We start from the raw sequence: 144,179 nt of genomic DNA, 5'->3' as shown, positions 1-144,179 counted from the left end.
CAGACCACTGCGATCCCTTTCAGGGTGTGAGCGTATGGCAGGTGGTGGGCGTATGGTGGTGGGAGCCATGATCAAGGGCTCCCAGGAGCCTTGTTGTGCTCAACTGCCCATCAGGGGAGTCTTGTCCCCTTCCCTACCCAGTGCATCCTCAAGTGCCACAGGTTTAGGTCCCTCCCACTCCAGCCAGAGAGAATTCCTCCCCATGCCACACACCCCTTGATTTGGTTTAGGCCAGGCGAAGGCGGGGCTTAGTAGGAAGATTCCATCCAGCCATCATAACATTCAGTTTGATGTCACTCAAATTCTAAAGCTGTCTAAACTGTTCAAACAGCTTTCAAGGCCTATATTGGTCTTTGTGTCGCTTGCCTTTTGTTTTATTTTATTTTATTTTATTTTTTGGTTTTTTTTTTGGCCTTTAGTTTTAGTGACTCAGTCCTTTCCCTGCCCTTGTACTCTCCCTATTTCCTCCTTCCTTGCTTCCTTCCTCCCTTCCTGGTTTTTCTCCTTTTCTTCTTCCTTCTTTTCTACCTCCCTCCATCCCTCCAACTTTGCCTCCCTCCCTTCCAACTTTTTCTCTCCCTTCCGTCCCTTTTTTTTTTCCTTGCAAGTGTTTGGGGTGAAAATCCATGGCAGGCCAGCCCCAAGCTAGGCAAGGTCACTGCCAGTGAGCTACAACATCCCCAGACCTGCTGCCACTTCCTACGCAAGTAATTTGAATTATCTCTAAAGAGAAACTCTCACATTAGTCTACTTTCAGTAATTTCAGAAGAGTTGCTAACATGGGCACAAATCAGTTATGACAAGTCATTTTTGAGAAGCACGGCACAGAAAATGTTCCCAAAAAGAGGGTGTTGAAAACGTCAGTTGGTTTTCAGGTCAGCATTTCTAGACTAGTATTTGTTGAAAATTCTTCAAACTCTTCTTTCAGATGTTTTTTTTTTTTTTGGACTTTTCATGGGCTTGAAAACATCTAAGGAAGCTGGCTGGTCCTTATAAATATATAGCCAAGAGAAGGATGGATATGACTCTCTGAAATGGATGTAAATCATGAACGTGAATTATATTGTTGATGTTAAGACAACGAGTTCATGGCTTGATGTACCAAAAGGACATCCCAACATTGTTTTCCTCCCAAGTTAGCACTTGACTTGTTGATGAGTCACATATGAGGTTCGAAGGAGAAGATGCACAAGTCATCACTGGTTTTGTAAGCATGCAAGTTCCAAGCCCATAGGCCACCATGCATGATTAGACCTGTTGTTATTTACACTTACATGGCCAGAGCTGTATCACTGTCTCAAAGTTGCCAAATGAGAGTAGCTTGTTTTCCTCTCCAGCACCTGTATCGAATGACCAGCTTTCAAGTGGACTTCCCTGAGCCTTTTCAGTATCTGAACATGCGAGTCCAAAACACTTTAGTCCTACTACTAAAAAGGATACTCACTGTAACACTGTTTTTCTGACCATTAAATGGACAATAAGGTGACCCTGGTGTGCAATGAACAGGACTCATTGAAGATGTAATGCCTGTTGGTGAATGACACTTTTCTAGGTTTCACGGGCCATGTGGAGGAATCAGCCCAAACACCTTGAAATACCACTTAATTCATAGTTTACTTAAGGACACATGTGGCTTAGGGAGAACTTCTTTCCTCTGAAAGTGTTTCTTCAAACGAGATGAGAGTCGAAAAGAAGGTATTGAGAACACTAAGTAAAATGGCTGTGCTTTGTGGAACTGGGAGGATTCCTCAATACATGTAACAATGTTTGTCACTGCCTTTGGACCTAACACGTATCAGTGTATATGAACAGAGGCACAGCAAGAAAGATAGCTGGCATAAAACACCAAGGGGAAGGGGCTAAGCTGCCTTACTAGGTTTACTTTTTTCACTCTGGTGGCACTTTCTGTTGTCTGTATGAACAGAGTTTCCAAGTACTTTCCCACTTAGCCGGCCTCTCTGTTATTCATACAGTTGAACTACCAGGGAGAGATGGATCAGTTTACCACCTGTGAGGCCTTTTCTTCCACATTTTCTGCCCATTGCATGCTTTGGTTTTTTCCAGCTCTTCCTACAAGCCCCCCTAATCCTGATCTCCCCTTAGTCCTGATGATTTCTTTAAGTTTCCCCTTTGCTCCTGTTCATGGAGTCCTGTGTACAGATATTATACCTGATTCTATTGAACTCTACTTAATCCTTTCTCACCTCTGTGCTCCTTTTACCAAGTCACTCCTCAATACTTACTGTAACCCTTTGAATTTTTTGTCCATTGTCATTTAAAAAACTCTTTAAAAATTGAACCATTTCGCATGCAGATACAGTCTTCTTGGTCTGCTATTAATCCCCCACTACTGACATTGTAAGTTATTGAAATGTACACTTCCAGACCGTTTTCAGATTTTTGATTTCTGTATATCTATCTGTCTCTCTATTTACAAACATAACATGGTATTCTGAAAGTATCGTTCTGCTTTTGGAGCACTACATTGTGTTTTTCAGAACCAGGCCTATAACACAGAGATGAATCCATGTTACCTAGGTTGAGTTCAAATTGGTATGTGCACTGTGATTCCCATTATATTGTTCTACCTACTAATGGACAGTTAAGTTATATCCAGACCTCCCCCCTCCCCCATTAAGTAAAAGCCCTGTGGAGAGACATGTGGATGCCTTTATGAACATATTGATAATTTTTCATGGCAGTGTTTTCCAAAAACCAGTTAGTAAAATCAATTGATTCCTTTGCAGCCTGAAGTTACCTTCATTCCAGTTTACTGGTATAAGAACCACAGTACATCAGCAACTATTCTCCAATAGTATTTCAGGCAGAAGTCATTCTAGATAACAATCAGTGCGGGATCCTCCATGTATTTTACACAGCCCATGGCAGGGGATATCTAATCAGGTGAGACAGACTGATTAGATTTATTCTGTTTGTTGGCTTTGTTTTTTTAGGCCTGAATTTTTCACATTTCAATTAATTGTAGGTCAAGTATCAGGCGGATTCTTCCCTGGGCTTCAAATGTGATAAAGCTGCTTCTTTTTTTTAAGAAGGCCGTTGCAATCCTGCATTTATTTTACACCTCAGTGCATGTTTTACACACAAAAACACACCCCCCCTCACACACACACACATCAACAAACACAAACACATAATTAGAGCACATTTAACACTCAAATAAAGCTTTCACTATTAATTCATGACTAAGGTATTCTTTTAATAAGAATTGTGCCTTGGTCTCTACTGGGGAAACATTGTTCAATGTGCGTTCTCTGGTTTGTTGTAGGGCAGTGAATGTTCACTTGTTGGCAATGATATAGAAATGGGGAGTAAGAGTTTAAAAGCTTTTATAGTAGGTAGGCAGCGTCAGAGTATGGAATCTAAGAATAAGAAATTGGGGAATTTCCACTTTTTTTCTTCATTTCAATCTCCTAATAATTCATATATATTTTCCAAATGTCTCTGAGAAAACAAGGACTAGGTCAATCCACATATCCGTGAACCATAGCAGAATGCAATTCTGAATTTCATAGAAACAGTCATAAAATCAAAAAGACAGGTGCTGGGGTTTTGGCTCAGCACTAGAGTGCTGGCTTCGCACTTTCAAAGGTCCTGATTTGGATCCCCAAAACCATATGTGAAAGGAATGAATGAAGCAATGCATGAGTGTATGATGAATGAATTAAAGGTATAAGGAGGAGGAGGAAGAGGAGAAGGAGGAGGAGAAATAGAAGAAGATGATGAGTAATTTGACAAAAGGGAAAATGGGGAGCAGAGTGAGTTTAAAGTGTGGTTTCCAATTCCCAAACGTTAAATTACAGCAGCTGGGATAGAGAGAGAAGATGGGAGGGCAGGAGAGGGGGGAGAGTAGAGGATAGAAAAGGTAGCAGAATAGAACAGTTACTAATATGGCATTTTGTAAAAATGTGGATGTGTAAACAATGTGATTGTGCAATCTGTATATGGGGTAACAATGGGAGTTCATAACTCACTTGAATCTAATGTGGGAAATATGATATCTCAAGAGCTATGTAATGTTCTCAGCAACGAATATAAAAAAGAGGTGTTCATTTTTCTTTGTAGTTGAGGTCTCCTATTTCCGTGACATGTTTAGTTGTGTTCCCTCCTATAGTCCTCCCATGCTCTAGTTATTCTGATATGGAAAAACTAGCTGATATGCCCAACCAGTCTGAAAATCAGTGACAATTTTTCATTAAGCCTAAAGTCACTTCACATTTGCTACAGTCATACTAAATACACTTCTTTGTTGGGAGTTTCAAATATATTTCCATCAGCTAGATCACAAGTACCTAGAACTCCCATTCTTGTTTATGTAATAGTGAGTTCATCAGATTAAATGCTGTACTCTTGAATAAAACAAAATAGGAATAATTTACTCATAAGCTTCCTATGTAAACCATCTTTATTTACAAAATACTATCTTAAGAATTATAGTTTCATTGAGCTTCAATTGGAGCCAAAGTATAGTCAATTACTGAAGTAAAAGCAGTTACTTAAAAACTAAAAATGAGAGAAAAGTCAAATTACATTTGAAGAGAGAGCAACAGTATGAGGTTTCTTGATTGGTTCTGGATGTTGAGTAACAGGCTCATTTGCAGGTGGAAGGAACCCTTCAGGGAAATCACTTGTACTTTCAGAATGCGGGTGTAGAGGGCTGAATTCCAGCTCTTGGGGGAAGATTGAGAGGAAAACCCTCTCCCTGCATAGACACTTCGCATTGGAAATGGAGTGGGTGGCGGGCCAGGTGGAAAATAATCTCCAGGTTCCCATACAAGTTTCCTCGGAGAGGTGGAGGGAAAAAAAAGGTCCTCTTCTCATGAACTGACTCCTTGGGTCAACTGGAAACAAGGCACCCCTTTGATTGCCAGGTTCAGTTCTTCCTCATTCACTTGAAAGAGTCTCCAGCTTGTTTTAGCTTCAGCTATTTGTGATCTGAGGGTTTCAGATTCACCTTGGAGGGACTGCATCCTCCTTGATAGATGCGCCCTCATTTCATCCTGTTGACCATGTTTAGCCTTCTGTGCTTTGAGCTCTTCTTCTAGAAAGAGCATTTCAACGCCATGGCTGGATTCGGACCAATGCAGCTTTTCGTAGGTTGCCTCCAGATGTTGTGCTTCCCTTGAACCCTTCTCAAACCTGCAGTCCTTTAAAGATGAGGCTAAGCCTTCATGTTCTTTTTCAACAAGGCTCACTTTTTCAAGAAGTCCACACTTTTTTTCAATAAGTCCCGCAAGATTTACAGCCAGCTTTTTTTCTCTTCCCACGTAAAGCCTGCTACTAACCGACTGAAAACATCTCCAGAAAAGTAAGAGAACAGCCAAAAATCTAAGAGCTGTACACATCACCAACTCCCAAGGAAAGCCATAAGGAAGATGGCCTGGCTTCATGTCTTCGGACAATGCTGCCACAAACGTTGGTGCTTCTTCCAGAACCACCCACTAGTATGGCTGAGAGGCAGCCCTTGGCTCCTCCATCACACCAAGACGGCTTTGGCTCTTGCCACCACAACCACAGCCTGCCCAGGCAGGCCAACGCAGGCTGTGGACACTCAGGTGTTTGGTCAGGAACTCCAACCTGCACCAGGCAACGGAGCAGACCACTGCGATCCCCTTCAGGGTGTGAGCGTATGGCAGGTGGTGGGCGTATGGTGGTGGGAGCCATGATCAAGGGCTCCCAGGAGCCTTGTTGTGCTCAACTGCCCATCAGGGGAGTCTTGTCCCCTTCCCTACCCAGTGCATCCTCAAGTGCCACAGGTTTAGGTCCCTCCCACTCCAGCCAGAGAGAATTCCTCCCCATGCCACACACCCCTTGATTTGGTTTAGGCCAGGCCAAGGCGGGGCTTAGTAGGAAGATTCCATCCAGTCATCATAACATTCAGTTTGATGTCACTCAAATTCTAAAGCTGTCTAAACTGTTCAAACAGCTTTCAAGGCCTATATTGGTCTTTGTGTCGCTTGCCTTTTGTTTTATTTTATTTTATTTTATTTTTTGTGTTTTTTTTGGCCTTTAGTTTTAGTGACTCAGTCCTTTCCCTGCCCTTGTACTCTCCCTATTTCCTCCTTCCTTGCTTCCTTCCTCCCTTCCTGGTTTTTCTCCTTTTCTTCTTCCTTCTTTTCTACCTCCCTCCATCCCTCCAACTTTGCCTCCCTCCCTTCCAACTTTTTCTCTCCCTTCCGTCCCTTTTTTTTCCTTGCAAGTGTTTGGGGTGAAAATCCATGGCAGGCCAGCCCCAAGCTAGGCAAGGTCACTGCCAGTGAGCTACAACATCCCCAGACCTGCTGCCACTTCCTATGCAAGTAATTTGAATTATCTCTAAAGAGAACCTCTCACATTAGTCTACTTTCAGTAATTTCAGAAGAGTTGCTAACATGGGCACAAATCAGTTATGGCAAGTCATTTTTGAGAAGCACGGCACAGAAAATGTTCCCAAAAAGAGGGTATTGAAAACGTCAGTTGGTTTTCAGGTCAGCATTTCTAGACTAGTATTTGTTGAAAATTCTTCAATCTCTTCTTTCGGATTTTTTTTTTTTTTTGGACTTTTCATGGGCTTGAAAACATCTAAGGAAGCTGGCTGGTCCTTATAAATATATAGCCAAGAGAAGGATGAATATTACTCAATGAAATGGATGTAAATCATGAACGTGAATTATATTGTTGATGTTAAGACAACGAGTTCATGGCTTGATGTACCAAAAGGACATCCCAACATTGTTTTCCTCCCAAGTTAGCACTTGACTTGTTGATGAGTCACATATGAGGTTCGAAGGAGAAGATGCACAAGTCATCACTGGTTTTGTAAGCATGCAAGTTCCAAGCCCATACGCCACCATGCATGATTAGACCTGTTGTTATTTACACTTACATGGCCAGAGCTGTATCACTGTCTCAAAGTTGCCAAATGAGAGTAGCTTGTTTTCCTCTCCAGCACCTGTATCGAATGACCAGCTTTCAAGTGGACTTCCCTGAGCCTTTTCAGTATCTGAACATGCGAGTCCAAAACACTTTAGTCCTACTACTAAAAAGGATACTCACTGTAACACTATTTTTCTGACCATTAAATGGACAATAAGGTGACCCTGGTGTGCAATGAACAGGACTCATTGAAGATGTAATGCCTGTTGGTGAATGACACTTTTCTAGGTTTCACGGGCCATGTGGAGGAATCAGCCCAAACACCTTGAAATACCACTTAATTCATAGTTTACTTAAGGACACATGTGGCTTAGGGAGAACTTCTTTCCTCTGAAAGTGTTTCTTCAAACGAGATGAGAGTCGAAAAGAAGGTATTGAGAACACTAAGTAAAATGGCTGTGCTTTGTGGAACTGGGAGGATTCCTCAATACATGTAACAATGTTTGTCACTGCCTTTGGACCTAACACGTATCAGTGTATATGAACAGAGGCACAGCAAGAAAGATAGCTGGCATAAAACACCAAGGGGAAGGGGCTAAGCTGCCTTACTAGGTTTACTTTTTTCATTCTGGTGGCACTTTCTGTTGTCTGTATGAACAGAGTTTCCAAGTACTTTCCCACTTAGCGGGCCTCTCTGTTATTCATACAGTTGAACTACCAGGGAGAGATGGATCAGTTTACCACCTGTGAGGCCTTTTCTTCCACATTTTCTGCCCATTGCATGCTTTGTTTTTTTCCAGCTCTTCCTACAAGCCCCCCTAATCCTGATCTCCCCTTAGTCCTGATGATTTCTTTAAGTTTCCCCTTTGCTCCTGTTCATGGAGTCCTGTGTACAGATATTATACCTGATTCTATTGAACTCTACTTAATCCTTTCTCACCTCTGTGCTCCTTTTACCAAGTCACTCCTCAATACTTACTGTAACCCTTTGAATTTTTTGTCCATTGTCATTTAAAAAACTCTTTAAAAATTGAACCATTTCGCATGCAGATACAGTCTTCTTGGTCTGCTATTAATCCCCCACTACTGACATTGTAAGTTATTGAAATGTACACTTCCAGACCATTTTCAGATTTTTGATTTCTGTATATCTATCTGTCTCTCTATTTACAAACATAACATGGTATTCTGAAAGTATCGTTCTGCTTTTGGAGCACTACCTTGTGTTTTTCAGAAGCAGGCCTATAACACAGAGATGAATCTATGTTACCTAGGTTGAGTTCAAATTGGTATGTGCACTGTGATTCCCATTATATTGTTCAACCTACTAATGGACAGTTAAGTTATATCCAGACCTCCCCCCCTCCCCCATTAAGTAAAACCCCTGTGGAGAGACATGTGGATGCCTTTATGAACATATTGATAATTTTTCATGGCAGTGTTTTCCAAAAACCAGTTAGTAAAATCAATTGATTCCTTTGCAGCCTGAAGTTACCTTCATTCCAGTTTACTGGTATAAGAACCACAGTACATCAGCAACTATTCTCCAATAGTAGTTCAGGCAGAAGTCATTCTAGATAACAATCAGTGCGGGATCCTCCATGTATTTTACACAGCCCATGGCAGGGGACATCTAATCAGGTGAGACAGACTGATTTGATTTATTCTGTTTGTTGGCTTTGTTTTTTTAGGCCTGAATTTTTCACATTTCAATTAATTGTAGGTCAAGTATCAGGCGGATTCTTCCCTGGGCTTCAAATGTGATAAAGCTGCTCCTTATTTTTAAGAAGGCCGTTGCAATCCTGCATTTATTTTACACCTCAGTGCATGTTTTACACACAAACACACACCCCCCCTCACACACACACACATCAACAAACACAAACACATAATTAGAGCACATTTAACACTCAAATAAAGCTTTCACTATTAATTCATGACTAAGGTATTCTTTTAATAAGAATTGTGCCTTGGTCTCTACTGGGGAAACATTGTTCAATGTGCGTTCTCTGGTTTGTTGTAGGGCAGTGAATGTTCACTTGTTGGCAATGATATAGAAATGGGGAGTAAGAGTTTAAATGTTTTTATAGTAGGTAGGCAGCATCAGAGTATGGAATCTAAGAATAAGAAATTGGGGAATTTCCACTTTTTTTCTTCATTTCAATCTCCTAATAATTCATATATATTTTCCAAATGTCTCTGAGAAAACAAGGACTAGGTCAATCCACATATCCGTGAACCATAGCAGAATGCAATTCTGAATTTCATAGAAACAGTCATAAAATCAAAAAGACAGGTGCTGGGGTTTTGGCTCAGCACTAGAGTGCTGGCTTCGCACTTTCAAAGGTCCTGAGTAGGATCCCCAACACCATATGTGTTGAATGAATGTGAATGAATGAAGCAACGCATGAGTGTATGATGAATGAATTAAAGGTATAAGGAGGAGGAGGAAGAGGAGAAGGAGGAGGAGAAATAGAAGAAGATGATGAGTAATTTGACAAAAGGGAAAATGGGGAGCAGAGTGAGTTTAAAGTGTGGTTTCCAATTCCCAAACGTTAAATTACAGCAGCTGGGATAGAGAGAGAAGATGGGAGAGCAGGAGAGGGGGGAGGGTAGAGGATAGAAAAGGTAGCAGAATAGAACAGTTACTAATATGGCATTTTGTAAAAAAGTGGATGTGTAAACAATGTGATTGTGCAATCTGTATATGGGGTAACAATGGGAGTTCATAACTCACTTGAATCTAATGTGGGAAATATGATATCTCAAGAGCTATGTAATGTTCTCAGCAACGAATATAAAAAAGAGGTCTTCATTTTTTTTTGTAGTTGAGGTCTACTATTTCCGTGACATGTTTAGTTGTGTTCCCTCCTATAGTCCTCCCATGCTCTAGTTATTCTGATATGGAAAAACTAGCTGATATGCCCAACCAGTCTGAAAATCAGTGACAATTTTTCATTAAGCCTAAAGTCACTTCACATTTGCTACAGTCATACTAAATACACTTCTTTGTTGGGAGTTTCAAATATATTTCCATCAGCTAGATCACAAGTACCTAGAACTCCCATTCTTGTTTATGTAATAGTGAGTTCATCAGATTAAATGCTGTACTCTTGAATAAAACAAAATAGGAATAATTTACTCATAAGCTTCCTATGTAAACCATCTTTATTTACAAAATACTATCTTAAGAATTATAGTTTCATTGAGCTTCAATTGGAGCCAAAGTATAGTCAATTACTGAAGTAAAAGCAGTTACTTAAAAACTAAAAATGAGAGAAAAGTCAAATTACATTTGAAGAGAGAGCAACAGTATGAGGTTTCTTGATTGGTTCTGGATGTTGAGTAACAGGCTCATTTGCAGGTGGAAGGAACCCTTCAGGGAAATCACTTGTACTTTCAGAATGCGGGTGTAGAGGGCTGAATTCCAGCTCTTGGGGGAAGATTGAGAGGAAAACCCTCTCCCTGCATAGACACTTCGCATTGGAAATGGAGTGGGTGGCGGGCCAGGTGGAAAATAATCTCCAGGTTCCCATACAAGTTTCCTCGGAGAGGTGGAGGGAAAAAAAAGGTCCTCTTCTCATGAACTGACTCCTTGGGTCAACTGGAAACAAGGCACCCCTTTGATTGCCAGCTTCAGTTCTTCCTCATTCACTTGAAAGAGTCTCCAGCTTGTTTTAGCTTCAGCTATTTGTGATCTGAGGGTTTCAGATTCACCTTGGAGGGACTGCATCCTCCTTGATAGATGCGCCCTCATTTCATCCTGTTGACCATGTTTAGCCTTCTGTGCTTTGAGCTCTTCTTCTAGAAAGAGCATTTCAACACCATGGCTGGATTCGGACCAATGCAGCTTTTCGTAGGTTGCCTCCAGATGTTGTGCTTCCCTTGAACCCTTCTCAAACCTGCAGTCCTTTAAAGATGTGGCTAAGCCTTCATGTTCTTTTTCAACAAGGCTCACTTTTTCAAGAAGTCCACACTTTTTTTCAATAAGTCCCGCAAGATTTACAGCCAGCTTTTTTTCTCTTCCCACGTAAAGCCTGCTACTAACCGACTGAAAACATCTCCAGAAAAGTAAGAGAACAGCCAAAAATCTAAGAGCTGTACACATCACCAACTCCCAAGGAAAGCCATAAGGAAGATGGCCTGGCTTCATGTCTTCGGACAATGCTGCCACAACCGTTGGTGCTTCTTCCAGAACCACCCACTAGTATGGCTGAGAGGCAGCCCTTGGCTCCTCCATCACACCAAGACGGCTTTGGCTCTTGCCACCACAACCACAGCCTGCCCAGGCAGGCCAACGCAGGCTGTGGACACTCAGGTGTTTGGTCAGGAACTCCAACCTGCACCAGGCAACGGAGCAGACCACTGCGATCCCCTTCAGGGTGTGAGCGTATGGCAGGTGGTGGGCGTATGGTGGTGGGAGCCATGATCAAGGGCTCCCAGGAGCCTTGTTGTGCTCAACTGCCCATCAGGGGAGTCTTGTCCCCTTCCCTACCCAGTGCATCCTCAAGTGCCACAGGTTTAGGTCCCTCCCACTCCAGCCAGAGAGAATTCCTCCCCATGCCACACACCCCTTGATTTGGTTTAGGCCAGGCCAAGGCGGGGCTTAGTAGGAAGATTCCATCCAGTCATCATAACATTCAGTTTGATGTCACTCAAATTCTAAAGCTGTCTAAACTGTTCAAACAGCTTTCAAGGCCTATATTGGTCTTTGTGTCGCTTGCCTTTTGTTTTATTTTATTTTATTTTATTTTATTTTTTTTTTTGGCCTTTAGTTTTAGTGACTCAGTCCTTTCCCTGCCCTTGTACTCTCCCTATTTCCTCCTTCCTTGCTTCCTTCCTCCCTTCCTGGTTTTTCTCCTTTTCTTCTTCCTTCTTTTCTACCTCCCTCCATCCCTCCAACTTTGCCTCCCTCCCTTCGAACTTTTTCTCTCCCTTCCGTCCCTTTTTTTTTCCTTGCAAGTGTTTGGGGTGAAAATCCATGGTAGGCCAGCCCCAAGCTAGGCAAGGTCACTGCCAGTGAGCTACAACATCCCCAGACCTGCTGCCACTTCCTACGCAAGTAATTTGAATTATCTCTAAAGAGAAACTCTCACATTAGTCTACTTTCAGTAATTTCAGAAGAGTTGCTAAAATGGGCACAAATCAGTCATGACAAGTCATTTTTGAGAAGCACGGCACAGAAAATGTTCCCAAAAAGAGGGTATTGAAAACGTCAGTTGGTTTTCAGGTCAGCATTTCTAGACTAGTATTTGTTGAAAATTCTTCAAACTCTTCTTTCAGATGTTTTTTTTTTTTTTTTGGACTTTTCATGGGCTTGAAAACATCTAAGGAAGCTGGCTGGTCCTTATAAATATATAGCCAAGAGAAGGATGGATATGACTCTCTGAAATGGATGTAAATCATGAACGTGAATTATATTGTTGATGTTAAGACAACGAGTTCATGGCTTGATGTACCAAAAGGACATCCCAACATTGTTTTCCTCCCAAGTTATCACTTGACTTGTTGATGAGTCACATATGAGGTTCGAAGGAGAAGATGCACAAGTCATCACTGGTTTTGTAAGCATGCAAGTTCCAAGCCCATAGGCCACCATGCATGATTAGACCTGTTGTTATTTACACTTACATGGCCAGAGCTGTATCACTGTCTCAAAGTTGCCAAATGAGAGTAGCTTGTTTTCCTCTCCAGCACCTGTATCGAATGACCAGCTTTCAAGTGGACTTCCCTGAGCCTTTTCAGTATCTGAACATGCGAGTCCAAAACCCTTTAGTCCTACTACTAAAAAGGATACTCACTGTAACACTGTTTTTCTGACCATTAAATGGACAATAAGGTGACCCTGGTGTGCAAAGAACAGGACTCATTGAAGATGTAATGCCTGTTGGTGAATGACACTTTTCTAGGTTTCACGGGCCATGTGGAGGAATCAGCCCAAACACCTTGAAATACCACTTAATTCATAGTTTACTTAAGGACACATGTGGCTTAGGGAGAACTTCTTTCCTCTGAAAGTGTTTCTTCAAACGAGATGAGAGTCGAAAAGAAGGTATTGAGAACACTAAGTAAAATGGCTGTGCTTTGTGGAACTGGGAGGATTCCTCAATACATGTAACAATGTTTGTCACTGCCTTTGGACCTAACACGTATCAGTGTATATGAACAGAGGCACAGCAAGAAAGATAGCTGGCATAAAACACCAAGGGGAAGGGGCTAAGCTGCCTTACTAGGTTTACTTTTTTCACTCTGGTGGCACTTTCTGTTGTCTGTATGAACAGAGTTTCCAAGTACTTTCCCACTTAGCCGGCCTCTCTGTTATTCATACAGTTGAACTACCAGGGAGAGATGGATCAGTTTACCACCTGTGAGGCCTTTTCTTCCACATTTTCTGCCCATTGCATGCTTTGGTTTTTTCCAGCTCTTCCTACAAGCCCCCCTAATCCTGATCTCCCCTTAGTCCTTATGATTTCTTTAAGTTTCCCCTTTGCTCCTGTTCATGGAGTCCTGTGTACAGATATTATACCTGATTCTATTGAACTCTACTTAATCCTTTCTCACCTCTGTGTTCCTTTTACCAAGTCACTCCTCAACACTTACTGTAACCCTTTGAATTTTTTGTCCATTGTCATTTAAAAAACGCTTTAAAAAGTGAACCATTTCGCATGCAGATACAGTCTTCTTGGTCTGCTATTAATCCCCCACTACTGACATTGTAAGTTATTGAAATGTACACTTCCAGACCGTTTTCAGATTTTTGATTTCTGTATATCTATCTGTCTCTCTATTTACAAACATAACATGGTATTCTGAAAGTATCGTTCTGCTTTTGGAGCACTTCATTGTGTTTTTCAGAACCAGGCCTATAACACAGAGATGAATCCATGTTACCTAGGTTGAGTTCAAATTGGTATGTGCACTGTGATTCCCATTATATTGTTCTACCTACTAATGGACAGTTAAGTTATATCCAGACCTTCCCCCCTCCCCCATTAAGTAAAACCCCTGTGGAGAGACATGTAGATGCCTTTATGAACATATTGATAATTTTTCATGGCAGTGTTTTCCAAAAACCAGTTAGTAAAATCAATTGATTCCTTTGCAGCCTGAAGTTACCTTCATTCCAGTTTACTGGTATAAGAACCACAGTACATCAGCAACTATTCTCCAATAGTAGTTCAGGCAGAAGTCATTCTAGATAACAATCAGTGCGGGATCCTCCATGTATTTTACACACCCCATGGCAGGGGACATCTAATCAGGTGAGACAGACTGATTAGATTTATTCTGTTTGTTGGCTTTGTTTTTTTAGGCCTGAATTTTTCACATTTCAATTAATTGTAGGTCAAGTATCAGGCGGATTCTTCCCTGGGCTTCAAATGTGATAAAGCTGCTTCTTATTTTTAAGAAGGCCGTTGCAATCCTGCATTTATTTTACACCTCAGTGCATGTTTTACACACAAACACACACCCCAACACACACACACACATCAACAAACACAAACACATAATTAGAGCACATTTAGCACTCAAATAAAGCTTTCACTATTAATTCATGACTAAGGTATTTTTTAATAAGAATTGTGCCTTGGTCTCTACTGGGGAAACATTGTTCAATGTGCGTTCTCTGGTTTGTTGAAGGGCAGTGAATGTTTACTTGTTGGCAATGATATAGAAATGGGGAGTAAGAGTTTAAATGTTTTTATAGTAGGTAGGCAGCGTCAGAGTATGGAATCTAAGAATAAGAAATTGGGGAATTTCCACTTTTTTTCTTCATTTCAATCTCCTAATAATTCATATATATTTTCCAAATGTCTCTGAGAAAACAAGGACTAGGTCAATCCACATAACCGTGAACCATAGCAGAATGCAATTCTTAATTTCATAGAAACAGTCATAAAATCAAAAAGACAGGTGCTGGGGTTTTGGCTCAGCACTAGAGTGCTGGCTTCGCACTTTCAAAGGTCCTGAGTAGGATCCCCAACACCATATGTGTTGAATGAATGTGAATGAATGAAGCAATGCATGAGTGTATGATGAATGAATTAAAGGTATAAGGAGGAGGAGGAAGAGGAGAAGGAGGAGGAGAAATAGAAGAAGATGATGAGTAATTTGACAGAAGGGAAAATGGGGAGCAGAGTGAGTTTAAAGTGTGGTTTCCAATTCCCAAACGTTAAATTACAGCAGCTGGGATAGAGAGAGAAGATGGGAGGGCAGGAGAGGGGGGAGAGTAGAGGATAGAAAAGGTAGCAGAATAGAACAGTTACTAATATGGCATTTTGTAAAAAAGTGGATGTGTAAACAATGTGATTGTGCAATCTGTATATGGGGTAACAATGGGAGTTCATAACTCACTTGAATCTAATGTGGGAAATATGATATCTCAAGAGCTATGTAATGTTCTCAGCAACGAATATAAAAAAGAGGTCTTCATTTTTCTTTGTAGTTGAGGTCTCCTATTTCCGTGACATGTTTAGTTGTGTTCCCTCCTATAGTCCTCCCATGCTCTAGTTATTCTGATATGGAAAAACTAGCTGATATGCCCAACCAGTCTGAAAATCAGTGACAATTTTTCATTAAGCCTAAAGTCACTTCACATTTGCTACAGTCATACTAAATACACTTCTTTGTTGGGAGTTTCAAATATATTTCCATCAGCTAGATCACAAGTACCTAGAACTCCCATTCTTGTTTATGTAATAGTGAGTTCATCAGATTAAATGCTGTACTCTTGAATAAAACAAAATAGGAATAATTTACTCATAAGCTTCCTATGTAAACCATCTTTATTTACAAAATACTATCTTAAGAATTATAGTTTCATTGAGCTTCAATTGGAGCCAAAGTATAGTCAATTACTGAAGTAAAAGCAGTTACTTAAAAACTAAAAATGAGAGAAAAGTCAAATTACATTTGAAGAGAGAGCAACAGTATGAGGTTTCTTGATTGGTTCTGGATGTTGAGTAACAGGCTCAATTGCAGGTGGAAGGAACCCTTCAGGGAAATCACTTGTACTTTCAGAATGCGGGTGTAGAGGGCTGAATTCCAGCTCTTGGGGGAAGATTGAGAGGAAAACCCTCTCCCTGCATAGACACTTCGCATTGGAAATGGAGTGGGTGGCGGGCCAGGTGGAAAATAATCTCCAGGTTCCCATACAAGTTTCCTCGGAGAGGTGGAGGGAAAAAAAAGGTCCTCTTCTCATGAACTGACTCCTTGGGTCAACTGGAAACAAGGCACCCCTTTGATTGCCAGCTTCAGTTCTTCCTCATTCACTTGAAAGAGTCTCCAGCTTGTTTTAGCTTCAGCTATTTGTGATCTGAGGGTTTCAGATTCACCTTGGAGGGACTGCATCCTCCTTGATACATGCGCCCTCATTTCATCCTGTTGACCATGTTTAGCCTTCTGTGCTTTGAGCTCTTCTTCTAGAAAGAGCATTTCAACGCCATGGCTGGATTCGGACCAATGCAGCTTTTCGTAGGTTGCCTCCAGATGTTGTGCTTCCCTTGAACCCTTCTCAAACCTGCAGTCCTTTAAAGATGAGGCTAAGCCTTCATGTTCTTTTTCAACAAGGCTCACTTTTTCAAGAAGTCCACACTTTTTTTCAATAAGTCCCGCAAGATTTACAGCCAGCTTTTTTTCTCTTCCCACGTAAAGCCTGCTACTAACCGACTGAAAACATCTCCAGAAAAGTAAGAGAACAGCCAAAAATCTAAGAGCTGTACACATCACCAACTCCCAAGGAAAGCCATAAGGAAGATGGCCTGGCTTCATGTCTTCGGACAATGCTGCCACAACCGTTGGTGCTTCTTCCAGAACCACCCACTAGTATGGCTGAGAGGCAGCCCTTGGCTCCTCCATCACACCAAGACGGCTTTGGCTCTTGCCACCACAACCACAGCCTGCCCAGGCAGGCCAACGCAGGCTGTGGACACTCAGGTGTTTGGTCAGGAACTCCAACCTGCACCAGGCAACGGAGCAGACCACTGCGATCCCCTTCAGGGTGTGAGCGTATGGCAGGTGGTGGGCGTATGGTGGTGGGAGCCATGATCAAGGGCTCCCAGGAGCCTTGTTGTGCTCAACTGCCCATCAGGGGAGTCTTGTCCCCTTCCCTACCCAGTGCATCCTCAAGTGCCACAGGTTTAGGTCCCTCCCACTCCAGCCAGAGAGAATTCCTCCCCATGCCACACACCCCTTGATTTGGTTTAGGCCAGGCCAAGGCGGGGCTTAGTAGGAAGATTCCATCCAGTCATCATAACATTCAGTTTGATGTCACTCAAATTCTAAAGCTGTCTAAACTGTTCAAACAGCTTTCAAGGCCTATATTGGTCTTTGTGTCGCTTGCCTTTTGTTTTATTTTATTTTATTTTATTTTATTTTATTTTTTTTTTGGCCTTTAGTTTTAGTGACTCAGTCCTTTCCCTGCCCTTGTACTCTCCCTATTTCCTCCTTCCTTGCTTCCTTCCTCCCTTCCTGGTTTTTCTCCTTTTCTTCTTCCTTCTTTTCTACCTCCCTCCATCCCTCCAACTTTGCCTCCCTCCCTTCCAACTTTTTCTCTCCCTTCCGTCCCTTTTTTTTCCTTGCAAGTGTTTGGGGTGAAAATCCATGGCAGGCCAGCCCCAAGCTAGGCAAGGTCACTGCCAGTGAGCTACAACATCCCCAGACCTGCTGCCACTTCCTATGCAAGTAATTTGAATTATCTCTAAAGAGAACCTCTCACATTAGTCTACTTTCAGTAATTTCAGAAGAGTTGCTAACATGGGCACAAATCAGTTATGACAAGTCATTTTTGAGAAGCACGGCACAGAAAATGTTCCCAAAAAGAGGGTATTGAAAACGTCAGTTGGTTTTCAGGTCAGCATTTCTAGACTAGTATTTGTTGAAAATTCTTCAATCTCTTCTTTCGGATTTTTTTTTTTTTTTGGACTTTTCATGGGCTTGAAAACATCTAAGGAAGCTGGCTGGTCCTTATAAATATATAGCCAAGAGAAGGATGGATATGACTCTCTGAAATGGATGTAAATCATGAACGTGAATTATATTGTTGATGTTAAGACAACGAGTTCATGGCTTGATGTACCAAAAGGACATCCCAACATTGTTTTCCTCCCAAGTTATCACTTGACTTGTTGATGAGTCACATATGAGGTTCGAAGGAGAAGATGCACAAGTCATCACTGGTTTTGTAAGCATGCAAGTTCCAAGCCCATAGGCCACCATGCATGATTAGACCTGTTGTTATTTACACTTACATGGCCAGAGCTGTATCACTGTCTCAAAGTTGCCAAATGAGAGTAGCTTGTTTTCCTCTCCAGCACCTGTATCGAATGACCAGCTTTCAAGTGGACTTCCCTGAGCCTTTTCAGTATCTGAACATGCGAGTCCAAAACACTTTAGTCCTACTACTAAAAAGGATACTCACTGTAACACTGTTTTTCTGACCATTAAATGGACAATAAGGTGACCCTGGTGTGCAAAGAACAGGACTCATTGAAGATGTAATGCCTGTTGGTGAATGACACTTTTCTAGGTTTCACGGGCCATGTGGAGGAATCAGCCCAAACACCTTGAAATACCACTTAATTCATAGTTTACTTAAGGACACATGTGGCTTAGGGAGAACTTCTTTCCTCTGAAAGTGTTTCTTCAAACGAGATGAGAGTCGAAAAGAAGGTATTGAGAACACTAAGTAAAATGGCTGTGCTTTGTGGAACTGGGAGGATTCCTCAATACATGTAACAATGTTTGTCACTGCCTTTGGACCTAACACGTATCAGTGTATATGAACAGAGGCACAGCAAGAAAGATAGCTGGCATAAAACACCAAGGGGAAGGGGCTAAGCTGCCTTACTAGGTTTACTTTTTTCATTCTGGTGGCACTTTCTGTTGTCTGTATGAACAGAGTTTCCAAGTACTTTCCCACTTAGCGGGCCTCTCTGTTATTCATACAGTTGAACTACCAGGGAGAGATGGATCAGTTTACCACCTGTGAGGCCTTTTCTTCCACATTTTCTGCCCATTGCATGCTTTGTTTTTTTCCAGCTCTTCCTACAAGCCCCCCTAATCCTGATCTCCCCTTAGTCCTGATGATTTCTTTAAGTTTCCCCTTTGCTCCTGTTCATGGAGTCCTGTGTACAGATATTATACCTGATTCTATTGAACTCTACTTAATCCTTTCTCACCTCTGTGCTCCTTTTACCAAGTCACTCCTCAATACTTACTGTAACCCTTTGAATTTTTTGTCCATTGTCATTTAAAAAACTCTTTAAAAATTGAACCATTTCGCATGCAGATACAGTCTTCTTGGTCTGCTATTAATCCCCCACTACTGACATTGTAAGTTATTGAAATGTACACTTCCAGACCGTTTTCAGATTTTTGATTTCTGTATATCTATCTGTCTCTCTATTTACAAACATAACATGGTATTCTGAAAGTATCGTTCTGCTTTTGGAGCACTACCTTGTGTTTTTCAGAAGCAGGCCTATAACACAGAGATGAATCTATGTTACCTAGGTTGAGTTCAAATTGGTATGTGCACTGTGATTCCCATTATATTGTTCAACCTACTAATGGACAGTTAAGTTATATCCAGACCTCCCCCCCTCCCCCATTAAGTAAAACCCCTGTGGAGAGACATGTGGATGCCTTTATGAACATATTGATAATTTTTCATGGCAGTGTTTTCCAAAAACCAGTTAGTAAAATCAATTGATTCCTTTGCAGCCTGAAGTTACCTTCATTCCAGTTTACTGGTATAAGAACCACAGTACATCAGCAACTATTCTCCAATAGTAGTTCAGGCAGAAGTCATTCTAGATAACAATCAGTGCGGGATCCTCCATGTATTTTACACAGCCCATGGCAGGGGACATCTAATCAGGTGAGACAGACTGATTTGATTTATTCTGTTTGTTGGCTTTGTTTTTTTAGGCCTGAATTTTTCACATTTCAATTAATTGTAGGTCAAGTATCAGGCGGATTCTTCCCTGGGCTTCAAATGTGATAAAGCTGCTCCTTATTTTTAAGAAGGCCGTTGCAATCCTGCATTTATTTTACACCTCAGTGCATGTTTTACACACAAACACACACCCCCCCTCACACACACACACATCAACAAACACAAACACATAATTAGAGCACATTTAACACTCAAATAAAGCTTTCACTATTAATTCATGACTAAGGTATTCTTTTAATAAGAATTGTGCCTTGGTCTCTACTGGGGAAACATTGTTCAATGTGCGTTCTCTGGTTTGTTGTAGGGCAGTGAATGTTCACTTGTTGGCAATGATATAGAAATGGGGAGTAAGAGTTTAAATGTTTTTATAGTAGGTAGGCAGCATCAGAGTATGGAATCTAAGAATAAGAAATTGGGGAATTTCCACTTTTTTTCTTCATTTCAATCTCCTAATAATTCATATATATTTTCCAAATGTCTCTGAGAAAACAAGGACTAGGTCAATCCACATATCCGTGAACCATAGCAGAATGCAATTCTGAATTTCATAGAAACAGTCATAAAATCAAAAAGACAGGTGCTGGGGTTTTGGCTCAGCACTAGAGTGCTGGCTTCGCACTTTCAAAGGTCCTGAGTAGGATCCCCAACACCATATGTGTTGAATGAATGTGAATGAATGAAGCAACGCATGAGTGTATGATGAATGAATTAAAGGTATAAGGAGGAGGAGGAAGAGGAGAAGGAGGAGGAGAAATAGAAGAAGATGATGAGTAATTTGACAAAAGGGAAAATGGGGAGCAGAGTGAGTTTAAAGTGTGGTTTCCAATTCCCAAACGTTAAATTACAGCAGCTGGGATAGAGAGAGAAGATGGGAGAGCAGGAGAGGGGGGAGGGTAGAGGATAGAAAAGGTAGCAGAATAGAACAGTTACTAATATGGCATTTTGTAAAAAAGTGGATGTGTAAACAATGTGATTGTGCAATCTGTATATGGGGTAACAATGGGAGTTCATAACTCACTTGAATCTAATGTGGGAAATATGATATCTCAAGAGCTATGTAATGTTCTCAGCAACGAATATAAAAAAGAGGTCTTCATTTTTTTTTGTAGTTGAGGTCTACTATTTCCGTGACATGTTTAGTTGTGTTCCCTCCTATAGTCCTCCCATGCTCTAGTTATTCTGATATGGAAAAACTAGCTGATATGCCCAACCAGTCTGAAAATCAGTGACAATTTTTCATTAAGCCTAAAGTCACTTCACATTTGCTACAGTCATACTAAATACACTTCTTTGTTGGGAGTTTCAAATATATTTCCATCAGCTAGATCACAAGTACCTAGAACTCCCATTCTTGTTTATGTAATAGTGAGTTCATCAGATTAAATGCTGTACTCTTGAATAAAACAAAATAGGAATAATTTACTCATAAGCTTCCTATGTAAACCATCTTTATTTACAAAATACTATCTTAAGAATTATAGTTTCATTGAGCTTCAATTGGAGCCAAAGTATAGTCAATTACTGAAGTAAAAGCAGTTACTTAAAAACTAAAAATGAGAGAAAAGTCAAATTACATTTGAAGAGAGAGCAACAGTATGAGGTTTCTTGATTGGTTCTGGATGTTGAGTAACAGGCTCAATTGCAGGTGGAAGGAACCCTTCAGGGAAATCACTTGTACTTTCAGAATGCGGGTGTAGAGGGCTGAATTCCAGCTCTTGGGGGAAGATTGAGAGGAAAACCCTCTCCCTGCATAGACACTTCGCATTGGAAATGGAGTGGGTGGCGGGCCAGGTGGAAAATAATCTCCAGGTTCCCATACAAGTTTCCTCGGAGAGGTGGAGGGAAAAAAAAGGTCCTCTTCTCATGAACTGACTCCTTGGGTCAACTGGAAACAAGGCACCCCTTTGATTGCCAGCTTCAGTTCTTCCTCATTCACTTGAAAGAGTCTCCAGCTTGTTTTAGCTTCAGCTATTTGTGATCTGAGGGTTTCAGATTCACCTTGGAGGGACTGCATCCTCCTTGATACATGCGCCCTCATTTCATCCTGTTGACCATGTTTAGCCTTCTGTGCTTTGAGCTCTTCTTCTAGAAAGAGCATTTCAACGCCATGGCTGGATTCGGACCAATGCAGCTTTTCGTAGGTTGCCTCCAGATGTTGTGCTTCCCTTGAACCCTTCTCAAACCTGCAGTCCTTTAAAGATGAGGCTAAGCCTTCATGTTCTTTTTCAACAAGGCTCACTTTTTCAAGAAGTCCACACTTTTTTTCAATAAGTCCCGCAAGATTTACAGCCAGCTTTTTTTCTCTTCCCACGTAAAGCCTGCTACTAACCGACTGAAAACATCTCCAGAAAAGTAAGAGAACAGCCAAAAATCTAAGAGCTGTACACATCACCAACTCCCAAGGAAAGCCATAAGGAAGATGGCCTGGCTTCATGTCTTCGGACAATGCTGCCACAACCGTTGGTGCTTCTTCCAGAACCACCCACTAGTATGGCTGAGAGGCAGCCCTTGGCTCCTCCATCACACCAAGACGGCTTTGGCTCTTGCCACCACAACCACAGCCTGCCCAGGCAGGCCAACGCAGGCTGTGGACACTCAGGTGTTTGGTCAGGAACTCCAACCTGCACCAGGCAACGGAGCAGACCACTGCGATCCCCTTCAGGGTGTGAGCGTATGGCAGGTGGTGGGCGTATGGTGGTGGGAGCCATGATCAAGGGCTCCCAGGAGCCTTGTTGTGCTCAACTGCCCATCAGGGGAGTCTTGTCCCCTTCCCTACCCAGTGCATCCTCAAGTGCCACAGGTTTAGGTCCCTCCCACTCCAGCCAGAGAGAATTCCTCCCCATGCCACACACCCCTTGATTTGGTTTAGGCCAGGCCAAGGCGGGGCTTAGTAGGAAGATTCCATCCAGTCATCATAACATTCAGTTTGATGTCACTCAAATTCTAAAGCTGTCTAAACTGTTCAAACAGCTTTCAAGGCCTATATTGGTCTTTGTGTCGCTTGCCTTTTGTTTTATTTTATTTTATTTTATTTTATTTTATTTTTTTTTTGGCCTTTAGTTTTAGTGACTCAGTCCTTTCCCTGCCCTTGTACTCTCCCTATTTCCTCCTTCCTTGCTTCCTTCCTCCCTTCCTGGTTTTTCTCCTTTTCTTCTTCCTTCTTTTCTACCTCCCTCCATCCCTCCAACTTTGCCTCCCTCCCTTCCAACTTTTTCTCTCCCTTCCGTCCCTTTTTTTTCCTTGCAAGTGTTTGGGGTGAAAATCCATGGCAGGCCAGCCCCAAGCTAGGCAAGGTCACTGCCAGTGAGCTACAACATCCCCAGACCTGCTGCCACTTCCTATGCAAGTAATTTGAATTATCTCTAAAGAGAACCTCTCACATTAGTCTACTTTCAGTAATTTCAGAAGAGTTGCTAACATGGGCACAAATCAGTTATGACAAGTCATTTTTGAGAAGCACGGCACAGAAAATGTTCCCAAAAAGAGGGTATTGAAAACGTCAGTTGGTTTTCAGGTCAGCATTTCTAGACTAGTATTTGTTGAAAATTCTTCAATCTCTTCTTTCGGATTTTTTTTTTTTTTTGGACTTTTCATGGGCTTGAAAACATCTAAGGAAGCTGGCTGGTCCTTATAAATATATAGCCAAGAGAAGGATGAATATTACTCAATGAAATGGATGTAAATCATGAACGTGAATTATATTGTTGATGTTAAGACAACGAGTTCATGGCTTGATGTACCAAAAGGACATCCCAACATTGTTTTCCTCCCAAGTTAGCACTTGACTTGTTGATGAGTCACATATGAGGTTCGAAGGAGAAGATGCACAAGTCATCACTGGTTTTGTAAGCATGCAAGTTCCAAGCCCATACGCCACCATGCATGATTAGACCTGTTGTTATTTACACTTACATGGCCAGAGCTGTATCACTGTCTCAAAGTTGCCAAATGAGAGTAGCTTGTTTTCCTCTCCAGCACCTGTATCGAATGACCAGCTTTCAAGTGGACTTCCCTGAGCCTTTTCAGTATCTGAACATGCGAGTCCAAAACACTTTAGTCCTACTACTAAAAAGGATACTCACTGTAACACTGTTTTTCTGACCATTAAATGGACAATAAGGTGACCCTGGTGTGCAAAGAACAGGACTCATTGAAGATGTAATGCCTGTTGGTGAATGACACTTTTCTAGGTTTCACGGGCCATGTGGAGGAATCAGCCCAAACACCTTGAAATACCACTTAATTCATAGTTTACTTAAGGACACATGTGGCTTAGGGAGAACTTCTTTCCTCTGAAAGTGTTTCTTCAAACGAGATGAGAGTCGAAAAGAAGGTATTGAGAACACTAAGTAAAATGGCTGTGCTTTGTGGAACTGGGAGGATTCCTCAATACATGTAACAATGTTTGTCACTGCCTTTGGACCTAACACGTATCAGTGTATATGAACAGAGGCACAGCAAGAAAGATAGCTGGCATAAAACACCAAGGGGAAGGGGCTAAGCTGCCTTACTAGGTTTACTTTTTTCACTCTGGTGGCACTTTCTGTTGTCTGTATGAACAGAGTTTCCAAGTACTTTCCCACTTAGCCGGCCTCTCTGTTATTCATACAGTTGAACTACCAGGGAGAGATGGATCAGTTTACCACCTGTGAGGCCTTTTCTTCCACATTTTCTGCCCATTGCATGCTTTGGTTTTTTCCAGCTCTTCCTACAAGCCCCCCTAATCCTGATCTCCCCTTAGTCCTTATGATTTCTTTAAGTTTCCCCTTTGCTCCTGTTCATGGAGTCCTGTGTACAGATATTATACCTGATTCTATTGAACTCTACTTAATCCTTTCTCACCTCTGTGTTCCTTTTACCAAGTCACTCCTCAACACTTACTGTAACCCTTTGAATTTTTTGTCCATTGTCATTTAAAAAACTCTTTAAAAAGTGAACCATTTCGCATGCAGATACAGTCTTCTTGGTCTGCTATTAATCCCCCACTACTGACATTGTAAGTTATTGAAATGTACACTTCCAGACCGTTTTCAGATTTTTGATTTCTGTATATCTATCTGTCTCTCTATTTACAAACATAACATGGTATTCTGAAAGTATCGTTCTGCTTTTGGAGCACTTCATTGTGTTTTTCAGAACCAGGCCTATAACACAGAGATGAATCCATGTTACCTAGGTTGAGTTCAAATTGGTATGTGCACTGTGATTCCCATTATATTGTTCTACCTACTAATGGACAGTTAAGTTATATCCAGACCTTCCCCCCTCCCCCATTAAGTAAAACCCCTGTGGAGAGACATGTAGATGCCTTTATGAACATATTGATAATTTTTCATGGCAGTGTTTTCCAAAAACCAGTTAGTAAAATCAATTGATTCCTTTGCAGCCTGAAGTTACCTTCATTCCAGTTTACTGGTATAAGAACCACAGTACATCAGCAACTATTCTCCAATAGTAGTTCAGGCAGAAGTCATTCTAGATAACAATCAGTGCGGGATCCTCCATGTATTTTACACACCCCATGGCAGGGGACATCTAATCAGGTGAGACAGACTGATTAGATTTATTCTGTTTGTTGGCTTTGTTTTTTTAGGCCTGAATTTTTCACATTTCAATTAATTGTAGGTCAAGTATCAGGCGGATTCTTCCCTGGGCTTCAAATGTGATAAAGCTGCTTCTTATTTTTAAGAAGGCCGTTGCAATCCTGCATTTATTTTACACCTCAGTGCATGTTTTACACACAAACACACACCCCAACACACACACACACATCAACAAACACAAACACATAATTAGAGCACATTTAGCACTCAAATAAAGCTTTCACTATTAATTCATGACTAAGGTATTTTTTAATAAGAATTGTGCCTTGGTCTCTACTGGGGAAACATTGTTCAATGTGCGTTCTCTGGTTTGTTGAAGGGCAGTGAATGTTTACTTGTTGGCAATGATATAGAAATGGGGAGTAAGAGTTTAAATGTTTTTATAGTAGGTAGGCAGCGTCAGAGTATGGAATCTAAGAATAAGAAATTGGGGAATTTCCACTTTTTTTCTTCATTTCAATCTCCTAATAATTCATATATATTTTCCAAATGTCTCTGAGAAAACAAGGACTAGGTCAATCCACATAACCGTGAACCATAGCAGAATGCAATTCTGAATTTCATAGAAACAGTCATAAAATCAAAAAGACAGGTGCTGGGGTTTTGGCTCAGCACTAGAGTGCTGGCTTCGCACTTTCAAAGGTCCTGAGTAGGATCCCCAACACCATATGTGTTGAATGAATGTGAATGAATGAAGCAATGCATGAGTGTATGATGAATGAATTAAAGGTATAAGGAGGAGGAGGAAGAGGAGAAGGAGGAGGAGAAATAGAAGAAGATGATGAGTAATTTGACAGAAGGGAAAATGGGGAGCAGAGTGAGTTTAAAGTGTGGTTTCCAATTCCCAAACGTTAAATTACAGCAGCTGGGATAGAGAGAGAAGATGGGAGGGCAGGAGAGGGGGGAGAGTAGAGGATAGAAAAGGTAGCAGAATAGAACAGTTACTAATATGGCATTTTGTAAAAAAGTGGATGTGTAAACAATGTGATTGTGCAATCTGTATATGGGGTAACAATGGGAGTTCATAACTCACTTGAATCTAATGTGGGAAATATGATATCTCAAGAGCTATGTAATGTTCTCAGCAACGAATATAAAAAAGAGGTCTTCATTTTTCTTTGTAGTTGAGGTCTCCTATTTCCGTGACATGTTTAGTTGTGTTCCCTCCTATAGTCCTCCCATGCTCTAGTTATTCTGATATGGAAAAACTAGCTGATATGCCCAACCAGTCTGAAAATCAGTGACAATTTTTCATTAAGCCTAAAGTCACTTCACATTTGCTACAGTCATACTAAATACACTTCTTTGTTGGGAGTTTCAAATATATTTCCATCAGCTAGATCACAAGTACCTAGAACTCCCATTCTTGTTTATGTAATAGTGAGTTCATCAGATTAAATGCTGTACTCTTGAATAAAACAAAATAGGAATAATTTACTCATAAGCTTCCTATGTAAACCATCTTTATTTACAAAATACTATCTTAAGAATTATAGTTTCATTGAGCTTCAATTGGAGCCAAAGTATAGTCAATTACTGAAGTAAAAGCAGTTACTTAAAAACTAAAAATGAGAGAAAAGTCAAATTACATTTGAAGAGAGAGCAACAGTATGAGGTTTCTTGATTGGTTCTGGATGTTGAGTAACAGGCTCAATTGCAGGTGGAAGGAACCCTTCAGGGAAATCACTTGTACTTTCAGAATGCGGGTGTAGAGGGCTGAATTCCAGCTCTTGGGGGAAGATTGAGAGGAAAACCCTCTCCCTGCATAGACACTTCGCATTGGAAATGGAGTGGGTGGCGGGCCAGGTGGAAAATAATCTCCAGGTTCCCATACAAGTTTCCTCGGAGAGGTGGAGGGAAAAAAAAGGTCCTCTTCTCATGAACTGACTCCTTGGGTCAACTGGAAACAAGGCACCCCTTTGATTGCCAGCTTCAGTTCTTCCTCATTCACTTGAAAGAGTCTCCAGCTTGTTTTAGCTTCAGCTATTTGTGATCTGAGGGTTTCAGATTCACCTTGGAGGGACTGCATCCTCCTTGATACATGCGCCCTCATTTCATCCTGTTGACCATGTTTAGCCTTCTGTGCTTTGAGCTCTTCTTCTAGAAAGAGCATTTCAACGCCATGGCTGGATTCGGACCAATGCAGCTTTTCGTAGGTTGCCTCCAGATGTTGTGCTTCCCTTGAACCCTTCTCAAACCTGCAGTCCTTTAAAGATGAGGCTAAGCCTTCATGTTCTTTTTCAACAAGGCTCACTTTTTCAAGAAGTCCACACTTTTTTTCAATAAGTCCCGCAAGATTTACAGCCAGCTTTTTTTCTCTTCCCACGTAAAGCCTGCTACTAACCGACTGAAAACATCTCCAGAAAAGTAAGAGAACAGCCAAAAATCTAAGAGCTGTACACATCACCAACTCCCAAGGAAAGCCATAAGGAAGATGGCCTGGCTTCATGTCTTCGGACAATGCTGCCACAACCGTTGGTGCTTCTTCCAGAACCACCCACTAGTATGGCTGAGAGGCAGCCCTTGGCTCCTCCATCACACCAAGACGGCTTTGGCTCTTGCCACCACAACCACAGCCTGCCCAGGCAGGCCAACGCAGGCTGTGGACACTCAGGTGTTTGGTCAGGAACTCCAACCTGCACCAGGCAACGGAGCAGACCACTGCGATCCCCTTCAGGGTGTGAGCGTATGGCAGGTGGTGGGCGTATGGTGGTGGGAGCCATGATCAAGGGCTCCCAGGAGCCTTGTTGTGCTCAACTGCCCATCAGGGGAGTCTTGTCCCCTTCCCTACCCAGTGCATCCTCAAGTGCCACAGGTTTAGGTCCCTCCCACTCCAGCCAGAGAGAATTCCTCCCCATGCCACACACCCCTTGATTTGGTTTAGGCCAGGCCAAGGCGGGGCTTAGTAGGAAGATTCCATCCAGTCATCATAACATTCAGTTTGATGTCACTCAAATTCTAAAGCTGTCTAAACTGTTCAAACAGCTTTCAAGGCCTATATTGGTCTTTGTGTCGCTTGCCTTTTGTTTTATTTTATTTTATTTTATTTTATTTTATTTTTTTTTTGGCCTTTAGTTTTAGTGACTCAGTCCTTTCCCTGCCCTTGTACTCTCCCTATTTCCTCCTTCCTTGCTTCCTTCCTCCCTTCCTGGTTTTTCTCCTTTTCTTCTTCCTTCTTTTCTACCTCCCTCCATCCCTCCAACTTTGCCTCCCTCCCTTCCAACTTTTTCTCTCCCTTCCGTCCCTTTTTTTTCCTTGCAAGTGTTTGGGGTGAAAATCCATGGCAGGCCAGCCCCAAGCTAGGCAAGGTCACTGCCAGTGAGCTACAACATCCCCAGACCTGCTGCCACTTCCTATGCAAGTAATTTGAATTATCTCTAAAGAGAACCTCTCACATTAGTCTACTTTCAGTAATTTCAGAAGAGTTGCTAACATGGGCACAAATCAGTTATGACAAGTCATTTTTGAGAAGCACGGCACAGAAAATGTTCCCAAAAAGAGGGTATTGAAAACGTCAGTTGGTTTTCAGGTCAGCATTTCTAGACTAGTATTTGTTGAAAATTCTTCAATCTCTTCTTTCGGATTTTTTTTTTTTTTTGGACTTTTCATGGGCTTGAAAACATCTAAGGAAGCTGGCTGGTCCTTATAAATATATAGCCAAGAGAAGGATGAATATTACTCAATGAAATGGATGTAAATCATGAACGTGAATTATATTGTTGATGTTAAGACAACGAGTTCATGGCTTGATGTACCAAAAGGACATCCCAACATTGTTTTCCTCCCAAGTTAGCACTTGACTTGTTGATGAGTCACATATGAGGTTCGAAGGAGAAGATGCACAAGTCATCACTGGTTTTGTAAGCATGCAAGTTCCAAGCCCATACGCCACCATGCATGATTAGACCTGTTGTTATTTACACTTACATGGCCAGAGCTGTATCACTGTCTCAAAGTTGCCAAATGAGAGTAGCTTGTTTTCCTCTCCAGCACCTGTATCGAATGACCAGCTTTCAAGTGGACTTCCCTGAGCCTTTTCAGTATCTGAACATGCGAGTCCAAAACACTTTAGTCCTACTACTAAAAAGGATACTCACTGTAACACTATTTTTCTGACCATTAAATGGACAATAAGGTGACCCTGGTGTGCAATGAACAGGACTCATTGAAGATGTAATGCCTGTTGGTGAATGACACTTTTCTAGGTTTCACGGGCCATGTGGAGGAATCAGCCCAAACACCTTGAAATACCACTTAATTCATAGTTTACTTAAGGACACATGTGGCTTAGGGAGAACTTCTTTCCTCTGAAAGTGTTTCTTCAAACGAGATGAGAGTCGAAAAGAAGGTATTGAGAACACTAAGTAAAATGGCTGTGCTTTGTGGAACTGGGAGGATTCCTCAATACATGTAACAATGTTTGTCACTGCCTTTGGACCTAACACGTATCAGTGTATATGAACAGAGGCACAGCAAGAAAGATAGCTGGCATAAAACACCAAGGGGAAGGGGCTAAGCTGCCTTACTAGGTTTACTTTTTTCATTCTGGTGGCACTTTCTGTTGTCTGTATGAACAGAGTTTCCAAGTACTTTCCCACTTAGCGGGCCTCTCTGTTATTCATACAGTTGAACTACCAGGGAGAGATGGATCAGTTTACCACCTGTGAGGCCTTTTCTTCCACATTTTCTGCCCATTGCATGCTTTGTTTTTTTCCAGCTCTTCCTACAAGCCCCCCTAATCCTGATCTCCCCTTAGTCCTGATGATTTCTTTAAGTTTCCCCTTTGCTCCTGTTCATGGAGTCCTGTGTACAGATATTATACCTGATTCTATTGAACTCTACTTAATCCTTTCTCACCTCTGTGCTCCTTTTACCAAGTCACTCCTCAATACTTACTGTAACCCTTTGAATTTTTTGTCCATTGTCATTTAAAAAACTCTTTAAAAATTGAACCATTTCGCATGCAGATACAGTCTTCTTGGTCTGCTATTAATCCCCCACTACTGACATTGTAAGTTATTGAAATGTACACTTCCAGACCATTTTCAGATTTTTGATTTCTGTATATCTATCTGTCTCTCTATTTACAAACATAACATGGTATTCTGAAAGTATCGTTCTGCTTTTGGAGCACTACCTTGTGTTTTTCAGAAGCAGGCCTATAACACAGAGATGAATCTATGTTACCTAGGTTGAGTTCAAATTGGTATGTGCACTGTGATTCCCATTATATTGTTCAACCTACTAATGGACAGTTAAGTTATATCCAGACCTCCCCCCCTCCCCCATTAAGTAAAACCCCTGTGGAGAGACATGTGGATGCCTTTATGAACATATTGATAATTTTTCATGGCAGTGTTTTCCAAAAACCAGTTAGTAAAATCAATTGATTCCTTTGCAGCCTGAAGTTACCTTCATTCCAGTTTACTGGTATAAGAACCACAGTACATCAGCAACTATTCTCCAATAGTAGTTCAGGCAGAAGTCATTCTAGATAACAATCAGTGCGGGATCCTCCATGTATTTTACACAGCCCATGGCAGGGGACATCTAATCAGGTGAGACAGACTGATTTGATTTATTCTGTTTGTTGGCTTTGTTTTTTTAGGCCTGAATTTTTCACATTTCAATTAATTGTAGGTCAAGTATCAGGCGGATTCTTCCCTGGGCTTCAAATGTGATAAAGCTGCTCCTTATTTTTAAGAAGGCCGTTGCAATCCTGCATTTATTTTACACCTCAGTGCATGTTTTACACACAAACACACACCCCCCCTCACACACACACACATCAACAAACACAAACACATAATTAGAGCACATTTAACACTCAAATAAAGCTTTCACTATTAATTCATGACTAAGGTATTCTTTTAATAAGAATTGTGCCTTGGTCTCTACTGGGGAAACATTGTTCAATGTGCGTTCTCTGGTTTGTTGTAGGGCAGTGAATGTTCACTTGTTGGCAATGATATAGAAATGGGGAGTAAGAGTTTAAATGTTTTTATAGTAGGTAGGCAGCATCAGAGTATGGAATCTAAGAATAAGAAATTGGGGAATTTCCACTTTTTTTCTTCATTTCAATCTCCTAATAATTCATATATATTTTCCAAATGTCTCTGAGAAAACAAGGACTAGGTCAATCCACATATCCGTGAACCATAGCAGAATGCAATTCTGAATTTCATAGAAACAGTCATAAAATCAAAAAGACAGGTGCTGGGGTTTTGGCTCAGCACTAGAGTGCTGGCTTCGCACTTTCAAAGGTCCTGAGTAGGATCCCCAACACCATATGTGTTGAATGAATGTGAATGAATGAAGCAACGCATGAGTGTATGATGAATGAATTAAAGGTATAAGGAGGAGGAGGAAGAGGAGAAGGAGGAGGAGAAATAGAAGAAGATGATGAGTAATTTGACAAAAGGGAAAATGGGGAGCAGAGTGAGTTTAAAGTGTGGTTTCCAATTCCCAAACGTTAAATTACAGCAGCTGGGATAGAGAGAGAAGATGGGAGAGCAGGAGAGGGGGGAGGGTAGAGGATAGAAAAGGTAGCAGAATAGAACAGTTACTAATATGGCATTTTGTAAAAAAGTGGATGTGTAAACAATGTGATTGTGCAATCTGTATATGGGGTAACAATGGGAGTTCATAACTCACTTGAATCTAATGTGGGAAATATGATATCTCAAGAGCTATGTAATGTTCTCAGCAACGAATATAAAAAAGAGGTCTTCATTTTTTTTTGTAGTTGAGGTCTACTATTTCCGTGACATGTTTAGTTGTGTTCCCTCCTATAGTCCTCCCATGCTCTAGTTATTCTGATATGGAAAAACTAGCTGATATGCCCAACCAGTCTGAAAATCAGTGACAATTTTTCATTAAGCCTAAAGTCACTTCACATTTGCTACAGTCATACTAAATACACTTCTTTGTTGGGAGTTTCAAATATATTTCCATCAGCTAGATCACAAGTACCTAGAACTCCCATTCTTGTTTATGTAATAGTGAGTTCATCAGATTAAATGCTGTACTCTTGAATAAAACAAAATAGGAATAATTTACTCATAAGCTTCCTATGTAAACCATCTTTATTTACAAAATACTATCTTAAGAATTATAGTTTCATTGAGCTTCAATTGGAGCCAAAGTATAGTCAATTACTGAAGTAAAAGCAGTTACTTAAAAACTAAAAATGAGAGAAAAGTCAAATTACATTTGAAGAGAGAGCAACAGTATGAGGTTTCTTGATTGGTTCTGGATGTTGAGTAACAGGCTCATTTGCAGGTGGAAGGAACCCTTCAGGGAAATCACTTGTACTTTCAGAATGCGGGTGTAGAGGGCTGAATTCCAGCTCTTGGGGGAAGATTGAGAGGAAAACCCTCTCCCTGCATAGACACTTCGCATTGGAAATGGAGTGGGTGGCGGGCCAGGTGGAAAATAATCTCCAGGTTCCCATACAAGTTTCCTCGGAGAGGTGGAGGGAAAAAAAAGGTCCTCTTCTCATGAACTGACTCCTTGGGTCAACTGGAAACAAGGCACCCCTTTGATTGCCAGCTTCAGTTCTTCCTCATTCACTTGAAAGAGTCTCCAGCTTGTTTTAGCTTCAGCTATTTGTGATCTGAGGGTTTCAGATTCACCTTGGAGGGACTGCATCCTCCTTGATACATGCGCCCTCATTTCATCCTGTTGACCATGTTTAGCCTTCTGTGCTTTGAGCTCTTCTTCTAGAAAGAGCATTTCAACGCCATGGCTGGATTCGGACCAATGCAGCTTTTCGTAGGTTGCCTCCAGATGTTGTGCTTCCCTTGAACCCTTCTCAAACCTGCAGTCCTTTAAAGATGAGGCTAAGCCTTCATGTTCTTTTTCAACAAGGCTCACTTTTTCAAGAAGTCCACACTTTTTTTCAATAAGTCCCGCAAGATTTACAGCCAGCTTTTTTTCTCTTCCCACGTAAAGCCTGCTACTAACCGACTGAAAACATCTCCAGAAAAGTAAGAGAACAGCCAAAAATCTAAGAGCTGTACACATCACCAACTCCCAAGGAAAGCCATAAGGAAGATGGCCTGGCTTCATGTCTTCGGACAATGCTGCCACAACCGTTGGTGCTTCTTCCAGAACCACCCACTAGTATGGCTGAGAGGCAGCCCTTGGCTCCTCCATCACACCAAGACGGCTTTGGCTCTTGCCACCACAACCACAGCCTGCCCAGGCAGGCCAACGCAGGCTGTGGACACTCAGGTGTTTGGTCAGGAACTCCAACCTGCACCAGGCAACGGAGCAGACCACTGCGATCCCCTTCAGGGTGTGAGCGTATGGCAGGTGGTGGGCGTATGGTGGTGGGAGCCATGATCAAGGGCTCCCAGGAGCCTTGTTGTGCTCAACTGCCCATCAGGGGAGTCTTGTCCCCTTCCCTACCCAGTGCATCCTCAAGTGCCACAGGTTTAGGTCCCTCCCACTCCAGCCAGAGAGAATTCCTCCCCATGCCACACACCCCTTGATTTGGTTTAGGCCAGGCCAAGGCGGGGCTTAGTAGGAAGATTCCATCCAGTCATCATAACATTCAGTTTGATGTCACTCAAATTCTAAAGCTGTCTAAACTGTTCAAACAGCTTTCAAGGCCTATATTGGTCTTTGTGTCGCTTGCCTTTTGTTTTATTTTATTTTATTTTATTTTATTTTATTTTTTTTTTGGCCTTTAGTTTTAGTGACTCAGTCCTTTCCCTGCCCTTGTACTCTCCCTATTTCCTCCTTCCTTGCTTCCTTCCTCCCTTCCTGGTTTTTCTCCTTTTCTTCTTCCTTCTTTTCTACCTCCCTCCATCCCTCCAACTTTGCCTCCCTCCCTTCGAACTTTTTCTCTCCCTTCCGTCCCTTTTTTTTTCCTTGCAAGTGTTTGGGGTGAAAATCCATGGTAGGCCAGCCCCAAGCTAGGCAAGGTCACTGCCAGTGAGCTACAACATCCCCAGACCTGCTGCCACTTCCTACGCAAGTAATTTGAATTATCTCTAAAGAGAAACTCTCACATTAGTCTACTTTCAGTAATTTCAGAAGAGTTGCTAACATGGGCACAAATCAGTCATGACAAGTCATTTTTGAGAAGCACGGCACAGAAAATGTTCCCAAAAAGAGGGTATTGAAAACGTCAGTTTTTTTTTTCAGGTCAGCATTTCTAGACTAGTATTTGTTGAAAATTCTTCAAACTCTTCTTTCAGATGTTTTTTTTTTTTTTTTGGACTTATCATGGGCTTGAAAACATCTAAGGAAGCTGGCTGGTCCTTATAAATATATAGCCAAGAGAAGGATGGATATGACTCTCTGAAATGGATGTAAATCATGAACGTGAATTATATTGTTGATGTTAAGACAACGAGTTCATGGCTTGATGTACCAAAAGGACATCCCAACATTGTTTTCCTCCCAAGTTAGCACTTGACTTGTTGATGAGTCACATATGAGGTTCGAAGGAGAAGATGCACAAGTCATCACTGGTTTTGTAAGCATGCAATTCCAAGCCCATAGGCCACCATGCATGATTAGACCTGTTGTTATTTACACTTACATGGCCAGAGCTGTATCACTGTCTCAAAGTTGCCAAATGAGAGTAGCTTGTTTTCCTCTCCAGCACCTGTATCGAATGACCAGCTTTCAAGTGGACTTCCCTGAGCCTTTTCAGTATCTGAACATGCGAGTCCAAAACCCTTTAGTCCTACTACTAAAAAGGATACTCACTGTAACACTGTTTTTCTGACCATTAAATGGACAATAAGGTGACCCTGGTGTGCAAAGAACAGGACTCATTGAAGATGTAATGCCTGTTGGTGAATGACACTTTTCTAGGTTTCACGGGCCATGTGGAGGAATCAGCCCAAACACCTTGAAATACCACTTAATTCATAGTTTACTTAAGGACACATGTGGCTTAGGGAGAACTTCTTTCCTCTGAAAGTGTTTCTTCAAACGAGATGAGAGTCGAAAAGAAGGTATTGAGAACACTAAGTAAAATGGCTGTGCTTTGTGGAACTGGGAGGATTCCTCAATACATGTAACAATGTTTGTCACTGCCTTTGGACCTAACACGTATCAGTGTATATGAACAGAGGCACAGCAAGAAAGATAGCTGGCATAAAACACCAAGGGGAAGGGGCTAAGCTGCCTTACTAGGTTTACTTTTTTCACTCTGGTGGCACTTTCTGTTGTCTGTATGAACAGAGTTTCCAAGTACTTTCCCACTTAGCCGGCCTCTCTGTTATTCATACAGTTGAACTACCAGGGAGAGATGGATCAGTTTACCACCTGTGAGGCCTTTTCTTCCACATTTTCTGCCCATTGCATGCTTTGGTTTTTTCCAGCTCTTCCTACAAGCCCCCCTAATCCTGATCTCCCCTTAGTCCTTATGATTTCTTTAAGTTTCCCCTTTGCTCCTGTTCATGGAGTCCTGTGTACAGATATTATACCTGATTCTATTGAACTCTACTTAATCCTTTCTCACCTCTGTGTTCCTTTTACCAAGTCACTCCTCAACACTTACTGTAACCCTTTGAATTTTTTGTCCATTGTCATTTAAAAAACGCTTTAAAAAGTGAACCATTTCGCATGCAGATACAGTCTTCTTGGTCTGCTATTAATCCCCCACTACTGACATTGTAAGTTATTGAAATGTACACTTCCAGACCGTTTTCAGATTTTTGATTTCTGTATATCTATCTGTCTCTCTATTTACAAACATAACATGGTATTCTGAAAGTATCGTTCTGCTTTTGGAGCACTACATTGTGTTTTTCAGAACCAGGCCTATAACACAGAGATGAATCCATGTTACCTAGGTTGAGTTCAAATTGGTATGTGCACTGTGATTCCCATTATATTGTTCTACCTACTAATGGACAGTTAAGTTATATCCAGACCTTCCCCCCTCCCCCATTAAGTAAAACCCCTGTGGAGAGACATGTAGATGCCTTTATGAACATATTGATAATTTTTCATGGCAGTGTTTTCCAAAAACCAGTTAGTAAAATCAATTGATTCCTTTGCAGCCTGAAGTTACCTTCATTCCAGTTTACTGGTATAAGAACCACAGTACATCAGCAACTATTCTCCAATAGTAGTTCAGGCAGAAGTCATTCTAGATAACAATCAGTGCGGGATCCTCCATGTATTTTACACACCCCATGGCAGGGGACATCTAATCAGGTGAGACAGACTGATTAGATTTATTCTGTTTGTTGGCTTTGTTTTTTTAGGCCTGAATTTTTCACATTTCAATTAATTGTAGGTCAAGTATCAGGCGGATTCTTCCCTGGGCTTCAAATGTGATAAAGCTGCTTCTTATTTTTAAGAAGGCCGTTGCAATCCTGCATTTATTTTACACCTCAGTGCATGTTTTACACACAAACACACACCCCAACACACACACACACATCAACAAACACAAACACATAATTAGAGCACATTTAGCACTCAAATAAAGCTTTCACTATTAATTCATGACTAAGGTATTTTTTAATAAGAATTGTGCCTTGGTCTCTACTGGGGAAACATTGTTCAATGTGCGTTCTCTGGTTTGTTGAAGGGCAGTGAATGTTTACTTGTTGGCAATGATATAGAAATGGGGAGTAAGAGTTTAAATGTTTTTATAGTAGGTAGGCAGCGTCAGAGTATGGAATCTAAGAATAAAAAATTGGGGAATTTCCAGTTTTTTTCTTCATTTCAATCTCCTAATAATTCATATATATTTTCCAAATGTCTCTGAGAAAACAAGGACTAGGTCAATCCACATAACCGTGAACCATAGCAGAATGCAATTCTTAATTTCATATAAACAGTCATAAAATCAAAAAGACAGGTGCTGGGGTTTTGGCTCAGCACTAGAGTGCTGGCTTCGCACTTTCAAAGGTCCTGAGTAGGATCCCCAACACCATATGTGTTGAAAGAATGTGAATGAATGAAGCAACGCATGAGTGTATGATGAATGAATTAAAGGTATAAGGAGGAGGAGGAAGAGGAGAAGGAGGAGGAGAAATAGAAGAAGATGATGAGTAATTTGACAGAAGGGAAAATGGGGAGCAGAGTGAGTTTAAAGTGTGGTTTCCAATTCCCAAACGTTAAATTACAGCAGCTGGGATAGAGAGAGAAGATGGGAGGGCAGGAGAGGGGGGAGAGTAGAGGATAGAAAAGGTAGCAGAATAGAACAGTTACTAATATGGCATTTTGTAAAAATGTGGATGTGTAAACAATGTGATTGTGCAATCTGTATATGGGGTAACAATGGGAGTTCATAACTCACTTGAATCTAATGTGGGAAATATGATATCTCAAGAGCTATGTAATGTTCTCAGCAATGAATATAAAAAAGAGGTCTTCATTTTTCTTTGTAGTTGAAGTCTCCTATTTCCGTGACATGTTTAGTTGTGTTCCCTCCTATAGTCCTCCCATGCTCTAGTTATTCTGATATGGAAAAACTAGCTGATATGCCCAACCAGTCTGAAAATCAGTGACAATTTTTCATTAAGCCTAAAGTCACTTCACATTTGCTACAGTCATACTAAATACACTTCTTTGTTGGGAGTTTCAAATATATTTCCATCAGCTAGATCACAAGTACCTAGAACTCCCATTCTTGTTTATGTAATAGTGAGTTCATCAGATTAAATGCTGTACTCTTGAATAAAACAAAATAGGAATAATTTACTCATAAGCTTCCTATGTAAACCATCTTTATTTACAAAATACTATCTTAAGAATTATAGTTTCATTGAGCTTCAATTGGAGCCAAAGTATAGTCAATTACTGAAGTAAAAGCAGTTACTTAAAAACTAAAAATGAGAGAAAAGTCAAATTACATTTGAAGAGAGAGCAACAGTATGAGGTTTCTTGATTGGTTCTGGATGTTGAGTAACAGGCTCAATTGCAGGTGGAAGGAACCCTTCAGGGAAATCACTTGTACTTTCAGAATGCGGGTGTAGAGGGCTGAATTCCAGCTCTTGGGGGAAGATTGAGAGGAAAACCCTCTCCCTGCATAGACACTTCGCATTGGAAATGGAGTGGGTGGCGGGCCAGGTGGAAAATAATCTCCAGGTTCCCATACAAGTTTCCTCGGAGAGGTGGAGGGAAAAAAAAGGTCCTCTTCTCATGAACTGACTCCTTGGGTCAACTGGAAACAAGGCACCCCTTTGATTGCCAGCTTCAGTTCTTCCTCATTCACTTGAAAGAGTCTCCAGCTTGTTTTAGCTTCAGCTATTTGTGATCTGAGGGTTTCAGATTCACCTTGGAGGGACTGCATCCTCCTTGATAGATGCACCCTCATTTCATCCTGTTGACCATGTTTAGCCTTCTGTGCTTTGAGCTCTTCTTCTAGAAAGAGCATTTCAACGCCATGGCTGGATTCGGACCAATGCAGCTTTTCGTAGGTTGCCTCCAGATGTTGTGCTTCCCTTGAACCCTTCTCAAACCTGCAGTCCTTTAAAGATGAGGCTAAGCCTTCATGTTCTTTTTCAACAAGGCTCACTTTTTCAAGAAGTCCACACTTTTTTTCAATAAGTCCCGCAAGATTTACAGCCAGCTTTTTTTCTCTTCCCACGTAAAGCCTGCTACTAACCGACTGAAAACATCTCCAGAAAAGTAAGAGAACAGCCAAAAATCTAAGAGCTGTACACATCACCAACTCCCAAGGAAAGCCATAAGGAAGATGGCCTGGCTTCATGTCTTCGGACAATGCTGCCACAACCGTTGGTGCTTCTTCCAGAACCACCCACTAGTATGGCTGAGAGGCAGCCCTTGGCTCCTCCATCACACCAAGACGGCTTTGGCTCTTGCCACCACAACCACAGCCTGCCCAGGCAGGCCAACGCAGGCTGTGGACACTCAGGTGTTTGGTCAGGAACTCCAACCTGCACCAGGCAACGGAGCAGACCACTGCGATCCCCTTCAGGGTGTGAGCGTATGGCAGGTGGTGGGCGTATGGTGGTGGGAGCCATGATCAAGGGCTCCCAGGAGCCTTGTTGTGCTCAACTGCCCATCAGGGGAGTCTTGTCCCCTTCCCTACCCAGTGCATCCTCAAGTGCCACAGGTTTAGGTCCCTCCCACTCCAGCCAGAGAGAATTCCTCCCCATGCCACACACCCCTTGATTTGGTTTAGGCCAGGCCAAGGCGGGGCTTAGTAGGAAGATTCCATCTAGTCATCATAACATTCAGTTTGATGTCACTCAAATTCTAAAGCTGTCTAAACTGTTCAAACAGCTTTCAAGGCCTATATTGGTCTTTGTGTCGCTTGCCTTTTGTTTTATTTTATTTTATTTTATTTTTTGTGTTTTTTTTGGCCTTTAGTTTTAGTGACTCAGTCCTTTCCCTGCCCTTGTACTCTCCCTATTTCCTCCTTCCTTGCTTCCTTCCTCCCTTCCTGGTTTTTCTCCTTTTCTTCTTCCTTCTTTTCTACCTCCCTCCATCCCTCCAACTTTGCCTCCCTCCCTTCCAACTTTTTCTCTCCCTTCCGTCCCTTTTTTTTTCCTTGCAAGTGTTTGGGGTGAAAATCCATGGTAGGCCAGCCCCAAGCTAGGCAAGGTCACTGCCAGTGAGCTACAACATCCCCAGACCTGCTGCCACTTCCTACGCAAGTAATTTGAATTATCTCTAAAGAGAAACTCTCACATTAGTCTACTTTCAGTAATTTCAGAAGAGTTGCTAACATGGGCACAAATCAGTCATGACAAGTCATTTTTGAGAAGCACGGCACAGAAAATGTTCCCAAAAAGAGGGTATTGAAAACGTCAGTTGGTTTTCAGGTCAGCATTTCTAGACTAGTATTTGTTGAAAATTCTTCAAACTCTTCTTTCAGATGTTTTTTTTTTTTTTTTTTTTGGACTTATCATGGGCTTGAAAACATCTAAGGAAGCTGGCTGGTCCTTATAAATATATAGCCAAGAGAAGGATGGATATTACTCTCTGAAATGGATGTAAATCATGAACGTGAATTATATTGTTGATGTTAAGACAACGAGTTCATGGCTTGATGTACCAAAAGGACATCCCAACATTGTTTTCCTCCCAAGTTAGCACTTGACTTGTTGATGAGTCACATATGAGGTTCGAAGGAGAAGATGCACAAGTCATCACTGGTTTTGTAAGCATGCAATTCCAAGCCCATAGGCCACCATGCATGATTAGACCTGTTGTTATTTACACTTACATGGCCAGAGCTGTATCACTGTCTCAAAGTTGCCAAATGAGAGTAGCTTGTTTTCCTCTCCAGCACCTGTATCGAATGACCAGCTTTCAAGTGGACTTCCCTGAGCCTTTTCAGTATCTGAACATGCGAGTCCAAAACCCTTTAGTCCTACTACTAAAAAGGATACTCACTGTAACACTGTTTTTCTGACCATTAAATGGACAATAAGGTGACCCTGGTGTGCAAAGAACAGGACTCATTGAAGATGTAATGCCTGTTGGTGAATGACACTTTTCTAGGTTTCACGGGCCATGTGGAGGAATCAGCCCAAACACCTTGAAATACCACTTAATTCATAGTTTACTTAAGGACACATGTGGCTTAGGGAGAACTTCTTTCCTCTGAAAGTGTTTCTTCAAACAAGATGAGAGTCGAAAAGAAGGTATTGAGAACACTAAGTAAAATGGCTGTGCTTTGTGGAACTGGGAGGATTCCTCAATACATGTAACAATGTTTGTCACTGCCTTTGGACCTAACACGTATCAGTGTATATGAACAGAGGCACAGCAAGAAAGATAGCTGGCATAAAACACCAAGGGGAAGGGGCTAAGCTGCCTTACTAGGTTTACTTTTTTCACTCTGGTGGCACTTTCTGTTGTCTGTATGAACAGAGTTTCCAAGTACTTTCCCACTTAGCCGGCCTCTCTGTTATTCATACAGTTGAACTACCAGGGAGAGATGGATCAGTTTACCACCTGTGAGGCCTTTTCTTCCACATTTTCTGCCCATTGCATGCTTTGGTTTTTTCCAGCTCTTCCTACAAGCCCCCCTAATCCTGATCTCCCCTTAGTCCTTATGATTTCTTTAAGTTTCCCCTTTGCTCCTGTTCATGGAGTCCTGTGTACAGATATTATACCTGATTCTATTGAACTCTACTTAATCCTTTCTCACCTCTGTGCTCCTTTTACCAAGTCACTCCTCAACACTTACTGTAACCCTTTGAATTTTTTGTCCATTGTCATTTAAAAAACGCTTTAAAAAGTGAACCATTTCGCATGCAGATACAGTCTTCTTGGTCTGCTATTAATCCCCCACTACTGACATTGTAAGTTATTGAAATGTACACTTCCAGACCGTTTTCAGATTTTTGATTTCTGTATATCTCTGTCTCTCTATTTACAAACATAACATGGTATTCTGAAAGTATCGTTCTGCTTTTGGAGCACTACATTGTGTTTTTCAGAACCAGGCCTATAACACAGAGATGAATCCATGTTACCTAGGTTGAGTTCAAATTGGTATGTGCACTGTGATTCCCATTATATTGTTCTACCTACTAATGGACAGTTAAGTTATATCCAGACCTCCCCCCCTCCCCCATTAAGTAAAACCCCTGTGGAGAGACATGTAGATGCCTTTATGAACATATTGATAATTTTTCATGGCAGTGTTTTCCAAAAACCAGTTAGTAAAATCAATTGATTCCTTTGCAGCCTGAAGTTACCTTCATTCCAGTTTACTGGTATAAGAACCACAGTACATCAGCAACTATTCTCCAATAGTAGTTCAGGCAGAAGTCATTCTAGATAACAATCAGTGCGGGATCCTCCATGTATTTTACACAGCCCATGGCAGGGGACATCTAATCAGGTGAGACAGACTGATTAGATTTATTCTGTTTGTTGGCTTTGTTTTTTTAGGCCTGAATTTTTCACATTTCAATTAATTGTAGGTCAAGTATCAGGCGGATTCTTCCCTGGGCTTCAAATGTGATAAAGCTGCTTCTTTTTTTTAAGAAGGCCGTTGCAATCCTGCATTTATTTTACACCTCAGTGCATGTTTTACACACAAACACACACCCCAACACACACACACACACACATCAACAAACACAAACACATAATTAGAGCACATTTAACACTCAAATAAAGCTTTCACTATTAATTCATGACTAAGGTATTCTTTTAATAAGAATTGTGCCTTGGTCTCTACTGGGGAAACATTGTTCAATGTGCGTTCTCTGGTTTGTTGTAGGGCAGTGAATGTTCACTTGTTGGCAATGATATAGAAATGGGGAGTAAGAGTTTAAAAGCTTTTATAGTAGGTAGGCAGCGTCAGAGTATGGAATCTAAGAATAAGAAATTGGGGAATTTCCACTTTTTTTCTTCATTTCAATCTCCTAATAATTCATATATATTTTCCAAATGTCTCTGAGAAAACAAGGACTAGGTCAATCCACATATCCGTGAACCATAGCAGAATGCAATTCTGAATTTCATAGAAACAGTCAAAAAATCAAAAAGACAGGTGCTGGGGTTTTGGCTCAGCACTAGAGTGCTGGCTTCGCACTTTCAAAGGTCCTGAGTAGGATCCCCAACACCATATGTGTTGAATGAATGTGAATGAATGAAGCAACTCATGAGTGTATGATGAATGAATTAAAGGTATAAGGAGGAGGAGGAAGAGGAGAAGGAGGAGAAGAAATAGAAGAAGATGATGAGTAATTTGACAAAAGGGAAAATGGGGAGCAGAGTGAGTTTAAAGTGTGGTTTCCAATTCCCAAACGTTAAATTACAGCAGCTGGGATAGAGAGAGAAGATGGGAGGGCAGGAGAGGGGGGAGAGTAGAGGATAGAAAAGGTAGCAGAATAGAACAGTTACTAATATGGCATTTTGTAAAAATGTGGATGTGTAAACAATGTGATTGTGCAATCTGTATATGGGGTAACAATGGGAGTTCATAACTCACTTGAATCTAATGTGGGAAATATGATATCTCAAGAGCTATGTAATGTTCTCAGCAACGAATATAAAAAAGAGGTCTTCATTTTTCTTTGTAGTTGAGGTCTCCTATTTCCGTGACATGTTTAGTTGTGTTCCCTCCTATAGTCCTCCCATGCTCTAGTTATTCTGATATGGAAAAACTAGCTGATATGCCCAACCAGTCTGAAAATCAGTGACAATTTTTCATTAAGCCTAAAGTCACTTCACATTTGCTACAGTCATACTAAATACACTTCTTTGTTGGGAGTTTCAAATATATTTCCATCAGCTAGATCACAAGTACCTAGAACTCCCATTCTTGTTTATGTAATAGTGAGTTCATCAGATTAAATGCTGTACTCTTGAATAAAACAAAATAGGAATAATTTACTCATAAGCTTCCTATGTAAACCATCTTTATTTACAAAATACTATCTTAAGAATTATAGTTTCATTGAGCTTCAATTGGAGCCAAAGTATAGTCAATTACTGAAGTAAAAGCAGTTACTTAAAAACTAAAAATGAGAGAAAAGTCAAATTACATTTGAAGAGAGAGCAACAGTATGAGGTTTCTTGATTGGTTCTGGATGTTGAGTAACAGGCTCAATTGCAGGTGGAAGGAACCCTTCAGGGAAATCACTTGTACTTTCAGAATGCGGGTGTAGAGGGCTGAATTCCAGCTCTTGGGGGAAGATTGAGAGGAAAACCCTCTCCCTGCATAGACACTTCGCATTGGAAATGGAGTGGGTGGCGGGCCAGGTGGAAAATAATCTCCAGGTTCCCATACAAGTTTCCTCGGAGAGGTGGAGGGAAAAAAAAGGTCCTCTTCTCATGAACTGACTCCTTGGGTCAACTGGAAACAAGGCACCCCTTTGATTGCCAGCTTCAGTTCTTCCTCATTCACTTGAAAGAGTCTCCAGCTTGTTTTAGCTTCAGCTATTTGTGATCTGAGGGTTTCAGATTCACCTTGGAGGGACTGCATCCTCCTTGATACATGCGCCCTCATTTCATCCTGTTGACCATGTTTAGCCTTCTGTGCTTTGAGCTCTTCTTCTAGAAAGAGCATTTCAACGCCATGGCTGGATTCGGACCAATGCAGCTTTTCGTAGGTTGCCTCCAGATGTTGTGCTTCCCTTGAACCCTTCTCAAACCTGCAGTCCTTTAAAGATGAGGCTAAGCCTTCATGTTCTTTTTCAACAAGGCTCACTTTTTCAAGAAGTCCACACTTTTTTTCAATAAGTTCCGCAAGATTTACAGCCAGCTTTTTTTCTCTTCCCACGTAAAGCCTGCTACTAACCGACTGAAAACATCTCCAGAAAAGTAAGAGAACAGCCAAAAATCTAAGAGCTGTACACATCACCAACTCCCAAGGAAAGCCATAAGGAAGATGGCCTGGCTTCATGTCTTCGGACAATGCTGCCACAACCGTTGGTGCTTCTTCCAGAACCACCCACTAGTATGGCTGAGAGGCAGCCCTTGGCTCCTCCATCACACCAAGACGGCTTTGGCTCTTGCCACCACAACCACAGCCTGCCCAGGCAGGCCAACGCAGGCTGTGGACACTCAGGTGTTTGGTCAGGAACTCCAACCTGCACCAGGCAACGGAGCAGACCACTGCGATCCCCTTCAGGGTGTGAGCGTATGGCAGGTGGTGGGCGTATGGTGGTGGGAGCCATGATCAAGGGCTCCCAGGAGCCTTGTTGTGCTCAACTGCCCATCAGGGGAGTCTTGTCCCCTTCCCTACCCAGTGCATCCTCAAGTGCCACAGGTTTAGGTCCCTCCCACTCCAGCCAGAGAGAATTCCTCCCCATGCCACACACCCCTTGATTTGGTTTAGGCCAGGCCAAGGCGGGGCTTAGTAGGAAGATTCCATCCAGTCATCATAACATTCAGTTTGATGTCACTCAAATTCTAAAGCTGTCTAAACTGTTCAAACAGCTTTCAAGGCCTATATTGGTCTTTGTGTCGCTTGCCTTTTGTTTTATTTTATTTTATTTTATTTTATTTTTTTTTTTTTGGCCTTTAGTTTTAGTGACTCAGTCCTTTCCCTGCCCTTGTACTCTCCCTATTTCCTGCTTCCTTGCTTCCTTCCTCCCTTCCTGGTTTTTCTCCTTTTCTTCTTCCTTCTTTTCTACCTCCCTCCATCCCTCCAACTTTGCCTCCCTCCCTTCGAACTTTTTCTCTCCCTTCCGTCCCTTTTTTTTTCCTTGCAAGTGTTTGGGGTGAAAATCCATGGTAGGCCAGCCCCAAGCTAGGCAAGGTCACTGCCAGTGAGCTACAACATCCCCAGACCTGCTGCCACTTCCTACGCAAGTAATTTGAATTATCTCTAAAGAGAAACTCTCACATTAGTCTACTTTCAGTAATTTCAGAAGAGTTGCTAACATGGGCACAAATCAGTCATGACAAGTCATTTTTGAGAAGCACGGCACAGAAAATGTTCCCCAAAAGAGGGTATAGAAAACGTCAGTTGGTTTTCAGGTCAGCATTTCTAGACTAGTATTTGTTGAAAATTCTTCAAACTCTTCTTTCAGATGTTTTTTTTTTTTTGGACTTATCATGGGCTTGAAAACATCTAAGGAAGCTGGCTGGTCCTTATAAATATATAGCCAAGAGAAGGATGGATATGACTCTCTGAAATGGATGTAAATCATGAACGTGAATTATATTGTTGATGTTAAGACAACGAGTTCATGGCTTGATGTACCAAAAGGACATCCCAACATTGTTTTCCTCCCAAGTTAGCACTTGACTTGTTGATGAGTCACATATGAGGTTCGAAGGAGAAGATGCACAAGTCATCACTGGTTTTGTAAGCATGCAATTCCAAGCCCATAGGCCACCATGCATGATTAGACCTGTTGTTATTTACACTTACATGGCCAGAGCTGTATCACTGTCTCAAAGTTGCCAAATGAGAGTAGCTTGTTTTCCTCTCCAGCACCTGTATCGAATGACCAGCTTTCAAGTGGACTTCCCTGAGCCTTTTCAGTATCTGAACATGCGAGTCCAAAACCCTTTAGTCCTACTACTAAAAAGGATACTCACTGTAACACTGTTTTTCTGACCATTAAATGGACAATAAGGTGACCCTGGTGTGCAAAGAACAGGACTCATTGAAGATGTAATGCCTGTTGGTGAATGACACTTTTCTAGGTTTCACGGGCCATGTGGAGGAATCAGCCCAAACACCTTGAAATACCACTTAATTCATAGTTTACTTAAGGACACATGTGGCTTAGGGAGAACTTCTTTCCTCTGAAAGTGTTTCTTCAAACGAGATGAGAGTCGAAAAGAAGGTATTGAGAACACTAAGTAAAATGGCTGTGCTTTGTGGAACTGGGAGGATTCCTCAATACATGTAACAATGTTTGTCACTGCCTTTGGACCTAACACGTATCAGTGTATATGAACAGAGGCACAGCAAGAAAGATAGCTGGCATAAAACACCAAGGGGAAGGGGCTAAGCTGCCTTACTAGGTTTACTTTTTTCACTCTGGTGGCACTTTCTGTTGTCTGTATGAACAGAGTTTCCAAGTACTTTCCCACTTAGCCGGCCTCTCTGTTATTCATACAGTTGAACTACCAGGGAGAGATGGATCAGTTTACCACCTGTGAGGCCTTTTCTTCCACATTTTCTGCCCATTGCATGCTTTGGTTTTTTCCAGCTCTTCCTACAAGCCCCCCTAATCCTGATCTCCCCTTAGTCCTTATGATTTCTTTAAGTTTCCCCTTTGCTCCTGTTCATGGAGTCCTGTGTACAGATATTATACCTGATTCTATTGAACTCTACTTAATCCTTTCTCACCTCTGTGTTCCTTTTACCAAGTCACTCCTCAACACTTACTGTAACCCTTTGAATTTTTTGTCCATTGTCATTTAAAAAACGCTTTAAAAAGTGAACCATTTCGCATGCAGATACAGTCTTCTTGGTCTGCTATTAATCCCCCACTACTGACATTGTAAGTTATTGAAATGTACACTTCCAGACCGTTTTCAGATTTTTGATTTCTGTATATCTATCTGTCTCTCTATTTACAAACATAACATGGTATTCTGAAAGTATCGTTCTGCTTTTGGAGCACTACATTGTGTTTTTCAGAACCAGGCCTATAACACAGAGATGAATCCATGTTACCTAGGTTGAGTTCAAATTGGTATGTGCACTGTGATTCCCATTATATTGTTCTACCTACTAATGGACAGTTAAGTTATATCCAGACCTTCCCCCCTCCCCCATTAAGTAAAACCCCTGTGGAGAGACATGTAGATGCCTTTATGAACATATTGATAATTTTTCATGGCAGTGTTTTCCAAAAACCAGTTAGTAAAATCAATTGATTCCTTTGCAGCCTGAAGTTACCTTCATTCCAGTTTACTGGTATAAGAACCACAGTACATCAGCAACTATTCTCCAATAGTAGTTCAGGCAGAAGTCATTCTAGATAACAATCAGTGCGGGATCCTCCATGTATTTTACACACCCCATGGCAGGGGACATCTAATCAGGTGAGACAGACTGATTAGATTTATTCTGTTTGTTGGCTTTGTTTTTTTAGGCCTGAATTTTTCACATTTCAATTAATTGTAGGTCAAGTATCAGGCGGATTCTTCCCTGGGCTTCAAATGTGATAAAGCTGCTTCTTATTTTTAAGAAGGCCGTTGCAATCCTGCATTTATTTTACACCTCAGTGCATGTTTTACACACAAACACACACCCCAACACACACACACACATCAACAAACACAAACACATAATTAGAGCACATTTAGCACTCAAATAAAGCTTTCACTATTAATTCATGACTAAGGTATTTTTTAATAAGAATTGTGCCTTGGTCTCTACTGGGGAAACATTGTTCAATGTGCGTTCTCTGGTTTGTTGAAGGGCAGTGAATGTTTACTTGTTGGCAATGATATAGAAATGGGGAGTAAGAGTTTAAATGTTTTTATAGTAGGTAGGCAGCGTCAGAGTATGGAATCTAAGAATAAGAAATTGGGGAATTTCCACTTTTTTTCTTCATTTCAATCTCCTAATAATTCATATATATTTTCCAAATGTCTCTGAGAAAACAAGGACTAGGTCAATCCACATAACCGTGAACCATAGCAGAATGCAATTCTTAATTTCATAGAAACAGTCATAAAATCAAAAAGACAGGTGCTGGGGTTTTGGCTCAGCACTAGAGTGCTGGCTTCGCACTTTCAAAGGTCCTGAGTAGGATCCCCAACACCATATGTGTTGAATGAATGTGAATGAATGAAGCAACGCATGAGTGTATGATGAATGAATTAAAGGTATAAGGAGGAGGAGGAAGAGGAGAAGGAGGAGGAGAAATAGAAGAAGATGATGAGTAATTTGACAGAAGGGAAAATGGGGAGCAGAGTGAGTTTAAAGTGTGGTTTCCAATTCCCAAACGTTAAATTACAGCAGCTGGGATAGAGAGAGAAGATGGGAGGGCAGGAGAGGGGGGAGAGTAGAGGATAGAAAAGGTAGCAGAATAGAACAGTTACTAATATGGCATTTTGTAAAAATGTGGATGTGTAAACAATGTGATTGTGCAATCTGTATATGGGGTAACAATGGGAGTTCATAACTCACTTGAATCTAATGTGGGAAATATGATATCTCAAGAGCTATGTAATGTTCTCATCAACGAATATAAAAAAGAGGTCTTCATTTTTCTTTGTAGTTGAGGTCTCCTATTTCCGTGACATGTTTAGTTGTGTTCCCTCCTATAGTCCTCCCATGCTCTAGTTATTCTGATATGGAAAAACTAGCTGATATGCCCAACCAGTCTGAAAATCAGTGACAATTTTTCATTAAGCCTAAAGTCACTTCACATTTGCTACAGTCATACTAAATACACTTCTTTGTTGGGAGTTTCAAATATATTTCCATCAGCTAGATCACAAGTACCTAGAACTCCCATTCTTGTTTATGTAATAGTGAGTTCATCAGATTAAATGCTGTACTCTTGAATAAAACAAAATAGGAATAATTTACTCATAAGCTTCCTATGTAAACCATCTTTATTTACAAAATACTATCTTAAGAATTATAGTTTCATTGAGCTTCAATTGGAGCCAAAGTATAGTCAATTACTGAAGTAAAAGCAGTTACTTAAAAACTAAAAATGAGAGAAAAGTCAAATTACATTTGAAGAGAGAGCAACAGTATGAGGTTTCTTGATTGGTTCTGGATGTTGAGTAACAGGCTCATTTGCAGGTGGAAGGAACCCTTCAGGGAAATCACTTGTACTTTCAGAATGCGGGTGTAGAGGGCTGAATTCCAGCTCTTGGGGGAAGATTGAGAGGAAAACCCTCTCCCTGCATAGACACTTCGCATTGGAAATGGAGTGGGTGGCGGGCCAGGTGGAAAATAATCTCCAGGTTCCCATACAAGTCTCCTCGGAGAGGTGGAGGGAAAAAAAGGTCCTCTTCTCATGAACTGACTCCTTGGGTCAACTGGAAACAAGGCACCCCTTTGATTGCCAGCTTCAGTTCTTCCTCATTCACTTGAAAGAGTCTCCAGCTTGTTTTAGCTTCAGCTATTTGTGATCTGAGGGTTTCAGATTCACCTTGGAGGGACTGTATCCTTCTTGATAGATGCGCCCTCATTTCATCCTGTTGACCATGTTTAGCCTTCTGTGCTTTGAGCTCTTCTTCTAGAAAGAGCATTTCAACGCCATGGCTGGATTCGGACCAATGCAGCTTTTCGTAGGTTGCCTCCAGATGTTGTGCTTCCCTTGAACCCTTCTCAAACCTGCAGTCCTTTAAAGATGAGGCTAAGCCTTCATGTTCTTTTTCAACAAGGCTCACTTTTTCAAGAAGTCCACACTTTTTTTCAATAAGTCCCGCAAGATTTACAGCCAGCTTTTTTTCTCTTCCCACGTAAAGCCTGCTACTAACCGACTGAAAACATCTCCAGAAAAGTAAGAGAACAGCCAAAAATCTAAGAGCTGTACACATCACCAACTCCCAAGGAAAGCCATAAGGAAGATGGCCTGGCTTCATGTCTTCGGACAATGCTGCCACAACCGTTGGTGCTTCTTCCAGAACCACCCACTAGTATGGCTGAGAGGCAGCCCTTGGCTCCTCCATCACACCAAGACGGCTTTGGCTCTTGCCACCACAACCACAGCCTGCCCAGGCAGGCCAACGCAGGCTGTGGACACTCAGGTGTTTGGTCAGGAACTCCAACCTGCACCAGGCAACGGAGCAGACCACTGCGATCCCCTTCAGGGTGTGAGCGTATGGCAGGTGGTGGGCGTATGGTGGTGGGAGCCATGATCAAGGGCTCCCAGGAGCCTTGTTGTGCTCAACTGCCCATCAGGGGAGTCTTGTCCCCTTCCCTACCCAGTGCATCCTCAAGTGCCACAGGTTTAGGTCCCTCCCACTCCAGCCAGAGAGAATTCCTCCCCATGCCACACACCCCTTGATTTGGTTTAGGCCAGGCCAAGGCGGGGCTTAGTAGGAAGATTCCATCCAGTCATCATAACATTCAGTTTGATGTCACTCAAATTCTAAAGCTGTCTAAACTGTTCAAACAGCTTTCAAGGCCTATATTGGTCTTTGTGTCGCTTGCCTTTTGTTTTATTTTATTTTATTTTATTTTTTGTGTTTTTTTTGGCCTTTAGTTTTAGTGACTCAGTCCTTTCCCTGCCCTTGTACTCTCCCTATTTCCTCCTTCCTTGCTTCCTTCCTCCCTTCCTGGTTTTTCTCCTTTTCTTCTTCCTTCTTTTCTACCTCCCTCCATCCCTCCAACTTTGCCTCCCTCCCTTCGAACTTTTTCTCTCCCTTCCGTCCCTTTTTTTTTCCTTGCAAGTGTTTGGGGTGAAAATCCATGGTAGGCCAGCCCCAAGCTAGGCAAGGTCACTGCCAGTGAGCTACAACATCCCCAGACCTGCTGCCACTTCCTACGCAAGTAATTTGAATTATCTCTAAAGAGAAACTCTCACATTAGTCTACTTTCAGTAATTTCAGAAGAGTTGCTAACATGGGCACAAATCAGTCATGACAAGTCATTTTTGAGAAGCACGGCACAGAAAATGTTCCCCAAAAGAGGGTATTGAAAACGTCAGTTGGTTTTCAGGTCAGCATTTCTAGACTAGTATTTGTTGAAAATTCTTCAAACTCTTCTTTCAGATGTTTTTTTTTTTTTTTGGACTTATCATGGGCTTGAAAACATCTAAGGAAGCTGGCTGGTCCTTATAAATATATAGCCAAGAGAAGGATGGATATGACTCTCTGAAATGGATGTAAATCATGAACGTGAATTATATTGTTGATGTTAAGACAACGAGTTCATGGCTTGATGTACCAAAAGGACATCCCAACATTGTTTTCCTCCCAAGTTAGCACTTGACTTGTTGATGAGTCACATATGAGGTTCGAAGGAGAAGATGCACAAGTCATCACTGGTTTTGTAAGCATGCAATTCCAAGCCCATAGGCCACCATGCATGATTAGACCTGTTGTTATTTACACTTACATGGCCAGAGCTGTATCACTGTCTCAAAGTTGCCAAATGAGAGTAGCTTGTTTTCCTCTCCAGCACCTGTATCGAATGACCAGCTTTCAAGTGGACTTCCCTGAGCCTTTTCAGTATCTGAACATGCGAGTCCAAAACCCTTTAGTCCTACTACTAAAAAGGATACTCACTGTAACACTGTTTTTCTGACCATTAAATGGACAATAAGGTGACCCTGGTGTGCAAAGAACAGGACTCATTGAAGATGTAATGCCTGTTGGTGAATGACACTTTTCTAGGTTTCACGGGCCATGTGGAGGAATCAGCCCAAACACCTTGAAATACCACTTAATTCATAGTTTACTTAAGGACACATGTGGCTTAGGGAGAACTTCTTTCCTCTGAAAGTGTTTCTTCAAACGAGATGAGAGTCGAAAAGAAGGTATTGAGAACACTAAGTAAAATGGCTGTGCTTTGTGGAACTGGGAGGATTCCTCAATACATGTAACAATGTTTGTCACTGCCTTTGGACCTAACACGTATCAGTGTATATGAACAGAGGCACAGCAAGAAAGATAGCTGGCATAAAACACCAAGGGGAAGGGGCTAAGCTGCCTTACTAGGTTTACTTTTTTCACTCTGGTGGCACTTTCTGTTGTCTGTATGAACAGAGTTTCCAAGTACTTTCCCACTTAGCGGGCCTCTCTGTTATTCATACAGTTGAACTACCAGGGAGAGATGGATCAGTTTACCACCTGTGAGGCCTTTTCTTCCACATTTTCTGCCCATTGCATGCTTTGGTTTTTTCCAGCTCTTCCTACAAGCCCCCCTAATCCTGATCTCCCCTTAGTCCTTATGATTTCTTTAAGTTTCCCCTTTGCTCCTGTTCATGGAGTCCTGTGTACAGATATTATACCTGATTCTATTGAACTCTACTTAATCCTTTCTCACCTCTGTGTTCCTTTTACCAAGTCACTCCTCAACACTTACTGTAACCCTTTGAATTTTTTGTCCATTGTCATTTAAAAAACGCTTTAAAAAGTGAACCATTTCGCATGCAGATACAGTCTTCTTGGTCTGCTATTAATCCCCCACTACTGACATTGTAAGTTATTGAAATGTACACTTCCAGACCGTTTTCAGATTTTTGATTTCTGTATATCTATCTGTCTCTCTATTTACAAACATAACATGGTATTCTGAAAGTATCGTTCTGCTTTTGGAGCACTACATTGTGTTTATCAGAACCAGGCCTATAACACAGAGATGAATCCATGTTACCTAGGTTGAGTTCAAATTGGTATGTGCACTGTGATTCCCATTATATTGTTCTACCTACTAATGGACAGTTAAGTTATATCCAGACCTTCCCCCCTCCCCCATTAAGTAAAACCCCTGTGGAGAGACATGTAGATGCCTTTATGAACATATTGATAATTTTTCATGGCAGTGTTTTCCAAAAACCAGTTAGTAAAATCAATTGATTCCTTTGCAGCCTGAAGTTACCTTCATTCCAGTTTACTGGTATAAGAACCACAGTACATCAGCAACTATTCTCCAATAGTAGTTCAGGCAGAAGTCATTCTAGATAACAATCAGTGCGGGATCCTCCATGTATTTTACACACCCCATGGCAGGGGACATCTAATCAGGTGAGACAGACTGATTAGATTTATTCTGTTTGTTGGCTTTGTTTTTTTAGGCCTGAATTTTTCACATTTCAATTAATTGTAGGTCAAGTATCAGGCGGATTCTTCCCTGGGCTTCAAATGTGATAAAGCTGCTTCTTATTTTTAAGAAGGCCGTTGCAATCCTGCATTTATTTTACACCTCAGTGCATGTTTTACACACAAACACACACCCCAACACACACACACACATCAACAAACACAAACACATAATTAGAGCACATTTAGCACTCAAATAAAGCTTTCACTATTAATTCATGACTAAGGTATTTTTTAATAAGAATTGTGCCTTGGTCTCTACTGGGGAAACATTGTTCAATGTGCGTTCTCTGGTTTGTTGAAGGGCAGTGAATGTTTACTTGTTGGCAATGATATAGAAATGGGGAGTAAGAGTTTAAATGTTTTTATAGTAGGTAGGCAGCGTCAGAGTATGGAATCTAAGAATAAGAAATTGGGGAATTTCCACTTTTTTTCTTCATTTCAATCTCCTAATAATTCATATATATTTTCCAAATGTCTCTGAGAAAACAAGGACTAGGTCAATCCACATAACCGTGAACCATAGCAGAATGCAATTCTTAATTTCATAGAAACAGTCATAAAATCAAAAAGACAGGTGCTGGGGTTTTGGCTCAGCACTAGAGTGCTGGCTTCGCACTTTCAAAGGTCCTGAGTAGGATCCCCAACACCATATGTGTTGAATGAATGTGAATGAATGAAGCAACGCATGAGTGTATGATGAATGAATTAAAGGTATAAGGAGGAGGAGGAAGAGGAGAAGGAGGAGGAGAAATAGAAGAAGATGATGAGTAATTTGACAGAAGGGAAAATGGGGAGCAGAGTGAGTTTAAAGTGTGGTTTCCAATTCCCAAACGTTAAATTACAGCAGCTGGGATAGAGAGAGAAGATGGGAGGGCAGGAGAGGGGGGAGAGTAGAGGATAGAAAAGGTAGCAGAATAGAACAGTTACTAATATGGCATTTTGTAAAAATGTGGATGTGTAAACAATGTGATTGTGCAATCTGTATATGGGGTAACAATGGGAGTTCATAACTCACTTGAATCTAATGTGGGAAATATGATATCTCAAGAGCTATGTAATGTTCTCAGCAACGAATATAAAAAAGAGGTCTTCATTTTTCTTTGTAGTTGAGGTCTCCTATTTCCGTGACATGTTTAGTTGTGTTCCCTCCTATAGTCCTCCCATGCTCTAGTTATTCTGATATGGAAAAACTAGCTGATATGCCCAACCAGTCTGAAAATCAGTGACAATTTTTCATTAAGCCTAAAGTCACTTCACATTTGCTACAGTCATACTAAATACACTTCTTTGTTGGGAGTTTCAAATATATTTCCATCAGCTAGATCACAAGTACCTAGAACTCCCATTCTTGTTTATGTAATAGTGAGTTCATCAGATTAAATGCTGTACTCTTGAATAAAACAAAATAGGAATAATTTACTCATAAGCTTCCTATGTAAACCATCTTTATTTACAAAATACTATCTTAAGAATTATAGTTTCATTGAGCTTCAATTGGAGCCAAAGTATAGTCAATTACTGAAGTAAAAGCAGTTACTTAAAAACTAAAAATGAGAGAAAAGTCAAATTACATTTGAAGAGAGAGCAACAGTATGAGGTTTCTTGATTGGTTCTGGATGTTGAGTAACAGGCTCAATTGCAGGTGGAAGGAACCCTTCAGGGAAATCACTTGTACTTTCAGAATGCGGGTGTAGAGGGCTGAATTCCAGCTCTTGGGGGAAGATTGAGAGGAAAACCCTCTCCCTGCATAGACACTTCGCATTGGAAATGGAGTGGGTGGCGGGCCAGGTGGAAAATAATCTCCAGGTTCCCATACAAGTTTCCTCGGAGAGGTGGAGGGAAAAAAAAGGTCCTCTTCTCATGAACTGACTCCTTGGGTCAACTGGAAACAAGGCACCCCTTTGATTGCCAGCTTCAGTTCTTCCTCATTCACTTGAAAGAGTCTCCAGCTTGTTTTAGCTTCAGCTATTTGTGATCTGAGGGTTTCAGATTCACCTTGGAGGGACTGCATCCTCCTTGATAGATGCGCCCTCATTTCATCCTGTTGACCATGTTTAGCCTTCTGTGCTTTGAGCTCTTCTTCTAGAAAGAGCATTTCAACGCCATGGCTGGATTCGGACCAATGCAGCTTTTCGTAGGTTGCCTCCAGATGTTGTGCTTCCCTTGAACCCTTCTCAAACCTGCAGTCCTTTAAAGATGAGGCTAAGCCTTCATGTTCTTTTTCAACAAGGCTCACTTTTTCAAGAAGTCCACACTTTTTTTCAATAAGTCCCGCAAGATTTACAGCCAGCATTTTTTCTCTTCCCACGTAAAGCCTGCTACTAACCGACTGAAAACATCTCCAGAAAAGTAAGAGAACAGCCAAAAATCTAAGAGCTGTACACATCACCAACTCCCAAGGAAAGCCATAAGGAAGATGGCCTGGCTTCATGTCTTCGGACAATGCTGCCACAACCGTTGGTGCTTCTTCCAGAACCACCCACTAGTATGGCTGAGAGGCAGCCCTTGGGTCCTCCATCACACCAAGACGGCTTTGGCTCTTGACACCACAACCACAGCCTGCCCAGGCAGGCCAACGCAGGCTGTGGACACTCAGGTGTTTGGTCAGGAACTCCAACCTGCACCAGGCAACGGAGCAGACCACTGCGATCCCCTTCAGGGTGTGAGCGTATGGCAGGTGGTGGGCGTATGGTGGTGGGAGCCATGATCAAGGGCTCCCAGGAGCCTTGTTGTGCTCAACTGCCCATCAGGGGAGTCTTGTCCCCTTCCCTACCCAGTGCATCCTCAAGTCCCACAGGTTTAGGTCCCTCCCACTCCAGCCAGAGAGAATTCCTCCCCATGCCACACACCCCTTGATTTGGTTTAGGCCAGGCCAAGGCGGGGCTTAGTAGGAAGATTCCATCTAGTCATCATAACATTCAGTTTGATGTCACTCAAATTCTAAAGCTGTCTAAACTGTTCAAACAGCTTTCAAGGCCTATATTGGTCTTTGTGTCGCTTGCCTTTTGTTTTATTTTATTTTATTTTATTTTTTGTTTTTTTTTTTTTGGCCTTTAGTTTTAGTGACTCAGTCCTTTCCCTGCCCTTGTACTCTCCCTATTTCCTCCTTCCTTGCTTCCTTCCTCCCTTCCTGGTTTTTCTCCTTTTCTTCTTCCTTCTTTTCTACCTCCCTCCATCCCTCCAACTTTGCCTCCCTCCCTTCCAACTTTTTCTCTCCCTTCCGTCCCTTTTTTTTTCCTTGCAAGTGTTTGGGGTGAAAATCCATGGTAGGCCAGCCCCAAGCTAGGCAAGGTCACTGCCAGTGAGCTACAACATCCCCAGACCTGCTGCCACTTCCTACGCAAGTAATTTGAATTATCTCTAAAGAGAAACTCTCACATTAGTCTACTTTCAGTAATTTCAGAAGAGTTGCTAACATGGGCACAAATCAGTCATGACAAGTCATTTTTGAGAAGCACGGCACAGAAAATGTTCCCAAAAAGAGGGTATTGAAAACGTCAGTTGGTTTTCAGGTCAGCATTTCTAGACTAGTATTTGTTGAAAATTCTTCAAACTCTTCTTTCAGATGTTTTTTTTTTTTTTGGACTTATCATGGGCTTGAAAACATCTAAGGAAGCTGGCTGGTCCTTATAAATATATAGCCAAGAGAAGGATGGATATTACTCTCTGAAATGGATGTAAATCATGAACGTGAATTATATTGTTGATGTTAAGACAACGAGTTCATGGCTTGATGTACCAAAAGGACATCCCAACATTGTTTTCCTCCCAAGTTAGCACTTGACTTGTTGATGATCACATATGAGGTTCGAAGGAGAAGATGCACAAGTCATCACTGGTTTTGTAAGCATGCAAGTTCCAAGCCCATAGGCCACCATGCATGATTAGACCTGTTGTTATTTACACTTACATGGCCAGAGCTGTATCACTGTCTCAAAGTTGCCAAATGAGAGTAGCTTGTTTTCCTCTCCAGCACCTGTATCGAATGACCAGCTTTCAAGTGGACTTCCCTGAGCCTTTTCAGTATCTGAACATGCGAGTCCAAAACCCTTTAGTCCTACTACTAAAAAGGATACTCACTGTAACACTGTTTTTCTCACCATTAAATGGACAATAAGGTGACCCTGGTGTGCAAAGAACAGGACTCATTGAAGATGTAATGCCTGTTGGTGAATGACACTTTTCTAGGTTTCACGGGCCATGTGGAGGAATCAGCCCAAACACCTTGAAATACCACTTAATTCATAGTTTACTTAAGGACACATGTGGCTTAGGGAGAACTTCTTTCCTCTGAAAGTGTTTCTTCAAACGAGATGAGAGTCGAAAAGAAGGTATTGAGAACACTAAGTAAAATGGCTGTGCTTTGTGGAACTGGGAGGATTCCTCAATACATGTAACAATGTTTGTCACTGCCTTTGGACCTAACACGTATCAGTGTATATGAACAGAGGCACAGCAAGAAAGATAGCTGGCATAAAACACCAAGGGGAAGGGGCTAAGCTGCCTTACTAGGTTTACTTTTTTCACTCTGGTGGCACTTTCTGTTGTCTGTATGAACAGAGTTTCCAAGTACTTTCCCACTTAGCCGGCCTCTCTGTTATTCATACAGTTGAACTACCAGGGAGAGATGGATCAGTTTACCACCTGTGAGGCCTTTTCTTCCACATTTTCTGCCCATTGCATGCTTTGGTTTTTTCCAGCTCTTCCTACAAGCCCCCCTAATCCTGATCTCCCCTTAGTCCTTATGATTTCTTTAAGTTTCCCCTTTGCTCCTGTTCATGGAGTCCTGTGTACAGATATTATACCTGATTCTATTGAACTCTACTTAATCCTTTCTCACCTCTGTGCTCCTTTTACCAAGTCACTCCTCAACACTTACTGTAACCCTTTGAATTTTTTGTCCATTGTCATTTAAAAAACGCTTTAAAAAGTGAACCATTTCGCATGCAGATACAGTCTTCTTGGTCTGCTATTAATCCCCCACTACTGACATTGTAAGTTATTGAAATGTACACTTCCAGACCGTTTTCAGATTTTTGATTTCTGTATATCTATCTGTCTCTCTATTTACAAACATAACATGGTATTCTGAAAGTATCGTTCTGCTTTTGGAGCACTACATTGTGTTTTTCAGAACCAGGCCTATAACACAGAGATGAATCCATGTTACCTAGGTTGAGTTCAAATTGGTATGTGCACTGTGATTCCCATTATATTGTTCTACCTACTAATGGACAGTTAAGTTATATCCAGACCTCCCCCCCTCCCCCATTAAGTAAAACCCCTGTGGAGAGACATGTAGATGCCTTTATGAACATATTGATAATTTTTCATGGCAGTGTTTTCCAAAAACCAGTTAGTAAAATCAATTGATTCCTTTGCAGCCTGAAGTTACCTTCATTCCAGTTTACTGGTATAAGAACCACAGTACATCAGCAACTATTCTCCAATAGTAGTTCAGGCAGAAGTCATTCTAGATAACAATCAGTGCGGGATCCTCCATGTATTTTACACAGCCCATGGCAGGGGACATCTAATCAGGTGAGACAGACTGATTAGATTTATTCTGTTTGTTGGCTTTGTTTTTTTAGGCCTGAATTTTTCACATTTCAATTAATTGTAGGTCAAGTATCAGGCGGATTCTTCCCTGGGCTTCAAATGTGATAAAGCTGCTTCTTTTTTTTAAGAAGGCCGTTGCAATCCTGCATTTATTTTACACCTCAGTGCATGTTTTACACACAAACACACACCCCAACACACACACACACATCAACAAACACAAACACATAATTAGAGCACATTTAACACTCAAATAAAGCTTTCACTATTAATTCATGACTAAGGTATTCTTTTAATAAGAATTGTGCCTTGGTCTCTACTGGGGAAACATTGTTCAATGTGCGTTCTCTGGTTTGTTGTAGGGCAGTGAATGTTCACTTGTTGGCAATGATATAGAAATGGGGAGTAAGAGTTTAAAAGCTTTTATAGTAGGTAGGCAGCGTCAGAGTATGGAATCTAAGAATAAGAAATTGGGGAATTTCCACTTTTTTTCTTCATTTCAATCTCCTAATAATTCATATATATTTTCCAAATGTCTCTGAGAAAACAAGGACTAGGTCATTCCACATATCCGTGAACCATAGCAGAATGCAATTCTGAATTTCATAGAAACAGTCAAAAAATCAAAAAGACAGGTGCTGGGGTTTTGGCTCAGCACTAGAGTGCTGGCTTCGCACTTTCAAAGGTCCTGAGTAGGATCCCCAACACCATATGTGTTGAATGAATGTGAATGAATGAAGCAACGCATGAGTGTATGATGAATGAATTAAAGGTATAAGGAGGAGGAGGAAGAGGAGAAGGAGGAGAAGAAATAGAAGAAGATGATGAGTAATTTGACAAAAGGGAAAATGGGGAGCAGAGTGAGTTTAAAGTGTGGTTTCCAATTCCCAAACGTTAAATTACAGCAGCTGGGATAGAGAGAGAAGATGGGAGGGCAGGAGAGGGGGGAGAGTAGAGGATATAAAAGGTAGCAGAATAGAACAGTTACTAATATGGCATTTTGTAAAAAAGTGGATGTGTAAACAATGTGATTGTGCAATCTGTATATGGGGTAACAATGGGAGTTCATAACTCACTTGAATCTAATGTGGGAAATATGATATCTCAAGAGCTATGTAATGTTCTCAGCAACGAATATAAAAAAGAGGTCTTCATTTTTCTTTGTAGTTGAGGTCTCCTATTTCCGTGACATGTTTAGTTGTGTTCCCTCCTATAGTCCTCCCATGCTCTAGTTATTCTGATATGGAAAAACTAGCTGATATGCCCAACCAGTCTGAAAATCAGTGACAATTTTTCATTAAGCCTAAAGTCACTTCACATTTGCTACAGTCATACTAAATACACTTCTTTATTGGGAGTTTCAAATATATTTCCATCAGCTAGATCACAAGTACCTAGAACTCCCATTCTTGTTTATGTAATAGTGAGTTCATCAGATTAAATGCTGTACTCTTGAATAAAACAAAATAGGAATAATTTACTCATAAGCTTCCTATGTAAACCATCTTTATTTACAAAATACTATCTTAAGAATTATAGTTTCATTGAGCTTCAATTGGAGCCAAAGTATAGTCAATTACTGAAGTAAAAGCAGTTACTTAAAAACTAAAAATGAGAGAAAAGTCAAATTACATTTGAAGAGAGAGCAACAGTATGAGGTTTCTTGATTGGTTCTGGATGTTGAGTAACAGGCTCAATTGCAGGTGGAAGGAACCCTTCAGGGAAATCACTTGTACTTTCAGAATGCGGGTGTAGAGGGCTGAATTCCAGCTCTTGGGGGAAGATTGAGAGGAAAACCCTCTCCCTGCATAGACACTTCGCATTGGAAATGGAGTGGGTGGCGGGCCAGGTGGAAAATAATCTCCAGGTTCCCATACAAGTTTCCTCGGAGAGGTGGAGGGAAAAAAAAGGTCCTCTTCTCATGAACTGACTCCTTGGGTCAACTGGAAACAAGGCACCCCTTTGATTGCCAGCTTCAGTTCTTCCTCATTCACTTGAAAGAGTCTCCAGCTTGTTTTAGCTTCAGCTATTTGTGATCTGAGGGTTTCAGATTCACCTTGGAGGGACTGCATCCTCCTTGATAGATGCGCCCTCATTTCATCCTGTTGACCATGTTTAGCCTTCTGTGCTTTGAGCTCTTCTTCTAGAAAGAGCATTTCAACGCCATGGCTGGATTCGGACCAATGCAGCTTTTCGTAGGTTGCCTCCAGATGTTGTGCTTCCCTTGAACCCTTCTCAAACCTGCAGTCCTTTAAAGATGAGGCTAAGCCTTCATGTTCTTTTTCAACAAGGCTCACTTTTTCAAGAAGTCCACACTTTTTTTCAATAAGTCCCGCAAGATTTACAGCCAGCTTTTTTTCTCTTCCCACGTAAAGCCTGCTACTAACCGACTGAAAACATCTCCAGAAAAGTAAGAGAACAGCCAAAAATCTAAGAGCTGTACACATCACCAACTCCCAAGGAAAGCCATAAGGAAGATGGCCTGGCTTCATGTCTTCGGACAATGCTGCCACAACCGTTGGTGCTTCTTCCAGAACCACCCACTAGTATGGCTGAGAGGCAGCCCTTGGCTCCTCCATCACACCAAGACGGCTTTGGCTCTTGCCACCACAACCACAGCCTGCCCAGGCAGGCCAACGCAGGCTGTGGACACTCAGGTGTTTGGTCAGGAACTCCAACCTGCACCAGGCAACGGAGCAGACCACTGCGATCCCCTTCAGGGTGTGAGCGTATGGCAGGTGGTGGGCGTATGGTGGTGGGAGCCATGATCAAGGGCTCCCAGGAGCCTTGTTGTGCTCAACTGCCCATCAGGGGAGTCTTGTCCCCTTCCCTACCCAGTGCATCCTCAAGTGCCACAGGTTTAGGTCCCTCCCACTCCAGCCAGAGAGAATTCCTCCCCATGCCACACACCCCTTGATTTGGTTTAGGCCAGGCCAAGGCGGGGCTTAGTAGGAAGATTCCATCCAGTCATCATAACATTCAGTTTGATGTCACTCAAATTCTAAAGCTGTCTAAACTGTTCAAACAGCTTTCAAGGCCTATATTGGTCTTTGTGTCGCTTGCCTTTTGTTTTATTTTATTTTATTTTATTTTTTGTTTTTTTTTTTTTGGCCTTTAGTTTTAGTGACTCAGTCCTTTCCCTGCCCTTGTACTCTCCCTATTTCCTCCTTCCTTGCTTCCTTCCTCCCTTCCTGGTTTTTCTCCTTTTCTTCTTCCTTCTTTTCTACCTCCCTCCATCCCTCCAACTTTGCCTCCCTCCCTTCGAACTTTTTCTCTCCCTTCCGTCCCTTTTTTTTTCCTTGCAAGTGTTTGGGGTGAAAATCCATGGTAGGCCAGCCCCAAGCTAGGCAAGGTCACTGCCAGTGAGCTACAACATCCCCAGACCTGCTGCCACTTCCTACGCAAGTAATTTGAATTATCTCTAAAGAGAAACTCTCACATTAGTCTACTTTCAGTAATTTCAGAAGAGTTGCTAACATGGGCACAAATCAGTCATGACAAGTCATTTTTGAGAAGCACGGCACAGAAAATGTTCCCAAAAAGAGGGTATTGAAAACGTCAGTTGGTTTTCAGGTCAGCATTTCTAGACTAGTATTTGTTGAAAATTCTTCAAACTCTTCTTTCAGATGTTTTTTTTTTTTTTTTGGACTTTTCATGGGCTTGAAAACATCTAAGGAAGCTGGCTGGTCCTTATAAATATATAGCCAAGAGAAGGATGGATATGACTCTCTGAAATGGATGTAAATCATGAACGTGAATTATATTGTTGATGTTAAGACAACGAGTTCATGGCTTGATGTACCAAAAGGACATCCCAACATTGTTTTCCTCCCAAGTTAGCACTTGACTTGTTGATGAGTCACATATGAGGTTCGAAGGAGAAGATGCACAAGTCATCACTGGTTTTGTAAGCATGCAAGTTCCAAGCCCATAGGCCACCATGCATGATTAGACCTGTTGTTATTTACACTTACATGGCCAGAGCTGTATCACTGTCTCAAAGTTGCCAAATGAGAGTAGCTTGTTTTCCTCTCCAGCACCTGTATCGAATGACCAGCTTTCAAGTGGACTTCCCTGAGCCTTTTCAGTATCTGAACATGCGAGTCCAAAACACTTTAGTCCTACTACTAAAAAGGATACTCACTGTAACACTGTTTTTCTGACCATTAAATGGACAATAAGGTGACCCTGGTGTGCAAAGAACAGGACTCATTGAAGATGTAATGCCTGTTGGTGAATGACACTTTTCTAGGTTTCACGGGCCATGTGGAGGAATCAGCCCAAACACCTTGAAATACCACTTAATTCATAGTTTACTTAAGGACACATGTGGCTTAGGGAGAACTTCTTTCCTCTGAAAGTGTTTCTTCAAACGAGATGAGAGTCGAAAAGAAGGTATTGAGAACACTAAGTAAAATGGCTGTGCTTTGTGGAACTGGGAGGATTCCTCAATACATGTAACAATGTTTGTCACTGCCTTTGGACCTAACACGTATCAGTGTATATGAACAGAGGCACAGCAAGAAAGATAGCTGGCATAAAACACCAAGGGGAAGGGGCTAAGCTGCCTTACTAGGTTTACTTTTTTCACTCTGGTGGCACTTTCTGTTGTCTGTATGAACAGAGTTTCCAAGTACTTTCCCACTTAGCCGGCCTCTCTGTTATTCATACAGTTGAACTACCAGGGAGAGATGGATCAGTTTACCACCTGTGAGGCCTTTTCTTCCACATTTTCTGCCCATTGCATGCTTTGGTTTTTTCCAGCTCTTCCTACAAGCCCCCCTAATCCTGATCTCCCCTTAGTCCTTATGATTTCTTTAAGTTTCCCCTTTGCTCCTGTTCATGGAGTCCTGTGTACAGATATTATACCTGATTCTATTGAACTCTACTTAATCCTTTCTCACCTCTGTGCTCCTTTTGCCAAGTCACTCCTCAACACTTACTGTAACCCTTTGAATTTTTTGTCCATTGTCATTTAAAAAACGCTTTAAAAAGTGAACCATTTCGCATGCAGATACAGTCTTCTTGGTCTGCTATTAATCCCCCACTACTGACATTGTAAGTTATTGAAATGTACACTTCCAGACCGTTTTCAGATTTTTGATTTCTGTATATCTATCTGTCTCTCTATTTACAAACATAACATGGTATTCTGAAAGTATCGTTCTGCTTTTGGAGCACTACATTGTGTTTTTCAGAACCAGGCCTATAACACAGAGATGAATCCATGTTACCTAGGTTGAGTTCAAATTGGCATGTGCACTGTGATTCCCATTATATTGTTCTACCTACTAATGGACAGTTAAGTTATATCCAGACCTCCCCCCCTCCCCCATTAAGTAAAACCCCTGTGGAGAGACATGTAGATGCCTTTATGAACATATTGATAATTTTTCATGGCAGTGTTTTCCAAAAACCAGTTAGTAAAATCAATTGATTCCTTTGCAGCCTGAAGTTACCTTCATTCCAGTTTACTGGTATAAGAACCACAGTACATCAGCAACTATTCTCCAATAGTAGTTCAGGCAGAAGTCATTCTAGATAACAATCAGTGCGGGATCCTCCATGTATTTTACACAGCCCATGGCAGGGGACATCTAATCAGGTGAGACAGACTGATTAGATTTATTCTGTTTGTTGGCTTTGTTTTTTTAGGCCTGAATTTTTCACATTTCAATTAATTGTAGGTCAAGTATCAGGCGGATTCTTCCCTGGGCTTCAAATGTGATAAAGCTGCTTCTTATTTTTAAGAAGGCCGTTGCAATCTTGCATTTATTTTACACCTCAGTGCATGTTTTACACACAAACACACACCCCAACACACACACACACACATCAACAAACACAAACACATAATTAGAGCACATTTTACACTCAAATAAAGCTTTCACTATTAATTCATGACTAAGGTATTCTTTTAATAAGAATTGTGCCTTGGTCTCTACTGGGGAAACATTGTTCAATGTGCGTTCTCTGGTTTGTTGTAGGGCAGTGAATGTTCACTTGTTGGCAATGATATAGAAATGGGGAGTAAGAGTTTAAAAGCTTTTATAGTAGGTAGGCAGCGTCAGAGTATGGAATCTAAGAATAAGAAATTGGGGAATTTCCACTTTTTTTCTTCATTTCAATCTCCTAATAATTCATATATATTTTCCAAATGTCTCTGAGAAAACAAGGACTAGGTCAATCCACATATCCGTGAACCATAGCAGAATGCAATTCTGAATTTCATAGAAACAGTCAAAAAATCAAAAAGACAGGTGCTGGGGTTTTGGCTCAGCACTAGAGTGCTGGCTTCACACTTTCAAAGGTCCTGAGTAGGATCCCCAACACCATATGTGTTGAATGAATGTGAATGAATGAAGCAACGCATGAGTGTATGATGAATGAATTAAAGGTATAAGGAGGAGGAGGAAGAGGAGAAGGAGGAGGAGAAATAGAAGAAGATGATGAGTAATTTGACAAAAGGGAAAATGGGGAGCAGAGTGAGTTTAAAGTGTGGTTTCCAATTCCCAAACGTTAAATTACAGCAGCTGGGATAGAGAGAGAAGATGGGAGGGCAGGAGAGGGGGGAGAGTAGAGGATAGAAAAGGTAGCAGAATAGAACAGTTACTAATATGGCATTTTGTAAAAAAGTGGATGTGTAAACAATGTGATTGTGCAATCTGTATATGGGGTAACAATGGGAGTTCATAACTCACTTGAATCTAATGTGGGAAATATGATATCTCAAGAGCTATGTAATGTTCTCAGCAACGAATATAAAAAAGAGGTCTTCATTTTTTTTTGTAGTTGAGGTCTCCTATTTCCGTGACATGTTTAGTTGTGTTCCCTCCTATAGTCCTCCCATGCTCTAGTTATTCTGATATGGAAAAACTAGCTGATATGCCCAACCAGTCTGAAAATCAGTGACAATTTTTCATTAAGCCTAAAGTCACTTCACATTTGCTACAGTCATACTAAATACACTTCTTTGTTGGGAGTTTCAAATATATTTCCATCAGCTAGATCACAAGTACCTAGAACTCCCATTCTTGTTTATGTAATAGTGAGTTCATCAGATTAAATGCTGTACTCTTGAATAAAACAAAATAGGAATAATTTACTCATAAGCTTCCTATGTATACCATCTTTATTTACAAAATACTATCTTAAGAATTATAGTTTCATTGAGCTTCAATTGGAGCCAAAGTATAGTCAATTACTGAAGTAAAAGCAGTTACTTAAAAACTAAAAATGAGAGAAAAGTCAAATTACATTTGAAGAGAGAGCAACAGTATGAGGTTTCTTGATTGGTTCTGGATGTTGAGTAACAGGCTCATTTGCAGGTGGAAGGAACCCTTCAGGGAAATCACTTGTACTTTCAGAATGCGGGTGTAGAGGGCTGAATTCCAGCTCTTGGGGGAAGATTGAGAGGAAAACCCTCTCCCTGCATAGACACTTCGCATTGGAAATGGAGTGGGTGGCGGGCCAGGTGGAAAATAATCTCCAGGTTCCCATACAAGTTTCCTCGGAGAGGTGGAGGGAAAAAAAAGGTCCTCTTCTCATGAACTGACTCCTTGGGTCAACTGGAAACAAGGCACCCCTCTGATTGCCAGCTTCAGTTCTTCCTCATTCACTTGAAAGAGTCTCCAGCTTGTTTTAGCTTCAGCTATTTGTGATCTGAGGGTTTCAGATTCACCTTGGAGGGACTGCATCCTCCTTGATAGATGCGCCCTCATTTCATCCTGTTGACCATGTTTAGCCTTCTGTGCTTTGAGCTCTTCTTCTAGAAAGAGCATTTCAACGCCATGGCTGGATTCGGACCAATGCAGCTTTTCGTAGGTTGCCTCCAGATGTTGTGCTTCCCTTGAACCCTTCTCAAACCTGCAGTCCTTTAAAGATGAGGCTAAGCCTTCATGTTTTTTTTCAACAAGGCTCACTTTTTCAAGAAGTCCACACTTTTTTTCAATAAGTCCCGCAAGATTTACAGCCAGCTTTTTTTCTCTTCCCACGTAAAGCCTGCTACTAACCGACTGAAAACATCTCCAGAAAAGTAAGAGAACAGCCAAAAATCTAAGAGCTGTACACATCACCAACTCCCAAGGAAAGCCATAAGGAAGATGGCCTGGCTTCATGTCTTCGGACAATGCTGCCACAACCGTTGGTGCTTCTTCCAGAACCACCCACTAGTATGGCTGAGAGGCAGCCCTTGGCTCCTCCATCACACCAAGACGGCTTTGGCTCTTGCCACCACAACCACAGCCTGCCCAGGCAGGCCAACGCAGGCTGTGGACACTCAGGTGTTTGGTCAGGAACTCCAACCTGCACCAGGCAACGGAGCAGACCACTGCGATCCCCTTCAGGGTGTGAGCGTATGGCAGGTGGTGGGCGTATGGTGGTGGGAGCCATGATCAAGGGCTCCCAGGAGCCTTGTTGTGCTCAACTGCCCATCAGGGGAGTCTTGTCCCCTTCACTACCCAGTGCATCCTCAAGTGCCACAGGTTTAGGTCCCTCCCACTCCAGCCAGAGAGAATTCCTCCCCATGCCACACACCCCTTGATTTGGTTTAGGCCAGGCCAAGGCGGGGCTTAGTAGGAAGATTCCATCCAGTCATCATAACATTCAGTTTGATGTCACTCAAATTCTAAAGCTGTCTAAACTGTTCAAACAGCTTTCAAGGCCTATATTGGTCTTTGTGTCGCTTGCCTTTTGTTTTATTTTATTTTATTTTATTTTTTGTTTTTTTTTTTGGCCTTTAGTTTTAGTGACTCAGTCCTTTCCCTGCCCTTGTACTCTCCCTATTTCCTCCTTCCTTGCTTCCTTCCTCCCTTCCTGGTTTTTCTCCTTTTCTTCTTCCTTCTTTTCTACCTCCCTCCATCACTCCAACTTTGCCTCCCTCCCTTCCAACTTTTTCTCTCCCTTCCATCCCTTTTTTTTTTCTTGCAAGTGTTTGGGGTGAAAATCCATGGCAGGCCAGCCCCAAGCTAGGCAAGGTCACTGCCAGTGAGCTACAACATCCCCAGACCTGCTGCCACTTCCTACGCAAGTAATTTGAATTATCTCTAAAGAGAAACTCTCACATTAGTCTACTTTCAGTAATTTCATAAGAGTTGCTAACATGGGCACAAATCAGTTATGACAAGTCATTTTTGAGAAGCACGGCACAGAAAATGTTCCCAAAAAGAGGGTGTTGAAAACGTCAGTTGGTTTTCAGGTCAGCATTTCTAGACTAGTATTTGTTGAAAATTCTTCAAACTCTTCTTTCAGATGTTTTTTTTTTTTTTTTGGACTTTTCATGGGCTTGAAAACATCTAAGGAAGCTGGCTGGTCCTTATAAATATATAGCCAAGAGAAGGATGGATATGACTCTCTGAAATGGATGTAAATCATGAACGTGAATTATATTGTTGATGTTAAGACAACGAGTTCATGGCTTGATGTACCAAAAGGACATCCCAACATTGTTTTCCTCCCAAGTTAGCACTTGACTTGTTGATGAGTCACATATGAGGTTCGAAGGAGAAGATGCACAAGTCATCACTGGTTTTGTAAGCATGCAAGTTCCAAGCCCATAGGCCACCATGCATGATTAGACCTGTTGTTATTTACACTTACATGGCCAGAGCTGTATCACTGTCTCAAAGTTGCCAAATGAGAGTAGCTTGTTTTCCTCTCCAGCACCTGTATCGAATGACCAGCTTTCAAGTGGACTTCCCTGAGCCTTTTCAGTATCTGAACATGCGAGTCCAAAACACTTTAGTCCTACTACTAAAAAGGATACTCACTGTAACACTGTTTTTCTGACCATTAAATGGACAATAAGGTGACCCTGGTGTGCAATGAACAGGACTCATTGAAGATGTAATGCCTGTTGGTGAATGACACTTTTCTAGGTTTCACGGGCCATGTGGAGGAATCAGCCCAAACACCTTGAAATACCACTTAATTCATAGTTTACTTAAGGACACATGTGGCTTAGGGAGAACTTCTTTCCTCTGAAAGTGTTTCTTCAAACGAGATGAGAGTCGAAAAGAAGGTATTGAGAACACTAAGTAAAATGGCTGTGCTTTGTGGAACTGGGAGGATTCCTCAATACATGTAACAATGTTTGTCACTGCCTTTGGACCTAACACGTATCAGTGTATATGAACAGAGGCACAGCAAGAAAGATAGCTGGCATAAAACACCAAGGGGAAGGGGCTAAGCTGCCTTACTAGGTTTACTTTTTTCACTCTGGTGGCACTTTCTGTTGTCTGTATGAACAGAGTTTCCAAGTACTTTCCCACTTAGCTGGCCTCTCTGTTATTCATACAGTTGAACTACCAGGGAGAGATGGATCAGTTTACCACCTGTGAGGCCTTTTCTTCCACATTTTCTGCCCATTGCATGCTTTGGTTTTTTCCAGCTCTTCCTACAAGCCCCCCTAATCCTGATCTCCCCTTAGTCCTGATGATTTCTTTAAGTTTCCCCTTTGCTCCTGTTCATGGAGTCCTGTGTACAGATATTATACCTGATTCTATTGAACTCTACTTAATCCTTTCTCACCTCTGTGCTCCTTTTACCAAGTCACTCCTCAATACTTACTGTAACCCTTTGAATTTTTTGTCCATGGTCATTTAAAAAACTCTTTAAAAATTGAACCATTTCGCATGCAGATACAGTCTTCTTGGTCTGCTATTAATCCCCCACTACTGACATTGTAAGTTATTGAAATGTACACTTCCAGACCGTTTTCAGATTTTTGATTTCTGTATACCTATCTGTCTCTCTATTTACAAACATAACATGGTATTCTGAAAGTATCGTTCTGCTTTTGGAGCACTACATTGTGTTTTTCAGAAGCAGGCCTATAACACAGAGATGAATCCATGTTACCTAGGTTGAGTTCAAATTGGTATGTGCACTGTGATTCCCATTATATTGTTCTACCTACTAATGGACAGTTAAGTTATATCCAGACCTCCCCCCCTCCCCCATTAATTAAAACCCCTGTGGAGAGACATGTGGATGCCTTTATGAACATATTGATAATTTTTCATGGCAGTGTTTTCCAAAAACCAGTTAGTAAAATCAATTGATTCCTTTGCAGCCTGAAGTTACCTTCATTCCAGTTTACTGGTATAAGAACCACAGTACATCAGCAACTATTCTCCAATAGTATTTCAGGCAGAAGTCATTCTAGATAACAATCAGTGCGGGATCCTCCATGTATTTTACACAGCCCATGGCAGGGGACATCTAATCAGGTGAGACAGACTGATTAGATTTATTCTGTTTGTAGGCTTTGTTTTTTTAGGCCTGAATTTTTCACATTTCAATTAATTGTAGGTCAAGTATCAGGCGGATTCTTCACTGGGCTTGAAATGTGATAAAACTGCTTCTTATTTTTAAGAAGGCCGTTGCAATCCTGCATTTATTTTACACCTCAGTGCATGTTTTACACACAAACACACACCCCCACCTCACACACACACACATCAACAAACACAAACACATAATTAGAGCACATTTAGCACTCAAATAAAGCTTTCACTATTAATTCATGACTAAGGTATTCTTTTAATAAGAATTGTGCCTTGGTCTCTACTGGGGAAACATTGTTCAATGTGCGTTCTCTGGTTTGTTGTAGGGCAGTGAATGTTCACTTGTTGGCAATGATATAGAAATGGGAAGTAAGAGTTTAAATGTTTTTATAGTAGGTAGGCAGCGTCAGAGTATGGAATCTAAGAATAAGAAATTGGGGAATTTCCACTTTTTTTCTTCATTTCAATCTCCTAATAATTCATATATATTTTCCAAATGTCTCTGAGAAAACAAGGACTAGGTCAATCCACATATCCGTGAACCATAGCAGAATGCAATTCTGAATTTCATAGAAACAGTCATAAAATCAAAAAGACAGGTGCTGGGGTTTTGGCTCAGCACTAGAGTGCTGGCTTCGCACTTTCAAAGGTCCTGATTTGGATCCCCAAAACCATATGTGAAAGGAATGAATGAAGCAATGCATGAGTGTATGATGAATGAATTAAAGGTATAAGGAGGAGGAGGAAGAGGAGAAGGAGGAGGAGAAATAGAAGAAGATGATGAGTAATTTGACAGAAGGGAAAATGGGGAGCAGAGTGAGTTTAAAGTGTGGTTTCCAATTCCCAAACGTTAAATTACAGCAGCTGGGATAGAGAGAGAAGATGGGAGGGCAGGAGAGGGGGGAGAGTAGAGGATAAAAAAGGTAGCAGAATAGAACAGTTACTAATATGGCATTTTGTAAAAATGTGGATGTGTAAACAATGTGATTGTGCAATCTGTATATGGGGTAACAATGGGAGTTCATAACTCACTTGAATCTAATGTGGGAAATATGATATCTCAAGAGCTATGTAATGTTCTCAGCAACGAATATAAAAAAGAGGTCTTCATTTTTTTTTGTAGTTGAGGTCTCCTATTTCCGTGACATGTTTAGTTGTGTTCCCTCCTATAGTCCTCCCATGCTCTAGTTATTCTGATATGGAAAAACTAGCTGATATGCCCAACCAGTCTGAAAATCAGTGACAATTTTTCATTAAGCCTAAAGTCACTTCACATTTGCTACAGTCATACTAAATACACTTCTTTGTTGGGAGTTTCAAATATATTTCCATCAGATAGATCACAAGTACCTAGAACTCCCATTCTTGTTTATGTAATAGTGAGTTCATCAGATTAAATGCTGTACTCTTGAATAAAACAAAATAGGAATAATTTACTCATAAGCTTCCTATGTAAACCATCTTTATTTACAAAATACTATCTTAAGAATTATAGTTTCATTGAGCTTCAATTGGAGCCAAAGTATAGTCAATTACTGAAGTAAAAGCAGTTACTTAAAAACTAAAAATGAGAGAAAAGTCAAATTACATTTGAAGAGAGAGCAACAGTATGAGGTTTCTTGATTGGTTCTGGATGTTGAGTAACAGGCTCATTTGCAGGTGGAAGGAACCCTTCAGGGAAATCACTTGTACTTTCAGAAACCGGGTGTAGAGGGCTGAATTCCAGCTCTTGGGGGAAGATTGAGAGGAAAACCCTCTCCCTGCATAGACACTTCGCATTGGAAATGGAGTGGGTGGCGGGCCAGGTGGAAAATAATCTCCAGGTTCCCATACAAGTTTCCTCGGAGAGGTGGAGGGAAAAAAAAGGTCCTCTTCTCATGAACTGACTCCTTGGGTCAACTGGAAACAAGGCACCCCTTTGATTGCCAGCTTCAGTTCTTCCTCATTCACTTGAAAGAGTCTCCAGCTTGTTTTAGCTTCAGCTATTTGTGATCTGAGGGTTTCAGATTCACCTTGGAGGGACTGCATCCTCCTTGATAGATGCGCCCTCATTTCATCCTGTTGACCATGTTTAGCCTTCTGTGCTTTGAGCTCTTCTTCTAGAAAGAGCATTTCAACGCCATGGCTGGATTCGGACCAATGCAGCTTTTCGTAGGTTGCCTCCAGATGTTGTGCTTCCCTTGAACCCTTCTCAAACCTGCAGTCCTTTAAAGATGAGGCTAAGCCTTCATGTTCTTTTTCAACAAGGCTCACTTTTTCAAGAAGTCCACACTTTTTTTCAATAAGTCCCGCAAGATTTACAGCCAGCTTTTTTTCTCTTCCCACGTAAAGCCTGCTACTAACCGACTGAAAACATCTCCAGAAAAGTAAGAGAACAGCCAAAAATCTAAGAGCTGTACACATCACCAACTCCCAAGGAAAGCCATAAGGAAGATGGCCTGGCTTCATGTCTTCGGACAATGCTGCCACAACCGTTGGTGCTTCTTCCAGAACCACCCACTAGTATGGCTGAGAGGCAGCCCTTGGCTCCTCCATCACACCAAGATGGCTTTGGCTCTTGCCACCACAACCACAGCCTGCCCAGGCAGGCATACGCAGGCTGTGGACACTCAGGTGTTTGGTCAGGAACTCCAACCTGCACCAGGCAACGGAGCAGACCACTGCGATCCCCTTCAGGGTGTGAGCGTATGGCAGGTGGTGGGCGTATGGTGGTGGGAGCCATGATCAAGGGCTCCCAGGAGCCTTGTTGTGCTCAACTGCCCATCAGGGGAGTCTTGTCCCCTTCCCTACCCAGTGCATCCTCAAGTGCCACAGGTTTAGGTCCCTCCCACTCCAGCCAGAGAGAATTCCTCCCCATGCCACACACCCCTTGATTTGGTTTAGGCCAGGCCAAGGCGGGGCTTAGTAGGAAGATTCCATCCAGTCATCATAACATTCAGTTTGATGTCACTCAAATTCTAAAGCTGTCTAAACTGTTCAAACAGCTTTCAAGGCCTATATTGGTCTTTGTGTCGCTTGCCTTTTGTTTTATTTTATTTTATTTTATTTTTTGTTTTTTTTTTTTTGGCCTTTAGTTTTAGTGACTCAGTCCTTTCCCTGCCCTTGTACTCTCCCTATTTCCTCCTTCCTTGCTTCCTTCCTCCCTTCCTGGTTTTTCTCCTTTTCTTCTTCCTTCTTTTCTACCTCCCTCCATCCCTCCAACTTTGCCTCCCTCCCTTCCAACTTTTTCTCTCCCTTCCGTCCCTTTTTTTTTCCTTGCAAGTGTTTGGGGTGAAAATCCATGGTAGGCCAGCCCCAAGCTAGGCAAGGTCACTGCCAGTGAGCTACAACATCCCCAGACCTGCTGCCACTTCCTACGCAAGTAATTTGAATTATCTCTAAAGAGAAACTCTCACATTAGTCTACTTTCAGTAATTTCAGAAGAGTTGCTAACATGGGCACAAATCAGTCATGACAAGTCATTTTTGAGAAGCACGGCACAGAAAATGTTCCCAAAAAGAGGGTATTGAAAACGTCAGTTGGTTTTCAGGTCAGCATTTCTAGACTAGTATTTGTTGAAAATTCTTCAAACTCTTCTTTCAGATGTTTTTTTTTTTTTTGGACTTATCATGGGCTTGAAAACATCTAAGGAAGCTGGCTGGTCATTATAAATATATAGCCAAGAGAAGGATGGATATTACTCTCTGAAATGGATGTAAATCATGAACGTGAATTATATTGTTGATGTTAAGACAACGAGTTCATGGCTTGATGTACCAAAAGGACATCCCAACATTGTTTTCCTCCCAAGTTAGCACTTGACTTGTTGATGAGTCACATATGAGGTTCGAAGGAGAAGATGCACAAGTCATCACTGGTTTTGTAAGCATGCAAGTTCCAAGCCCATAGGCCACCATGCATGATTAGACCTGTTGTTATTTACACTTACATGGCCAGAGCTGTATCACTGTCTCAAAGTTGCCAAATGAGAGTAGCTTGTTTTCCTCTCCAGCACCTGTATCGAATGACCAGCTTTCAAGTGGACTTCCCTGAGCCTTTTCAGTATCTGAACATGCGAGTCCAAAACCCTTTAGTCCTACTACTAAAAAGGATACTCACTGTAACACTGTTTTTCTGACCATTAAATGGACAATAAGGTGACCCTGGTGTGCAAAGAACAGGACTCATTGAAGATGTAATGCCTGTTGGTGAATGACACTTTTCTAGGTTTCACGGGCCATGTGGAGGAATCAGCCCAAACACCTTGAAATACCACTTAATTCATAGTTTACTTAAGGACACATGTGGCTTAGGGAGAACTTCTTTCCTCTGAAAGTGTTTCTTCAAACGAGATGAGAGTCGAAAAGAAGGTATTGAGAACACTAAGTAAAATGGCTGTGCTTTGTGGAACTGGGAGGATTCCTCAATACATGTAACAATGTTTGTCACTGCCTTTGGACCTAACACGTATCAGTGTATATGAACAGAGGCACAGCAAGAAAGATAGCTGGCATAAAACACCAAGGGGAAGGGGCTAAGCTGCCTTACTAGGTTTACTTTTTTCACTCTGGTGGCACTTTCTGTTGTCTGTATGAACAGAGTTTCCAAGTACTTTCCCACTTAGCCGGCCTCTCTGTTATTCATACAGTTGAACTACCAGGGAGCGATGGATCAGTTTACCACCTGTGAGGCCTTTTCTTCCACATTTTCTGCCCATTGCATGCTTTGGTTTTTTCCAGCTCTTCCTACAAGCCCCCCTAATCCTGATCTCCCCTTAGTCCTTATGATTTCTTTAAGTTTCCCCTTTGCTCCTGTTCATGGAGTCCTGTGTACAGATATTATACCTGATTCTATTGAACTCTACTTAATCCTTTCTCACCTCTGTGCTCCTTTTACCAAGTCACTCCTCAACACTTACTGTAACCCTTTGAATTTTTTGTCCATTGTCATTTAAAAAACGCTTTAAAAAGTGAACCATTTCGCATGCAGATACAGTCTTCTTGGTCTGCTATTAATCCCCCACTACTGACATTGTAAGTTATTGAAATGTACACTTCCAGACCGTTTTCAGATTTTTGATTTCTGTATATCTATCTGTCTCTCTATTTACAAACATAACATGGTATTCTGAAAGTATCGTTCTGCTTTTGGAGCACTACATTGTGTTTTTCAGAACCAGGCCTATAACACAGAGATGAATCCATGTTACCTAGGTTGAGTTCAAATTGGTATGTGCACTGTGATTCCCATTATATTGTTCTACCTACTAATGGACAGTTAAGTTATATCCAGACCTCCCCCCCTCCCCCATTAAGTAAAACCCCTGTGGAGAGACATGTAGATGCCTTTATGAACATATTGATAATTTTTCATGGCAGTGTTTTCCAAAAACCAGTTAGTAAAATCAATTGATTCCTTTGCAGCCTGAAGTTACCTTCATTCCAGTTTACTGGTATAAGAACCACAGTACATCAGCAACTATTCTCCAATAGTAGTTCAGGCAGAAGTCATTCTAGATAACAATCAGTGCGGGATCCTCCATGTATTTTACACAGCCCATGGGAGGGGACATCTAATCAGGTGAGACAGACTGATTAGATTTATTCTGTTTGTTGGCTTTGTTTTTTTAGGCCTGAATTTTTCACATTTCAATTAATTGTAGGTCAAGTATCAGGCGGATTCTTCCCTGGGCTTCAAATGTGATAAAGCTGCTTCTTTTTTTTAAGAAGGCCGTTGCAATCCTGCATTTATTTTACACCTCAGTGCATGTTTTACACACAAACACACACCCCAACACACACACACACATCAACAAACACAAACACATAATTAGAGCACATTTAACACTCAAATAAAGCTTTCACTATTAATTCATGACTAAGGTATTCTTTTAATAAGAATTGTGCCTTGGTCTCTACTGGGGAAACATTGTTCAATGTGCGTTCTCTGGTTTGTTGTAGGGCAGTGAATGTTCACTTGTTGGCAATGATATAGAAATGGGGAGTAAGAGTTTAAAAGCTTTTATAGTAGGTAGGCAGCGTCAGAGTATGGAATCTAAGAATAAGAAATTGGGGAATTTCCACTTTTTTTCTTCATTTCAATCTCCTAATAATTCATATATATTTTCCAAATGTCTCTGAGAAAACAAGGACTAGGTCAATCCACATATCCGTGAACCATAGCAGAATGCAATTCTGAATTTCATAGAAACAGTCAAAAAATCAAAAAGACAGGTGCTGGGGTTTTGGCTCAGCACTAGAGTGCTGGCTTCGCACTTTCAAAGGTCCTGAGTAGGATCCCCAACACCATATGTGTTGAATGAATGTGAATGAATGAAGCAACGCATGAGTGTATGATGAATGAATTAAAGGTATAAGGAGGAGGAGGAAGAGGAGAAGGAGGAGAAGAAATAGAAGAAGATGATGAGTAATTTGACAAAAGGGAAAATGGGGAGCAGAGTGAGTTTAAAGTGTGGTTTCCAATTCCCAAACGTTAAATTACAGCAGCTGGGATAGAGAGAGAAGATGGGAGGGCAGGAGAGGGGGGAGAGTAGAGGATAGAAAAGGTAGCAGAATAGAACAGTTACTAATATGGCATTTTGTAAAAAAGTGGATGTGTAAACAATGTGATTGTGCAATCTGTATATGGGGTAACAATGGGAGTTCATAACTCACTTGAATCTAATGTGGGAAATATGATATCTCAAGAGCTATGTAATGTTCTCAGCAACGAATATAAAAAAGAGGTCTTCATTTTTCTTTGTAGTTGAGGTCTCCTATTTCCGTGACATGTTTAGTTGTGTTCCCTCCTATAGTCCTCCCATGCTCTAGTTATTCTGATATGGAAAAACTAGCTGATATGCCCAACCAGTCTGAAAATCAGTGACAATTTTTCATTAAGCCTAAAGTCACTTCACATTTGCTACAGTCATACTAAATACACTTCTTTGTTGGGAGTTTCAAATATATTTCCATCAGCTAGATCACAAGTACCTAGAACTCCCATTCTTGTTTATGTAATAGTGAGTTCATCAGATTAAATGCTGTACTCTTGAATAAAACAAAATAGGAATAATTTACTCATAAGCTTCCTATGTAAACCATCTTTATTTACAAAATACTATCTTAAGAATTATAGTTTCATTGAGCTTCAATTGGAGCCAAAGTATAGTCAATTACTGAAGTAAAAGCAGTTACTTAAAAACTAAAAATGAGAGAAAAGTCAAATTACATTTGAAGAGAGAGCAACAGTATGAGGTTTCTTGATTGGTTCTGGATGTTGAGTAACAGGCTCAATTGCAGGTGGAAGGAACCCTTCAGGGAAATCACTTGTACTTTCAGAATGCGGGTGTAGAGGGCTGAATTCCAGCTCTTGGGGGAAGATTGAGAGGAAAACCCTCTCCCTGCATAGACACTTCGCATTGGAAATGGAGTGGGTGGCGGACCAGGTGGAAAATAATCTCCAGGTTCCCATACAAGTTTCCTCGGAGAGGTGGAGGGAAAAAAAAGGTCCTCTTCTCATGAACTGACTCCTTGGGTCAACTGGAAACAAGGCACCCCTTTGATTGCCAGCTTCAGTTCTTCCTCATTCACTTGAAAGAGTCTCCAGCTTGTTTTAGCTTCAGCTATTTGTGATCTGAGGGTTTCAGATTCACCTTGGAGGGACTGCATCCTCCTTGATAGATGCGCCCTCATTTCATCCTGTTGACCATGTTTAGCCTTCTGTGCTTTGAGCTCTTCTTCTAGAAAGAGCATTTCAACGCCATGGCTGGATTCGGACCAATGCAGCTTTTCGTAGGTTGCCTCCAGATGTTGTGCTTCCCTTGAACCCTTCTCAAACCTGCAGTCCTTTAAAGATGAGGCTAAGCCTTCATGTTCTTTTTCAACAAGGCTCACTTTTTCAAGAAGTCCACACTTTTTTTCAATAAGTCCCGCAAGATTTACAGCCAGCTTTTTTTCTCTTCCCACGTAAAGCCTGCTACTAACCGACTGAAAACATCTCCAGAAAAGTAAGAGAACAGCCAAAAATCTAAGAGCTGTACACATCACCAACTCCCAAGGAAAGCCATAAGGAAGATGGCCTGGCTTCATGTCTTCGGACAATGCTGCCACAACCGTTGGTGCTTCTTCCAGAACCACCCACTAGTATGGCTGAGAGGCAGCCCTTGGCTCCTCCATCACACCAAGACGGCTTTGGCTCTTGCCACCACAACCACAGCCTGCCCAGGCAGGCCAACGCAGGCTGTGGACACTCAGGTGTTTGGTCAGGAACTCCAACCTGCACCAGGCAACGGAGCAGACCACTGCGATCCCCTTCAGGGTGTGAGCGTATGGCAGGTGGTGGGCGTATGGTGGTGGGAGCCATGATCAAGGGCTCCCAGGAGCCTTGTTGTGCTCAACTGCCCATCAGGGGAGTCTTGTCCCCTTCCCTACCCAGTGCATCCTCAAGTGCCACAGGTTTAGGTCCCTCCCACTCCAGCCAGAGAGAATTCCTCCCCATTCCACACACCCCTTGATTTGGTTTAGGCCAGGCCAAGGCGGGGCTTAGTAGGAAGATTCCATCCAGTCATCATAACATTCAGTTTGATGTCACTCAAATTCTAAAGCTGTCTAAACTGTTCAAACAGCTTTCAAGGCCTATATTGGTCTTTGTGTCGCTTGCCTTTTGTTTTATTTTATTTTATTTTATTTTTTGTTTTTTTTTTTTGGCCTTTAGTTTTAGTGACTCAGTCCTTTCCCTGCCCTTGTACTCTCCCTATTTCCTCCTTCCTTGCTTCCTTCCTCCCTTCCTGGTTTTTCTCCTTTTCTTCTTCCTTCTTTTCTACCTCCCTCCATCCCTCCAACTTTGCCTCCCTCCCTTCGAACTTTTTCTCTCCCTTCCGTCCCTTTTTTTTTCCTTGCAAGTGTTTGGGGTGAAAATCCATGGTAGGCCAGCCCCAAGCTAGGCAAGGTCACTGCCAGTGAGCTACAACATCCCCAGACCTGCTGCCACTTCCTACGCAAGTAATTTGAATTATCTCTAAAGAGAAACTCTCACATTAGTCTACTTTCAGTAATTTCATAAGAGTTGCTAACATGGGCACAAATCAGTCATGACAAGTCATTTTTGAGAAGCACGGCACAGAAAATGTTCCCAAAAAGAGGGTATTGAAAACGTCAGTTGGTTTTCAGGTCAGCATTTCTAGACTAGTATTTGTTGAAAATTCTTCAAACTCTTCTTTCAGATGTTTTTTTTTTTTTTTTTTGGACTTTTCATGGGCTTGAAAACATCTAAGGAAGCTGGCTGGTCCTTATAAATATATAGCCAAGAGAAGGATGGATATGACTCTCTGAAATGGATGTAAATCATGAACGTGAATTATATTGTTGATGTTAAGACAACGAGTTCATGGCTTGATGTACCAAAAGGACATCCCAACATTGTTTTCCTCCCAAGTTAGCACTTGACTTGTTGATGAGTCACATATGAGGTTCGAAGGAGAAGATGCACAAGTCATCACTGGTTTTGTAAGCATGCAAGTTCCAAGCCCATAGGCCACCATGCATGATTAGACCTGTTGTTATTTACACTTACATGGCCAGAGCTGTATCACTGTCTCAAAGTTGCCAAATGAGAGTAGCTTGTTTTCCTCTCCAGCACCTGTATCGAATGAGCAGTTTTCAAGTGGACTTCCCTGAGCCTTTTCAGTATCTGAACATGCGAGTCCAAAACACTTTAGTCCTACTACTAAAAAGGATACTCACTGTAACACTGTTTTTCTGACCATTAAATGGACAATAAGGTGACCCTGGTGTGCAAAGAACAGGACTCATTGAAGATGTAATGCCTGTTGGTGAATGACACTTTTCTAGGTTTCACGGGCCATGTGGAGGAATCAGCCCAAACACCTTGAAATACCACTTAATTCATAGTTTACTTAAGGACACATGTGGCTTAGGGAGAACTTCTTTCTTCTGAAAGTGTTTCTTCAAACGAGATGAGAGTCGAAAAGAAGGTATTGAGAACACTAAGTAAAATGGCTGTGCTTTGTGGAACTGGGAGGATTCCTCAATACATGTAACAATGTTTGTCACTGCCTTTGGACCTAACACGTATCAGTGTATATGAACAGAGGCACAGCAAGAAAGATGGCTGGCATAAAACACCAAGGGGAAGGGGCTAAGCTGCCTGACTAGGTTTACTTTTTTCACTCTGGTGGCACTTTCTGTTGTCTGTATGAACAGAGTTTCCAAGTACTTTCCCACTTAGCCGGCCTCTCTGTTATTCATACAGTTGAACTACCAGGGAGAGATGGATCAGTTTACCACCTGTGAGGCCTTTTCTTCCACATTTTCTGCCCATTGCATGCTTTGGTTTTTTCCAGCTCTTCCTACAAGCCCCCCTAATCCTGATCTCCCCTTAGTCCTGATGATTTCTTTAAGTTTCCCCTTTGCTCCTGTTCATGGAGTCCTGTGTACAGATATTATACCTGATTCTATTGAACTCTACTTAATCCTTTCTCACCTCTGTGCTCCTTTTACCAAGTCACTCCTCAACACTTACTGTAACCCTTTGAATTTTTTGTCCATTGTCATTTAAAAAACGCTTTAAAAAGTGAACCATTTCGCATGCAGATACAGTCTTCTTGGTCTGCTATTAATCCCCCACTACTGACATTGTAAGTTATTGAAATGTACACTTCCAGACCGTTTTCAGATTTTTGATTTCTGTATATCTATCTGTCTCTCTATTTACAAACATAACATGGTATTCTGAAAGTATCGTTCTGCTTTTGGAGCACTACATTGTGTTTTTCAGAACCAGGCCTATAACACAGAGATGAATCCATGTTACCTAGGTTGAGTTCAAATTGGTATGTGCACTGTGATTCCCATTATATTGTTCTACCTACTAATGGACAGTTAAGTTATATCCAGACCTCCCCCCCTCCCCCATTAAGTAAAACCCCTGTGGAGAGACATGTAGATGCCTTTATGAACATATTGATAATTTTTCATGGCAGTGTTTTCCAAAAACCAGTTAGTAAAATCAATTGATTCCTTTGCAGCCTGAAGTTACCTTCATTCCAGTTTACTGGTATAAGAACCACAGTACATCAGCAACTATTCTCCAATAGTATTTCAGGCAGAAGTCATTCTAGATAACAATCAGTGCGGGATCCTCCATGTATTTTACACAGCCCATGGCAGGGGACATCTAATCAGGTGAGACAGACTGATTAGATTTATTCTGTTTGTAGGCTTTGTTTTTTTAGGCCTGAATTTTTCACATTTCAATTAATTGTAGGTCAAGTATCAGGCGGATTCTTCCCTGGGCTTCAAATGTGATAAAGCTGCTTCTTATTTTTAAGAAGGCCGTTGCAATCCTGCATTTATTTTACACCTCAGTGCATGTTTTACACACAAACACACACCCCAACACACACACACACATCAACAAACACAAACACATAATTAGAGCACATTTAACACTCAAATAAAGCTTTCACTATTAATTCATGACTAAGGTATTCTTTTAATAAGAATTGTGCCTTGGTCTCTACTGGGGAAACATTGTTCAATGTGCGTTCTCTGGTTTGTTGTAGGGCAGTGAATGTTCACTTGTTGGCAATGATATAGAAATGGGGAGTAAGAGTTTAAAAGCTTTTATAGTAGGTAGGCAGCGTCAGAGTATGGAATCTAAGAATAAGAAATTGGGGAATTTCCACTTTTTTTCTTCATTTCAATCTCCTAATAATTCATATATATTTTCCAAATGTCTCTGAGAAAACAAGGACTAGGTCAATCCACATATCCGTGAACCATAGCAGAATGCAATTCTGAATTTCATAGAAACAGTCAAAAAATCAAAAAGACAGGTGCTGGGGTTTTGGCTCAGCACTAGAGTGCTGGCTTCGCACTTTCAAAGGTCCTGAGTAGGATCCCCAACACCATATGTGTTGAATGAATGTGAATGAATGAAGCAACGCATGAGTGTATGATGAATGAATTAAAGGTATAAGGAGGAGGAGGAAGAGGAGAAGGAGGAGAAGAAATAGAAGAAGATGATGAGTAATTTGACAAAAGGGAAAATGGGGAGCAGAGTGAGTTTAAAGTGTGGTTTCCAATTCCCAAACGTTAAATTACAGCAGCTGGGATAGAGAGAGAAGATGGGAGGGCAGGAGAGGGGGGAGAGTAGAGGATAGAAAAGGTAGCAGAATAGAACAGTTACTAATATGGCATTTTGTAAAAAAGTGGATGTGTAAACAATGTGATTGTGCAATCTGTATATGGGGTAACAATGGGAGTTCATAACTCACTTGAATCTAATGTGGGAAATATGATATCTCAAGAGCTATGTAATGTTCTCAGCAACGAATATAAAAAAGAGGTCTTCATTTTTCTTTGTAGTTGAGGTCTCCTATTTCCGTGACATGTTTAGTTGTGTTCCCTCCTATAGTCCTCCCATGCTCTAGTTATTCTGATATGGAAAAACTAGCTGATATGCCCAACCAGTCTGAAAATCAGTGACAATTTTTCATTAAGCCTAAAGTCACTTCACATTTGCTACAGTCATACTAAATACACTTCTTTGTTGGGAGTTTCAAATATATTTCCATCAGCTAGATCACAAGTACCTAGAACTCCCATTCTTGTTTATGTAATAGTGAGTTCATCAGATTAAATGCTGTACTCTTGAATAAAACAAAATAGGAATAATTTACTCATAAGCTTCCTATGTAAACCATCTTTATTTACAAAATACTATCTTAAGAATTATAGTTTCATTGAGCTTCAATTGGAGCCAAAGTATAGTCAATTACTGAAGTAAAAGCAGTTACTTAAAAACTAAAAATGAGAGAAAAGTCAAATTACATTCGAAGAGAGAGCAACAGTATGAGGTTTCTTGATTGGTTCTGGATGTTGAGTAACAGGCTCAATTGCAGGTGGAAGGAACCCTTCAGGGAAATCACTTGTACTTTCAGAATGCGGGTGTAGAGGGCTGAATTCCAGCTCTTGGGGGAAGATTGAGAGGAAAACCCTCTCCCTGCATAGACACTTCGCATTGGAAATGGAGTGGGTGGCGGACCAGGTGGAAAATAATCTCCAGGTTCCCATACAAGTTTCCTCGGAGAGGTGGAGGGAAAAAAAAGGTCCTCTTCTCATGAACTGACTCCTTGGGTCAACTGGAAACAAGGCACCCCTTTGATTGCCAGCTTCAGTTCTTCCTCATTCACTTGAAAGAGTCTCCAGCTTGTTTTAGCTTCAGCTATTTGTGATCTGAGGGTTTCAGATTCACCTTGGAGGGACTGCATCCTCCTTGATAGATGCGCCCTCATTTCATCCTGTTGACCATGTTTAGCCTTCTGTGCTTTGAGCTCTTCTTCTAGAAAGAGCATTTCAACGCCATGGCTGGATTCGGACCAATGCAGCTTTTCGTAGGTTGCCTCCAGATGTTGTGCTTCCCTTGAACCCTTCTCAAACCTGCAGTCCTTTAAAGATGAGGCTAAGCCTTCATGTTCTTTTTCAACAAGGCTCACTTTTTCAAGAAGTCCACACTTTTTTTCAATAAGTCCCGCAAGATTTACAGCCAGCTTTTTTTCTCTTCCCACGTAAAGCCTGCTACTAACCGACTGAAAACATCTCCAGAAAAGTAAGAGAACAGCCAAAAATCTAAGAGCTGTACACATCACCAACTCCCAAGGAAAGCCATAAGGAAGATGGCCTGGCTTCATGTCTTCGGACAATGCTGCCACAACCGTTGGTGCTTCTTCCAGAACCACCCACTAGTATGGCTGAGAGGCAGCCCTTGGCTCCTCCATCACACCAAGACGGCTTTGGCTCTTGCCACCACAACCACAGCCTGCCCAGGCAGGCCAACGCAGGCTGTGGACACTCAGGTGTTTGGTCAGGAACTCCAACCTGCACCAGGCAACGGAGCAGACCACTGCGATCCCCTTCAGGGTGTGAGCGTGTGGCAGGTGGTGGGCGTATGGTGGTGGGAGCCATGATCAAGGGCTCCCAGGAGCCTTGTTGTGCTCAACTGCCCATCAGGGGAGTCTTGTCCCCTTCCCTACCCAGTGCATCCTCAAGTGCCACAGGTTTAGGTCCCTCCCACTCCAGCCAGAGAGAATTCCTCCCCATTCCACACACCCCTTGATTTGGTTTAGGCCAGGCCAAGGCGGGGCTTAGTAGGAAGATTCCATCCAGTCATCATAACATTCAGTTTGATGTCACTCAAATTCTAAAGCTGTCTAAACTGTTCAAACAGCTTTCAAGGCCTATATTGGTCTTTGTGTCGCTTGCCTTTTGTTTTATTTTATTTTATTTTATTTTTTGTTTTTTTTTTTTGGCCTTTAGTTTTAGTGACTCAGTCCTTTCCCTGCCCTTGTACTCTCCCTATTTCCTCCTTCCTTGCTTCCTTCCTCCCTTCCTGGTTTTTCTCCTTTTCTTCTTCCTTCTTTTCTACCTCCCTCCATCCCTCCAACTTTGCCTCCCTCCCTTCGAACTTTTTCTCTCCCTTCCGTCCCTTTTTTTTTCCTTGCAAGTGTTTGGGGTGAAAATCCATGGTAGGCCAGCCCCAAGCTAGGCAAGGTCACTGCCAGTGAGCTACAACATCCCCAGACCTGCTGCCACTTCCTACGCAAGTAATTTGAATTATCTCTAAAGAGAAACTCTCACATTAGTCTACTTTCAGTAATTTTATAAGAGTTGCTAACATGGGCACAAATCAGTCATGACAAGTCATTTTTGAGAAGCACGGCACAGAAAATGTTCCCAAAAAGAGGGTATTGAAAACGTCAGTTGGTTTTCAGGTCAGCATTTCTAGACTAGTATTTGTTGAAAATTCTTCAAACTCTTCTTTCAGATGTTTTTTTTTTTTTTTTGGACTTTTCATGGGCTTGAAAACATCTAAGGAAGCTGGCTGGTCCTTATAAATATATAGCCAAGAGAAGGATGGATATGACTCTCTGAAATGGATGTAAATCATGAACGTGAATTATATTGTTGATGTTAAGACAACGAGTTCATGGCTTGATGTACCAAAAGGACATCCCAACATTGTTTTCCTCCCAAGTTAGCACTTGACTTGTTGATGAGTCACATATGAGGTTCGAAGGAGAAGATGCACAAGTCATCACTGGTTTTGTAAGCATGCAAGTTCCAAGCCCATAGGCCACCATGCATGATTAGACCTGTTGTTATTTACACTTACATGGCCAGAGCTGTATCACTGTCTCAAAGTTGCCAAATGAGAGTAGCTTGTTTTCCTCTCCAGCACCTGTATCGAATGAGCAGTTTTCAAGTGGACTTCCCTGAGCCTTTTCAGTATCTGAACATGCGAGTCCAAAACACTTTAGTCCTACTACTAAAAAGGATACTCACTGTAACACTGTTTTTCTGACCATTAAATGGACAATAAGGTGACCCTGGTGTGCAAAGAACAGGACTCATTGAAGATGTAATGCCTGTTGGTGAATGACACTTTTCTAGGTTTCACGGGCCATGTGGAGGAATCAGCCCAAACACCTTGAAATACCACTTAATTCATAGTTTACTTAAGGACACATGTGGCTTAGGGAGAACTTCTTTCCTCTGAAAGTGTTTCTTCAAACGAGATGAGAGTCGAAAAGAAGGTATTGAGAACACTAAGTAAAATGGCTGTGCTTTGTGGAACTGGGAGGATTCCTCAATACATGTAACAATGTTTGTCACTGCCTTTGGACCTAACACGTATCAGTGTATATGAACAGAGGCACAGCAAGAAAGATGGCTGGCATAAAACACCAAGGGGAAGGGGCTAAGCTGCCTGACTAGGTTTACTTTTTTCACTCTGGTGGCACTTTCTGTTGTCTGTATGAACAGAGTTTCCAAGTACTTTCCCACTTAGCCGGCCTCTCTGTTATTCATACAGTTGAACTACCAGGGAGAGATGGATCAGTTTACCACCTGTGAGGCCTTTTCTTCCACATTTTCTGCCCATTGCATGCTTTGGTTTTTTCCAGCTCTTCCTACAAGCCCCCCTAATCCTGATCTCCCCTTAGTCCTGATGATTTCTTTAAGTTTCCCCTTTGCTCCTGTTCATGGAGTCCTGTGTACAGATATTATACCTGATTCTATTGAACTCTACTTAATCCTTTCTCACCTCTGTGCTCCTTTTACCAAGTCACTCCTCAACACTTACTGTAACCCTTTGAATTTTTTGTCCATTGTCATTTAAAAAACGCTTTAAAAAGTGAACCATTTCTCATGCAGATACAGTCTTCTTGGTCTGCTATTAATCCCCCACTACTGACATTGTAAGTTATTGAAATGTACACTTCCAGACCGTTTTCAGATTTTTGATTTCTGTATATCTATCTGTCTCTCTATTTACAAACATAACATGGTATTCTGAAAGTATCGTTCTGCTTTTGGAGCACTACATTGTGTTTTTCAGAACCAGGCCTATAACACAGAGATGAATCCATGTTACCTAGGTTGAGTTCAAATTGGTATGTGCACTGTGATTCCCATTATATTGTTCTACCTACTAATGGACAGTTAAGTTATATCCAGACCTCCCCCCCTCCCCCATTAAGTAAAACCCCTGTGGAGAGACATGTAGATGCCTTTATGAACATATTGATAATTTTTCATGGCAGTGTTTTCCAAAAACCAGTTAGTAAAATCAATTGATTCCTTTGCAGCCTGAAGTTACCTTCATTCCAGTTTACTGGTATAAGAACCACAGTACATCAGCAACTATTCTCCAATAGTATTTCAGGCAGAAGTCATTCTAGATAACAATCAGTGCGGGATCCTCCATGTATTTTACACAGCCCATGGCAGGGGACATCTAATCAGGTGAGACAGACTGATTAGATTTATTCTGTTTGTAGGCTTTGTTTTTTTAGGCCTGAATTTTTCACATTTCAATTAATTGTAGGTCAAGTATCAGGCGGATTCTTCCCTGGGCTTCAAATGTGATAAAGCTGCTTCTTATTTTTAAGAAGGCCGTTGCAATCCTGCATTTATTTTACACCTCAGTGCATGTTTTACACACAAACACACACCCCAACACACACACACACATCAACAAACACAAACACATAATTAGAGCACATTTAACACTCAAATAAAGCTTTCACTATTAATTCATGACTAAGGTATTCTTTTAATAAGAATTGTGCCTTGGTCTCTACTGGGGAAACATTGTTCAATGTGCGTTCTCTGGTTTGTTGTAGGGCAGTGAATGTTCACTTGTTGGCAATGATATAGAAATGGGGAGTAAGAGTTTAAAAGCTTTTATAGTAGGTAGGCAGCGTCAGAGTATGGAATCTAAGAATAAGAAATTGGGGAATTTCCACTTTTTTTCTTCATTTCAATCTCCTAATAATTCATATATATTTTCCAAATGTCTCTGAGAAAACAAGGACTAGGTCAATCCACATATCCGTGAACCATAGCAGAATGCAATTCTGAATTTCATAGAAACAGTCAAAAAATCAAAAAGACAGGTGCTGGGGTTTTGGCTCAGCACTAGAGTGCTGGCTTCGCACTTTCAAATGTCCTGAGTAGGATCCCCAACACCATATGTGTTGAATGAATGTGAATGAATGAAGCAACGCATGAGTGTATGATGAATGAATTAAAGGTATAAGGAGGAGGAGGAAGAGGAGAAGGAGGAGAAGAAATAGAAGAAGATGATGAGTAATTTGACAAAAGGGAAAATGGGGAGCAGAGTGAGTTTAAAGTGTGGTTTCCAATTCCCAAACGTTAAATTACAGCAGCTGGGATAGAGAGAGAAGATGGGAGGGCAGGAGAGGGGGGAGAGTAGAGGATAGAAAAGGTAGCAGAATAGAACAGTTACTAATATGGCATTTTGTAAAAAAGTGGATGTGTAAACAATGTGATTGTGCAATCTGTATATGGGGTAACAATGGGAGTTCATAACTCACTTGAATCTAATGTGGGAAATATGATATCTCAAGAGCTATGTAATGTTCTCAGCAACGAATATAAAAAAGAGGTCTTCATTTTTTTTTGTAGTTGAGGTCTCCTATTTCCGTGACATGTTTAGTTGTGTTCCCTCCTATAGTCCTCCCATGCTCTAGTTATTCTGATATGGAAAAACTAGCTGATATGCCCAACCAGTCTGAAAATCAGTGACAATTTTTCATTAAGCCTAAAGTCACTTCACATTTGCTACAGTCATACTAAATACACTTCTTTGTTGGGAGTTTCAAATATATTTCCATCAGCTAGATCACAAGTACCTAGAACTCCCATTCTTGTTTATGTAATAGTGAGTTCATCAGATTAAATGCTGTACTCTTGAATAAAACAAAATAGGAATAATTTACTCATAAGCTTCCTATGTAAACCATCTTTATTTACAAAATACTATCTTAAGAATTATAGTTTCATTGAGCTTCAATTGGAGCCAAAGTATAGTCAATTACTGAAGTAAAAGCAGTTACTTAAAAACTAAAAATGAGAGAAAAGTCAAATTACATTTGAAGAGAGAGCAACAGTATGAGGTTTCTTGATTGGTTCTGGATGTTGAGTAACAGGCTCATTTGCAGGTGGAAGGAACCCTTCAGGGAAATCACTTGTACTTTCAGAATGCGGGTGTAGAGGGCTGAATTCCAGCTCTTGGGGGAAGATTGAGAGGAAAACCCTCTCCCTGCATAGACACTTCGCATTGGAAATGGAGTGGGTGGCGGGCCAGGTGGAAAATAATCTCCAGGTTCCCATACAAGTTTCCTCGGAGAGGTGGAGGGAAAAAAAAGGTCCTCTTCTCATGAACTGACTCCTTGGGTCAACTGGAAACAAGGCACCCCTTTGATTGCCAGCTTCAGTTCTTCCTCATTCACTTGAAAGAGTCTCCAGCTTGTTTTAGCTTCAGCTATTTGTGATCTGAGGGTTTCAGATTCACCTTGGAGGGACTGCATCCTTCTTGATAGATGCGCCCTCATTTCATCCTGTTGACCATGTTTAGCCTTCTGTGCTTTGAGCTCTTCTTCTAGAAAGAGCATTTCAACGCCATGGCTGGATTCGGACCAATGCAGCTTTTCGTAGGTTGCCTCCAGATGTTGTGCTTCCCTTGAACCCTTCTCAAACCTGCAGTCCTTTAAAGATGAGGCTAAGCCTTCATGTTCTTTTTCAACAAGGCTCACTTTTTCAAGAAGTCCACACTTTTTTTCAATAAGTCCCGCAAGATTTACAGCCAGCTTTTTTTCTCTTCCCACGTAAAGCCTGCTACTAACCGACTGAAAACATCTCCAGAAAAGTAAGAGAACAGCCAAAAATCTAAGAGCTGTACACATCACCAACTCCCAAGGAAAGCCATAAGGAAGATGGCCTGGCTTCATGTCTTCGGACAATGCTGCCACAACCGTTGGTGCTTCTTCCAGAACCACCCACTAGTATGGCTGAGAGGCAGCCCTTGGCTCCTCCATCACACCAAGACGGCTTTGGCTCTTGCCACCACAACCACAGCCTGCCCAGGCAGGCCAACGCAGGCTGTGGACACTCAGGTGTTTGGTCAGGAACTCCAACCTGCACCAGGCAACGGAGCAGACCACTGCGATCCCCTTCAGGGTGTGAGCGTATGGCAGGTGGTGGGCGTATGGTGGTGGGAGCCATGATCAAGGGCTCCCAGGAGCCCTGTTGTGCTCAACTGCCCATCAGGGGAGTCTTGTCCCCTTCCCTACCCAGTGCATCCTCAAGTGCCACAGGTTTAGGTCCCTCCCACTCCAGGCAGAGAGAATTCCTCCCCATGCCACACACCCCTTGATTTGGTTTAGGCCAGGCCAAGGCGGGGCTTAGTAGGAAGATTCCATCCAGTCATCATAACATTCTGTTTGATGTCACTCAAATTCTAAAGCTGTCTAAACTGTTCAAACAGCTTTCAAGGCCTATATTGGTCTTTGTGTCGCTTGCCTTTTGTTTTATTTTATTTTATTTTATTTTTTGTGTTTTTTTTGGCCTTTAGTTTTAGTGACTCAGTCCTTTCCCTACCCTTGTACTCTCCCTATTTCCTCCTTCCTTGCTTCCTTCCTCCCTTCCTGGTTTTTCTCCTTTTCTTCTTCCTTCTTTTCTACCTCCCTCCATCCCTCCAACTTTGCCTCCCTCCCTTCCAAATTTTTCTCTCCCTTCCGTCCCTTTTTTTTTTCCTTGCAAGTGTTTGGGGTGAAAATCCATGGCAGGCCAGCCCCAAGCTAGGCAAGGTCACTGCCAGTGAGCTACAACATCCCCAGACCTGCTGCCACTTCCTACGCAAGTAATTTGAATTATCTCTAAAGAGAAACTCTCACATTAGTCTACTTTCAGTTATTTCAGAAGAGTTGCTAACATGGGCACAAATCAGTTATGACAAGTCATTTTTGAGAAGCACGGCACAGAAAATGTTCCCAAAAAGAGGGTGTTGAAAACGTCAGTTGGTTTTCAGGTCAGCATTTCTAGACTAGTATTTGTTGAAAATTCTTCAAACTCTTCTTTCAGATGTTTTTTTTTTTTTTTGGACTTTTCATGGGCTTGAAAACATCTAAGGAAGCTGGCTGGTCCTTATAAATATATAGCCAAGAGAAGGATGGATATGACTCTCTGAAATGGATGTAAATCATGAACGTGAATTATATTGTTGATGTTAAGACAAAGAGTTCATGGCTTGATGTACCAAAAGGACATCCCAACATTGTTTTCCTCCCAAGTTAGCACTTGACTTGTTGATGAGTCACATATGAGGTTCGAAGGAGAAGATGCACAAGTCATCACTGGTTTTGTAAGCATGCAAGTTCCAAGCCCATAGGCCACCATGCATGATTAGACCTGTTGTTATTTACACTTACATGGCCAGAGCTGTATCACTGTCTCAAAGTTGCCAAATGAGAGTAGCTTGTTTTCCTCTCCAGCACCTGTATCGAATGACCAGCTTTCAAGTGGACTTCCCTGAGCCTTTTCAGTATCTGAACATGCGAGTCCAAAACACTTTAGTCCTACTACTAAAAAGGATACTCACTGTAACACTGTTTTTCTGACCATTAAATGGACAATAAGGTGACCCTGGTGTGCAATGAACAGGACTCATTGAAGATGTAATGCCTGTTGGTGAATGACACTTTTCTAGGTTTCACGGGCCATGTGGAGGAATCAGCCCAAACACCTTGAAATACCACTTAATTCATAGTTTACTTAAGGACACATGTGGCTTAGGGAGAACTTCTTTCCTCTGAAAGTGTTTCTTCAAACGAGATGAGAGTCGAAAAGAAGGTATTGAGAACACTAAGTAAAATGGCTGTGCTTTGTGGAACTGGGAGGATTCCTCAATACATGTAACAATGTTTGTCACTGCCTTTGGACCTAACACGTATCAGTGTATATGAACAGAGGCACAGCAAGAAAGATAGCTGGCATAAAACACCAAGGGGAAGGGGCTAAGCTGCCTTACTAGGTTTACTTTTTTCACTCTGGTGGCACTTTCTGTTGTCTGTATGAACAGAGTTTCCAAGTACTTTCCCACTTAGCCGGCCTCTCTGTTATTCATACAGTTGAACTACCAGGGAGAGATGGATCAGTTTACCACCTGTGAGGCCTTTTCTTCCACATTTTCTGCCCATTGCATGCTTTGGTTTTTTCCAGCTCTTCCTACAAGCCCCCCTAATCCTGATCTCCCCTTAGTCCTGATGATTTCTTTAAGTTTCCCCTTTGCTCCTGTTCATGGAGTCCTGTGTACAGATATTATACCTGATTCTATTGAACTCTACTTAATCCTTTCTCACCTCTGTGCTCCTTTTACCAAGTCACTCCTCAATACTTACTGTAACCCTTTGAATTTTTTGTCCATGGTCATTTAAAAAACTCTTTAAAAATTGAACCATTTCGCATGCAGATACAGTCTTCTTGGTCTGCTATTAATCCCCCACTACTGACATTGTAAATTATTGAAATGTACACTTCCAGACCGTTTTCAGATTTTTGATTTCTGTATACCTATCTGTCTCTCTATTTACAAACATAACATGGTATTCTGAAAGTATCGTTCTGCTTTTGGAGCACTACATTGTGTTTTTCAGAAGCAGGCCTATAACACAGAGATGAATCCATGTTACCTAGGTTGAGTTCAAATTGGTATGTGCACTGTGATTCCCATTATATTGTTCTACCTACTAATGGACAGTTAAGTTATATCCAGACCTCCCCCCCTCCCCCATTAATTAAAACCCCTGTGGAGAGACATGTGGATGCCTTTATGAACATATTGATAATTTTTCATGGCAGTGTTTTCCAAAAACCAGTTAGTAAAATCAATTGATTCCTTTGCAGCCTGAAGTTACCTTCATTCCAGTTTACTGGTATAAGAACCACAGTACATCAGCAACTATTCTCCAATAGTATTTCAGGCAGAAGTCATTCTAGATAACAATCAGTGCGGGATCATCCATGTATTTTACACAGCCCATGGCAGGGGACATCTAATCAGGTGAGACAGACTGATTAGATTTATTCTGTTTGTAGGCTTTGTTTTTTTAGGCCTGAATTTTTCACATTTCAATTAATTGTAGGTCAAGTATCAGGCGGATTCTTCACTGGGCTTGAAATGTGATAAAACTGCTTCTTATTTTTAAGAAGGCCGTTGCAATCCTGCATTTATTTTACACCTCAGTGCATGTTTTACACACAAACACACACCCCCACCTCACACACACACACATCAACAAACACAAACACATAATTAGAGCACATTTAGCACTCAAATAAAGCTTTCACTATTAATTCATGACTAAGGTATTCTTTTAATAAGAATTGTGCCTTGGTCTCTACTGGGGAAACATTGTTCAATGTGCGTTCTCTGGTTTTTTTGTAGGGCAGTGAATGTTCACTTGTTGGCAATGATATAGAAATGGGAAGTAAGAGTTTAAATGTTTTTATAGTAGGTAGGCAGCGTCAGAGTATGGAATCTAAGAATAAGAAATTGGGGAATTTCCACTTTTTTTCTTCATTTCAATCTCCTAATAATTCATATATATTTTCCAAATGTCTCTGAGAAAACAAGGACTAGGTCAATCCACATATCCGTGAACCATAGCAGAATGCAATTCTGAATTTCATAGAAACAGTCATAAAATCAAAAAGACAGGTGCTGGGGTTTTGGCTCAGCACTAGAGTGCTGGCTTCGCACTTTCAAAGGTCCTGATTTGGATCCCCAAAAGCATATGTGAAAGGAATGAATGAAGCAATGCATGAGTGTATGATGAATGAATTAAAGGTATAAGGAGGAGGAGGAAGAGGAGAAGGAGGAGGAGAAATAGAAGAAGATGATGAGTAATTTGACAGAAGGGAAAATGGGGAGCAGAGTGAGTTTAAAGTGTGGTTTCCAATTCCCAAACGTTAAATTACAGCAGCTGGGATAGAGAGAGAAGATGGGAGGGCAGGAGAGGGGGGAGAGTAGAGGATACAAAAGGTAGCAGAATAGAACAGTTACTAATATGGCATTTTGTAAAAATGTGGATGTGTAAACAATGTGATTGTGCAATCTGTATATGGGGTAACAATGGGAGTTCATAACTCACTTGAATCTAATGTGGGAAATATGATATCTCAAGAGCTATGTAATGTTCTCAGCAACGAATATAAAAAAGAGGTTCATTTTACTTTGTAGTTGAGATCTATTTCCGTGACATGTTTAGTTGTGTTCCCTCCTATAGTCCTCCCATGCTCTAGTTATTCTGATATGGAAAAACTAGCTGATATGCCCAACCAGTCTGAAAATCAGTGACAATTTTTCATTAAGCCTAAAGTCACTTCACATTTGCTACAGTCATACTAAATACACTTCTTTGTTGGGAGTTTCAAATATATTTCCATCAGCTAGATCACAAGTACCTAGAACTCCCATTCTTGTTTATGTAATAGTGAGTTCATCAGATTAAATGCTGTACTCTTGAATAAAACAAAATAGGAATAATTTACTCATAAGCTTCCTATGTAAACCATCTTTATTTACAAAATACTATCTTAAGAATTATAGTTTCATTGAGCTTCAATTGGAGCCAAAGTATAGTCAATTACTGAAGTAAAAGCAGTTACTTAAAAACTAAAAATGAGAGAAAAGTCAAATTACATTTGAAGAGAGAGCAACAGTATGAGGTTTCTTGATTGGTTCTGGATGTTGAGTAACAGGCTCATTTGCAGGTGGAAGGAACCCTTCAGGGAAATCACTTGTACTTTCAGAATGCGGGTGTAGAGGGCTGAATTCCAGCTCTTGGGGGAAGATTGAGAGGAAAACCCTCTCCCTGCATAGACACTTCGCATTGGAAATGGAGTGGGTGGCGGGCCAGGTGGAAAATAATCTCCAGGTTCCCATACAAGTCTCCTCGGAGAGGTGGAGGGAAAAAAAGGTCCTCTTCTCATGAACTGACTCCTTGGGTCAACTGGAAACAAGGCACCCCTTTGATTGCCAGCTTCAGTTCTTCCTCATTCACTTGAAAGAGTCTCCAGCTTGTTTTAGCTTCAGCTATTTGTGATCTGAGGGTTTCAGATTCACCTTGGAGGGACTGTATCCTTCTTGATAGATGCGCCCTCATTTCATCCTGTTGACCATGTTTAGCCTTCTGTGCTTTGAGCTCTTCTTCTAGAAAGAGCATTTCAACGCCATGGCTGGATTCGGACCAATGCAGCTTTTCGTAGGTTGCCTCCAGATGTTGTGCTTCCCTTGAACCCTTCTCAAACCTGCAGTCCTTTAAAGATGAGGCTAAGCCTTCATGTTCTTTTTCAACAAGGCTCACTTTTTCAAGAAGTCCACACTTTTTTTCAATAAGTCCCGCAAGATTTACAGCCAGCTTTTTTTCTCTTCCCACGTAAAGCCTGCTACTAACCGACTGAAAACATCTCCAGAAAAGTAAGAGAACAGCCAAAAATCTAAGAGCTGTACACATCACCAACTCCCAAGGAAAGCCATAAGGAAGATGGCCTGGCTTCATGTCTTCGGACAATGCTGCCACAACCGTTGGTGCTTCTTCCAGAACCACCCACTAGTATGGCTGAGAGGCAGCCCTTGGCTCCTCCATCACACCAAGACGGCTTTGGCTCTTGCCACCACAACCACAGCCTGCCCAGGCAGGCCAACGCAGGCTGTGGACACTCAGGTGTTTGGTCAGGAACTCCAACCTGCACCAGGCAACGGAGCAGACCACTGCGATCCCCTTCAGGGTGTGAGCGTATGGCAGGTGGTGGGCGTATGGTGGTGGGAGCCATGATCAAGGGCTCCCAGGAGCCTTGTTGTGCTCAACTGCCCATCAGGGGAGTCTTGTCCCCTTCACTACCCAGTGCATCCTCAAGTGCCACAGGTTTAGGTCCCTCCCACTCCAGCCAGAGAGAATTCCTCCCCATGCCACACACCCCTTGATTTGGTTTAGGCCAGGCCAAGGCGGGGCTTAGTAGGAAGATTCCATCCAGTCATCATAACATTCAGTTTGATGTCACTCAAATTCTAAAGCTGTCTAAACTGTTCAAACAGCTTTCAAGGCCTATATTGGTCTTTGTGTCGCTTGCCTTTTGTTTTATTTTATTTTATTTTATTTTTTGTTTTTTTTTTTGGCCTTTAGTTTTAGTGACTCAGTCCTTTCCCTGCCCTTGTACTCTCCCTATTTCCTCCTTCCTTGCTTCCTTCCTCCCTTCCTGGTTTTTCTCCTTTTCTTCTTCCTTCTTTTCTACCTCCCTCCATCACTCCAACTTTGCCTCCCTCCCTTCCAACTTTTTCTCTCCCTTCCATCCCTTTTTTTTTTTTCTTGCAAGTGTTTGGGGTGAAAATCCATGGCAGGCCAGCCCCAAGCTAGGCAAGGTCACTGCCAGTGAGCTACAACATCCCCAGACCTGCTGCCACTTCCTACGCAAGTAATTTGAATTATCTCTAAAGAGAAACTCTCACATTAGTCTACTTTCAGTAATTTCATAAGAGTTGCTAACATGGGCACAAATCAGTTATGACAAGTCATTTTTGAGAAGCACGGCACAGAAAATGTTCCCAAAAAGAGGGTGTTGAAAACGTCAGTTGGTTTTCAGGTCAGCATTTCTAGACTAGTATTTGTTGAAAATTCTTCAAACTCTTCTTTCAGATGTTTTTTTTTTTTTTTTGGACTTTTCATGGGCTTGAAAACATCTAAGGAAGCTGGCTGGTCCTTATAAATATATAGCCAAGAGAAGGATGGATATGACTCTCTGAAATGGATGTAAATCATGAACGTGAATTATATTGTTGATGTTAAGACAACGAGTTCATGGCTTGATGTACCAAAAGGACATCCCAACATTGTTTTCCTCCCAAGTTAGCACTTGACTTGTTGATGAGTCACATATGAGGTTCGAAGGAGAAGATGCACAAGTCATCACTGGTTTTGTAAGCATGCAAGTTCCAAGCCCATAGGCCACCATGCATGATTAGACCTGTTGTTATTTACACTTACATGGCCAGAGCTGTATCACTGTCTCAAAGTTGCCAAATGAGAGTAGCTTGTTTTCCTCTCCAGCACCTGTATCGAATGACCAGCTTTCAAGTGGACTTCCCTGAGCCTTTTCAGTATCTGAACATGCGAGTCCAAAACACTTTAGTCCTACTACTAAAAAGGATACTCACTGTAACACTGTTTTTCTGACCATTAAATGGACAATAAGGTGACCCTGGTGTGCAATGAACAGGACTCATTGAAGATGTAATGCCTGTTGGTGAATGACACTTTTCTAGGTTTCACGGGCCATGTGGAGGAATCAGCCCAAACACCTTGAAATACCACTTAATTCATAGTTTACTTAAGGACACATGTGGCTTAGGGAGAACTTCTTTCCTCTGAAAGTGTTTCTTCAAACGAGATGAGAGTCGAAAAGAAGGTATTGAGAACACTAAGTAAAATGGCTGTGCTTTGTGGAACTGGGAGGATTCCTCAATACATGTAACAATGTTTGTCACTGCCTTTGGACCTAACACGTATCAGTGTATATGAACAGAGGCACAGCAAGAAATATAGCTGGCATAAAACACCAAAAGGAAGGGGCTAAGCTGCCTTACTAGGTTTACTTTTTTCACTCTGGTGGCACTTTCTGTTGTCTGTATGAACAGAGTTTCCAAGTACTTTCCCACTTAGCCGGCCTGTCTGTTATTCATACAGTTGAACTACCAGGGAGAGATGGATCAGTTTACCACCTGTGAGGCCTTTTCTTCCACATTTTCTGCCCATTGCATGCTTTGGTTTTTTCAAGCTCTTCCTACAAGCCCCCCTAATCCTGATCTCCCCTTAGTCCTGATGATTTCTTTAAGTTTCCCCTTTGCTCCTGTTCATGGAGTCCTGTGTACAGATATTATACCTGATTCTATTGAACTCTACTTAATCCTTTCTCACCTCTGTGCTCCTTTTACCAAGTCACTCCTCAATACTTACTGTAACCCTTTGAATTTTTTGTCCATTGTCATTTAAAAAACTCTTTAAAAATTGAACCATTTCGCATGCAGATACAGTCTTCTTGGTCTGCTATTAATCCCCCACTACTGACATTGTAAGTTATTGAAATGTACACTTCCAGACCGTTTTCAGATTTTTGATTTCTGTATATCTATCTGTCTCTCTATTTACAAACATAACATGGTATTCTGAAAGTATCGTTCTGCTTTTGGAGCACTACATTGTGTTTTTCAGAAGCAGGCCTATAACACAGAGATGAATCCATGTTACCTAGGTTGAGTTCAAATTGGTATGTGCACTGTGATTCCCATTATATTGTTCTACCTACTAATGGACAGTTAAGTTATATCCAGACCTCCCCCCCTCCCCCATTAATTAAAACCCCTGTGGAGAGACATGTGGATGCCTTTATGAACATATTGATAATTTTTCATGGCAGTGTTTTCCAAAAACCAGTTAGTAAAATCAATTGATTCCTTTGCAGCCTGAAGTTACCTTCATTCCAGTTTACTGGTATAAGAACCACAGTACATCAGCAACTATTCTCCAATAGTATTTCAGGCAGAAGTCATTCTAGATAACAATCAGTGCGGGATCCTCCATGTATTTTACACAGCCCATGGCAGGGGACATCTAATCAGGTAGACAGACTGATTAGATTTATTCTGTTTGTAGGCTTTGTTTTTTTAGGCCTGAATTTTTCACATTTCAATTAATTGTAGGTCAAGTATCAGGCGGATTCTTCACTGGGCTTGAAATGTGATAAAGCTGCTTCTTATTTTTAAGAAGGCCGTTGCAATCCTGCATTTATTTTACACCTCAGTGCATGTTTTACACACAAACACACACCCCCACCTCACACACACACACATCAACAAACACAAACACATAATTAGAGCACATTTAGCACTCAAATAAAGCTTTCACTATTAATTCATGACTAAGGTATTCTTTTAATAAGAATTGTGCCTTGGTCTCTACTGGGGAAACATTGTTCAATGTGCGTTCTCTGGTTTGTTGAAGGGCAGTGAATGTTCACTTGTTGGCAATGATATAGAAATGGGGAGTAAGAGTTTAAATGTTTTTATAGTAGGTAGGCAGCGTCAGAGTATGGAATCTAAGAATAAGAAATTGGGGAATTTCCACTTTTTTTCTTCATTTCAATCTCCTAATAATTCATATATATTTTCCAAATGTCTCTGAGAAAACAAGGACTAGGTCAATCCACATAACCGTGAACCATAGCAGAATGCAATTCTTAATTTCATAGAAACAGTCATAAAATCAAAAAGACAGGTGCTGGGGTTTTGGCTCAGCACTAGAGTGCTGGCTTCGCACTTTCAAAGGTCCTGAGTAGGATCCCCAACACCATATGTGTTGAATGAATGTGAATGAATGAAGCAATGCATGAGTGTATGATGAATGAATTAAAGGTATTAGGAGGAGGAGGAAGAGGAGAAGGAGGAGGAGAAATAGAAGAAGATGATGAGTAATTTGACAGAAGGGAAAATGGGGAGCAGAGTGAGTTTAAAGTGTGGTTTCCAATTCCCAAACGTTAAATTACAGCAGCTGGGATAGAGAGAGAAGATGGGAGGGCAGGAGAGGGGGGAGAGTAGAGGATAGAAAAGGTAGCAGAATAGAACAGTTACTAATATGGCATTTTGTAAAAATGTGGATGTGTAAACAATGTGATTGTGCAATCTGTATATGGGGTAACAATGGGAGTTCATAACTCACTTGAATCTAATGTGGGAAATATGATATCTCAAGAGCTATGTAATGTTCTCAGCAACGAATATAAAAAAGAGGTTCATTTTACTTTGTAGTTGAGATCTATTTCCGTGACATGTTTAGTTGTGTTCCCTCCTATAGTCCTCCCATGCTCTAGTTATTCTGATATGGAAAAACTAGCTGATATGCCCAACCAGTCTGAAAATCAGTGACAATTTTTCATTAAGCCTAAAGTCACTTCACATTTGCTACAGTCATACTAAATACACTTCTTTGTTGGGAGTTTCAAATATATTTCCATCAGCTAGATCACAAGTACCTAGAACTCCCATTCTTGTTTATGTAATAGTGAGTTCATCAGATTAAATGCTGTACTCTTGAATAAAACAAAATAGGAATAATTTACTCATAAGCTTCCTATGTAAACCATCTTTATTTACAAAATACTATCTTAAGAATTATAGTTTCATTGAGCTTCAATTGGAGCCAAAGTATAGTCAATTACTGAAGTAAAAGCAGTTACTTAAAAACTAAAAATGAGAGAAAAGTCAAATTACATTTGAAGAGAGAGCAACAGTATGAGGTTTCTTGATTGGTTCTGGATGTTGAGTAACAGGCTCATTTGCAGGTGGAAGGAACCCTTCAGGGAAATCACTTGTACTTTCAGAATGCGGGTGTAGAGGGCTGAATTCCAGCTCTTGGGGGAAGATTGAGAGGAAAACCCTCTCCCTGCATAGACACTTCGCATTGGAAATGGAGTGGGTGGCGGGCCAGGTGGAAAATAATCTCCAGGTTCCCATACAAGTTTCCTCGGAGAGGTGGAGGGAAAAAAAAGGTCCTCTTCTCATGAACTGACTCCTTGGGTCAACTGGAAACAAGGCACCCCTTTGATTGCCAGCTTCAGTTCTTCCTCATTCACTTGAAAGAGTCTCCAGCTTGTTTTAGCTTCAGCTATTTGTGATCTGAGGGTTTCAGATTCACCTTGGAGGGACTGCATCCTCCTTGATAGATGCGCCCTCATTTCATCCTGTTGACCATGTTTAGCCTTCTGTGCTTTGAGCTCTTCTTCTAGAAAGAGCATTTCAACGCCATGGCTGGATTCGGACCAATGCACCTTTTCGTAGGTTGCCTCCAGATGTTGTGCTTCCCTTGAACCCTTCTCAAACCTGCAGTCCTTTAAAGATGAGGCTAAGCCTTCATGTTCTTTTTCAACAAGGCTCACTTTTTCAAGAAGTCCACACTTTTTTTCAATAAGTCCCGCAAGATTTACAGCCAGCTTTTTTTCTCTTCCCACGTAAAGCCTGCTACTAACCGACTGAAAACATCTCCAGAAAAGTAAGAGAACAGCCAAAAATCTAAGAGCTGTACACATCACCAACTCCCAAGGAAAGCCATAAGGAAGATGGCCTGGCTTCATGTCTTCGGACAATGCTGCCACAACCGTTGGTGCTTCTTCCAGAACCACCCACTAGTATGGCTGAGAGGCAGCCCTTGGCTCCTCCATCACACCAAGACGGCTTTGGCTCTTGCCACCACAACCACAGCCTGCCCAGGCAGGCCAACGCAGGCTGTGGACACTCAGGTGTTTGGTCAGGAACTCCAACCTGCACCAGGCAACGGAGCAGACCACTGCGATCCCCTTCAGGGTGTGAGCGTATGGCAGGTGGTGGGCGTATGGTGGTGGGAGCCATGATCAAGGGCTCCCAGGAGCCTTGTTGTGCTCAACTGCCCATCAGGGGAGTCTTGTCCCCTTCCCTACCCAGTGCATCCTCAAGTGCCACAGGTTTAGGTCCCTCCCACTCCAGCCAGAGAGAATTCCTCCCCATGCCACACACCCCTTGATTTGGTTTAGGCCAGGCCAAGGCGGGGCTTAGTAGGAAGATTCCATCCAGCCATCATAACATTCAGTTTGATGTCACTCAAATTCTAAAGCTGTCTAAACTGTTCAAACAGCTTTCAAGGCCTATATTGGTCTTTGTGTCGCTTGCCTTTTGTTTTATTTTATTTTATTTTATTTTTTGGTTTTTTTTTTGGCCTTTAGTTTTAGTGACTCAGTCCTTTCCCTGCCCTTGTACTCTCCCTATTTCCTCCTTCCTTGTTTCCTTCCTCCCTTCCTGGTTTTTCTCCTTTTCTTCTTCCTTCTTTTCTACCTCCCTCCATCCCTCCAACTTTGCCTCCCTCCCTTCCAACTTTTTCTCTCCCTTCCGTCCCTTTTTTTTTTCCTTGCAAGTGTTTGGGGTGAAAATCCATGGCAGGCCAGCCCCAAGCTAGGCAAGGTCACTGCCAGTGAGCTACAACATCCCCAGACCTGCTGCCACTTCCTACGCAAGTAATTTGAATTATCTCTAAAGAGAAACTCTCACATTAGTCTACTTTCAGTAATTTCAGAAGAGTTGCTAACATGGGCACAAATCAGTTATGACAAGTCATTTTTGAGAAGCACGGCACAGAAAATGTTCCCAAAAAGAGGGTGTTGAAAACGTCAGTTGGTTTTCAGGTCAGCATTTCTAGACTAGTATTTGTTGAAAATTCTTCAAACTCTTCTTTCAGATGTTTTTTTTTTTTGGACTTTTCATGGGCTTGAAAACATCTAAGGAAGCTGGCTGGTCCTTATAAATATATAGCCAAGAGAAGGATGGATATGACTCTCTGAAATGGATGTAAATCATGAACGTGAATTATATTGTTGATGTTAAGACAACGAGTTCATGGCTTGATGTACCAAAAGGACATCCCAACATTGTTTTCCTCCCAAGTTAGCACTTGACTTGTTGATGAGTCACATATGAGGTTCGAAGGAGAAGATGCACAAGTCATCACTGGTTTTGTAAGCATGCAAGTTCCAAGCCCATAGGCCACCATGCATGATTAGACCTGTTGTTATTTACACTTACATGGCCAGAGCTGTATCACTGTCTCAAAGTTGCCAAATGAGAGTAGCTTGTTTTCCTCTCCAGCACCTGTATCGAATGACCAGCTTTCAAGTGGACTTCCCTGAGCCTTTTCAGTATCTGAACATGCGAGTCCAAAACCCTTTAGTCCTACTACTAAAAAGGATACTCACTGTAACACTGTTTTTCTGACCATTAAATGGACAATAAGGTGACCCTGGTGTGCAATGAACAGGACTCATTGAAGATGTAATGCCTGTTGGTGAATGACACTTTTCTAGGTTTCACGGGCCATGTGGAGGAATCAGCCCAAACACCTTGAAATACCACTTAATTCATAGTTTACTTAAGGACACATGTGGCTTAGGGAGAACTTCTTTCCTCTGAAAGTGTTTCTTCAAACGAGATGAGAGTCGAAAAGAAGGTATTGAGAACACTAAGTAAAATGGCTGTGCTTTGTGGAACTGGGAGGATTCCTCAATACATGTAACAATGTTTGTCACTGCCTTTGGACCTAACACGTATCAGTGTATATGAACAGAGGCACAGCAAGAAAGATAGCTGGCATAAAACACCAAGGGGAAGGGGCTAAGCTGCCTTACTAGGTTTACTTTTTTCACTCTGGTGGCACTTTCTGTTGTCTGTATGAACAGAGTTTCCAAGTACTTTCCCACTTAGCCGGCCTGTCTGTTATTCATACAGTTGAACTACCAGGGAGAGATGGATCAGTTTACCACCTGTGAGGCCTTTTCTTCCACATTTTCTGCCCATTGCATGCTTTGGTTTTTTCCAGCTCTTCCTACAAGCCCCCCTAATCCTGATCTCCCCTTAGTCCTGATGATTTCTTTAAGTTTCCCCTTTGCTCCTGTTCATGGAGTCCTGTGTACAGATATTATACCTGATTCTATTGAACTCTACTTAATCCTTTCTCACCTCTGTGCTCCTTTTACCAAGTCACTCCTCAATACTTACTGTAACCCTTTGAATTTTTTGTCCATTGTCATTTAAAAAACTCTTTAAAAATTGAACCATTTCGCATGCAGATACAGTCTTCTTGGTCTGCTATTAATCCCCCACTACTGACATTGTAAGTTATTGAAATGTACACTTCCAGACCGTTTTCAGATTTTTGATTTCTGTATATCTATCTGTCTCTCTATTTACAAACATAACATGGTATTCTGAAAGTATCGTTCTGCTTTTGGAGCACTACATTGTGTTTTTCAGAACCAGGCCTATAACACAGAGATGAATCCATGTTACCTAGGTTGAGTTCAAATTGGTATGTGCACTGTGATTCCCATTATATTGTTCTACCTACTAATGGACAGTTAAGTTATATCCAGACCTCCCCCCTCCCCCATTAAGTAAAAGCCCTGTGGAGAGACATGTGGATGCCTTTATGAACATATTGATAATTTTTCATGGCAGTGTTTTCCAAAAACCAGTTAGTAAAATCAATTGATTCCTTTGCAGCCTGAAGTTACCTTCATTCCAGTTTACTGGTATAAGAACCACAGTACATCAGCAACTATTCTCCAATAGTATTTCAGGCAGAAGTCATTCTAGATAACAATCAGTGCGGGATCCTCCATGTATTTTACACAGCCCATGGCAGGGGATATCTAATCAGGTGAGACAGACTGATTAGATTTATTCTGTTTGTTGGCTTTGTTTTTTTAGGCCTGAATTTTTCACATTTCAATTAATTGTAGGTCAAGTATCAGGCGGATTCTTCCCTGGGCTTCAAATGTGATAAAGCTGCTTCTTATTTTTAAGAAGGCCGTTGCAATCCTGCATTTATTTTACACCTCAGTGCATGTTTTACACACAAAAACACACCCCCCCTCACACACACACACATCAACAAACACAAACACATAATTAGAGCACATTTAACACTCAAATAAAGCTTTCACTATTAATTCATGACTAAGGTATTCTTTTAATAAGAATTGTGCCTTGGTCTCTACTGGGGAAACATTGTTCAATGTGCGTTCTCTGGTTTGTTGTAGGGCAGTGAATGTTCACTTGTTGGCAATGATATAGAAATGGGGAGTAAGAGTTTAAAAGCTTTTATAGTAGGTAGGCAGCGTCAGAGTATGGAATCTAAGAATAAGAAATTGGGGAATTTCCACTTTTTTTCTTCATTTCAATCTCCTAATAATTCATATATATTTTCCAAATGTCTCTGAGAAAACAAGGACTAGGTCAATCCACATATCCGTGAACCATAGCAGAATGCAATTCTGAATTTCATAGAAACAGTCATAAAATCAAAAAGACAGGTGCTGGGGTTTTGGCTCAGCACTAGAGTGCTGGCTTCGCACTTTCAAAGGTCCTGATTTGGATCCCCAAAACCATATGTGAAAGGAATGAATGAAGCAATGCATGAGTGTATGATGAATGAATTAAAGGTATAAGGAGGAGGAGGAAGAGGAGAAGGAGGAGGAGAAATAGAAGAAGATGATGAGTAATTTGACAAAAGGGAAAATGGGGAGCAGAGTGAGTTTAAAGTGTGGTTTCCAATTCCCAAACGTTAAATTACAGCAGCTGGGATAGAGAGAGAAGATGGGAGGGCAGGAGAGGGGGGAGAGTAGAGGATAGAAAAGGTAGCAGAATAGAACAGTTACTAATATGGCATTTTGTAAAAATGTGGATGTGTAAACAATGTGATTGTGCAATCTGTATATGGGGTAACAATGGGAGTTCATAACTCACTTGAATCTAATGTGGGAAATATGATATCTCAAGAGCTATGTAATGTTCTCAGCAACGAATATAAAAAAGAGGTGTTCATTTTTCTTTGTAGTTGAGGTCTCCTATTTCCGTGACATGTTTAGTTGTGTTCCCTCCTATAGTCCTCCCATGCTCTAGTTATTCTGATATGGAAAAACTAGCTGATATGCCCAACCAGTCTGAAAATCAGTGACAATTTTTCATTAAGCCTAAAGTCACTTCACATTTGCTACAGTCATACTAAATACACTTCTTTTTGGGAGTTTCAAATATATTTCCATCAGCTAGATCACAAGTACCTAGAACTCCCATTCTTGTTTATGTAATAGTGAGTTCATCAGATTAAATGCTGTACTCTTGAATAAAACAAAATAGGAATAATTTACTCATAAGCTTCCTATGTAAACCATCTTTATTTACAAAATACTATCTTAAGAATTATAGTTTCATTGAGCTTCAATTGGAGCCAAAGTATAGTCAATTACTGAAGTAAAAGCAGTTACTTAAAAACTAAAAATGAGAGAAAAGTCAAATTACATTTGAAGAGAGAGCAACAGTATGAGGTTTCTTGATTGGTTCTGGATGTTGAGTAACAGGCTCATTTGCAGGTGGAAGGAACCCTTCAGGGAAATCACTTGTACTTTCAGAATGCGGGTGTAGAGGGCTGAATTCCAGCTCTTGGGGGAAGATTGAGAGGAAAACCCTCTCCCTGCATAGACACTTCGCATTGGAAATGGAGTGGGTGGCGGGCCAGGTGGAAAATAATCTCCAGGTTCCCATACAAGTTTCCTCGGAGAGGTGGAGGGAAAAAAAAGGTCCTCTTCTCATGAACTGACTCCTTGGGTCAACTGGAAACGAGGCACCCCTTTGATTGCCAGCTTCAGTTCTTCCTCATTCACTTGAAAGAGTCTCCAGCTTGTTTTAGCTTCAGCTATTTGTGATCTGAGGGTTTCAGATTCACCTTGGAGGGACTGCATCCTCCTTGATAGATGCGCCCTCATTTCATCCTGTTGACCATGTTTAGCCTTCTGTGCTTTGAGCTCTTCTTCTAGAAAGAGCATTTCAACGCCATGGCTGGATTCGGACCAATGCAGCTTTTCGTAGGTTGCCTCCAGATGTTGTGCTTCCCTTGAACCCTTCTCAAACCTGCAGTCCTTTAAAGATGAGGCTAAGCCTTCATGTTCTTTTTCAACAAGGCTCACTTTTTCAAGAAGTCCACACTTTTTTTCAATAAGTCCCGCAAGATTTACAGCCAGCTTTTTTTCTCTTCCCACGTAAAGCCTGCTACTAACCGACTGAAAACATCTCCAGAAAAGTAAGAGAACAGCCAAAAATCTAAGAGCTGTACACATCACCAACTCCCAAGGAAAGCCATAAGGAAGATGGCCTGGCTTCATGTCTTCGGACAATGCTGCCACAACCGTTGGTGCTTCTTCCAGAACCACCCACTAGTATGGCTGAGAGGCAGCCCTTGGCTCCTCCATCACACCAAGACGGCTTTGGCTCTTGCCACCACAACCACAGCCTGCCCAGGCAGGCCAACGCAGGCTGTGGACACTCAGGTGTTTGGTCAGGAACTCCAACCTGCACCAGGCAACGGAGCAGACCACTGCGATCCCCTTCAGGGTGTGAGCGTATGGCAGGTGGTGGGCGTATGGTGGTGGGAGCCATGATCAAGGGCTCCCAGGAGCCTTGTTGTGCTCAACTGCCCATCAGGGGAGTCTTGTCCCCTTCCCTACCCAGTGCATCCTCAAGTGCCACAGGTTTAGGTCCCTCCCACTCCAGCCAGAGAGAATTCCTCCCCATGCCACACACCCCTTGATTTGGTTTAGGCCAGGCCAAGGCGGGGCTTAGTAGGAAGATTCCATCCAGCCATCATAACATTCAGTTTGATGTCACTCAAATTCTAAAGCTGTCTAAACTGTTCAAACAGCTTTCAAGGCCTATATTGGTCTTTGTGTCGCTTGCCTTTTGTTTTATTTTATTTTATTTTATTTTTTGGTTTTTTTTTTGGCCTTTAGTTTTAGTGACTCAGTCCTTTCCCTGCCCTTGTACTCTCCCTATTTCCTCCTTCCTTGCTTCCTTCCTCCCTTCCTGGTTTTTCTCCTTTTCTTCTTCCTTCTTTTCTACCTCCCTCCATCCCTCCAACTTTGCCTCCCTCCCTTCCAACTTTTTCTCTCCCTTCCGTCCCTTTTTTTTTTCCTTGCAAGTGTTTGGGGTGAAAATCCATGGCAGGCCAGCCCCAAGCTAGGCAAGGTCACTGCCAGTGAGCTACAACATCCCCAGACCTGCTGCCACTTCCTACGCAAGTAATTTGAATTATCTCTAAAGAGAAACTCTCACATTAGTCTACTTTCAGTAATTTCAGAAGAGTTGCTAACATGGGCACAAATCAGTTATGACAAGTCATTTTTGAGAAGCACGGCACAGAAAATGTTCCCAAAAAGAGGGTGTTGAAAACGTCAGTTGGTTTTCAGGTCAGCATTTCTAGACTAGTATTTGTTGAAAATTCTTCAAACTCTTCTTTCAGATGTTTTTTTTTTTTGGACTTTTCATGGGCTTGAAAACATCTAAGGAAGCTGGCTGGTCCTTATAAATATATAGCCAAGAGAAGGATGGATATGACTCTCTGAAATGGATGTAAATCATGAACGTGAATTATATTGTTGATGTTAAGACAACGAGTTCATGGCTTGATGTACCAAAAGGACATCCCAACATTGTTTTCCTCCCAAGTTAGCACTTGACTTGTTGATGAGTCACATATGAGGTTCGAAGGAGAAGATGCACAAGTCATCACTGGTTTTGTAAGCATGCAAGTTCCAAGCCCATAGGCCACCATGCATGATTAGACCTGTTGTTATTTACACTTACATGGCCAGAGCTGTATCACTGTCTCAAAGTTGCCAAATGAGAGTAGCTTGTTTTCCTCTCCAGCACCTGTATCGAATGACCAGCTTTCAAGTGGACTTCCCTGAGCCTTTTCAGTATCTGAACATGCGAGTCCAAAACACTTTAGTCCTACTACTAAAAAGGATACTCACTGTAACACTGTTTTTCTGACCATTAAATGGACAATAAGGTGACCCTGGTGTGCAATGAACAGGACTCATTGAAGATGTAATGCCTGTTGGTGAATGACACTTTTCTAGGTTTCACGGGCCATGTGGAGGAATCAGCCCAAACACCTTGAAATACCACTTAATTCATAGTTTACTTAAGGACACATGTGGCTTAGGGAGAACTTCTTTCCTCTGAAAGTGTTTCTTCAAACGAGATGAGAGTCGAAAAGAAGGTATTGAGAACACTAAGTAAAATGGCTGTGCTTTGTGGAACTGGGAGGATTCCTCAATACATGTAACAATGTTTGTCACTGCCTTTGGACCTAACACGTATCAGTGTATATGAACAGAGGCACAGCAAGAAAGATAGCTGGCATAAAACACCAAGGGGAAGGGGCTAAGCTGCCTTACTAGGTTTACTTTTTTCACTCTGGTGGCACTTTCTGTTGTCTGTATGAACAGAGTTTCCAAGTACTTTCCCACTTAGCCGGCCTCTCTGTTATTCATACAGTTGAACTACCAGGGAGAGATGGATCAGTTTACCACCTGTGAGGCCTTTTCTTCCACATTTTCTGCCCATTGCATGCTTTGGTTTTTTCCAGCTCTTCCTACAAGCCCCCCTAATCCTGATCTCCCCTTAGTCCTGATGATTTCTTTAAGTTTCCCCTTTGCTCCTGTTCATGGAGTCCTGTGTACAGATATTATACCTGATTCTATTGAACTCTACTTAATCCTTTCTCACCTCTGTGCTCCTTTTACCAAGTCACTCCTCAATACTTACTGTAACCCTTTGAATTTTTTGTCCATTGTCATTTAAAAAACTCTTTAAAAATTGAACCATTTCGCATGCAGATACAGTCTTCTTGGTCTGCTATTAATCCCCCACTACTGACATTGTAAGTTATTGAAATGTACACTTCCAGACCGTTTTCAGATTTTTGATTTCTGTATATCTATCTGTCTCTCTATTTACAAACATAACATGGTATTCTGAAAGTATCGTTCTGCTTTTGGAGCACTACATTGTGTTTTTCAGAACCAGGCCTATAACACAGAGATGAATCCATGTTACCTAGGTTGAGTTCAAATTGGTATGTGCACTGTGATTCCCATTATATTGTTCTACCTACTAATGGACAGTTAAGTTATATCCAGACCTCCCCCCTCCCCCATTAAGTAAAAGCCCTGTGGAGAGACATGTGGATGCCTTTATGAACATATTGATAATTTTTCATGGCAGTGTTTTCCAAAAACCAGTTAGTAAAATCAATTGATTCCTTTGCAGCCTGAAGTTACCTTCATTCCAGTTTACTGGTATAAGAACCACAGTACATCAGCAACTATTCTCCAATAGTATTTCAGGCAGAAGTCATTCTAGATAACAATCAGTGCGGGATCCTCCATGTATTTTACACAGCCCATGGCAGGGGATATCTAATCAGGTGAGACAGACTGATTAGATTTATTCTGTTTGTTGGCTTTGTTTTTTTAGGCCTGAATTTTTCACATTTCAATTAATTGTAGGTCAAGTATCAGGCGGATTCTTCCCTGGGCTTCAAATGTGATAAAGCTGCTTCTTATTTTTAAGAAGGCCGTTGCAATCCTGCATTTATTTTACACCTCAGTGCATGTTTTACACACAAAAACACACCCCCCCTCACACACACACACATCAACAAACACAAACACATAATTAGAGCACATTTAACACTCAAATAAAGCTTTCACTATTAATTCATGACTAAGGTATTCTTTTAATAAGAATTGTGCCTTGGTCTCTACTGGGGAAACATTGTTCAATGTGCGTTCTCTGGTTTGTTGTAGGGCAGTGAATGTTCACTTGTTGGCAATGATATAGAAATGGGGAGTAAGAGTTTAAAAGCTTTTATAGTAGGTAGGCAGCGTCAGAGTATGGAATCTAAGAATAAGAAATTGGGGAATTTCCACTTTTTTTCTTCATTTCAATCTCCTAATAATTCATATATATTTTCTAAATGTCTCTGAGAAAACAAGGACTAGGTCAATCCACATATCCGTGAACCATAGCAGAATGCAATTCTGAATTTCATAGAAACAGTCATAAAATCAAAAAGACAGGTGCTGGGGTTTTGGCTCAGCACTAGAGTGCTGGCTTCGCACTTTCAAAGGTCCTGATTTGGATCCCCAAAACCATATGTGAAAGGAATGAATGAAGCAATGCATGAGTGTATGATGAATGAATTAAAGGTATAAGGAGGAGGAGGAAGAGGAGAAGGAGGAGGAGAAATAGAAGAAGATGATGAGTAATTTGACAAAAGGGAAAATGGGGAGCAGAGTGAGTTTAAAGTGTGGTTTCCAATTCCCAAACGTTAAATTACAGCAGCTGGGATAGAGAGAGAAGATGGGAGGGCAGGAGAGGGGGGAGAGTAGAGGATAGAAAAGGTAGCAGAATAGAACAGTTACTAATATGGCATTTTGTAAAAATGTGGATGTGTAAACAATGTGATTGTGCAATCTGTATATGGGGTAACAATGGGAGTTCATAACTCACTTGAATCTAATGTGGGAAATATGATATCTCAAGAGCTATGTAATGTTCTCAGCAACGAATATAAAAAAGAGGTGTTCATTTTTCTTTGTAGTTGAGGTCTCCTATTTCCGTGACATGTTTAGTTGTGTTCCCTCCTATAGTCCTCCCATGCTCTAGTTATTCTGATATGGAAAAACTAGCTGATATGCCCAACCAGTCTGAAAATCAGTGACAATTTTTCATTAAGCCTAAAGTCACTTCACATTTGCTACAGTCATACTAAATACACTTCTTTTTGGGAGTTTCAAATATATTTCCATCAGCTAGATCACAAGTACCTAGAACTCCCATTCTTGTTTATGTAATAGTGAGTTCATCAGATTAAATGCTGTACTCTTGAATAAAACAAAATAGGAATAATTTACTCATAAGCTTCCTATGTAAACCATCTTTATTTACAAAATACTATCTTAAGAATTATAGTTTCATTGAGCTTCAATTGGAGCCAAAGTATAGTCAATTACTGAAGTAAAAGCAGTTACTTAAAAACTAAAAATGAGAGAAAAGTCAAATTACATTTGAAGAGAGAGCAACAGTATGAGGTTTCTTGATTGGTTCTGGATGTTGAGTAACAGGCTCATTTGCAGGTGGAAGGAACCCTTCAGGGAAATCACTTGTACTTTCAGAATGCGGGTGTAGAGGGCTGAATTCCAGCTCTTGGGGGAAGATTGAGAGGAAAACCCTCTCCCTGCATAGACACTTCGCATTGGAAATGGAGTGGGTGGCGGGCCAGGTGGAAAATAATCTCCAGGTTCCCATACAAGTTTCCTCGGAGAGGTGGAGGGAAAAAAAAGGTCCTCTTCTCATGAACTGACTCCTTGGGTCAACTGGAAACAAGGCACCCCTTTGATTGCCAGCTTCAGTTCTTCCTCATTCACTTGAAAGAGTCTCCAGCTTGTTTTAGCTTCAGCTATTTGTGATCTGAGGGTTTCAGATTCACCTTGGAGGGACTGCATCCTCCTTGATAGATGCGCCCTCATTTCATCCTGTTGACCATGTTTAGCCTTCTGTGCTTTGAGCTCTTCTTCTAGAAAGAGCATTTCAACGCCATGGCTGGATTCGGACCAATGCAGCTTTTCGTAGGTTGCCTCCAGATGTTGTGCTTCCCTTGAACCCTTCTCAAACCTGCAGTCCTTTAAAGATGAGGCTAAGCCTTCATGTTCTTTTTCAACAAGGCTCACTTTTTCAAGAAGTCCACACTTTTTTTCAATAAGTCCCGCAAGATTTACAGCCAGCTTTTTTTCTCTTCCCACGTAAAGCCTGCTACTAACCGACTGAAAACATCTCCAGAAAAGTAAGAGAACAGCCAAAAATCTAAGAGCTGTACACATCACCAACTCCCAAGGAAAGCCATAAGGAAGATGGCCTGGCTTCATGTCTTCGGACAATGCTGCCACAACCGTTGGTGCTTCTTCCAGAACCACCCACTAGTATGGCTGAGAGGCAGCCCTTGGCTCCTCCATCACACCAAGACGGCTTTGGCTCTTGCCACCACAACCACAGCCTGCCCAGGCAGGCCAACGCAGGCTGTGGACACTCAGGTGTTTGGTCAGGAACTCCAACCTGCACCAGGCAACGGAGCAGACCACTGCGATCCCCTTCAGGGTGTGAGCGTATGGCAGGTGGTGGGCGTATGGTGGTGGGAGCCATGATCAAGGGCTCCCAGGAGCCTTGTTGTGCTCAACTGCCCATCAGGGGAGTCTTGTCCCCTTCCCTACCCAGTGCATCCTCAAGTGCCACAGGTTTAGGTCCCTCCCACTCCAGCCAGAGAGAATTCCTCCCCATGCCACACACCCCTTGATTTGGTTTAGGCCAGGCCAAGGCGGGGCTTAGTAGGAAGATTCCATCCAGTCATCATAACATTCAGTTTGATGTCACTCAAATTCTAAAGCTGTCTAAACTGTTCAAACAGCTTTCAAGGCCTATATTGGTCTTTGTGTCTCTTGCCTTTTGTTTTATTTTATTTTATTTTATTTTTTGTGTTTTTTTTGGCCTTTAGTTTTAGTGACTCAGTCCTTTCCCTGCCCTTGTACTCTCCCTATTTCCTCCTTCCTTGCTTCCTTCCTCCCTTCCTGGTTTTTCTCCTTTTCTTCTTCCTTCTTTTCTACCTCCCTCCATCCCTCCAACTTTGCCTCCCTCCCTTCCAACTTTTTCTCTCCCTTCCGTCCCTTTTTTTTTCCTTGCAAGTGTTTGGGGTGAAAATCCATGGCAGGCCAGCCCCAAGCTAGGCAAGGTCACTGCCAGTGAGCTACAACATCCCCAGACCTGCTGCCACTTCCTATGCAAGTAATTTGAATTATCTCTAAAGAGAACCTCTCACATTAGTCTACTTTCAGTAATTTCAGAAGAGTTGCTAACATGGGCACAAATCAGTTATGACAAGTCATTTTTGAGAAGCACGGCACAGAAAATGTTCCCAAAAAGAGGGTATTGAAAACGTCAGTTGGTTGTCAGGTCAGCATTTCTAGACTAGTATTTGTTGAAAATTCTTCAATCTCTTCTTTCGGATTTTTTTTTTTTTTTTGGACTTTTCATGGGCTTGAAAACATCTAAGGAAGCTGGCTGGTCCTTATAAATATATAGCCAAGAGAAGGATGGATATTACTCAATGAAATGGATGTAAATCATGAACGTGAATTATATTGTTGATGTTAAGACAACGAGTTCATGGCTTGATGTACCAAAAGGACATCCCAACATTGTTTTCCTCCCAAGTTAGCACTTGACTTGTTGATGAGTCACATATGAGGTTCGAAGGAGAAGATGCACAAGTCATCACTGGTTTTGTAAGCATGCAAGTTCCAAGCCCATAGGCCACCATGCATGATTAGACCTGTTGTTATTTACACTTACATGGCCAGAGCTGTATCACTGTCTCAAAGTTGCCAAATGAGAGTAGCTTGTTTTCCTCTCCAGCACCTGTATCGAATGACCAGCTTTCAAGTGGACTTCCCTGAGCCTTTTCAGTATCTGAACATGCGAGTCCAAAACACTTTAGTCCTACTACTAAAAAGGATACTCACTGTAACACTGTTTTTCTGACCATTAAATGGACAATAAGGTGACCCTGGTGTGCAAAGAACAGGACTCATTGAAGATGTAATGCCTGTTGGTGAATGACACTTTTCTAGGTTTCACGGGCCATGTGGAGGAATCAGCCCAAACACCTTGAAATACCACTTAATTCATAGTTTACTTAAGGACACATGTGGCTTAGGGAGAACTTCTTTCCTCTGAAAGTGTTTCTTCAAACGAGATGAGAGTCGAAAAGAAGGTATTGAGAACACTAAGTAAAATGGCTGTGCTTTGTGGAACTGGGAGGATTCCTCAATACATGTAACAATGTTTGTCACTGCCTTTGGACCTAACACGTATCAGTGTATATGAACAGAGGCACAGCAAGAAAGATAGCTGGCATAAAACACCAAGGGGAAGGGGCTAAGCTGCCTTACTAGGTTTACTTTTTTCATTCTGGTGGCACTTTCTGTTGTCTGTATGAACAGAGTTTCCAAGTACTTTCCCACTTAGCGGGCCTCTCTGTTATTCATACAGTTGAACTACCAGGGAGAGATGGATCAGTTTACCACCTGTGAGGCCTTTTCTTCCACATTTTCTGCCCATTGCATGCTTTGTTTTTTTCCAGCTCTTCCTACAAGCCCCCCTAATCCTGATCTCCCCTTAGTCCTGATGATTTCTTTAAGTTTCCCCTTTGCTCCTGTTCATGGAGTCCTGTGTACAGATATTATACCTGATTCTATTGAACTCTACTTAATCCTTTCTCACCTCTGTGCTCCTTTTACCAAGTCACTCCTCAATACTTACTGTAACCCTTTGAATTTTTTGTCCATTGTCATTTAAAAAACTCTTTAAAAATTGAACCATTTCGCATGCAGATACAGTCTTCTTGGTCTGCTATTAATCCCCCACTACTGACATTGTAAGTTATTGAAATGTACACTTCCAGACCGTTTTCAGATTTTTGATTTCTGTATATCTATCTGTCTCTCTATTTACAAACATAACATGGTATTCTGAAAGTATCGTTCTGCTTTTGGAGCACTACCTTGTGTTTTTCAGAAGCAGGCCTATAACACAGAGATGAATCTATGTTACCTAGGTTGAGTTCAAATTGGTATGTGCACTGTGATTCCCATTATATTGTTCAACCTACTAATGGACAGTTAAGTTATATCCAGACCTCCCCCCCTCCCCCATTAAGTAAAACCCCTGTGGAGAGACATGTGGATGCCTTTATGAACATATTGATAATTTTTCATGGCAGTGTTTTCCAAAAACCAGTTAGTAAAATCAATTGATTCCTTTGCAGCCTGAAGTTACCTTCATTCCAGTTTACTGGTATAAGAACCACAGTACATCAGCAACTATTCTCCAATAGTAGTTCAGGCAGAAGTCATTCTAGATAACAATCAGTGCGGGATCCTCCATGTATTTTACACAGCCCATGGCAGGGGACATCTAATCAGGTGAGACAGACTGATTTGATTTATTCTGTTTGTTGGCTTTGTTTTTTTAGGCCTGAATTTTTCACATTTCAATTAATTGTAGGTCAAGTATCAGGCGGATTCTTCCCTGGGCTTCAAATGTGATAAAGCTGCTCCTTATTTTTAAGAAGGCCGTTGCAATCCTGCATTTATTTTACACCTCAGTGCATGTTTTACACACAAACACACACCCCCCCTCACACACACACACATCAACAAACACAAACACATAATTAGAGCACATTTAACACTCAAATAAAGCTTTCACTATTAATTCATGACTAAGGTATTCTTTTAATAAGAATTGTGCCTTGGTCTCTACTGGGGAAACATTGTTCAATGTGCGTTCTCTGGTTTGTTGTAGGGCAGTGAATGTTCACTTGTTGGCAATGATATAGAAATGGGGAGTAAGAGTTTAAATGTTTTTATAGTAGGTAGGCAGCGTCAGAGTATGGAATCTAAGAATAAGAAATTGGGGAATTTCCACTTTTTTTCTTCATTTCAATCTCCTAATAATTCATATATATTTTCCAAATGTCTCTGAGAAAACAAGGACTAGGTCAATCCACATATCCGTGAACCATAGCAGAATGCAATTCTGAATTTCATAGAAACAGTCATAAAATCAAAAAGACAGGTGCTGGGGTTTTGGCTCAGCACTAGAGTGCTGGCTTCGCACTTTCAAAGGTCCTGAGTAGGATCCCCAACACCATATGTGTTGAATGAATGTGAATGAATGAAGCAACGCATGAGTGTATGATGAATGAATTAAAGGTATAAGGAGGAGGAGGAAGAGGAGAAGGAGGAGGAGAAATAGAAGAAGATGATGAGTAATTTGACAAAAGGGAAAATGGGGAGCAGAGTGAGTTTAAAGTGTGGTTTCCAATTCCCAAACGTTAAATTACAGCAGCTGGGATAGAGAGAGAAGATGGGAGAGCAGGAGAGGGGGGAGGGTAGAGGATAGAAAAGGTAGCAGAATAGAACAGTTACTAATATGGCATTTTGTAAAAAAGTGGATGTGTAAACAATGTGATTGTGCAATCTGTATATGGGGTAACAATGGGAGTTCATAACTCACTTGAATCTAATGTGGGAAATATGATATCTCAAGAGCTATGTAATGTTCTCAGCAACGAATATAAAAAAGAGGTCTTCATTTTTTTTTGTAGTTGAGGTCTACTATTTCCGTGACATGTTTAGTTGTGTTCCCTCCTATAGTCCTCCCATGCTCTAGTTATTCTGATATGGAAAAACTAGCTGATATGCCCAACCAGTCTGAAAATCAGTGACAATTTTTCATTAAGCCTAAAGTCACTTCACATTTGCTACAGTCATACTAAATACACTTCTTTGTTGGGAGTTTCAAATATATTTCCATCAGCTAGATCACAAGTACCTAGAACTCCCATTCTTGTTTATGTAATAGTGAGTTCATCAGATTAAATGCTGTACTCTTGAATAAAACAAAATAGGAATAATTTACTCATAAGCTTCCTATGTAAACCATCTTTATTTACAAAATACTATCTTAAGAATTATAGTTTCATTGAGCTTCAATTGGAGCCAAAGTATAGTCAATTACTGAAGTAAAAGCAGTTACTTAAAAACTAAAAATGAGAGAAAAGTCAAATTACATTTGAAGAGAGAGCAACAGTATGAGGTTTCTTGATTGGTTCTGGATGTTGAGTAACAGGCTCATTTGCAGGTGGAAGGAACCCTTCAGGGAAATCACTTGTACTTTCAGAAACCGGGTGTAGAGGGCTGAATTCCAGCTCTTGGGGGAAGATTGAGAGGAAAACCCTCTCCCTGCATAGACACTTCGCATTGGAAATGGAGTGGGTGGCGGGCCAGGTGGAAAATAATCTCCAGGTTCCCATACAAGTTTCCTCGGAGAGGTGGAGGGAAAAAAAAGGTCCTCTTCTCATGAACTGACTCCTTGGGTCAACTGGAAACAAGGCACCCCTTTGATTGCCAGCTTCAGTTCTTCCTCATTCACTTGAAAGAGTCTCCAGCTTGTTTTAGCTTCAGCTATTTGTGATCTGAGGGTTTCAGATTCACCTTGGAGGGACTGCATCCTCCTTGATAGATGCGCCCTCATTTCATCCTGTTGACCATGTTTAGCCTTCTGTGCTTTGAGCTCTTCTTCTAGAAAGAGCATTTCAACACCATGGCTGGATTCGGACCAATGCAGCTTTTCGTAGGTTGCCTCCAGATGTTGTGCTTCCCTTGAACCCTTCTCAAACCTGCAGTCCTTTAAAGATGTGGCTAAGCCTTCATGTTCTTTTTCAACAAGGCTCACTTTTTCAAGAAGTCCACACTTTTTTTCAATAAGTCCCGCAAGATTTACAGCCAGCTTTTTTTCTCTTCCCACGTAAAGCCTGCTACTAACCGACTGAAAACATCTCCAGAAAAGTAAGAGAACAGCCAAAAATCTAAGAGCTGTACACATCACCAACTCCCAAGGAAAGCCATAAGGAAGATGGCCTGGCTTCATGTCTTCGGACAATGCTGCCACAACCGTTGGTGCTTCTTCCAGAACCACCCACTAGTATGGCTGAGAGGCAGCCCTTGGCTCCTCCATCACACCAAGACGGCTTTGGCTCTTGCCACCACAACCACAGCCTGCCCAGGCAGGCCAACGCAGGCTGTGGACACTCAGGTGTTTGGTCAGGAACTCCAACCTGCACCAGGCAACGGAGCAGACCACTGCGATCCCCTTCAGGGTGTGAGCGTATGGCAGGTGGTGGGCGTATGGTGGTGGGAGCCATGATCAAGGGCTCCCAGGAGCCTTGTTGTGCTCAACTGCCCATCAGGGGAGTCTTGTCCCCTTCCCTACCCAGTGCATCCTCAAGTGCCACAGGTTTAGGTCCCTCCCACTCCAGCCAGAGAGAATTCCTCCCCATGCCACACACCCCTTGATTTGGTTTAGGCCAGGCCAAGGCGGGGCTTAGTAGGAAGATTCCATCCAGTCATCATAACATTCAGTTTGATGTCACTCAAATTCTAAAGCTGTCTAAACTGTTCAAACAGCTTTCAAGGCCTATATTGGTCTTTGTGTCGCTTGCCTTTTGTTTTATTTTATTTTATTTTATTTTTTGTGTTTTTTTTGGCCTTTAGTTTTAGTGACTCAGTCCTTTCCCTGCCCTTGTACTCTCCCTATTTCCTCCTTCCTTGCTTCCTTCCTCCCTTCCTGGTTTTTCTCCTTTTCTTCTTCCTTCTTTTCTACCTCCCTCCATCCCTCCAACTTTGCCTCCCTCCCTTCCAACTTTTTCTCTCCCTTCCGTCCCTTTTTTTTTCCTTGCAAGTGTTTGGGGTGAAAATCCATGGCAGGCCAGCCCCAAGCTAGGCAAGGTCACTGCCAGTGAGCTACAACATCCCCAGACCTGCTGCCACTTCCTATGCAAGTAATTTGAATTATCTCTAAAGAGAACCTCTCACATTAGTCTACTTTCAGTAATTTCAGAAGAGTTGCTAACATGGGCACAAATCAGTTATGACAAGTCATTTTTGAGAAGCACGGCACAGAAAATGTTCCCAAAAAGAGGGTATTGAAAACGTCAGTTGGTTTTCAGGTCAGCATTTCTAGACTAGTATTTGTTGAAAATTCTTCAATCTCTTCTTTCGGATTTTTTTTTTTTTTTTGGACTTTTCATGGGCTTGAAAACATCTAAGGAAGCTGGCTGGTCCTTATAAATATATAGCCAAGAGAAGGATGGATATTACTCTCTGAAATGGATGTAAATCATGAACGTGAATTATATTGTTGATGTTAAGACAACGAGTTCATGGCTTGATGTACCAAAAGGACATCCCAACATTGTTTTCCTCCCAAGTTAGCACTTGACTTGTTGATGAGTCACATATGAGGTTCGAAGGAGAAGATGCACAAGTCATCACTGGTTTTGTAAGCATGCAAGTTCCAAGCCCATAGGCCACCATGCATGATTAGACCTGTTGTTATTTACACTTACATGGCCAGAGCTGTATCACTGTCTCAAAGTTGCCAAATGAGAGTAGCTTGTTTTCCTCTCCAGCACCTGTATCGAATGACCAGCTTTCAAGTGGACTTCCCTGAGCCTTTTCAGTATCTGAACATGCGAGTCCAAAACCCTTTAGTCCTACTACTAAAAAGGATACTCACTGTAACACTGTTTTTCTGACCATTAAATGGACAATAAGGTGACCCTGGTGTGCAAAGAACAGGACTCATTGAAGATGTAATGCCTGTTGGTGAATGACACTTTTCTAGGTTTCACGGGCCATGTGGAGGAATCAGCCCAAACACCTTGAAATACCACTTAATTCATAGTTTACTTAAGGACACATGTTCCTTAGGGAGAACTTCTTTCCTCTGAAAGTGTTTCTTCAAACGAGATGAGAGTCGAAAAGAAGGTATTGAGAACACTAAGTAAAATGGCTGTGCTTTGTGGAACTGGGAGGATTCCTCAATACATGTAACAATGTTTGTCACTGCCTTTGGACCTAACACGTATCAGTGTATATGAACAGAGGCACAGCAAGAAAGATAGCTGGCATAAAACACCAAGGGGAAGGGCCTAAGCTGCCTTACTAGGTTTACTTTTTTCACTCTGGTGGCACTTTCTGTTGTCTGTATGAACAGAGTTTCCAAGTACTTTCCCACTTAGCCGGCCTCTCTGTTATTCATACAGTTGAACTACCAGGGAGAGATGGATCAGTTTACCACCTGTGAGGCCTTTTCTTCCACATTTTCTGCCCATTGCATGCTTTGGTTTTTTCCAGCTCTTCCTACAAGCCCCCCTAATCCTGATCTCCCCTTAGTCCTTATGATTTCTTTAAGTTTCCCCTTTGCTCCTGTTCATGGAGTCCTGTGTACAGATATTATACCTGATTCTATTGAACTCTACTTAATCCTTTCTCACCTCTGTGTTCCTTTTACCAAGTCACTCCTCAACACTTACTGTAACCCTTTGAATTTTTTGTCCATTGTCATTTAAAAAACGCTTTAAAAAGTGAACCATTTCGCATGCAGATACAGTCTTCTTGGTCTGCTATTAATCCCCCACTACTGACATTGTAAGTTATTGAAATGTACACTTCCAGACCGTTTTCAGATTTTTGATTTCTGTATATCTATCTGTCTCTCTATTTACAAACATAACATGGTATTCTGAAAGTATCGTTCTGCTTTTGGAGCACTACATTGTGTTTTTCAGAACCAGGCCTATAACACAGAGATGAATCCATGTTACCTAGGTTGAGTTCAAATTGGTATGTGCACTGTGATTCCCATTATATTGTTCTACCTACTAATGGACAGTTAAGTTATATCCAGACCTTCCCCCCTCCCCCATTAAGTAAAACCCCTGTGGAGAGACATGTAGATGCCTTTATGAACATATTGATAATTTTTCATGGCAGTGTTTTCCAAAAACCAGTTAGTAAAATCAATTGATTCCTTTGCAGCCTGAAGTTACCTTCATTCCAGTTTACTGGTATAAGAACCACAGTACATCAGCAACTATTCTCCAATAGTAGTTCAGGCAGAAGTCATTCTAGATAACAATCAGTGCGGGATCCTCCATGTATTTTACACACCCCATGGCAGGGGACATCTAATCAGGTGAGACAGACTGATTAGATTTATTCTGTTTGTTGGCTTTGTTTTTTTAGGCCTGAATTTTTCACATTTCAATTAATTGTAGGTCAAGTATCAGGCGGATTCTTCCCTGGGCTTCAAATGTGATAAAGCTGCTTCTTATTTTTAAGAAGGCCGTTGCAATCCTGCATTTATTTTACACCTCAGTGCATGTTTTACACACAAACACACACCCCAACACACACACACACATCAACAAACACAAACACATAATTAGAGCACATTTAGCACTCAAATAAAGCTTTCACTATTAATTCATGACTAAGGTATTTTTTAATAAGAATTGTGCCTTGGTCTCTACTGGGGAAACATTGTTCAATGTGCGTTCTCTGGTTTGTTGAAGGGCAGTGAATGTTTACTTGTTGGCAATGATATAGAAATGGGGAGTAAGAGTTTAAATGTTTTTATAGTAGGTAGGCAGCGTCAGAGTATGGAATCTAAGAATAAGAAATTGGGGAATTTCCACTTTTTTTCTTCATTTCAATCTCCTAATAATTCATATATATTTTCCAAATGTCTCTGAGAAAACAAGGACTAGGTCAATCCACATAACCGTGAACCATAGCAGAATGCAATTCTTAATTTCATAGAAACAGTCATAAAATCAAAAAGACAGGTGCTGGGGTTTTGGCTCAGCACTAGAGTGCTGGCTTCGCACTTTCAAAGTCCTGAGTAGGATCCCCAACACCATATGTGTTGAATGAATGTGAATGAATGAAGCAATGCATGAGTGTATGATGAATGAATTAAAGGTATAAGGAGGAGGAGGAAGAGGAGAAGGAGGAGGAGAAATAGAAGAAGATGATGAGTAATTTGACAGAAGGGAAAATGGGGAGCAGAGTGAGTTTAAAGTGTGGTTTCCAATTCCCAAACGTTAAATTACAGCAGCTGGGATAGAGAGAGAAGATGGGAGGGCAGGAGATGGGGGAGAGTAGAGGATAGAAAAGGTAGCAGAATAGAACAGTTACTAATATGGCATTTTGTAAAAAAGTGGATGTGTAAACAATGTGATTGTGCAATCTGTATATGGGGTAACAATGGGAGTTCATAACTCACTTGAATCTAATGTGGGAAATATGATATCTCAAGAGCTATGTAATGTTCTCAGCAACGAATATAAAAAAGAGGTCTTCATTTTTCTTTGTAGTTGAGGTCTCCTATTTCCGTGACATGTTTAGTTGTTTTCCCTCCTATAGTCCTCCCATGCTCTAGTTATTCTGATATGGAAAAACTAGCTGATATGCCCAACCAGTCTGAAAATCAGTGACAATTTTTCATTAAGCCTAAAGTCACTTCACATTTGCTACAGTCATACTAAATACACTTCTTTGTTGGGAGTTTCAAATATATTTCCATCAGCTAGATCACAAGTACCTAGAACTCCCATTCTTGTTTATGTAATAGTGAGTTCATCAGATTAAATGCTGTACTCTTGAATAAAACAAAATAGGAATAATTTACTCATAAGCTTCCTATGTAAACCATCTTTATTTACAAAATACTATCTTAAGAATTATAGTTTCATTGAGCTTCAATTGGAGCCAAAGTATAGTCAATTACTGAAGTAAAAGCAGTTACTTAAAAACTAAAAATGAGAGAAAAGTCAAATTACATTTGAAGAGAGAGCAACAGTATGAGGTTTCTTGATTGGTTCTGGATGTTGAGTAACAGGCTCAATTGCAGGTGGAAGGAACCCTTCAGGGAAATCACTTGTACTTTCAGAATGCGGGTGTAGAGGGCTGAATTCCAGCTCTTGGGGGAAGATTGAGAGGAAAACCCTCTCCCTGCATAGACACTTCGCATTGGAAATGGAGTGGGTGGCGGGCCAGGTGGAAAATAATCTCCAGGTTCCCATACAAGTTTCCTCGGAGAGGTGGAGGGAAAAAAAAGGTCCTCTTCTCATGAACTGACTCCTTGGGTCAACTGGAAACAAGGCACCCCTTTGATTGCCAGCTTCAGTTCTTCCTCATTCACTTGAAAGAGTCTCCAGCTTGTTTTAGCTTCAGCTATTTGTGATCTGAGGGTTTCAGATTCACCTTGGAGGGACTGCATCCTCCTTGATACATGCGCCCTCATTTCATCCTGTTGACCATGTTTAGCCTTCTGTGCTTTGAGCTCTTCTTCTAGAAAGAGCATTTCAACGCCATGGCTGGATTCGGACCAATGCAGCTTTTCGTAGGTTGCCTCCAGATGTTGTGCTTCCCTTGAACCCTTCTCAAACCTGCAGTCCTTTAAAGATGAGGCTAAGCCTTCATGTTCTTTTTCAACAAGGCTCACTTTTTCAAGAAGTCCACACTTTTTTTCAATAAGTCCCGCAAGATTTACAGCCAGCTTTTTTTCTCTTCCCACATAAAGCCTGCTACTAACCGACTGAAAACATCTCCAGAAAAGTAAGAGAACAGCCAAAAATCTAAGAGCTGTACACATCACCAACTCCCAAGGAAAGCCATAAGGAAGATGGCCTGGCTTCATGTCTTCGGACAATGCTGCCACAACCGTTGGTGCTTCTTCCAGAACCACCCACTAGTATGGCTGAGAGGCAGCCCTTGGCTCCTCCATCACACCAAGACGGCTTTGGCTCTTGCCACCACAACCACAGCCTGCCCAGGCAGGCCAACGCAGGCTGTGGACACTCAGGTGTTTTATCAGGAACTCCAACCTGCACCAGGCAACGGAGCAGACCACTGCGATCCCCTTCAGGGTGTGAGCGTATGGCAGGTGGTGGGCGTATGGTGGTGGGAGCCATGATCAAGGGCTCCCAGGAGCCTTGTTGTGCTCAACTGCCCATCAGGGGAGTCTTGTCCCCTTCCCTACCCAGTGCATCCTCAAGTGCCACAGGTTTAGGTCCCTCCCACTCCAGCCAGAGAGAATTCCTCCCCATGCCACACACCCCTTGATTTGGTTTAGGCCTGGCCAAGGCGGGGCTTAGTAGGAAGATTCCATCCAGTCATCATAACATTCAGTTTGATGTCACTCAAATTCTAAAGCTGTCTAAACTGTTCAAACAGCTTTCAAGGCCTATATTGGTCTTTGTGTCGCTTGCCTTTTGTTTTATTTTATTTTATTTTATTTTATTTTTTTTTTTTTTGGCCTTTAGTTTTAGTGACTCAGTCCTTTCCCTGCCCTTGTACTCTCCCTATTTCCTCCTTCCTTGCTTCCTTCCTCCCTTCCTGGTTTTTCTCCTTTTCTTCTTCCTTCTTTTCTACCTCCCTCCATCCCTCCAACTTTGCCTCCCTCCCTTCGAACTTTTTCTCTCCCTTCCGTCCCTTTTTTTTTCCTTGCAAGTGTTTGGGGTGAAAATCCATGGTAGGCCAGCCCCAAGCTAGGCAAGGTCACTGCCAGTGAGCTACAACATCCCCAGACCTGCTGCCACTTCCTACGCAAGTAATTTGAATTATCTCTAAAGAGAAACTCTCACATTAGTCTACTTTCAGTAATTTCAGAAGAGTTGCTAACATGGGCACAAATCAGTCATGACAAGTCATTTTTGAGAAGCACGGCACAGAAAATGTTCCCAAAAAGAGGGTATTGAAAACGTCAGTTGGTTTTCAGGTCAGCATTTCTAGACTAGTATTTGTTGAAAATTCTTCAAACTATTCTTTCAGATGTTTTTTTTTTTTTTTGGACTTATCATGGGCTTGAAAACATCTAAGGAAGCTGGCTGGTCCTTATAAATATATAGCCAAGAGAAGGATGGATATGACTCTCTGAAATGGATGTAAATCATGAACGTGAATTATATTGTTGATGTTAAGACAACGAGTTCATGGCTTGATGTACCAAAAGGACATCCCAACATTGTTTTCCTCCCAAGTTAGCACTTGACTTGTTGATGAGTCACATATGAGGTTCGAAGGAGAAGATGCACAAGTCATCACTGGTTTTGTAAGCATGCAATTCAAAGCCCATAGGCCACCATGCATGATTAGACCTGTTGTTATTTACACTTACATGGCCAGAGCTGTATCACTGTCTCAAAGTTGCCAAATGAGAGTAGCTTGTTTTCCTCTCCAGCACCTGTATCGAATGACCAGCTTTCAAGTGGACTTCCCTGAGCCTTTTCAGTATCTGAACATGCGAGTCCAAAACCCTTTAGTCCTACTACTAAAAAGGATACTCACTGTAACACTGTTTTTCTGACCATTAAATGGACAATAAGGTGACCCTGGTGTGCAAAGAACAGGACTCATTGAAGATGTAATGTCTGTTGGTGAATGACACTTTTCTAGGTTTCACGGGCCATGTGGAGGAATCAGCCCAAACACCTTGAAATACCACTTAATTCATAGTTTACTTAAGGACACATGTGGCTTAGGGAGAACTTCTTTCCTCTGAAAGTGTTTCTTCAAACGAGATGAGAGTCGAAAAGAAGGTATTGAGAACACTAAGTAAAATGGCTGTGCTTTGTGGAACTGGGAGGATTCCTCAATACATGTAACAATGTTTGTCACTGCCTTTGGACCTAACACGTATCAGTGTATATGAACAGAGGCACAGCAAGAAAGATAGCTGGCATAAAACACCAAGGGGAAGGGGCTAAGCTGCCTTACTAGGTTTACTTTTTTCACTCTGGTGGCACTTTCTGTTGTCTGTATGAACAGAGTTTCCAAGTACTTTCCCACTTAGCCGGCCTCTCTGTTATTCATACAGTTGAACTACCAGGGAGAGATGGATCAGTTTACCACCTGTGAGGCCTTTTCTTCCACATTTTCTGCCCATTGCATGCTTTGGTTTTTTCCAGCTCTTCCTACAAGCCCCCCTAATCCTGATCTCCCCTTAGTCCTTATGATTTCTTTAAGTTTCCCCTTTGCTCCTGTTCATGGAGTCCTGTGTACAGATATTATACCTGATTCTATTGAACTCTACTTAATCCTTTCTCACCTCTGTGTTCCTTTTACCAAGTCACTCCTCAACACTTACTGTAACCCTTTGAATTTTTTGTCCATTGTCATTTAAAAAACGCTTTAAAAAGTGAACCATTTCGCATGCAGATACAGTCTTCTTGGTCTGCTATTAATCCCCCACTACTGACATTGTAAGTTATTGAAATGTACACTTCCAGACCGTTTTCAGATTTTTGATTTCTGTATATCTATCTGTCTCTCTATTTACAAACATAACATGGTATTCTGAAAGTATCGTTCTGCTTTTGGAGCACTACATTGTGTTTTTCAGAACCAGGCCTATAACACAGAGATGAATCCATGTTACCTAGGTTGAGTTCAAATTGGTATGTGCACTGTGATTCCCATTATATTGTGCTACCTACTAATGGACAGTTAAGTTATATCCAGACCTTCCCCCCTCCCCCATTAAGTAAAACCCCTGTGGAGAGACATGTAGATGCCTTTATGAACATATTGATAATTTTTCATGGCAGTGTTTTCCAAAAACCAGTTAGTAAAATCAATTGATTCCTTTGCAGCCTGAAGTTACCTTCATTCCAGTTTACTGGTATAAGAACCACAGTACATCAGCAACTATTCTCCAATAGTAGTTCAGGCAGAAGTCATTCTAGATAACAATCAGTGCGGGATCCTCCATGTATTTTACACACCCCATGGCAGGGGACATCTAATCAGGTGAGACAGACTGATTAGATTTATTCTGTTTGTTGGCTTTGTTTTTTTAGGCCTGAATTTTTCACATTTCAATTAATTGTAGGTCAAGTATCAGGCGGATTCTTCCCTGGGCTTCAAATGTGATAAAGCTGCTTCTTATTTTTAAGAAGGCCGTTGCAATCCTGCATTTATTTTACACCTCAGTGCATGTTTTACACACAAACACACACCCCAACACACACACACACATCAACAAACACAAACACATAATTAGAGCACATTTAGCACTCAAATAAAGCTTTCACTATTAATTCATGACTAAGGTATTTTTTAATAAGAATTGTGCCTTGGTCTCTACTGGGGAAACATTGTTCAATGTGCGTTCTCTGGTTTGTTGAAGGGCAGTGAATGTTTACTTGTTGGCAATGATATAGAAATGGGGAGTAAGAGTTTAAATGTTTTTATAGTAGGTAGGCAGCGTCAGAGTATGGAATCTAAGAATAAAAAATTGGGGAATTTCCAGTTTTTTTCTTCATTTCAATCTCCTAATAATTCATATATATTTTCCAAATGTCTCTGAGAAAACAAGGACTAGGTCAATCCACATAACCGTGAACCATAGCAGAATGCAATTCTTAATTTCATATAAACAGTCATAAAATAAAAAAGACAGGTGCTGGGGTTTTGGCTCAGCACTAGAGTGCTGGCTTCGCACTTTCAAAGGTCCTGAGTAGGATCCCCAACACCATATGTGTTGAAAGAATGTGAATGAATGAAGCAACGCATGAGTGTATGATGAATGAATTAAAGGTATAAGGAGGAGGAGGAAGAGGAGAAGGAGGAGGAGAAATAGAAGAAGATGATGAGTAATTTGACAGAAGGGAAAATGGGGAGCAGAGTGAGTTTAAAGTGTGGTTTCCAATTCCCAAACGTTAAATTACAGCAGCTGGGATAGAGAGAGAAGATGGGAGGGCAGGAGAGGGGGGAGAGTAGAGGATAGAAAAGGTAGCAGAATAGAACAGTTACTAATATGGCATTTTGTAAAAATGTGGATGTGTAAACAATGTGATTGTGCAATCTGTATATGGGGTAACAATGGGAGTTCATAACTCACTTGAATCTAATGTGGGAAATATGATATCTCAAGAGCTATGTAATGTTCTCAGCAATGAATATAAAAAAGAGGTCTTCATTTTTCTTTGTAGTTGAGGTCTCCTATTTCCGTGACATGTTTAGTTGTGTTCCCTCCTATAGTCCTCCCATGCTCTAGTTATTCTGATATGGAAAATCTAGCTGATATGCCCAACCAGTCTGAAAATCAGTGACAATTTTTCATTAAGCCTAAAGTCACTTCACATTTGCTACAGTCATACTAAATACACTTCTTTGTTGGGAGTTTCAAATATATTTCCATCAGCTAGATCACAAGTACCTAGAACTCCCATTCTTGTTTATGTAATAGTGAGTTCATCAGATTAAATGCTGTACTCTTGAATAAAACAAAATAGGAATAATTTACTCATAAGCTTCCTATGTAAACCATCTTTATTTACAAAATACTATCTTAAGAATTATAGTTTCATTGAGCTTCAATTGGAGCCAAAGTATAGTCAATTACTGAAGTAAAAGCAGTTACTTAAAAACTAAAAATGAGAGAAAAGTCAAATTACATTTGAAGAGAGAGCAACAGTATGAGGTTTCTTGATTGGTTCTGGATGTTGAGTAACAGGCTCAATTGCAGGTGGAAGGAACCCTTCAGGGAAATCACTTGTACTTTCAGAATGCGGGTGTAGAGGGCTGAATTCCAGCTCTTGGGGGAAGATTGAGAGGAAAACCCTCTCCCTGCATAGACACTTCGCATTGGAAATGGAGTGGGAGGCGGGCCAGGTGGAAAATAATCTCCAGGTTCCCATACAAGTTTCCTCGGAGAGGTGGAGGGAAAAAAAAGGTCCTCTTCTCATGAACTGACTCCTTGGGTCAACTGGAAACAAGGCACCCCTTTGATTGCCAGCTTCAGTTCTTCCTCATTCACTTGAAAGAGTCTCCAGCTTGTTTTAGCTTCAGCTATTTGTGATCTGAGGGTTTCAGATTCACCTTGGAGGGACTGCATCCTCCTTGATAGATGCACCCTCATTTCATCCTGTTGACCATGTTTAGCCTTCTGTGCTTTGAGCTCTTCTTCTAGAAAGAGCATTTCAACGCCATGGCTGGATTCGGACCAATGCAGCTTTTCGTAGGTTGCCTCCAGATGTTGTGCTTCCCTTGAACCCTTCTCAAACCTGCAGTCCTTTAAAGATGAGGCTAAGCCTTCATGTTCTTTTTCAACAAGGCTCACTTTTTCAAGAAGTCCACACTTTTTTTCAATAAGTCCCGCAAGATTTACAGCCAGCTTTTTTTCTCTTCCCACGTAAAGCCTGCTACTAACCGACTGAAAACATCTCCAGAAAAGTAAGAGAACAGCCAAAAATCTAAGAGCTGTACACATCACCAACTCCCAAGGAAAGCCATAAGGAAGATGGCCTGGCTTCATGTCTTCGGACAATGCTGCCACAACCGTTGGTGCTTCTTCCAGAACCACCCACTAGTATGGCTGAGAGGCAGCCCTTGGCTCCTCCATCACACCAAGACGGCTTTGGCTCTTGCCACCACAACCACAGCCTGCCCAGGCAGGCCAACGCAGGCTGTGGACACTCAGGTGTTTGGTCAGGAACTCCAACCTGCACCAGGCAACGGAGCAGACCACTGCGATCCCCTTCAGGGTGTGAGCGTATGGCAGGTGGTGGGCGTATGGTGGTGGGAGCCATGATCAAGGGCTCCCAGGAGCCTTGTTGTGCTCAACTGCCCATCAGGGGAGTCTTGTCCCCTTCCCTACCCAGTGCATCCTCAAGTGCCACAGGTTTAGGTCCCTCCCACTCCAGCCAGAGAGAATTCCTCCCCATGCCACACACCCCTTGATTTGGTTTAGGCCAGGCCAAGGCGGGGCTTAGTAGGAAGATTCCATCTAGTCATCATAACATTCAGTTTGATGTCACTCAAATTCTAAAGCTGTCTAAACTGTTCAAACAGCTTTCAAGGCCTATATTGGTCTTTGTGTCGCTTGCCTTTTGTTTTATTTTATTTTATTTTATTTTTTGTGTTTTTTTTGGCCTTTAGTTTTAGTGACTCAGTCCTTTCCCTGCCCTTGTACTCTCCCTATTTCCTCCTTCCTTGCTTCCTTCCTCCCTTCCTGGTTTTTCTCCTTTTCTTCTTCCTTCTTTTCTACCTCCCTCCATCCCTCCAACTTTGCCTCCCTCCCTTCCAACTTTTTCTCTCCCTTCCGTCCCTTTTTTTTTCCTTGCAAGTGTTTGGGGTGAAAATCCATGGTAGGCCAGCCCCAAGCTAGGCAAGGTCACTGCCAGTGAGCTACAACATCCCCAGACCTGCTGCCACTTCCTACGCAAGTAATTTGAATTATCTCTAAAGAGAAACTCTCACATTAGTCTACTTTCAGTAATTTCAGAAGAGTTGCTAACATGGGCACAAATCAGTCATGACAAGTCATTTTTGAGAAGCACGGCACAGAAAATGTTCCCAAAAAGAGGGTATTGAAAACGTCAGTTGGTTTTCAGGTCAGCATTTCTAGACTAGTATTTGTTGAAAATTCTTCAAACTCTTCTTTCAGATGTTTTTTTTTTTTTTTTTTGGACTTATCATGGGCTTGAAAACATCTAAGGAAGCTGGCTGGTCCTTATAAATATATAGCCAAGAGAAGGATGGATATTACTCTCTGAAATGGATGTAAATCATGAACGTGAATTATATTGTTGATGTTAAGACAACGAGTTCATGGCTTGATGTACCAAAAGGACATCCCAACATTGTTTTCCTCCCAAGTTAGCACTTGACTTGTTGATGAGTCACATATGAGGTTCGAAGGAGAAGATGCACAAGTCATCACTGGTTTTGTAAGCATGCAAGTTCCAAGCCCATAGGCCACCATGCATGATTAGACCTGTTGTTATTTACACTTACATGGCCAGAGCTGTATCACTGTCTCAAAGTTGCCAAATGAGAGTAGCTTGTTTTCCTCTCCAGCACCTGTATCGAATGACCAGCTTTCAAGTGGACTTCCCTGAGCCTTTTCAGTATCTGAACATGCGAGTCCAAAACCCTTTAGTCCTACTACTAAAAAGGATACTCACTGTAACACTGTTTTTCTGACCATTAAATGGACAATAAGGTGACCCTGGTGTGCAAAGAACAGGACTCATTGAAGATGTAATGCCTGTTGGTGAATGACACTTTTCTAGGTTTCACGGGCCATGTGGAGGAATCAGCCCAAACACCTTGAAATACCACTTAATTCATAGTTTACTTAAGGACACATGTGGCTTAGGGAGAACTTCTTTCCTCTGAAAGTGTTTCTTCAAACGAGATGAGAGTCGAAAAGAAGGTATTGAGAACACTAAGTAAAATGGCTGTGCTTTGTGGAACTGGGAGGATTCCTCAATACATGTAACAATGTTTGTCACTGCCTTTGGACCTAACACGTATCAGTGTATATGAACAGAGGCACAGCAAGAAAGATAGCTGGCATAAAACACCAAGGGGAAGGGGCTAAGCTGCCTTACTAGGTTTACTTTTTTCACTCTGGTGGCACTTTCTGTTGTCTGTATGAACAGAGTTTCCAAGTACTTTCCCACTTAGCCGGCCTCTCTGTTATTCATACAGTTGAACTACCAGGGAGAGATGGATCAGTTTACCACCTGTGAGGCCTTTTCTTCCACATTTTCTGCCCATTGCATGCTTTGGTTTTTTCCAGCTCTTCCTACAAGCCCCCCTAATCCTGATCTCCCCTTAGTCCTTATGATTTCTTTAAGTTTCCCCTTTGCTCCTGTTCATGGAGTCCTGTGTACAGATATTATACCTGATTCTATTGAACTCTACTTAATCCTTTCTCACCTCTGTGCTCCTTTTACCAAGTCACTCCTCAACACTTACTGTAACCCTTTGAATTTTTTGTCCATTGTCATTTAAAAAACGCTTTAAAAAGTGAACCATTTCGCATGCAGATACAGTCTTCTTGGTCTGCTATTAATCCCCCACTACTGACATTGTAAGTTATTGAAATGTACACTTCCAGACCGTTTTCAGATTTTTGATTTCTGTATATCTATCTGTCTCTCTATTTACAAACATAACATGGTATTCTGAAAGTATCGTTCTGCTTTTGGAGCACTACATTGTGTTTTTCAGAACCAGGCCTATAACACAGAGATGAATCCATGTTACCTAGGTTGAGTTCAAATTGGTATGTGCACTGTGATTCCCATTATATTGTTCTACCTACTAATGGACAGTTAAGTTATATCCAGACCTCCCCCCCTCCCCCATTAAGTAAAACCCCTGTGGAGAGACATGTAGATGCCTTTATGAACATATTGATAATTTTTCATGGCAGTGTTTTCCAAAAACCAGTTAGTAAAATCAATTGATTCCTTTGCAGCCTGAAGTTACCTTCATTCCAGTTTACTGGTATAAGAACCACAGTACATCAGCAACTATTCTCCAATAGTAGTTCAGGCAGAAGTCATTCTAGATAACAATCAGTGCGGGATCCTCCATGTATTTTACACAGCCCATGGCAGGGGACATCTAATCAGGTGAGACAGACTGATTAGATTTATTCTGTTTGTTGGCTTTGTTTTTTTAGGCCTGAATTTTTCACATTTCAATTAATTGTAGGTCAAGTATCAGGCGGATTCTTCCCTGGGCTTCAAATGTGATAAAGCTGCTTCTTTTTTTTAAGAAGGCCGTTGCAATCCTGCATTTATTTTACACCTCAGTGCATGTTTTACACACAAACACACACCCCAACACACACACACACACACATCAACAAACACAAACACATAATTAGAGCACATTTAACACTCAAATAAAGCTTTCACTATTAATTCATGACTAAGGTATTCTTTTAATAAGAATTGTGCCTTGGTCTCTACTGGGGAAACATTGTTCAATGTGCGTTCTCTGGTTTGTTGTAGGGCAGTGAATGTTCACTTGTTGGCAATGATATAGAAATGGGGAGTAAGAGTTTAAAAGCTTTTATAGTAGGTAGGCAGCGTCAGAGTATGGAATCTAAGAATAAGAAATTGGGGAATTTCCACTTTTTTTCTTCATTTCAATCTCCTAATAATTCATATATATTTTCCAAATGTCTCTGAGAAAACAAGGACTAGGTCAATCCACATATCCGTGAACCATAGCAGAATGCAATTCTGAATTTCATAGAAACAGTCAAAAAATCAAAAAGACAGGGGCTGGGGTTTTGGCTCAGCACTAGAGTGCTGGCTTCGCACTTTCAAAGGTCCTGAGTAGGATCCCCAACACCATATGTGTTGAATGAATGTGAATGAATGAAGCAACTCATGAGTGTATGATGAATGAATTAAAGGTATAAGGAGGAGGAGGAAGAGGAGAAGGAGGAGAAGAAATAGAAGAAGATGATGAGTAATTTGACAAAAGGGAAAATGGGGAGCAGAGTGAGTTTAAAGTGTGGTTTCCAATTCCCAAACGTTAAATTACAGCAGCTGGGATAGAGAGAGAAGATGGGAGGGCAGGAGAGGGGGGAGAGTAGAGGATAGAAAAGGTAGCAGAATAGAACAGTTACTAATATGGCATTTTGTAAAAATGTGGATGTGTAAACAATGTGATTGTGCAATCTGTATATGGGGTAACAATGGGAGTTCATAACTCACTTGAATCTAATGTGGGAAATATGATATCTCAAGAGCTATGTAATGTTCTCAGCAACGAATATAAAAAAGAGGTCTTCATTTTTCTTTGTAGTTGAGGTCTCCTATTTCCGTGACATGTTTAGTTGTGTTCCCTCCTATAGTCCTCCCATGCTCTAGTTATTCTGATATGGAAAAACTAGCTGATATGCCCAACCAGTCTGAAAATCAGTGACAATTTTTCATTAAGCCTAAAGTCACTTCACATTTGCTACAGTCATACTAAATACACTTCTTTGTTGGGAGTTTCAAATATATTTCCATCAGCTAGATCACAAGTACCTAGAACTCCCATTCTTGTTTATGTAATAGTGAGTTCATCAGATTAAATGCTGTACTCTTGAATAAAACAAAATAGGAATAATTTACTCATAAGCTTCCTATGTAAACCATCTTTATTTACAAAATACTATCTTAAGAATTATAGTTTCATTGAGCTTCAATTGGAGCCAAAGTATAGTCAATTACTGAAGTAAAAGCAGTTACTTAAAAACTAAAAATGAGAGAAAAGTCAAATTACATTTGAAGAGAGAGCAACAGTATGAGGTTTCTTGATTGGTTCTGGATGTTGAGTAACAGGCTCAATTGCAGGTGGAAGGAACCCTTCAGGGAAATCACTTGTACTTTCAGAATGCGGGTGTAGAGGGCTGAATTCCAGCTCTTGGGGGAAGATTGAGAGGAAAACCCTCTCCCTGCATAGACACTTCGCATTGGAAATGGAGTGGGTGGCGGGCCAGGTGGAAAATAATCTCCAGGTTCCCATACAAGTTTCCTCGGAGAGGTGGAGGGAAAAAAAAGGTCCTCTTCTCATGAACTGACTCCTTGGGTCAACTGGAAACAAGGCACCCCTTTGATTGCCAGCTTCAGTTCTTCCTCATTCACTTGAAAGAGTCTCCAGCTTGTTTTAGCTTCAGCTATTTGTGATCTGAGGGTTTCAGATTCACCTTGGAGGGACTGCATCCTCCTTGATAGATGCGCCCTCATTTCATCCTGTTGACCATGTTTAGCCTTCTGTGCTTTGAGCTCTTCTTCTAGAAAGAGCATTTCAACGCCATGGCTGGATTCGGACCAATGCAGCTTTTCGTAGGTTGCCTCCAGATGTTGTGCTTCCCTTGAACCCTTCTCAAACCTGCAGTCCTTTAAAGATGAGGCTAAGCCTTCATGTTCTTTTTCAACAAGGCTCACTTTTTCAAGAAGTCCACACTTTTTTTCAATAAGTTCCGCAAGATTTACAGCCAGCTTTTTTTCTCTTCCCACGTAAAGCCTGCTACTAACCGACTGAAAACATCTCCAGAAAAGTAAGAGAACAGCCAAAAATCTAAGAGCTGTACACATCACCAACTCCCAAGGAAAGCCATAAGGAAGATGGCCTGGCTTCATGTCTTCGGACAATGCTGCCACAACCGTTGGTGCTTCTTCCAGAACCACCCACTAGTATGGCTGAGAGGCAGCCCTTGGCTCCTCCATCACACCAAGACGGCTTTGGCTCTTGCCACCACAACCACAGCCTGCCCAGGCAGGCCAACGCAGGCTGTGGACACTCAGGTGTTTGGTCAGGAACTCCAACCTGCACCAGGCAACGGAGCAGACCACTGCGATCCCCTTCAGGGTGTGAGCGTATGGCAGGTGGTGGGCGTATGGTGGTGGGAGCCATGATCAAGGGCTCCCAGGAGCCTTGTTGTGCTCAACTGCCCATCAGGGGAGTCTTGTCCCCTTCACTACCCAGTGCATCCTCAAGTGCCACAGGTTTAGGTCCCTCCCACTCCAGCCAGAGAGAATTCCTCCCCATGCCACACACCCCTTGATTTGGTTTAGGCCAGGCCAAGGCGGGGCTTAGTAGGAAGATTCCATCCAGTCATCATAACATTCAGTTTGATGTCACTCAAATTCTAAAGCTGTCTAAACTGTTCAAACAGCTTTCAAGGCCTATATTGGTCTTTGTGTCGCTTGCCTTTTGTTTTATTTTATTTTATTTTATTTTATTTTTTTTTTTTTTTGGCCTTTAGTTTTAGTGACTCAGTCCTTTCCCTGCCCTTGTACTCTCCCTATTTCCTCCTTCCTTGCTTCCTTCCTCCCTTCCTGGTTTTTCTCCTTTTCTTCTTCCTTCTTTTCTACCTCCCTCCATCCCTCCAACTTTGCCTCCCTCCCTTCGAACTTTTTCTCTCCCTTCCGTCCCTTTTTTTTTCCTTGCAAGTGTTTGGGGTGAAAATCCATGGTAGGCCAGCCCCAAGCTAGGCAAGGTCACTGCCAGTGAGCTACAACATCCCCAGACCTGCTGCCACTTCCTACGCAAGTAATTTGAATTATCTCTAAAGAGAAACTCTCACATTAGTCTACTTTCAGTAATTTCAGAAGAGTTGCTAACATGGGCACAAATCAGTCATGACAAGTCATTTTTGAGAAGCACGGCACAGAAAATGTTCCCCAAAAGAGGGTATTGAAAACGTCAGTTGGTTTTCAGGTCAGCATTTCTAGACTAGTATTTGTTGAAAATTTTTCAAACTCTTCTTTCAGATGTTTTTTTTTTTTTTTTTTGACTTATCATGGGCTTGAAAACATCTAAGGAAGCTGGCTGGTCCTTATAAATATATAGCCAAGAGAAGGATGGATATGACTCTCTGAAATGGATGTAAATCATGAACGTGAATTATATTGTTGATGTTAAGACAACGAGTTCATGGCTTGATGTACCAAAAGGACATCCCAACATTGTTTTCCTCCCAAGTTAGCACTTGACTTGTTGATGAGTCACATATGAGGTTCGAAGGAGAAGATGCACAAGTCATCACTGGTTTTGTAAGCATGCAATTCCAAGCCCATAGGCCACCATGCATGATTAGACCTGTTGTTATTTACACTTACATGGCCAGAGCTGTATCACTGTCTCAAAGTTGCCAAATGAGAGTAGCTTGTTTTCCTCTCCAGCACCTGTATCGAATGACCAGCTTTCAAGTGGACTTCCCTGAGCCTTTTCAGTATCTGAACATGCGAGTCCAAAACACTTTAGTCCTACTACTAAAAAGGATACTCACTGTAACACTGTTTTTCTGACCATTAAATGGACAATAAGGTGACCCTGGTGTGCAAAGAACAGGACTCATTGAAGATGTAATGCCTGTTGGTGAATGACACTTTTCTAGGTTTCACGGGCCATGTGGAGGAATCAGCCCAAACACCTTGAAATACCACTTAATTCATAGTTTACTTAAGGACACATGTGGCTTAGGGAGAACTTCTTTCCTCTGAAAGTGTTTCTTCAAACGAGATGAGAGTCGAAAAGAAGGTATTGAGAACACTAAGTAAAATGGCTGTGCTTTGTGGAACTGGGAGGATTCCTCAATACATGTAACAATGTTTGTCACTGCCTTTGGACCTAACACGTATCAGTGTATATGAACAGAGGCACAGCAAGAAAGATAGCTGGCATAAAACACCAAGGGGAAGGGGCTAAGCTGCCTTACTAGGTTTACTTTTTTCACTCTGGTGGCACTTTCTGTTGTCTGTATGAACAGAGTTTCCAAGTACTTTCCCACTTAGCCGGCCTCTCTGTTATTCATACAGTTGAACTACCAGGGAGAGATGGATCAGTTTACCACCTGTGAGGCCTTTTCTTCCACATTTTCTGCCCATTGCATGCTTTGGTTTTTTCCAGCTCTTCCTACAAGCCCCCCTAATCCTGATCTCCCCTTAGTCCTTATGATTTCTTTAAGTTTCCCCTTTGCTCCTGTTCATGGAGTCCTGTGTACAGATATTATACCTGATTCTATTGAACTCTACTTAATCCTTTCTCACCTCTGTGCTCCTTTTACCAAGTCACTCCTCAACACTTACTGTAACCCTTTGAATTTTTTGTCCATTGTCATTTAAAAAACGCTTTAAAAAGTGAACCATTTCGCATGCAGATACAGTCTTCTTGGTCTGCTATTAATCCCCCACTACTGACATTGTAAGTTATTGAAATGTACACTTCCAGACCGTTTTCAGATTTTTGATTTCTGTATATCTATCTGTCTCTCTATTTACAAACATAACATGGTATTCTGAAAGTATCGTTCTGCTTTTGGAGCACTACATTGTGTTTTTCAGAACCAGGCCTATAACACAGAGATGAATCCATGTTACCTAGGTTGAGTTCAAATTGGTATGTGCACTGTGATTCCCATTATATTGTTCTACCTACTAATGGACAGTTAAGTTATATCCAGACCTCCCCCCCTCCCCCATTAAGTAAAACCCCTGTGGAGAGACATGTAGATGCCTTTATGAACATATTGATAATTTTTCATGGCAGTGTTTTCCAAAAACCAGTTAGTAAAATCAATTGATTCCTTTGCAGCCTGAAGTTACCTTCATTCCAGTTTACTGGTATAAGAACCACAGTACATCAGCAACTATTCTCCAATAGTAGTTCAGGCAGAAGTCATTCTAGATAACAATCAGTGCGGGATCCTCCATGTATTTTACACAGCCCATGGCAGGGGACATCTAATCAGGTGAGACAGACTGATTAGATTTATTCTGTTTGTTGGCTTTGTTTTTTTAGGCCTGAATTTTTCACATTTCAATTAATTGTAGGTCAAGTATCAGGCGGATTCTTCCCTGGGCTTCAAATGTGATAAAGCTGCTTCTTTTTTTTAAGAAGGCCGTTGCAATCCTGCATTTATTTTACACCTCAGTGCATGTTTTACACACAAACACACACCCCAACACACACACACACATCAACAAACACAAACACATAATTAGAGCACATTTAACACTCAAATAAAGCTTTCACTATTAATTCATGACTAAGGTATTCTTTTAATAAGAATTGTGCCTTGGTCTCTACTGGGGAAACATTGTTCAATGTGCGTTCTCTGGTTTGTTGTAGGGCAGTGAATGTTCACTTGTTGGCAATGATATAGAAATGGGGAGTAAGAGTTTAAAAGCTTTTATAGTAGGTAGGCAGCGTCAGAGTATGGAATCTAAGAATAAGAAATTGGGGAATTTCCACTTTTTTTCTTCATTTCAATCTCCTAATAATTCATATATATTTTCCAAATGTCTCTGAGAAAACAAGGACTAGGTCAATCCACATATCCGTGAACCATAGCAGAATGCAATTCTGAATTTCATAGAAACAGTCAAAAAATCAAAAAGACAGGTGCTGGGGTTTTGGCTCAGCACTAGAGTGCTGGCTTCGCACTTTCAAAGGTCCTGAGTAGGATCCCCAACACCATATGTGTTGAATGAATGTGAATGAATGAAGCAACGCATGAGTGTATGATGAATGAATTAAAGGTATAAGGAGGAGGAGGAAGAGGAGAAGGAGGAGAAGAAATAGAAGAAGATGATGAGTAATTTGACAAAAGGGAAAATGGGGAGCAGAGTGAGTTTAAAGTGTGGTTTCCAATTCCCAAACGTTAAATTACAGCAGCTGGGATAGAGAGAGAAGATGGGAGGGCAGGAGAGGGGGGAGAGTAGAGGATAGAAAAGGTAGCAGAATAGAACAGTTACTAATATGGCATTTTGTAAAAAAGTGGATGTGTAAACAATGTGATTGTGCAATCTGTATATGGGGTAACAATGGGAGTTCATAACTCACTTGAATCTAATGTGGGAAATATGATATCTCAAGAGCTATGTAATGTTCTCAGCAACGAATATAAAAAAGAGGTCTTCATTTTTCTTTGTAGTTGAGGTCTCCTATTTCCGTGACATGTTTAGTTGTGTTCCCTCCTATAGTCCTCCCATGCTCTAGTTATTCTGATATGGAAAAACTAGCTGATATGCCCAACCAGTCTGAAAATCAGTGACAATTTTTCATTAAGCCTAAAGTCACTTCACATTTGCTACAGTCATACTAAATACACTTCTTTATTGGGAGTTTCAAATATATTTCCATCAGCTAGATCACAAGTACCTAGAACTCCCATTCTTGTTTATGTAATAGTGAGTTCATCAGATTAAATGCTGTACTCTTGAATAAAACAAAATAGGAATAATTTACTCATAAGCTTCCTATGTAAACCATCTTTATTTACAAAATACTATCTTAAGAATTATAGTTTCATTGAGCTTCAATTGGAGCCAAAGTATAGTCAATTACTGAAGTAAAAGCAGTTACTTAAAAACTAAAAATGAGAGAAAAGTCAAATTACATTTGAAGAGAGAGCAACAGTATGAGGTTTCTTGATTGGTTCTGGATGTTGAGTAACAGGCTCAATTGCAGGTGGAAGGAACCCTTCAGGGAAATCACTTGTACTTTCAGAATGCGGGTGTAGAGGGCTGAATTCCAGCTCTTGGGGGAAGATTGAGAGGAAAACCCTCTCCCTGCATAGACACTTCGCATTGGAAATGGAGTGGGTGGCGGGCCAGGTGGAAAATAATCTCCAGGTTCCCATACAAGTTTCCTCGGAGAGGTGGAGGGAAAAAAAAGGTCCTCTTCTCATGAACTGACTCCTTGGGTCAACTGGAAACAAGGCACCCCTTTGATTGCCAGCTTCAGTTCTTCCTCATTCACTTGAAAGAGTCTCCAGCTTGTTTTAGCTTCAGCTATTTGTCATCTGAGGGTTTCAGATTCACCTTGGAGGGACTGCATCCTCCTTGATAGATGCGCCCTCATTTCATCCTGTTGACCATGTTTAGCCTTCTGTGCTTTGAGCTCTTCTTCTAGAAAGAGCATTTCAACGCCATGGCTGGATTCGGACCAATGCAGCTTTTCGTAGGTTGCCTCCAGATGTTGTGCTTCCCTTGAACCCTTCTCAAACCTGCAGTCCTTTAAAGATGAGGCTAAGCCTTCATGTTCTTTTTCAACAAGGCTCACTTTTTCAAGAAGTCCACACTTTTTTTCAATAAGTCCCGCAAGATTTACAGCCAGCTTTTTTTCTCTTCCCACGTAAAGCCTGCTACTAACCGACTGAAAACATCTCCAGAAAAGTAAGAGAACAGCCAAAAATCTAAGAGCTGTACACATCACCAACTCCCAAGGAAAGCCATAAGGAAGATGGCCTGGCTTCATGTCTTCGGACAATGCTGCCACAACCGTTGGTGCTTCTTCCAGAACCACCCACTAGTATGGCTGAGAGGCAGCCCTTGGCTCCTCCATCACACCAAGACGGCTTTGGCTCTTGCCACCAAAACCACAGCCTGCCCAGGCAGGCCAACGCAGGCTGTGGACACTCAGGTGTTTGGTCAGGAACTCCAACCTGCACCAGGCAACGGAGCAGACCACTGCGATCCCCTTCAGGGTGTGAGCGTATGGCAGGTGGTGGGCGTATGGTGGTGGGAGCCATGATCAAGGGCTCCCAGGAGCCTTGTTGTGCTCAACTGCCCATCAGGGGAGTCTTGTCCCCTTCCCTACCCAGTGCATCCTCAAGTGCCACAGGTTTAGGTCCCTCCCACTCCAGCCAGAGAGAATTCCTCCCCATGCCACACACCCCTTGATTTGGTTTAGGCCAGGCCAAGGCGGGGCTTAGTAGGAAGATTCCATCCAGTCATCATAACATTCAGTTTGATGTCACTCAAATTCTAAAGCTGTCTAAACTGTTCAAACAGCTTTCAAGGCCTATATTGGTCTTTGTGTCGCTTGCCTTTTGTTTTATTTTATTTTATTTTATTTTTTGTTTTTTTTTTTTTGGCCTTTAGTTTTAGTGACTCAGTCCTTTCCCTGCCCTTGTACTCTCCCTATTTCCTCCTTCCTTGCTTCCTTCCTCCCTTCCTGGTTTTTCTCCTTTTCTTCTTCCTTCTTTTCTACCTCCCTCCATCCCTCCAACTTTGCCTCCCTCCCTTCCAACTTTTTCTCTCCCTTCCGTCCCTTTTTTTTTTCCTTGCAAGTGTTTGGGGTGAAAATCCATGGCAGGCCAGCCCCAAGCTAGGCAAGGTCACTGCCAGTGAGCTACAACATCCCCAGACCTGCTGCCACTTCCTACGCAAGTAATTTGAATTATCTCTAAAGAGAAACTCTCACATTAGTCTACTTTCAGTAATTTCAGAAGAGTTGCTAACATGGGCACAAATCAGTCATGACAAGTCATTTTTGAGAAGCACGGCACAGAAAATGTTCCCAAAAAGAGGGTATTGAAAACGTCAGTTGGTTTTCAGGTCAGCATTTCTAGACTAGTATTTGTTGAAAATTCTTCAAACTCTTCTTTCAGATGTTTTTTTTTTTTTTTGGACTTTTCATGGGCTTGAAAACATCTAAGGAAGCTGGCTGGTCCTTATAAATATATAGCCAAGAGAAGGATGGATATGACTCTCTGAAATGGATGTAAATCATGAACGTGAATTATATTGTTGATGTTAAGACAACGAGTTCATGGCTTGATGTACCAAAAGGACATCCCAACATTGTTTTCCTCCCAAGTTAGCACTTGACTTGTTGATGAGTCACATATGAGGTTCGAAGGAGAAGATGCACAAGTCATCACTGGTTTTGTAAGCATGCAAGTTCCAAGCCCATAGGCCACCATGCATGATTAGACCTGTTGTTATTTACACTTACATGGCCAGAGCTGTATCACTGTCTCAAAGTTGCCAAATGAGAGTAGCTTGTTTTCCTCTCCAGCACCTGTATCGAATGACCAGCTTTCAAGTGGACTTCCCTGAGCCTTTTCAGTATCTGAACATGCGAGTCCAAAACCCTTTAGTCCTACTACTAAAAAGGATACTCACTGTAACACTGTTTTTCTGACCATTAAATGGACAATAAGGTGACCCTGGTGTGCAAAGAACAGGACTCATTGAAGATGTAATGCCTGTTGGTGAATGACACTTTTCTAGGTTTCACGGGCCATGTGGAGGAATCAGCCCAAACACCTTGAAATACCACTTAATTCATAGTTTACTTAAGGACACATGTGGCTTAGGGAGAACTTCTTTCCTCTGAAAGTGTTTCTTCAAACGAGATGAGAGTCGAAAAGAAGGTATTGAGAACACTAAGTAAAATGGCTGTGCTTTGTGGAACTGGGAGGATTCCTCAATACATGTAACAATGTTTGTCACTGCCTTTGGACCTAACACGTATCAGTGTATATGAACAGAGGCACAGCAAGAAAGATAGCTGGCATAAAACACCAAGGGGAAGGGGCTAAGCTGCCTTACTAGGTTTACTTTTTTCACTCTGGTGGCACTTTCTGTTGTCTGTATGAACAGAGTTTCCAAGTACTTTCCCACTTAGCCGGCCTCTCTGTTATTCATACAGTTGAACTACCAGGGAGAGATGGATCAGTTTACCACCTGTGAGGCCTTTTCTTCCACATTTTCTGCCCATTGCATGCTTTGGTTTTTTCCAGCTCTTCCTACAAGCCCCCCTAATCCTGATCTCCCCTTAGTCCTTATGATTTCTTTAAGTTTCCCCTTTGCTCCTGTTCATGGAGTCCTGTGTACAGATATTATACCTGATTCTATTGAACTCTACTTAATCCTTTCTCACCTCTGTGCTCCTTTTGCCAAGTCACTCCTCAACACTTACTGTAACCCTTTGAATTTTTTGTCCATTGTCATTTAAAAAACGCTTTAAAAAGTGAACCATTTCGCATGCAGATACAGTCTTCTTGGTCTGCTATTAATCCCCCACTACTGACATTGTAAGTTATTGAAATGTACACTTCCAGACCGTTTTCAGATTTTTGATTTCTGTATATCTATCTGTCTCTCTATTTACAAACATAACATGGTATTCTGAAAGTATCGTTCTGCTTTTGGAGCACTACATTGTGTTTTTCAGAACCAGGCCTATAACACAGAGATGAATCCATGTTACCTAGGTTGAGTTCAAATTGGCATGTGCACTGTGATTCCCATTATATTGTTCTACCTACTAATGGACAGTTAAGTTATATCCAGACCTCCCCCCCTCCCCCATTAAGTAAAACCCCTGTGGAGAGACATGTAGATGCCTTTATGAACATATTGATAATTTTTCATGGCAGTGTTTTCCAAAAACCAGTTAGTAAAATCAATTGATTCCTTTGCAGCCTGAAGTTACCTTCATTCCAGTTTACTGGTATAAGAACCACAGTACATCAGCAACTATTCTCCAATAGTAGTTCAGGCAGAAGTCATTCTAGATAACAATCAGTGCGGGATCCTCCATGTATTTTACACAGCCCATGGCAGGGGACATCTAATCAGGTGAGACAGACTGATTAGATTTATTCTGTTTGTTGGCTTTGTTTTTTTAGGCCTGAATTTTTCACATTTCAATTAATTGTAGGTCAAGTATCAGGCGGATTCTTCCCTGGGCTTCAAATGTGATAAAGCTGCTTCTTATTTTTAAGAAGGCCGTTGCAATCCTGCATTTATTTTACACCTCAGTGCATGTTTTACACACAAACACACACCCCAACACACACACACACATCAACAAACACAAACACATAATTAGAGCACATTTAACACTCAAATAAAGCTTTCACTATTAATTCATGACTAAGGTATTCTTTTAATAAGAATTGTGCCTTGGTCTCTACTGGGGAAACATTGTTCAATGTGCGTTCTCTGGTTTGTTGTAGGGCAGTGAATGTTCACTTGTTGGCAATGATATAGAAATGGGGAGTAAGAGTTTAAAAGCTTTTATAGTAGGTAGGCAGCGTCAGAGTATGGAATCTAAGAATAAGAAATTGGGGAATTTCCACTTTTTTTCTTCATTTCAATCTCCTAATAATTCATATATATTTTCCAAATGTCTCTGAGAAAACAAGGACTAGGTCAATCCACATATCCGTGAACCATAGCAGAATGCAATTCTGAATTTCATAGAAACAGTCAAAAAATCAAAAAGACAGGTGCTGGGGTTTTGGCTCAGCACTAGAGTGCTGGCTTCACACTTTCAAAGGTCCTGAGTAGGATCCCCAACACCATATGTGTTGAATGAATGTGAATGAATGAAGCAACGCATGAGTGTATGATGAATGAATTAAAGGTATAAGGAG

The sequence above is a fragment of the Callospermophilus lateralis genome, unplaced genomic scaffold (assembly GCF_048772815.1).
Source record: "Callospermophilus lateralis isolate mCalLat2 unplaced genomic scaffold, mCalLat2.hap1 Scaffold_349, whole genome shotgun sequence".
Taxonomy (NCBI): Eukaryota; Metazoa; Chordata; class Mammalia; order Rodentia; family Sciuridae; genus Callospermophilus; species Callospermophilus lateralis.
This window is presented reverse-complemented; position numbering follows the sequence as displayed.